This window comes from Alligator mississippiensis, chromosome 4 (assembly GCF_030867095.1).
Source record: "Alligator mississippiensis isolate rAllMis1 chromosome 4, rAllMis1, whole genome shotgun sequence".
NCBI lineage: Eukaryota > Metazoa > Chordata > Crocodylia > Alligatoridae > Alligator > Alligator mississippiensis.
In genome coordinates, this window is record NC_081827.1 from 222903954 (window position 1) to 223048132 (window position 144179).

General features: G+C 43.4%; 3 protein-coding genes and 1 non-coding gene across 4 annotated transcripts in view; 3 read left to right on the forward strand and 1 right to left on the reverse strand.

Moving 5' to 3' along the window:
• CYTIP (cytohesin 1 interacting protein) overlaps positions 1-5207 on the forward strand; it is a 24528-nt gene extending 19321 nt beyond the window's left edge. The window contains exons 7-8 of the mRNA XM_006262795.4: positions 462-528; positions 1286-5207. Of these exons, the coding sequence (XP_006262857.1) occupies positions 462-528; positions 1286-1758 (540 nt within the window). The 3' untranslated portion in view covers positions 1759-5207. The remainder of the gene's footprint in view (positions 1-461; positions 529-1285) is intronic.
• An 18764-nt stretch (positions 5208-23971) lies between these two features.
• Positions 23972-36010, forward strand: LOC102570312 (uncharacterized). The gene is made up of 3 exons (XR_009461379.1): positions 23972-24027; positions 35628-35722; positions 35861-36010. It is a non-coding gene; the product is annotated as an uncharacterized LOC102570312 (transcript).
• Positions 36011-50566: 14556 nt separating this feature from the next.
• On the forward strand, positions 50567-71022 carry ERMN (ermin). The gene is made up of 3 exons (XM_006262803.3): positions 50567-50999; positions 51364-51456; positions 68676-71022. The coding sequence occupies exons 1-3, from the start codon at positions 50753-50755 to the stop codon at positions 69185-69187; spliced, it is 852 nt and encodes a 283-aa protein (XP_006262865.1). The 5' UTR covers positions 50567-50752; the 3' UTR covers positions 69188-71022.
• Positions 71023-74058: 3036 nt separating this feature from the next.
• Positions 74059-116798, reverse strand: GALNT5 (polypeptide N-acetylgalactosaminyltransferase 5). The gene is made up of 11 exons (XM_006262802.3): positions 114771-116798; positions 106259-106425; positions 103253-103372; positions 101640-101775; positions 100201-100320; positions 98672-98789; positions 97023-97346; positions 91518-91598; positions 90269-90430; positions 81646-82711; positions 74059-77054 (listed from the first exon to the last, which is right to left on the reverse strand). The coding sequence occupies exons 1-10, from the start codon at positions 116270-116272 to the stop codon at positions 82571-82573; spliced, it is 2871 nt and encodes a 956-aa protein (XP_006262864.1). The 5' UTR covers positions 116273-116798; the 3' UTR covers positions 74059-77054; positions 81646-82570.
• Positions 116799-144179: the final 27381 nt, after the last annotated feature.

The following is a 144179-nucleotide window of genomic DNA, read 5'->3' on the forward strand; positions in this document are numbered from 1 at the left end:
CCAGAAAAATTATAGCTTTTGGTTCTGATGCTTTTATTATGTAATATTCAAATACTGATGATGCTCATTAGTAATTATGGTACTGTGGTATGGTACAATATGGTATCATGCCTTTAAAATTTAGAATTCTCTTTTTGTTAGAAGTGAGTCTGGCTTCCTGTCATCATATCAGTGGATACTGGAGCCCCCCCTCATACTCATATTAACATATGTTAGGTGCACAAGCAAAATTCATACAGAAACACTGATGGAAATTAACAGAATAATGTATTTCTGGGATAAATTTGCTGACTTCTTTGAAGGTTCTGTTAATACTATCAGCAAAAAGGGCATAGATATCATTGACAGTACCTGCTTTCCAGAGTTAAGTACAAATTTTTTTGAGTACACCATTTTCTCTGAAAAACTTTACATTCAAAGAAAGTTTGTGAATGATAAAAAGCCCTATTTACCCTCCACAGCAAACCTTGCGGGAAAAACTGGTGGAGTTCCGGTCTCTGCAGTTACAGGAACAACGCCTACTGCATGGTAAGTCTTAACTTCCTGTTAGGAAACCACACTATGTTTTATGACTGTCACAGCTTCTGAAGAAATTTGAAATGCTCAGTCAAAAGTAAGACTTTATTTGACTGTCGGTCTCATTTGCTGCTTTTTATCCTGTTAGTGAGTGTGGTGGCCAAGCATCTGGGAACCCTGTATCAGGGAATAAAAATGTGAATGCCTGACTTATTGATTGGCACAGGAAGAAGGGTGATTTGTATATATTCTACTAAACAGAAGTTGGTGTTGATTACATAATTTTCTCAGACCCTCCTACTTTGCAGTGTTACCTCCCCATGAACTTAGAGAACAATCTGCATTCTGTATCTAGGAGGAAACTAGAGTTCTACAACCTTTCATAATTGGTAAATACATCTTCCACTAAAACATTTGTTATTAGTCACTGCCTGAGACAGGACACTGGATTAGATAGACCAATATTCTAATCTGACATAATAAATGCTTATAGCACTCTTCCTCATTTCCTGGTTGGAATAAAGACCATGCCATGACATCAAGGGAGAAAAGAGGAAGGCTGAGAAAGTCTAGAGAAGATTAAATGAAATTGATGAGATGTCCATCAAACATGCAGGTGTGAATTACCAGGTTTATATCTCTCCAATGACAGTTCAGGAAGATCAGACTGCTGGGTTGTAGATTGTCTTTGATTACACACGATTTCCATTCTCTAGCTTTTTTGAAATTCTCCTTGTATAATGTTTCTTCTTTAATACCTATTTTCTAGGAGAGGTGAATGACAACACTTTGTTTGATCCCATGGAAACAGAAGAATTTAATTTATTTGGGAGCTGCACTGCACCCAGACCTACGTTCCCAATGAAGCCCCGCTTCTCCAGTGAAAGCAGCTCGAAAAGCAGATTGAGTTCAATGACAGTGGACAGTGAGGATGGCTTCTACCAGACCTGTATTTCTGAGGATTCTGCTAATGAGACTCTGAGCCGACAGTCAAGCATAGATGATGATTGCTTCTTCCAAAGGGACAATGACACTGTTGTGGGGAGATCTTCGCTGAGAAGGAACAGAAGCATCAGTGTTGCCAGCAATGGTTCAATGTCACCTCAGTGGGAGGGAGGGAGCTTCCCAAATATTTTTGGCACACTCCCACGGAAAAGCAGGAAAGGAAGTATCCGAAAGCATATTTTAAAATTTATTCCTGGCCTTCACCGAGCAGTGGAGGAGGAAGAAAATCGTGTCTGACATTTTATGTAACTTCGTCTGTGTACAGGACTGTGCTAGTATGTATAGACAGGAAATGCAGCAGTAAAGCAATATGGTATCTAGGACACGGACTGTAGAGTCTCATATGAAAGATGGAAAGGAACATTTCTAACAAAGATACTGCATTGTTTTCCCAAATAGGATTTCAGGACAGGACTGACATTATTTAAAATTCTAGAGTACTTTTCATTATTCCAGAACACAGCACAACGTGGGGCCTAGTTTAGTTATAATGGAACAGGTTTCCAGTGACTAACTTTGATATATGAAAACATTTGTAGAGCTTTCTCAGCAAACTTTGTGATACCCACCTTTTCTATTGTATGCAAACTATTTATTTCCTGTTATCAAATCAAGAGTTATTCTTCATGTGTCTTTATTATAGGGCCCAACCCTCATAAAATTTTTGACAAAATCCTCATTGTGAGCAGGATGAGACCAGAATATATAAACGAGTACAAGAACAAAGCTGTGAAGTACAGTACTTGTAAAACTGAAGGATATACTTGTAAGTTGCTCAGTAAATTGCACAGTACCTGCCCTACTACATCCAGTTTTGGGCCACACACTTCAAGAACCATGTGCACCAGTTTGAAAAGAATCCAATGGAGAGCAAAAGAAATGATTAGGGGGTTGGTAAGCAAGACTCATAAGGAAAGGTTGAAAGAACCAGGGTTGTTATCCTGGAGAAGAGAAGACTGAGGGGGGTTTGGTTCAAAGACTCAAGGAGTGATTATAGAGAGGATGGAGATGGGCTTTTTTTCTGTGGCAGGAGTGGACAGGATGAAGAGCAGCAGCCTCAAACTACATGAGGGGAAACTTAGATTGAAAATTAGGCAGACTTTTCTAACTATGAAGATGGTCAAGCACTGGAACAGGCTAACTAGAAAAATCATGAAATGTCTATCCTTGGAAGTTTTCAGGAGCAGGTTAAACAAACACTTGGCTCGGATGGTTTAGTTAAGGATGATTCTGCCTGTAGTGTGAGGCTGTAGATGTGAGGTTCCTTCTAGCCCTAATTTCCTATGATACTAAATTAGTTAACTTTCTATTTTGCCCATGCCATGGTTCAAACTAACATACACTTGGATTTTTATTTTAATGCAACTGCCTTTCCAGTCACTAAATTAGAGATCAGGATTCTCTGATCAAACTTTCACCTAAAGGACAGTAGTTTCATTCTGCTGTGAGTACTACACCCCGCCCCCACCTTGATCTTTTCATGCAATAGGTATAATGACCCATAGTATAACCTGTGCCACACATTTCTCAGATCTGATCCTACTAGTTAAAATCACTGCAGATAGCTAACACGATATGTCATGGTAAGACTTTACTATCTCAGGGAATTTGAAATATAAAGGTCACTTATATAATATAGACATCACCTATATAATCTCTCTCATAACAGCCCCAAAGCCTTTTCACTGTACCAGTTCATTAAGTCCATCGTTTGCTTTTATACAAGCCTGGTTACAATGGCCAGGATTGATGTATTGAAATATTACATATTTTATGCCTCTGCATAACAGGGATAAACAGGGCTATTAAATATAAAGGAACTTAAGCCAAAATATTGATTTTATTTTTTTAAAGTGTCTGCTGGTAGAGAAAAACATAAAGCATTGTTGGGTAAAATAAATAACAAGAAGGAACTTGGACATACAAACGAACTAGAGTCTTTGGACTTAAAACAAGTACTTCTCATAAGGATGTGAAAATCTTGGGTGTTTCTGATGATGAAAAGTATGCTGAAGTATGTTGTTTAAACTGCTATAAAGCTGCAGGTGTAGTATAGAAATAGAGAGGAAGTGGCTTTCTTTTGTAGCCAGCATCGGCCTGATGATAACCTTGTTGTTAATATTGGCCTTGCATTAGCAGCAGCAATGAAAGGAACACAGTTGAAATGGAGAACACGAAAACATGCTAGATGGATGTGTACAAAGAATTAATTTGACAACAGAGGGTTGGGAATAGATTTAAGTAGTTTGGAATGAAAAGACAATGAAGACATCTTCTAGGGATAAATACTTGAAAATAGAGGGGAAAAGGAAAAATAAAAGGGCAGTACAGGGACTTTGAAAATTAATGGTATAGTCTTTTGGCTGTTGTACATTCTTTGCTTCAAGGCCTGCTATGACAGCTCAGGCTAGGCCCCTTATCCCTGCTCTACAGTGACATGTCTCTAAGTCCCATCACTTGTTTCTGCAATTCTAATCAGGTTTATTGAAAACATATTTTCCTGTGCATATATCAAGCTCACTACCAGGTAATTTAAAGGTTATGCATCTCTACTGTCTCCTGTTGAGATTATTGCAGTCAAAGAAGCTTATCAGAATTTCAGCAGACTTGAAAAAATATCGATCCGGCAACGTTGACTTAAATGCGTACTTCAATAAATTCTGCCTCTTCAAGGTCACAGAAATAACAAACTCCCTCCTACACCATTCTCAGAGGATGTTTTGCACTTTCTAACAGGATCTATTTTGTTTCTGAATGAAATGCAAGTTCCAGTCCCATCTTAGAAAACTCCTAAAAAAAATGTCACTGAAGCACACCTGCTTGGGTTACAAAACTCATAAACAAGCCTGCAGTAACAAAGATTTTATGGACCTCCTTTTAGAGTATTTAGTAGACCATTATTGAAACAAAAGTTCAATTATTGCCTTGGTTCCTTTCAGATGAAAGATTTCTATAGTACAGATTGTGAAGCTAGAAAGGAGAGTTTACCAAAGACTATCTGAAATTATTTAATAAGTGAAGCTCTAAGTGAGAAGGAAAGATACAATTTTATATTGCCTGATAAGTGCACAAATAAGTCATGGTTTATAGCAAGCACAAGTCAAGTCATAGAAACTGTGGCAAACCTTTTCAAAACAGAGCATAGACAGACAAAGTTCTAATTAGCTGCAAGAATTGTCTCTATGTGAGGCACTTGCTTTTAATTGACAAGAAAGAATTCTAAGAGGTGATATATACTTAAGACAGTCTTATTTAAAATTAACATCTTTAAAAACCTCAAAGTCAAACAAATAACTTCTTCAACAACAGACATATAAACAAGTAAAAAAATACAGACTATTTTTGCCTAATATTCTTCCAGCTGATACAATTTCAAATGCAAAACTTCCAAGGAGATTTAATCATATATTTTTGGTAGGTAACAGGAGCTACAAACCAACATTTCAAATGACTTTTATGCTAAGTACAGACAGTCAAAAAGCCTGAGGCTGAATCAATTCAGCTTTTGCAGGTTAGTCTAAACTGCGTAGATTGAATCGAAAAGCAAGTTAACAGACATTCTGGAAATGCAGCCACATGCCTGCAGTGGCTCAGGCTAGAAGCTGGGGGGCACTCGAGCAAACCTTCCCTTCCCTTTGGCAATGACTGGATGGCTGGAGGGAAGCTGGGAGAAGCTCTCTAGGCTTTTCCCGTTCCCTGCATGAGCAGAGGGTGGGGAGGGGGGGGAATGGCCAGGTCTTGGTAGGTCTGCTTAATATGCCTCAGGATGTCCCTGGAGGAGAAGGGAAGAAGCAGCCCCTGCCAGGTTTTTCCCTTGCTCCCCGATGAAGCCAGGGGGGAGAGGGAAGGGATATGTCTAGACCCCAGCCCAAGCCAGCTGCCCCTGCCAGCTGGCACAGCCTGGCAGGGGCACAGTTGCCCCTGCCAGGCTTTTTCCTGCTCTCCACTGAAGTGGAGGAGGCAGGGGCATGGCCAGACACTGGCCCCGGGCTGGCACCTTGGTGAGGGGTGTTGGTTTAAAGCCATCTCTCCCCCTCGGCTTCATCCTGCCTGCCTGGCCCCCTAGTCTGGCCACCCCCATTCCTCTGTTCCAGTGGTGAGTTGGGGAAAAAGTCTGGTGGAAGCTTCTTCATCCCTGGCAGGTAGGACCTAGCTGTGGTCTGGACTTGGGTTTCCCACCCCCAACCCCTTCTCAGCCAGCTGGAGCAGTGATAGTGCCCTGGCTAGGGAGCAGAGGGGCAGGGCCAGCCCTGCTCTCTGGAGCAGACAGCACAACCCAACCAAGGGCTGCAAAGCATCCTGGGATACTAAGGGACTAGGACAGAAATTCCATAAACCGGTTTGACCTAAATCAATTAAGTCTTATACTACATTCAACCAGGTTTATCTTAAATCAGTTTCAGCCATTTTGAAAGTGGCTTATGTGTATTGAACTTCTGTTCCGTTACAGGTTTAAACCAGTTTTTGACCACTTAAACCAGTTTATGTTTAACTTCTGACCCTAGCCTTATAGTCCCCTCCCCAAAAAGATTAAAAGGATTTGGTTGGCAATTCTCCATAGCAACTTGGTGGGGGTGGGGAGGGAAAATGCCACTTAAATACAAGAGAAGTTTTATTGTTCTGGGTTTTTAAATGTACTTTTGCTTGTTGGTTTAATGGTAGCATATATATGTTAAATGCTAAGATACATCTAAAGCAAAGTCATTGCTTCAAATGCCCTAAATTCAACTCTCAGATTGTTCAGAATCCAGACTTGGATCCAGATCTTACTTTTTTTGGCAGGCTAAATTAAACCCCTGGATCCAAATAACTCCTCACTTCTGGGGAAGTTTGAAATTTTGATCTAGACACAACCTAATTTTTTCATGCTGGAGTCTTTTTTTTTTTTTTTTTATGAGTCAACTGTTTGCTTATGATTTAGTGTGTTAAGATACAGAGTATAGTTTTAAAAAATGTTCCTTTCTACTTTTTGTGCGCAGTTATTGTCACTGGTAGGCTTTTGGGAATAATCAGGTATGTAAGTGTCCGAGGGGAAGTAACTCCAGACTCGCTGATCAGTTTGCTTGGTGGAGGCTGGTTTAAAAGGCAACCTCAGAATGCTATGCAGAGAACATATGGAGCCTTATGTTTCAACCTAATCGGCAAATTCGGAGGTTCAATATGGCAAAATGCAAATAATTATGTCCACACATATGCAGCAATGTGCACAACGTAGGATCTACCAACCTATAAACCCAAATTAACAGTAAAATACGCAGGCAATGTAACTTTTGTATTAAAATTGCACCTACAGAGTTAGAGAACACCTCTGATAAACAAGCTTTTTAAGTATAGGATGTTCCCCTAAGAAGTGAATGTGCTGCGTGGAATTCCATAATTTTTTAAATTTTGTTTTTATTATGATTCCCATCCATATGAGGTGAAATCTCAGCCCTGTTGAAGTGCATTGATTTCAACTTGAGCTGGTTTTCACCAATAACATTTCGAGCAACTTAGCAAAATGTGATAGGTATTCCATAGATGTGTAAAATGTTGCTTGCGATGGAATATATGATTTTATAATATGGGATTAGGGAAAAAATACAATAGTGGTGCAAAAATTGAGCCCCCAGTTTGTGATGTTGGCCAACATATGACTGGCACAAGTAAAATATGCATATTTACAACTTGGGCATTTTTATACATGCTCTGGCGGTGGGGGGCACTTTAATTAGAGTGGATCCAAGAGCTACTCTAATTAAAGTGCCCAGAGCATCTTGTGTAGTGCCCAGAGCATCCCTGCACTTCAAAAAGGCAGCAGGGGCACTTTATCTAAAGCCTGTTGAACGAGCTTTAGCTAAAGCACCCACACCACCATTTTGAAGCACAGGTACGCTGATACACAAGACACAGAACCTGGCTGGAGCACAGTAATTACCACACACCAGCAGACACAATTACTCCAGTCTGCTCTGATGCATTTCAATTACCACACATCGGAACAGCCTCTGGGCTCACGTATAGGCACCCCAGGAGTGTAGTAACCTGATGTGGCTAAATTAGTGCTTCCCAGAGCATAAATTATTATTTTTTGGGCTTGGCAAGCTTCTGTGGTCATTATTTGTATATCAGTCTAATGACTAGATCAATGAAAATGACTGGAGTGTTTTAAGTATGGGGATGTTAATTTAATTGAGCAAAGGGATCCAAATGTTCCTGACCTATGCCTTCTTCATTTTAGCAGTTGTGAGGGATTAGAGATGGGTCAGAACCACAGATTCCTAAACTGATTATGAATTTCAAATCATTTAGCTTCTGAGGGCTTTGCTCTGCATGGGTTTTGGACTCAGCTCACTGTTAAAAAGGGACTACTTACAAACTTTGGTTCTGTACTAATGTGTGGACTGAATTTTTTTTTTAATCCAAGTTTTGAAAGTGTTTCAATCTCGCATTTTGGTTTGAGTCTGTCTCCAGATGGAAGTGGCATTCTTTGGCTTTCTTGCTTGACCTGAGGGTAAATATTTGTACTCTTGTACTGTAAACGGTTATCTTTACTTGTGTTAAGTACCTCAGATGCAAAAAGAATGCAGCCTCAGAGTGGTAAGCTATAGCTCCTGTACTGAAAAAAACAGACCCTATAGCAAAGCTGTGGAAATAGATTAAAATAAATAAGTGTTTTACAACTCTCTTATAAAGGCTCATTTTACCTTTGTTACATTTTATTTATAAAGAGTACAATCACTTGGAGGTGAGAGTTGGGCTTAGTGTTTTCATCAAGTTCTACATTGTCATCATTATGTTGCTAAAAAGTCTGTTTAATATTTTACAAACAAACATTTAAAGGAAGAAGTTTATCTGGTATAAACTGAAAGATCTCCATGGTCCAAAGTAATTATGTGTGTTTGAATGTGAAGTAAAAAATGTTAATATTACACATCTTTTACATGCAAACTGAGTAGATTTTGTTATACAAGGCAAACTATTATTACCTTTTATGTAGCCAAACTGAGACTTGTGTTGGAAATCTTCAGTATGAAAAAAAAAGGCTAATTCTATAGCAAAATACTCCAGAGCATGTAAAAAAGTGATCAAGCTTTGGTTGCTACTCATACCACAATATGACATTTACATCAAGAAATTCAGAGCCACAATCTTGCAGCAGATCAAAAACAGGATGTGGGTACTGGAGATATATGGGATGCTGTTAAAACACACTCACTCAAGATCAAAGGTGGCTAGAACATTATAGGAAAAGAGTAACCTAAATATCTTATAAAGAAAGAAGCTTTTCTAAACTGCATTTCTCTATGCAGAATGCATTTTAGACATTTATAATGCATTCTCCCACATTTGCACAAAAAGCAGATATGGGGCAAGGTGGCATAGTGAAGACTAGCTATGGAAATGGCTAACAGGTCTTCCAACTGGTTCATCCTTTCAAGGAAAGAAGCACCCCATGGGCACCACTCCCTGTATATGCAGTGCTAGTCACATGAGTCACAAGCAATGCATCCTGGCAATTGCATCATTGCTTGGATTTCTGTATGATAGGATATGTCTACAATATGTCCTTGGCCTGCCTGGAAAAGGACAGTTTCACATGCCAGATCTGGAACTACAGAGGTGAAGCTACTCCAGATCCCTTGCAGCTGCTCTTGAGCACATCAGAGACAGAAATCTTCAGAGTGGCAGAAGAGGAGAGAGATGTCTCAGAGCAGTTTCATAACTATGTTTCTGGATTTGTCATGTGGGAGTGGCACTGCATGGGTAGGGCATGTTTGGGAGCATCCCTCCCAGGATACACTAGAGACTGGGCCTGTGCAAAGCGGCTAGTATTCCCTTTGGATTTGGATTTGGCTGATTCAGGGGACAGTGATTTGATTCAGTGATTCAAATCACTGTCCCGAATCAATTAAGCTGAATCTGATTCAGAGATTTGGCCACTGCCAAATTGACTGAATCTCTGAATCAAACAGGCCACATCCCCTGCCCATTCTCCCAGCCCTGTCAATGGTTGCTCTGCCCAGCCCCAGTGTCCTGGCACTTAAAAAAAGCCCTGACTCACTGGATCCTGCCAGGTGAGGGGAAGATCCCCATTGCCCCCCACTTCCCCATGCTGCATGGGGGGAGCTCTGCCACAAACCCCTAGATGCTCAGCCACCCACTGCAGCAGCTGATGAGTGTGGGGCTTTTTTTTTTTTTTAAGTGCTGGGATGCTGGGGCCAGGTGGGGCAGCCATTGATAGGGCTGGGAGAGTGGGTGGGGGTTGGGGGGTGCTCAGGTGGGCTGGGGGAGCTAGTAGGGGCTGGGGCTGGGTGGGGGGGTCCCTCCATGGTCCCCTTTCCCCTCCCCCAGCCACCCCCTGACTCCTACTTAGTGGCACAGAGCCCAGGTCCATCTCCCTGTGGCGGTGAGCAGGGACTGCCCAAATCTCCTCTATCTCTTTTCTGAATCAATTTAGAGGCTTTGAATTGATTTGGACCTTTTATTGGTCTCTTGATTTGATTTGGATTTGGAGATATGGCTGTCGACTTGGGACAAATCTCCTCTGAATCAAATCAGCAACTGAAGTTTCGCACAGCCCTACTAGAGATGTGGTACAGGCCTGTCCATGGACACCAAAGTGGAAAATTCCCTTGTCATGTGCTTGTGTTTTGAGTGGTATGCCCACCCACTCCATGGCATCTTAATCTTAAATGAAGTATTGCTGTTAATTCTTGCTTTAAAATGGGGTTAGTATAAATCATAACAGAATAAATAAATGCAACATTAGCATCTTTCAAAATAGAGCACTAGGTAATAGAAGAACAGTATGAAAACTTAGAATATAAATTATGAAAAATTAGCAGAAAGAGTGACTGGTAGTAGTAGTTTGCCAGTTCAGAAACATAAAGTAGATTAACCAGAAGCATAGCTTCCCACTGTTTTCTCCCAATGCTACCCTATGGATTCTCCACTCTGTTCCAGATAACACAAACATTTTTTTCCCCAATGCTTCAAGGGCACCAATACTCAACTGCAGGGAACAGCATATGCAAAAAAGGGAATATTCATTTAACAAATGAACCTCCCACTGGGGTTCAGTAGCAGAGCAGTTAAGGTGTCCTGCTATGAAACACTTGTTTTCAACCACAGCGATACAGCACCCTGTAGTGCCTTGAGGTCCTTTCAAGGGTGCTACAGGTTGTCATGTAACTGTTAGGTATGCAAACATGATTTACAAGATAAACCCAGAGCTTTCCAATAGGAATCAAGAGTATTAAGAACATTCTGCCCTGTGGTGGGCTTCCTGAGTTGTTTGAAACAGAAGAATTGCTCTAGCATTTTTTTGTAGTAAAAAACTGAGTGAAAACTAAGAACTGGCATTTTCCAAGGGGTGCCTTGATTCTAAAGAGGGATGATGCCTTGAGTATAAAATATATAAAAATATTGAGAATCACTGATTTAGAGGCATGAGTTTGAAGCCATACTCTAGACTTGTGCTGAAGGCTGGCCCCAGAGATACAATTCTAAATGGATATTTGGGGAATCAGAGTTGGCTGGACATAAAGCTAGCCACCTGTTTCCTTTCTGTGTCATTGACAAGAGTGTTGTGTCTTAGCCACATTACCCCAATGTGCCATTAAGCTTCCATACTGAAAACTTCCTTTATATTGGGCACATCTACATGAGACGCTTACTGTGCATTAGCCTAATAACACTGTGCAGTAGCATGCTACAGCAAAAAACACCCTGGTGGTGGGTGCAGGGTGGATGGGCCAGGGTGCCCGGGCAGTGGTATTGGGTCTGACAGTGGCAGTGGAAACACTGGCAGTAGCAACCAGAAGTGTGACGGCAAGATGAGCCACTGCTGTGGGAGCTGCCGGGAAGCTGAGTCCAGCTGCAGCGCTGCCCCTGTTCTGCCACCATGCGGCTTGGCCTACAGTTCCCAGTGTGCCTGAGGCACGCATAGGGATAGGGTAGGCTGATCAGGCAGATGCTGTCCTCTGAATGAATACACACTACCTAGTGTTAGCAGGTGGGATGATTTAATTGGTTACAATATTTGGTTTACCATTATTGGAAGGGAACTATCAACTATTATCTTCCAGCCTTTGGATTAAAGATTTCTAATTACAGGTTTTAATGACTTGCTTTGTTGTCTCTGTGTTAGAGGGTTATATGTTTCTCTGTTTATCATCTGTAAATGAAGAGGGCAAATCAAGTTTGTTAAAAAAGGAAATAAAAGATCCTGCTCTGAAAGAATAAATTTCCTATGAACCTTTAAAATTTCATTTTATTAATGTGCTCATTGTGGCTGTGCTTAAGAATTCTCAGCAACTCAAATGGCTCTCTCCCAGTAATGCTCATCTAAACCATTTCCTCCTTTGCTTTGTAACCTTTTGTAAAACTGAGATGAAGACAGAATCAGAATATGCCTTCTGCTTTCAATGATTTGGTGGTAAACAGGTGGGCAGAACATTTCCCTGTCTGACTTATTGGAGGTGTGGGAAAGTCCTAATTGCCTATTATGCAGAATAGAGTGAGTACCTTGTAGGAGGCAACATTTATTTCTTTGGAGCATCACCTCACAATAGTTTATTGTTCATAGATTTCATAGACATTAGGGCTGGAAGGAACCTTGGAAGATCATTGAGTCCAGCCCCCCGCCCGAAGGGCAGGAAGTCAGCTGGGGTCATAGGAACCCAGCAAGATAAGCATCCAATTTTTTCTTGAAGGTGTTCAATGTAGGTGCTTGAACCACCTCTGGTGGCAGGCTATTCCAGACCTTGGGGCCTGGACAGTAAAGAAATTCTTCCTTATGTCCAGCCTGAAACAGTCTTGCAGTAGTTTATAACTGTTCTACCTCGTCATCCCTTGGGGCGCTCTGGAGAACAAATGTTCCTCCAGATACTGATGGTCACCCCTGTTAAACTTATAGGTGGCCATCAGATCGCCCTTGAGCCTGCGCTTTTCCAGCTAAAGAGTCCCATAGCTCTCAGTCTGTCATCGTAAGGTCTGTTTTCCTGATCTCTGATCATGCGCGTGGCTCTTCTCTGGACTCTCTCAAGCTTCTCCACAACCTTTTTGAATTGTGGGGCCCAAAACTGGATGCAGTACTCCAGCTGTGGCCTCACCAAGGCCGAGTACAAGGGGAGAATGACGTCCTGGGATTTGCTTGAGAAGCATGTATGGATGCAAGCCAGCATTTCGGTCGCTTTACTAGCTGCAGCATTGTATTGAAGGCTCATGTTCATTTTGTGGTCAATGTTGGTGGTTTTATATATAAATAAAGCATTTGTAATTGTCGCAGGGAGAGACAAACGGGAGGACCCAAAAGACTAGGGGGGGAACCCCGGGAGCAAAGGTCAGGGGAAGAACAGAGAAAAAAAAAGCAAAATTAAGGAGTACTCGCCTGCAGTGAGACCCGCAGCGAAGCAGGAGCACCGGGAGGAACCCACATGAGCCATCAGCTGTGCTTTCATACAGCTGCGGCCGGCCAGTGACATCAACAGCAATTACCGGTCGGCAGGGATAAAGAGGACAGCCCACAAAGAGGCGGGGGAATGGAAGCCGGGAGAAACCCCAGCTGGAGGGGTGTACAGGAGGCTTAGAGCGGAGCGAGCGGGAGAGTAAACGGCGGTTCCCAACAGAGGAGGATTCGACGCCTCACGCAGCGAGGGCAGAGCCGCTGACAGCAGCGAAGGTAAACCTGCATGTGGGGCAGGAGCTCCAGTGTGGAAAAAGGAGGGTCAGGAAGACAAAGGCTGGAGAGACCCAAAGCCCAGCAGCCACCACGGAGAAGGGGGAGGCACTGATCATCCTTCCAGCCTCCAACCAAGTGGAACGGTGGAGGGATTTGGGGGACCTGAAGGTACGCCCCAAGGAGAGCGGCGTTACCGAGAAGACCCAGAGAGAGGGCAACACCATTGAGAAGGCCCAGACAGAGGGCAATGTTACTGAGAAGACCCAGAGAGAAGGCAACATTATTGAGAAGGCCCAGAGAGAGGACAACATTACTAGGAGCCAAAAGGGCAAAGGTGAGAGAGACCAGGGATAACCCTGAGGTCTCACAGGCACGGGAGGAACCTTAGATAGCCCCTAAATGGGAAAGGGGTTCTGGGAGGATAGGAGTGGGCCCTAGGGGTCAGATGTGAGTACTGAGGGATACCTCGGGGGAGGTAGGAACACGTGGTTCTGGTGGAGGTTTTTTTTTTGTAAAGTATTTTGTGTTTCCCCCCCCACATCTGGAAGGGTTGAGTATAGAGTGATGAGAGGAGAACTGGGGGAGAGGTGAGCCTCAGGATTAGGAGACATCAGCAAAGGACACCAGGGGCCTGAAAGCCAAAAACATTAGCCAAAAACTCTCCCATTGTGCGGAAGAGTGGCCGCAGGATCAACAGTGGCCTGCCAGGCTGGCTATAGGGTGAGGTAGAGGGGAGGTGGAGCCTCACAGAAGACCGCCGGAGAAGCAAGTGGCACATGAGGGAGTCGCAGCAGTACCGAGCTCCCCCCACTGTAGTAAGATTCAAAGTCATGGCAGGCGAGATAGGGGAGGACTGCATCATGGGTAAACACCTCCTTGAAGGACCATCTGTGACTCTGAGGCAGGTACCTGTGTACTCCCAGATCAAAGCCGCTTGGGACAAGATGTTTGAGGCCAGGCAGGCACAGTAATGTATTTCAGCAGATATAGCAATGATAAAAGAAGAATCTTTCTTGTTGTGTGCTCAGAGCCTCATTTAAGGTCAACTGGATTCTTTGCTTTGACTTTAATGGGTCTTGGAACAGGCATTAATATGGGGAGCTGTTGGAATCCCTTTCCAAGGGATGGAAATAACTCCCTTTGATGTACCCCAAGACTGTAGTCTTTTTCACTCTCTGCAATGAATTCTTGCTCTTTAGCCACTCTTGCTGTTCCCTTACATTTTCCTCCAGTAGTATAAGGATGGGAAGGCACCCAGAGCACAAACTCTTTCCTCTGTCCCACCTTCACCCTGCCCGTTGCAGTGCTTCTTGTTTGCCACTGAAAACTGGTCTTTTTGGTTGTTTGACATGTGTGGTGCTGCTTCATATTGAGGTGACATCTCCCACAGGAACAGAAACCTGCAATCGCAGCACCAGCACTGCATGTTGCAGCTGCAGCCACTGCTCTGCCCTCCATGCTGCTGGAGCTGGAGCTGTAATTGGAGCTACCCCAAGGAAGGTGCAAGGTGTGAGTGCCCATGGCACAATACTGGTAAATTATGCCCATGGCCCCCTTAGATCCTATTGTTGGGATCTTTTGGTCTATAGTCTCCATTGCTGAAGTTTGTCCACGGTCCTCTAAACATATTCCTTTTTCTGATGTGAGCATTTTAGAATGTAGCACAAAATGATTCAGGCGTTGTGTACTTTTTTTCCCCTTAAAAATTGTTTCTCCTTCCAAATTCAAGGTACTACAAGGTACTGAACTGTTCAGTACTTCACTAGATTGGATATGTATTTCCCTCTGGGTCTCTTTTTGTTACTCTGTTTCATTTTTCACTGAGTATGCTGCTATCTTTTCAGAGTCCATGAATACATATTTGCATGCTTCTCACAGATTGCTTTGTCTTCTCTATCATTTCTGTTTTTATTCATTTTTGGTTTCATGTGAGATGCTTCCTTTCTCATACTGATGTTTTACATGCGTCTCACATAATTACTTACCATTTGGCAGTTGGCTACATGCAGCCTAAGATAGTGAAAAAAGTCACAATCTTTAGGTATAGTTATGCTCACAGGTTGTATTGGAAGTTACAATAATTACCTCTGACAAATCGGTGGATTACTGTACTGCATCTCTCATCAATACAAACTACATCATCACTGGACCAAATAACATGTATTATAACATCCAAAGTTCATTTACCTGCACATCTACTAATGTCATATATGCCATCACTTGCTTACAATGCCCCTCTGCTGTCTACATTGGACATATGGGGTGATCACTATATATAAGAATAAATGAACACTGACCTGATATCCATTCCAGAAAGACAAATAAGCCTGTGGCAGTACACTTCAACCTCCCTGGACATACCATCACTGGCTGCAGAGTATTTGTTTTTAGACATCAAAACTCTAAAAATAAAGTTAAATAAGAAATTGAGACGAACAATCATCCATAGAATACACTGGGGTGGGCAAAATACGGCCTATGGGCTGGATCCAGCCCACCAAGCACTTTCATCTGGCCTGCAAATTGTGCCCCACCCAGCCCTTCTTTCCCATGAGGGTAGGAACAAGGTGCCCATGTGTATATGCAGCCCCAAAAATGTACCCTATTGCTTGGCTCCCACCATTGTGGGTGGAAGGGCCCAGCTGGCATGCAGCTTCCATGTGAGGCTGTTGCTGCCACAGCCCCTAGGACTTGCTCACTTCCCTGCTCTCCTGCTGGCTCCAGGCAGCAGGTAGGGAAGCAGCAGGAGTAGGGCTGCTGCTGGGAGGGAGCCCAGACTGTGGGGCTGGGGCTGGTGGCAGCATGGAGCCTGCACCCAGGGGCACAGGGGGCAGCGGCAGTGTGGAGCTGGGGTGGGCAGCGTGTGGGTGTGGGGGAGTGTGGTGGGTGTAGGAACTCCCCACATGCCTCCCATGGTGCTCAGCCCTGGCAGGTGTTGGCAGCAGCAGTAGGTGGAGTTCTCAGGGTGCCGGCGCCCAGTAGGGCATGGCTCCAGTCAGTGCTGCACATCACAGTGAGGGGCACAGCCTCCATGCAGCTGTCTGTATTGCCAGTGCTCCCTGCCACTCATGTGCAGCCCCTGCATTCACACAGCAGGGCAGGAAGCCCCATGTGCTGGAGTCAGGTGTCTTCCCTGCTGGGGCTGCACAGCACCAGAGGCAAACTCCAGGCTCTGGAGCTACCTGCCTTCCTTGCCTGGGGCTTCTCTCCCCTGCAGCAAAGCCCCTGCAGGGAAGGCAGCTAGCTCCAGCATTGGGGGCTTCCCTCCCTGCTGTGCTAATGCAGGGGCTGCACGTGAGTGGCAGGGAGCGCCGGTGATACAGGGAGCCGTGCAGAGGCTGCACCCCTCACTGCCATGTGCAGTGCTGGCCAGATCTGTGCCTTGCTGGGTATCTGCACCCTGAGCACCCCATCTGCTGCTGCACCATGAGAGAGTGTGGGGGTGTCCCCACACCCCCAGCATTCATCACATCCACACCCTGTTCCCACAACCCCTCACATATGCCCAACCCCCAACATACCGCATGCCCCCCCCACAGCCACACCCCCTCAAAAGCCCCCACCCACATCCTACCACACCCCACACCCCACCATACACACCCACCAGACACACACAAACACATCACATATACCACACACACTCATACCACACACAGCACACAAACGCACCACATACCCCTCCACACACCACAACACTCCACATACCCCCGACACCACACATAATGTGCACACATGCCACACACAGCACACATACCTCATATACCATGCACATATGCCACACACACACACCGCACACCCCCCACACCATGCGCACATCACACCTGCCCCATATACAAAACTAAGAATTTATTTTTGAGTTATTATGCAATCCCCTCTAAATACAGTAAGCAAACACAAATCATGACAAAAATGTTCTTTATAATAAAATTAAAATATGTTATAGTAGGTATTTCACTTTTAGTGTATGATCTGGGTTTTTTTTCTGGTTCCAAGATGGCAACCCCCATTCCCAAAAGGAGTATTTCCAGGGGGCAAGGGGAAGGACTTCCAGTGGCAAAGGTTAGGGGTTAGGAGGTGGGACTGCCAGTGCCAAGATGGCAACAAGGGGACAGGGCAAATGTCAAGGGGCGGGACTACGCATGCAGGCCTTGACAGCTCACCAAAACTTGTTAAGTGGCCCTCCACTCAAAATAATTGCTTACCACTGGAATAGATTGTGTTAAATGTGGTCTAAACAGGGACTACAGGTTCTTATCCCATTACCTGGATTAACCTTTGTCCCTATGGCTTTATTGCTTGTTTGCCTCTCCCAGCACTGCTCCTCCACTCTCTTCCTTCCCTCCCTTTTGTGTCTTTTATATTCAGATCTCTCTTTCCATTTGATACACAGCTCTGTGCATGTCCTTTCACAGCATCTGATAAAGCACATTCAGGCTCATGAAATCTCATGCTATACAGCTCTGATATAGGTAGCCCTCAAGGTGCATATCGACCCTGCTTTTTTATGGTACTTAAACATCTCATAACATTTGCTCTACTTCTCCAGTTTCTAGGAATACAACCAAATACATTATTGCAACATAAAGTGCTCTGGCAACCACATTGGCCAACATCCTGCTTGAATTATATTTCAAAGTGATGCCAAGGGAAGAGCAAGAAACTCTCCGATAAAACCAAACAAAGAGTCAGAAGATCAGTTGTTTCCAATGCAGCTGTGCAATAAATCATTTATATAAAATTGCCATCCACCATCAAAAAGGAAGCAGAGAAAGTTCTGATGGGTGTTTTGGAAAGAATAAGATGTAACTCTAGTTTGCAAAGGTCCAAGAATGCCTTTGCAAATGACATAGTAATAGGCATAGGTGCCAAGTACATGGGGGCCTGGGAGCCCTGAGGGCAGAGTGACAACCTGTCCCTAAGTGGATGGGACAGTCACAAATGGGAACATGAAGTCCCAGTCCTGGGCTGCCTAGCTGCAGGACAGCATTTGTTCTGATTTCCAGTATTGTGCAGGGGTCCAGGCTTTCCATTCCCTGTGGGAAAACACAGGATATTGCAGTTTTCCCTTTGCAGGCTTGCAGAATTACAGCCTGCAAGAGGATGCAGGGAAGGGCACCACATGGGGCACCACATGCATGTGTGTGCCAGTGCTTCTGGTTCACTTCTGGGTCAGCTGCTGAGTGCACTGGGGAGTTCCCTGTGCTTCTGTGGGATGCTCCTTGCACCCCAGCATCACAGCGATCTAAGCCCCTGCTACCTAGAGGTATGTAGAAAAAACATTTAAAGCTGTCTCAATGTCCGAAGCGCTGAATCTGTCCAAATCTCTCCAAATTGATTCAGAGGGTTCTGAATTAATTCGTAGTGATTAAAGGGTCTTCTGATTCAATGCAGATTCAGAGATTCGGCCACTGAATCAGGCCAAATCTCTGCCAAATCAAATCAGGGAATGACGCTTCGCACACCCCTACAAACCAGTTCTTGTCAGAAGACAAGTGCCTATCTTGTGTTATTTTTCACAGAACATTTTTCACAAAATGACAGCTCCTTCTTAGAACTCACCATCTTTATACTCAAAGGGAATTTACAAACAAGTCCAGAAGATGGGCCTAAGGACAGAAATTCATAACTCTACTGAACTGTAAAAAATCTAGACTTAATACAGACAATGGTTTTATGGCTCATTACAACCTAAAAAATACTGCTGAGTCTCATTGCATTTCACAGGGAATAACCACCCGCTTCTTGAATGGTTTTGATTTGCCCCCAACCGGATTGCCTATTCTACTGTACTTCTTTTGTCTTATAAGAACTACTGGGAACACCTCTTCACTCCTAATTCACAGCCCTCTCCCATCCCTCCAAGTGCACTGTTTACATTATTTGTCTGCACCATTTCCCCAGATATTTAGCTCAACCTACTTCTATTTCTCTCTCAGATCTAAGGGACAGCACTTGACACCTGAAAGCTTGCTGAACAACTCTCTCTACTATACAGTTGGTCCAGTAAGAGATATCACAAAAAATCCTTGGTTTCTCCTTCTTATAGTGAACCCAAATCAGCTGATCATGTGTTAAACACAACACTACCAGTTTTAAAAGTAAATCTTTGTCTAACTAACCCTGCTTAAAAGATGTATCAGACATGACTTTCAATGGGAGTTAAATGGGAATGTCTAATCTGTTTAGGAACTTTTCTAAATCCCATCTTTAGATACTGGCACTAATTGTGTCTCTTTGCTTATTAATAGGTCTGACACACAGGCCAGGTACTAACATACTTGTACCAGTAAAAGTGACCAGAAACTGTTCTATACCCAGAACAGAACAGAGGCTGGTTTAAAAATAGTGGAACCCTCCCCCACCAACCAAAGGTGCAGACAGAAGTGCAACTTTTGTTGAAAGTGCCAGGAGTTAGACTGACCCTCCTGATCCAAAAGACATACGCTGTTGGATTGGGAGGGTGGGTGCTTGAGCTGTGTTTTCAACTTTTGTCCCCTAGTCCCACCACCCTTTCCAAGCTCCTGTCTCCTCTCAGGTTAGGAGGGGGGAAGGCAAAGGAGGGAGGTCCATTCTGGGGTTTCTCCAGCTGTGTTAGAGTGATGGGGATGGGTGGGTTGGAGCTCCAATCCACCTGTCCCACCCTCCAGCACTGGCTGGGCAACCCCCAGAATGAGCTCCCTCCATTCTGCTCTCGTTCTGAAAAAAGTGTCGGGAGCAGTGCTGGGCTGTGTCAGCTAAGGCCTGCTCCCAGCAAGCACAGGCAGAAGTTACTGGCTCTGTAGTAGGTTTACTATCTTTACCTCACTATCCTCATATTCAAAAGGAATTTACAAATGGCTCCGGAGGTTGTTTGTAACAGATTTAATGAGGGTTCAGATTTTTGTGGGATCAGGCCCTTTTAGAGAACTCTGCAACCATGCACTTGTGTTTGGTCACAGCTGTAGAGCACTTTCAGGGGCCAGATTGGGTGAAAATTGTCATTTCTGTCTGCACCTCAAAGGTCGAGTGTGCGTTCTGTTGGCTACTGATCTAAACTACGCCGCTTACAGAAAGCCACATAACTTAGATCAATTCCACCTCAGGATTTTTGAATGTCTGTACCTAGCCATAGAGTAAAAGATTATAGAGCTGATCAGGAAGTTTTCACTGATACTGTTTCTTAGTGAAAAAATACCCACTTAGTTGAAATCAAAATGTTTAAAAATCTTGGCAGTTTTGACAAAATATTGTCTTTTAAAGCAAAAATGTTTTTGATAGTGCTGTGAAGCTTTATTTCAGAAAGTGATTTCAAAATGAAATTCATCATTTTCAAAAAAGAGTTTAAATAGATCAAAATCAGACTGAAATAGTTCATTTTTATATAAATGAAATTGATAATTACCCTAAAACAATTTTATTTACCTAGTTTGAAATATAAACAAATATCTTTGATAGGAGGACCCTAAATGTACATTCATGTGAGCTTAATAATTAACTTCAGTCTGGTTAAGAAAGAATGCTATAAATATTGCTATAAATTTCCCTATTGCTAGTCACCATAACAACCGAGACCCAGTTGACGGACTGTTAATCAGCTCTTATGCAAAGTTACTCCCAAGGGCTAAAGACTATAAGCTACACCCACAAGTGCCTCCAAACAAACAGCTACAGTACTTTTTTTTACATTAGCAACCAGCGACCACGTGGAAGCAGACAATGATTTCCAGGAAAGCTGTTGTTTTCTGTTTTTACTGCTGTCAGAGCTTCATGCGTCTTGCTTAGTTATGTAATTATTAACAAATATGCCCCTGATTTGATCACCCTAAACTCTTTTTAGTTTACAGAGAAAAAGATTACTGCTTCCTCCCACAGTTGCTTCTTTGAAGCTACCTGGCAGTAAGTATTAACCTTTTGTGGGTTTACAGGAAGTTCTTCTTTACCAGATGCGACTGAACTAACAATGGATGGATGGATAGCAAAAACACTGATTGTGATTATTTCGACTCTTTAACTACCTATGGTAGACCTTTAACAGTGACTGTGATCAGATTTCTGCTCTTTTATGATTTTCCTTCTGGTATTAATTTGAATATCGTTAGGAGGCCTGCCCAGCCTGGGCAGAAGCTGCTAGCTCTGTGGCATAGCTATGCACTCCAGCTGCTGCTGCTGACATGAATTTCCAGTTTCTACCATGAGAAAATGCAAAGCATATTTACAGTATGATGTGGAACACAAGCAGAAATCACACCCAGAGTTGGTAACAGCATAGGTGATTATACAAACTAAATGTCTTGACTTTTTAAAGTCCACTCATTATTACTGTTCCACCTGCTTGCTTTTCCAGTCTTGGACCCTCTCTTTGCTTCCAGATTTCTACTCTTCTCTCTACTTGAGGAGTATATTTCCCCAGAAAAAGAAGGTGGAGGCAACTGTCCTGCAAGGCTTGGGTTTGGTTTCTCCCTGTGGCAAGCTTAAACAAACACAAATCTTCTCCAAGTGTTCAGCTGGAGTGCCACTAATATCCCTAGAGTTCCTGAGACTAATTACCATCCATATTGCTTCCCTCCCTTAAATGGTGCTAATAAGCCCCAGAAGGCTTTACTCTTGTCAATCACAGTATTCAAACAATAGTCACTCTTTAGAAGTGTCTTGTATTCATTGCAGGCAGAGAAGTAATAGAAAATAAACATGTCCAAAGCTCAGGGGACACAAGGCTATGCTATTTGCACAGATGGAATGAGAGCTAGGAAAAGGTTCTATCTGGAGGGAGGGGAAGTGTTTTGGGTGGGAGGGGAAAAGCAAGAAATAGCATTATGAGAGACTTGGGATATTTACTTCAAGGGTGACTTCATTCTGATAAGACAAGTTTGCTTTATTCTTATACTATATAGACAGAAATAGAGCAGAGTAAAATTCTGAAATTACACCCCATGGGAAATTCTGATATTTCAATATTTGTTTTCAACCTAAAATGGAAAAAAAGTTAATTTTGAAAAATCTCCATAAAATAGAAATTCCAAAATATTTCTGATATTTCTGAAATAGAAATGACTTTCAATGCTTCTTTCAATGGATGACTTAGCAGCCTGGATGTATGACTTCAAACTCAGGTGGCTACATAGTAGGGGCATGTGAAGTGGGCCCTATTCAGTTCAGATTTAGATTCAGATTAGACCTGAATCAGAGACAATCATTCAATTAGTTGATTCAGATTACTGTCCCTGATTCGATTCAGCCGAATCCAGATCTGTAGATTTGATGCTGATTCAGAGAATCAGCGATTCGGACATAGACACAGCTTTAAAAGTTTTTTCTACATACCTTGAGGTAGCAGATGTGGTTTGTGATCACTGTGATACTAGGGCACATGGAGCATCCCACAGGAGTGCAAGGGATCCCTCCACATGCTCAGCGGGAAGCCAGGAAGTACTTCTAGTCCACTTCTGGCTCTGCTGGGGAGCATGCTGGAGGCCCCCCCCCCCATGCCTCCCTGGCTTGGCGATTGGCCACAGGGTGCCCGCCCCCAGACCCAGGAGGCACCAATCACCAAGGTGGAGGGGTGCAGGGGAGTGGGGGGGGGGGCCCAGCATGCTCCCTGGTGGACCTGGAAGTGGACCAGAAGTGATTCTGGTCCACTTTCGGGTCTGCTGCTAAGCGCGCTGGGGAGCCCCCCATGCTTCTGTGGGACACTCCATGTGCCCCAGTATCACAGCACTCATGAGCTGCCTGCTACCTAGAGGTATGTGGAAAAAACATTTAAAGCTCCGTCCATATCCAAATCTCTGAATTTTTCTGAATCTCTCCAAATCAATTCAGAGGGTTCTGATTCAATTCGGAGAGATTAAAGGGTTGTTTGATTCAATTTGGATTTGGAAATTAGGTCACTGAATTGGGCCGAATCTCCACTGAATTGAATCAGGGACTGAAGCTTTGCACAACCCTACTACATAGTGGGACCGGAGTACTGCTGCAGTGGCACTGGTTCATATCCTACAGGGAAAGGGTACTGCCAAGGGTACTTCTTTCATGCTTTTGGCAGCTCTAACAGCCCTGTCCACTTGTGAACTGAAAGTGACTGCCATAGAAGTTCAGAAGGGAACAGGAGAAGTTATGAATCACTGACACGTCCTATTGCCCTCACAGTTATCCAACTGACCAGGCCAGTGTTGGGCTAGTAGTCAGCTTGTTAACTAACAGACAAATAAGGGCAGCTTCAAAACCAGCATGAAGCCAATGTGAACATACTCCAACAGGCCACAGCCTGATGCAACTCATATAATGGGACACTGCATGAACCCACCTGTTACAAAAAGAGAGAGAATGGTAGTGATGGGGTTTGTGCCTCTATGGTGAGGGCAAGACATTTTGCAATTCTATGCTCTGCTAAGCAAAAGATCTCTGAGAAGTGCAGGGAATTCCAAGACTTAGCCAAAATAAACAGGCCAAACTTGGGGCCCTCCTAAGGTTCCAAGTTCAAGCAATATCTTCCCTGTTGCCTTCCAACATTCCTCCCTGCTTCAGAAACTGGTCCTTTTCTTCCATACTGCTATGGGCAAATTGGTTCAACGTGCATACTTGTCGCAAAGCACCGAGGTGCCCTGCTCTTACAGGGGCAGAAACTGCCAGAGGAAAAGCTCTTGCAGTGCATAGGGAGTCCTAGCAGGGAATAGGAGCCCACCTGCGGGTTGCCAGGGCAACTGGAGGGAGCAAATGACCCACACCTGCCAGCGGTCAGCTGCCTGTAGGAGGCAGAGCCTGGCCCTTATAAAGCCCAGGGCTGAGGCCAGGCTGGCAGTTTCCTGCCAGCAGCTAGAGAGGCAGGTACTCTGCGAGCAATGGTGGGAGGAGAAGCCTAACTGCAGGTACTGCTTGAGCAGAGTTACAGAAGGCAGCTCGGGAGGCTTGAGTCGTGGTGTTAAGTTATAGCCAGGTGGCTTCAATTTGTGTTACAGCCTAGGGGCTTGTGGTTTTGCTTTGGCGTTGTTATTTATTAGACTGGTGGTTTGGGTGATGCTATAGGGGTTGAAGGAGGCCTCATTGGGGACTCACAACAGAGGGTGAGGACCCCAGCACCTGAGTGGGTGCAGCATACTCATAGGGACCCACAGTGGTGTGGGGGCCCTAGCGCCAGTGAAGGCGCAGCATACTCAAGGGGACCCCAGAGTGACATGTGGACCCTGGCACCAGTGAGGGTGCAGCTTACGGGGTGCTTAGACCCCAGCCCCAGAAAGGGGGTGTTTGAGACGCCCCAGTGCGGGCGTAGCGAGCCCTAGAGAGGGGCAACTTTGGAGACGCCCCAATGCAGGTGTGACGGCCCCAGGAAGGGGGCAATATTTTAGAAGCCCAAGTGGGTACGACAAGCCCCAAGGATGGGGCACTATTGAGAAGGCCCCGAGAGAGGGCGACAGCATTGAGAAGCCCAGTGCGGGCGTGACGAGCCCCAGGAAGGGAGCAATACTTTAGAAGCCCAGGTGTGGGTGTGGAAAGCCCCAAGGAAGGGGGCGGCATTTTAGAAGCCCGAGTGTGGGTACAGAGAGCCCCAGAAAGGGGGGGCATTATCGAGAAGCCCCAGTAAGGGCATAGCAGGCCCCAGGAGGGGGCAATATTGAAAAGGCCCAGACAGGGGGCAACAGCGCAAAGAAGGCCCCGAGAGAGAGCGACGGCGCAGCGAAGGCCTGGAGTGGGCAAGGAGAGCCCCAGGAGGGGGCGTCAGTGTACGTAGAGAGACAAACCAACATCTAACCCATCTGTGAGGCTTGGGGCGTGGCATCAGGGGTGGTTGGAGCCACGCATAGCCCATAAGGCTAGGGTGTCCCAAAACACCCATTTGTGCTGGACAAGACCCACAAGGGGTCCAGGAGTCTACGTGTCCAAGAGGACATAAGGCAGCTTCCCAACTTAACTTAAGATCAAAGACATGGCGGGAGAGAATAGAGGGTGCCCTTGGGCCGACTTGACACGGAGAGGGGGCCTTAAGGAGATCATGGCTCTCCTATAGGACCCTGCCGTGACAATCCTGAATTTGGGGCCTCAAAAATGTCATGGATCTGTATTTCATCAAGGCCTACCAGGTGTTCATAAAGCTCAAAGAATCAATTAATTGAACAGAGAAATGGTGGATCCCTGTTCTCACTTAAACCTGCCTTATAAAACACTATCCTGCTGGAAGCAACTACATAGGTCACAAATGAAGCACTACATTGGGGAATAAATAACTACCCACTTTCCAATCATCTTGGGCATTCCATGGATCATTCTACATGACCCAGATGAACAGTGGTATGTGGGGAAGGTTCATATTATTGAAAGATTTTCACCTTTCCCTATCTCCCTTCAGCTTCATCCAATTCTTCTGCCAGTATGTGAACCTATAGAATACCCTAAATCCCTGATGTGTTCAGCACAATTTCTTCCAGCAAAGGAACCTGTATGTGCCCCAAACCTGGTTGCCTTACCTACTAAATACTGGGATTTTTCTGATGCTCTTCATAAAAAGGCAGATATTCTTGTCCCTTACAGGCTTTAAATTGTAAGCAGGGATCTAGGTTTTCCATTTCCCACAAGAAAACAGAGAAAACCATTGATTTCCCTTTTTTTATCAGAGAAAACCATTGATTTCCCTTTTTTTATCAGAGAAAACATGGATTTCTCCTTTTAGCATGGAAACCCACAGGTTCCCTGCTTTTGCAAACAGCTCTGCAGGCTGGTTGAGCTCCAGCCTGCAAGGGCTGTTTGCAAACAGGGCAGGAAACCCCAGCCCTGCCCAGTGGGGGAGGGAGAAGGTGGGGCCTGAGGCTTTCACTCAGCCACAGCTCTGCTCGGCTCAGTCTTACTCTTCTCCTGGAGCTAGAGGTAAGTGGGGCTTGCAGGGGGCTCCTATGGCAGGGCTGGGGGGGCAGTTGTGGGTCAATCCTGGGGGTGCCAGCAGGTCTGGTGGGGAGCCAGGAGCCAGCCCTGGTCCCACCCAAGTAGGTGGCAGAAGTGGGGGAGCTGGCTCCATGCTGCTTCTGTTGCAGCTGCTTGCTGTTGGGGAGGGGAGTTGCAGACTTGGGTCCCTGGCACCATAGCTCTGGCAGCTGGGGGCCCCCTACAGCAGGGCTGGGGGGCAAGGGCTGTGGGTGGGGGGGCAAGAGGCATGAGTAGGGCAGGGGGGCTATTGTAGGGTCAGTGCAGTTAACCAGCAGTATTGGGAGGGGTTAGGGGCAGTGAGAGGCACCAGCAGGGCTGGGGGAGGAATTGGGGGGGGGGAGGGACACCATCAGGGTTGGGGGGTGCTGCAGGGGGCTTTTAAGTTTAATAACAGATTTTGGGGTTTTTGTCAGAGAATTTGTGCTTTTTTTTATCAGAGAAAACCAGGATCCCTGGTCACAAAACTGCCCACCATTAACCTCCAGCTTAGTTTGAGATCCCTGTTTAGGCACTCTTTGAGCCTCAGAGAATACAATACATCCATAAGAACCTGAAAAGAAGTTTATTTGCTTGTCTAATTCCCTGCCAGAGGCCAGAGTCATTTTATCTATAAGAAGGATGGTTCCAAATGTCTTTCTGAACCTATTAATTTCATGTAACTGATGCCCCGACACTGATAAATAAGCTTTTGAACACTGCTTTCTAATCTCACTTTATTTCTTTTTGTCTGTAGCAGTGGTTGCTCAACACAAACTCTTTTTGAGAGTTTGCTGCCTCATGTTTGTGGGGGCTGAAGTAATTTTTGGTTCTGATCTCAGCATCTGACTCCTGGTTCCTGACTTTGGTTTCTATCTTTTAGATCTTGAAGTCTAGATTCTGACTCCTGGTTCCAACTTGACTTCTTGCTCATTTATGATTTAGCACCTTGTTACACATTGCACGTTGAGCTGCTCAAAGCAGTGTTAGTGCTAGTTTGAGTTTGGAGCACTCAAACGGTAAAGCTAAAAACTGTCTCTGACTGTTCCCCATCTGCACAACTGTGACTTGCCCCTAGAAGGCTGGTGAGCAGGGGATGACCAGGAACTACGACTTTGACTTGCCCCACTACAGGGCTGGTGAGCCAGGGCAGACTTCTATCCTTGCTTTAGGTAGAGATGTGTGAGAGACTGGGGGAGGGGGGAATAGGAACATGAAGCTGGGAAGCAGAAAATTAATGGGATGGGGTAGGTAATGAAATGGGAGCTGGAAAGGAAATGGGGGTGGGAGAAGGGTGGTGAAATGAAGTCAGCCAGTCACTGAGGGATAAAATAAAAAGAAGTAAAAGAATAATTTAAAAAGAAATGAAGAAGTAAATTAAAGAAGGTCTCCAATTTTAATAAATTGGGATTTTGGATTGGGTGTGGAGGGTGCTGGTTTTATTTCTCGGGGTGGATAGGAGGTGGGAGTGAATGAGGAAAGGCACTTTTGGAATCTACTGCTCTTGCACCAAGAAGGAAGTCTCAGTTCATGGGTACCCAATCCAGCCCCCTACTTTGTTCCACCCCCACCCCTCCTAGACACTATGCCTGGATCCATCTGTGCCCTGCAACCTGGATAAATGGCATGTGCTTTTCAGGCTCTTTGCATGGGCTTGCACCCCTAAGGACAGGAAGGTCACACCCCTGGGGACAGGCAGGGTAGTTGGCTTGGTGCCTGAACTGTCCCCTGTTGGAAAGTTTGTCCACAAAGAATGGGGGGGGGGAGAGGGGGGGGAAGATGCTGCATTCTGGGATGCTGGAGCATTGCAACTTGTGCAGTTCATCTGTTGAGTGTAGCTACACATTAATGGACATGAGCTGGGTATCATAGATCAGAGATAAACCTGCACTGGAGAATATTTTCAGCCACCTAAAGTGGCTTAAAGCTAGTTTCAGGTATTAATGTTTGGGAAATCTAGGGGTTAAGAGCTTCAAGAACTGTCCAAAATGAATGCGTAATGAAGGTCTTAATCGTGAATCTACATGTTCATTAATGTGCATTAAATCTAGTGCCTCTGAGCACTTTTACACATGCTCTGGGGGTAGGGGGGATGGTGCTTTAATTAGAGTGGTTTTGAAAGCCTCTTTAATTAAAGAGCCACAGCATCTCATATATCAGTGTCCTTGCACTTCAAAATGGTGCTTTTCAATGAGTTTTAGTTCAGGCACCCTGTCAACATTTTGAAGCATGGGGATGCTGATACACAAGAAGCGGGAGGCTGCTGCAGTGTAATAATTACCATGCTCCAAGAGACTTGATTAATCAAGTCTGCTTTGACGTGCTGTAATTATAGCACATCAGAGCTGCCTGTGCACTCATGTAAAGGTGCTCTCCATTGTGAGATACTAGAAAAAGGCATATTAGCTTATTTTAATGTGCATTAGCTAAAGATCATGGGTTTTTTGTGGTGCTTTAATGTGCATTAAAATAGGCTAATGGGCACTAAAGCATATGTGTTGACAAGCCCCTGATCCTTAATTTTTCCACAAATTTCTGGGTCTGACTTGCCTTGGGCCTGACTATGCTTCAGTCACAGAAGCCACATACCCTTAGAGGGGATTCAACTTAAAGGGCTTTCTTAGAAAAACATACACACACTTGGAAAACCAACGAATCTGCAGGAAAATAACATCTGAAAATATGCAGTTTTATGAATTTTTGGCCTGATCTTGCCCACTGCAATTAACAGGAATCTGTCATTGACATTTATGAATTTTGTCATTTGAAGAGAAATCTCCATAAATCACTAGTCCCAATACTGAGTTAGAAGTGTGATTACTTTCAGCAGCTGAGGTTGGTGAGGATTCCTGGAAACTTCCACTACCAGATTACAACCAAAACCAATACGTGAACAAATGTTTACATTTCAGTTTCACAGTGGGACATTGGAGAAGAAATGCAAAACATGGATGAGGTGTAGCTATAGGTTTGGCAGCTATCATGGGATATTGTCTGGTGGAAACATATATCTATAGCAGCGAAGAAAATATCAGGGGTTTGGTGGTAGCACAGCCTGGGGAGTTGAAAAAGAATAGAATTAAAGAAGGCTGACAGTTCCCTTGCTGATAAAGGTTTAAGAGTCTATATCTAATTTAATAGGTCTAATACTATATCTAATGTACATAGTAGATATGATCAGTACATGTGATTAGATATATACTGGTATTTAACCTGTGTGGAGCCAAGACTAGGGATAACTGTCCACACATGCTGATTTAATGTGCATTAAGGGCATTCATCTTAAAAATGGTGATTTTAGGCATGAATAGCTAAAGTACATTAATGCACATGTAGATGCGTTAAGGCACATTAACACTGTGTATTGATTGACTTGGGGCTAACTTTGATCCCATGTCAGTCCGTGCACATGGTGTTAATTCACTTTAACATGTGCATATGTAGATGTAAGCCTAAATTGCCTTTATATGCATTAAGCTAATGCGCATTAAATTAGGCACCTCTAAATGCATGTAGACGCACCCACGTGGGAAATAGCTAGAAGTTTCTGTCAAAACCCACAGTGAACCTGAGGTCATGCTTGTAGTGACAGTATATGTCCTTAAGATACACTTTTTAAAAATCTGTTTTTTTTCCCCCTTGTCTTGTTCATTTCTTACAGAACAGTCAGTGACCAGGAATAATATGTGTGTGCTGTACATGTATAAATGTACATGTATAAATGTACATGTATGTGTAGAGACAGGATCCTTAAAATTTAGATATAGAAAATAAGTTTATAAGACTATCATTTAAACAAAAGCCATGGCATGGAGATTTAATGATATGCATTTATAAAGTATAATCCAAAATATGATCCTGATAATCTCATACCAGGAATATTAATTCAAACTAATGCTGCTACATGGGTCACTTTCTACTAGTATATGTAAGTTCATTTCTCACTTTCAAATTCCCAGAGTGTTCTAATAACTGATATATTATGAGGACTGTTTTAGAACTTAACAAAAGGATTCAAAGCTCAACCAGAGTAAAAACTCCCAATTTTAAATTCATACAGTGTTTTTGTTCACAATACTCTAATTTGGGATAGTGTGAATTAGTGAGAATTAAATTTGCCACCAACAGATGGCACCAGTAAATATCTATTCCTTAAAGTATCTTTTTGCAAGAAGCACGAAGGGATAACGGAATGTTTGTTGCTTGGGATAGCTGGTTTTGGTTCAAGCAAGGTTGAACTAAATACCAGTAAATGTATTGTAGAGAATAATCCTTCTCAGGCAAGTAGCTACACAGGTGTTTTCTGTTTCAAATTTCAATGACTAGAAAAGCAGTATTTATGAGACTGTCTTAAAGGAGGGGAATGGACTCCCCAGAAAGTCAAATTTCCAGTTTAGGTACTGGATCTGAGGTAAAATTAACAGGCCCTTACTGACTTCATCAGATGCAACTTGATAGATACCTACCTATGAATCACAGGGAAATTGCACAGCGCATAGCCCACCTTGAAATTACTTTTTACATTGTTTTTGCACCATTATAACTATGTTGGTTAGGAAAATAGTCATATGGATACAACCCAGTATGGACAAAGCATAAAGGTGTCTTATGCCAGTGGGGTTTATTCCACTTCCTAAAGAGCAATACATCACAATGAAATAAAACATCATTATATGGTAAACTGCAATCACCCTAGGACAGAAGGCAAGGTAGAGAAAGGTACAACTGATGAAGTGAGCTCTGGCTCTTGATTCATAGTGTCAAAAACGTTCTGAACAGTTGTGGCCTTTCTGAGTGCTTTGCAATGGAAGAATTGCTCAATTACTGTATTTTTCTCTAGTTATAAAGCGAGTAAAAGCTAAGAGCTAGCATATTCAAAAGGGTGCCTTGAGTCTAAAAAGGTTGATATCCACTGCCCTAGGATTTGCCACTGTCAAATCCTGGCAACTTCCTGAGTAGTGAGGCACTCTGCAGTTTCCAATATGGTCCATAGCCTAATTCCATCTGGTACCTAAGAGTGGAAATAGACAATGAATTTTGTCACTTTTGTGCTGCCATAAACATTTTTAAGGCAGTACAAAGGCCAAGCAAACAGATGTCCATACCTCTTGCTGCACCACAAATCATGCCCATTATGAATGTGGTTTCAATTTGTGCCTCTTTTAGTGTCAGATGCCTATTTATTTTATGGCGCAAAAGCACAGGCAGCCTAGAGATGTTCACACTCTTCAACTACCATGGACAGGTGCTCTGGGGGCTTGAGGGGCCCAATCCTGCATGGGAATTCCTGGGGTACACAGAACCATACCCCTCAATCCCTGGGAGAACATGTCACCTGTTGTCCAAGATCATCAGTGAGCAATATGTATTTCACCCAGTTAAGCAGATCAGCTGTGTTGGGACACATCCTGGCATAGCTGATCCACTTCATTTGGGAATCGCTTATTTCTAGCATGAGTTTATCTTTTTAATGGTTCACTAGGAACAAAAATTCAACCTTAAAAATATTTGCTAGCTGAAAAGTAGTGCTAGCTGGGAAGATAAGGTGTAATTCAATAAGGGACCCACACTTTCCCTGATCCTCTTCTTGCTACTGACTTACTTGCAGAAACCCTTCTTGTTACCCTTCACATCCCTTGCTAGCTACAAATCTAATTCATCTTTGACCTTCCTGACTTCATGCCTGCAGGTCCGAGCAATGTTGTTTATCCCTAGTTGTTTATCCAATTTTCCACTTCTTATAACCTTCCTTTTTGTGATTTAGTTTACTGAAGAATTCCCTGCTAAGCTAAGTTGGTCTTCTGCCACACTTGCTAGTCTTCCTGCACATTGGGATGGTTTGTTCCTGCAGTCTCGGTAAGGCTTCTTTAAAGTACTGCCAGCAATACTGGACTCTTCTCTCCCTCAGACTGGCTTCCCAGGGGATCCTTCCCAGGGGTCAGTCAAGATACTTGGCTGACCAATATTTGTTTGTTTTAAATGCTTCAAACCAACATCTGTGTGGCAGGGATGCTGCCATGACCTGAAACTCACCTCCGGTGCTGGAGCAGAGGGAAAAGCAGTGGCTGCAGAATGCCGCTGAAGATCAAAGGCACTGCAGTGGAGATGCTGCCACTAGAAGACAAGCAGTGCCAGCATAGGCACAGCAGGAAAGCAGCAGCAGCAGAAAGCCACTGAAGACCAAACGTGCTCCCCTGCACCAGTGTGGGCAAATCTGTGGGCATGCTTTGTGGACATGTGCCAACATCGATTTGCCAGCTGCACCTTGGAGAGAGGGATAAAATCCCCACTGGCCAACATCCAAGGAGGACTGGAAGTGATGCCTCCTAAGAGTCCAGAGCAGCTGGAAGTGAACAGGTGCCCCAGCAGGGGTGAGTGGTGGCAACCCTGGGAGATGGGATGCCCAACAAAGGCTGGCTTAGAGGAGCCAGGATACATACCTGTCACAAAGCCATGGATCCCAGACAAAGCTGATAGAGACTGGATTAGTGGTGAGCCTAAGGAGAGAGGAAAAGAGAAAGGCTATTGAAAGCCATGAGTAACCCCTGGGGAGGGAGCAAGTCCTGAAGAAAGGTGCCCTGGGGTACACGCAACAACAAGTCAGGCCGACGTGAAGCCAGAACAAGGATGGTACACCATTCAAACTGGGACTGAGATTAAATAGGGGCTAAGGCCCAGCTGTGGCTGACTGTCTTTGGGTTAGCCTTGGCCAAAACCTAACATCATCTCTGATTGGCATAAGGTGGGGTGTAGGGGAGGCGGAGCCCTGAAACAAAGACCTAAGCAAGAGATTGAAGAGGGAACCAGGAGAGGCAGGACTTGAGAACTTCCTCCCAGCAATAAGTCTTAACATCAAGTTGTGGCAGACAAGAACCCCTGGGGACCTTAGAGACTCCCATTGGAGGGCAAGGTGCCGACTCACAAGGAGACAGCTGCGCCCAATTGGCCCGAAAAGGCAAAATGCTCAAGCAAACACTACTGGAAACTACACTTTGAATATGACACTGGTGGTCAACATGGGTCAGTAATTCCCAAACTGCATTTCCTATCTAACTGGGTGCATCTACACAAGACACTAAATGTTCAGTAGATTAATTCTACTGAACATTAGCATGGCAGGAAAAAATGGTTCTAATGCACTAATGCACAGTAGAATTAATCTACTGCTCATTAGTGCCCCAAAAAAGCATGTGCCAGCACTACTGATTATGCACATTAATGCACATGTAGATGTGACCACTAAGTGTGTAGAAGCTTTGGGGACAGAGATATCCCACATTTAGAAAAGGTTATGAAGCACTGATATAACTTAGCTATTCTTAGAAATCCATTCACTTGAAATTATCATCATTCTGATTGACAAAAGTACAGCGGAATCTAGAATGAATTAAATTGGTTGGGGAGACCACAGTTTTGTGTATTATATTAAAGATTGTTAAACCAGTTTCATTAGTTTGCTGTGTTTTCATTTACAGTGGCAGGCTTCATATACAGAAGTTACTCCCATGTTTGTTTTAACAAAAAAGACCCAAATGTTTGTTCACGTTTTGAACAAAGGACAAACTCTCTTTCTAGATTCCTAAAAGTTCTGAAATCATCTTTATCCTTTCCCAAACCTCCAGGATGTCATATTGAATGAAATAGTTTGAATGTTTGTAATGGTTGCCCATTAGCCAGTTTCAGGAAGAAGATAAGATTTATCTCCTTATCTAGGTCATTGTTTTGGACTACGTGTGGAAGATCCAGACTTTGCTTAAAGTTTTAACTCTTGAATTTTATCTTTAGAAGTCTTTTACAAAGAGAACCTAACAATGATTCTTAAAGCAAATATCCTGAATTCTGAGAGATCAAACCCTAGAGCCTTTTGACCAGATTGGTAAGAAAAGGTCACTTGCAGTGGTATGGAAGTTCCTCAAAGTAATTAAAATGATCAACAAAAGAAACTAATTACTAAGCAAAAGAATATGTTGAGTAAGATCCGAGCCCAAATTTGGAGGTAATGACAGGTTTGAGTAGGAGGAGCCCAAGACAGTAACTCACTCAATAAAAACTGTAACTTACTCTCCCAAATTGGAGGTGACTATACTTGCAGAACAATGAAGGAAGAATCGCAAGTGTAGGCCGGATCAGAATGATCACCTGAACCACCCTCTCCGTGAACATGAATCTCTTAGTTCACGCTGAAGCCGCGGAGCACCTGAAAGGGACTGAAGGAAGGGGACTTAGTCCTATCACTGCTGAGACCAGCCCATTGAATCGTATTGCTGAAGCGAGCCCATTGAACCGTACTACTGAGGCCAACCCATTAAATTGTACTACTGAGGAATGAAACCATATTTAGGTGTTTGGCTTCTCGGAATTGTAGGATTGTAAGTATAATATGAAAATAATAGTATTGATTCAAATTTAACTTTTAGTTGTAATTGTAGTTGTTTTTGTAATACTAATTCTTATAGCATTGTTTGGGAAGGAAGTGCATTCGGAGCATTGTTTCTGATATATGTAATTATTGTGTTCTTAATGTTTGTGGTGTTTTTTAAAGCTAAGCAGCGTTATATACGTAGCAAAGAATTTTAAAATAAAATTGTGTTGTATGAATTAAGTGTGTAATCACTGTGAAATCGTGCAATCAACTAACTACTCCCCCAGCCAGTGCATCAAAACGCATCAGTAAATTGTGTGGGATTTTCTCTATTCCATAACCCACTAGAGACACAGGAAAACTAAATCCTTATTAAAATCCATTGTCTTGTATACTACCATTACTATTAATTATTATACTATTAGTATACTATTACTTTTGGCTGGGCTGGCATTGTTTGCCTAATAATTTCCTTTACAAGATCCTGTTTTCAATTACTGATGCCAAACTTTAAGCATTTCTGTTGAAATTTTCCATGCCAGGTTTCTGCTTCAGATAGATAGATATACTTCAAGTGTCAGTAAAAAAGTTCACCCTTTTCCAAGAGGTTAAGGAAAAATGTGAAGGTTCTTTTAAGTTAAAAAAAAAAAAATCTTACACAGGTTTTATTGAGAAACTGTAGTGCCTTCTTGATTGATTTGAAATTTTGTGTCATGAATGTGCATTATTGTCTCAGTGAAAGGAATTTGAAACAATCAAAATTTAACCAGGACCTCTGAAAATGCAATGTGATCATTCTCAGATGTTTCCAGCTAAATTCTCTGAACACTCTATCTGCATGGAGTATGCTCCATGTGCACACACCTCCTACTTGCTAACCATATTGTACCCGCAGTGTTTAAATGCTGTCTCAAGAGTCAGATTCTGTCACCAGCTCTTCTACAAAGTTTCTATTTATGACTAAAAAAAAATTCTTGAAACCAAACTTTTTAAAGGTAGCCACCAGTTGTGTTCCTCATTCCCAAGTGATCAGTTTATGTAGGAAGCGGGTAGTATCCCATTAAAGGAGCCTTCCTGTCTTTTAGTTAAGAGGCCACCAGATATTGTTAGAGCAGGAGTTTCTATACTAGCTTTGCCTTATCTTTGTTCACAGTTAGTAAACATGGTTAATGTGCACCTAAGTCTAATTCCTCTTATTCTTAATGTTGTATACAGAACAAAGATGTCACCATGGATGATGCTTCACATCTGGGTTCTGATTTGGAGAAGTGCAGATAATCACAGCTGCAAATAACATCAAGAGAAACTGTGTGTGTATATATATATATATAAAAGTGATAGAAAAATGTTAAGAACTTTGAAATATTGGGCCCTGGGTGTCTCAAATGAGACACCAAAGATTTAGGAAAAATGCTTGACAATTTCAACCTTAATCTTTCTGGCCTCAGGTTCTTCTCTGAAATTACCTCATGAAGAGACTCCAAGGATAAGTTCATGAGTGTCTATGGGCACTATGGTGATGGGTGTCACAGAAAACCCAGGAAGAATGAATAAATCCATACAAGGCCATAGCTATTGTACAGAAGGCAATACAGTACTATAGTAGAATCACTTTGTAAGTATTTTATTGAAGAAATGAGTACATGAGAACTCCCTATTGGCCATGTATGTGATACAGAAAAACAGGGAAAATAGTGGCATGATTCTATTTCAGGGCCTGCAGGCATGAAGTCAGGAAGGTCAAAACTTAATTAGACTTGTAGCTAGCAAGGGATGTGAAGGGTAACAAGAAGGGTTTCTGCAAGTAAGTCAGCAGCAAGAGGAGGATCAGAGAAAGTGTGGGTCCCTTATTGAATGGGGGAGCCAACCTTGGGATGCAGAAAAGGCTGAAGTGCTCAATGCCTTTGCCTCAGTCTTCACGGGCAAGGTCAGTTCCCAGACTACTGCACCTGGCAGCACAGTTTGGGAGGAGGTGAGCAGCCAACAATGGTGAAAGAAGAGGCTAGGAACTATTTAGAAAAGCTGGACATATACAAATCTTTGGGGCCAGACGGGATGCACCTAAGCGTGCTAAGGGAGATGGCTGATTTGATTGTAGAGCTGCTGGCCATCATCTTTGAAAACTCATGGCAATTAGGAGAGGTCCCGGATGTTTGGAAAAGGGCAAACATAGTACCCATATTTAAGAAAGGGAAGAAGGAGGATCCAGGGAACTATAGACCAATCAGCTTCACCTCAGTCTTTGGAAAAATCATGGAATAGATTCTCGAGGAATCCTTCTCTAAGCACTTGGAGGACAAGAAGCTGATTAGGAACACTCAACATGGATTCACTAGGGACAAGTCATGCCTGACCAACCTGGTTGCCTTCTATGATGAGATGACTGCCTCTGTGGGTTCAGGGAGAACAGTGGATGTGGTATACCTTGATTTTAGCAAAGCTTTTGATATGGTGTCCCACAACATTCTCTCAGGCAAGCTAAGGAAGTATGGGCTGGATGAATGGACTGTAAGGTGGATAGAAAACTGGCTGCAGCATCAGGCTCAGAGGGTTGTAACCAATGGCTTGATGTCTAGTTGACAGCTGGTATCAAGTGGAGCACCCCAGGGATCAGTCCTGGGGCTGGTTTTGTTCAGTGTCTTCATCAGCACCCTGGCAGATAGTGTAGAGTGCACCCTCATCAAGTTTAGAGAAGACACAAAGCTCAGGGGAATAGTACATATGCTGGAGGGGCTGGGGTAGGATTCAGAGTGACCTAGACAAATTGGAGGATTGGCCCAAAAGAAATCTCATGAGGTTCATCAAGGACAAGTGCAAAGTCCTGCACTTAGGATGGAGCAATCTCATGCACCAATACAGGCTGGAGGCTGACTGGCTGGGCAGCAGCTCTGCAGAAAAGGACCTGGGGATTACAGTGGGCAAAAAGCTGAATATGAGCCAACACTGTGCCCTTATTGCCAAGAAGGCGAATGGCATACTGGTCTGCATTGGTAGGAGTGTTGCCAGCAGGTCAAGAGAAGTGATTATTCCTCTCTACTCAACACTGGTGAGGTCATGTCCAGAGTACTGTGTTCAGTTTTGGGCCCTGCACTACAGAAAGGATGTGAACAAGTTGGAGGGAGCCCAGCGGAGGGCAACAACAATGGTTTGGGGGCTGGGGCACATGACTTCTGAGAAAAGGCTGAGGGAACTGGGCTTGTAGTCCAGAGAAGAGAGACTGAGAGGGGATTTAATAGCAACCTTCAACTACCTGAAGGGTGGTTCCAAAGTGGATGGAATTAGACTGTTCTCAGTGGTGGCAGATGACAGAACAAGGGGTAACGGTCTTAAGTTGCAGCAAGGGAAGTTTAGGGTAGATATTAGGGAGAATTTTCTCACTAGAAGGGTAGTGAAACATTGGAACAGGTTTGGAGGTTTTTAAGTTCTGGCTCGATAAAGCTTTGGCTGGGATGATCTAGTTGAGGCTGGTCCTGCTTTGAGCAGGGGATTGGACTAGACGACCTGCTGAGGTCCCTTCTGTAGCAGGGCACTGGGTATGCTTGCTCCTTTAAGGGAGCTAGCAACCTGTGAGGCTGCTTGCTGGTGGGGAAGGAAGCTAATGAGACACATGACTCAAAAAGAGCTTCGGCTGGAGCTATATAAGCCCAGAGCCTTAGCTGGTCAGGGGCTTCTCTTCCTGGCAGCTGCAGGGGAAGAAGCTCCTGCTCAGGAGAGCCACCCAGGGATGCTTGACTACCTGCTTTGCTGCCTACAGGAGTAGTGAGGCTCAGGGAGCTCACAAGGTACCCGGGCTAGGAAGCATGCTATACTAGGGAGTAAAGCTTGCCCTCTTAAAGAGGCATAGGGCTGTTTTCATTGCTATTATTAAGTTATAGTCCAGGGGCTTATGCTTTTGTTGCTGTCTAGCCCGGCAGTTTGGGATGGGACTATAAGGGGTAAGTAAGGGTGTCCCATTAGTGCCCATGAGGCATGCAATAGCTTTGAGTCCTGCCAGGGGTAGGCTCAAGGCCTGAGCAGCTGTCAAGCCCAGAGTGGGCAGAGTGTAAGGCCACAGGGGCCCGGCAGACAGAGGGGACCAGGAGCCCACTGCTTAAAGGGGCCAGATATCAGATGGTAACACAGGTGAGGCATGGGGTATGGTGTAGTGGAGGTTAAGGAGCCATGCAAAGAACCCCTAGGGGAGCAGTGCCCAGCAGGGGCGTAGGCAGGCTGAGAGAGCCTGCTGGTCTGAGGTGCAGGACTATTACTAAGGAGACTGCCGGAAAGCCCAGTGAGCATCAAGACAGTCTTGGGCTCATGCAGAGCCTACAGGCAGCTTCCCTTTTCATAGATTCACACAGATTCACAGAAGTTTAGGGCTGGAAGGGGCCTCTATTAAGATCAAGGTATGACAGGTGAGATCCAGGGGAACAGCTGCAGGTGAGTCTAAGACAGGCAGGGGTCACACAGTCACGAGGGGGTGTCATAGCCAACCTGTGGCCCCAGACCTTTTGTTACACCTTCTGACCCTAATTTTCTATAATTCTACAATTTTGCAAGGGCAGAGCCACATTCAGCCAAAGGAATCTCTAGGTAATCTTCAAGCCCTGTAAAGCTTTTGCTTTGCAGCCTGTGTAACTAGGTTAGCCATACTCAGTACACTAGGCAGGGCCAGCTGCCCTCCAGCCTCTTCCCACTGATTGGTTCTGGGGCTGCTTTTAAGGAACTCCTGTAGCACCTAGACCAGGGGCAGGCAATTATTTTGGCTGGAGGGTCGCTTAACAAGTTTTGGTGAGTTGTTGAGGGCGGCATGGGTAGCCTCAGCCCTTGACTGATGCCCTGCCCCCTGGTCGCCATCTTGGGACCAGAAGTCCTGCCCCCTAACTCCTGACCTTTGCCACCAGAAGTCCCACCCCTTGCCCCCAGAAGTACATCTTTCAGCAAGGGGTTTGCCATCTTAGATCCAGAAAAAACTAAATTATATTCTAAAAATCAAACATCTACTACAACATACATTAATTTGATTTCAAAAAATATTTTTGTCCTGATTTACATGTGTAGCAGAAAGCCCCCGTTTCCTCTAACGTAGCAGAAAGCCCCCTTTTCCTCTTGCCTGCATTTGCTCTCCCCTCTTTGGATATGTTTCTCTTTTTCTACCTTTTCTTCCTTCCTTTCTCTTTCACTTTAAGATAAGGAATTGTATTTTAAAATTTGTATGTGTGCATTTTGTATCTCCCCTTGTAGTTTGGTATTTTTATCTATTTGTGTGCCATGGCATTTGTAGCTTATATTTTATACTCTTCACCTTTCAACTTTCAACTAAATGTGTTTTAGTAAGTTATACATTGTAACATTGTTAACAAAGGCAGGAATCAAACTGCTCTTCCCTGTATCAGGCTGGCCTCTGAAAGAATGAGTGAATCAGTGATTGAATGTGTAACATGGAAGCAGGCAGCAATTATCACCTGGAAGCTGAACTCAATAGAAGACAGTGTAACAACCGGGAAATCTCTATACCTCACTGATCAAGGGCTAGAAGCCCTGGCCTGACTTAATCAACACCAGAGACCAACTTTTGGGCTGAATATCTCCAGATCGACCACTCCCAGAGCCCTATTCTAAATTCATCAACGGACTCCCAAACCTGCACGTACATGCGGACGACCCCTGGGGCTGACAGATGCTGTCCAGTAGCCACCGAGGGGGGGGAAGTCCCACGAGGGTCAATGACCCCTGGATTGGGCAAACCAGAAAACTGGGGAGTCACCAAAGTCGGACAGGGACGGATAAAAGGCAGTGAAAAGTGACCCTCAGTGGCGCCCTCTTGATCTCCAACTCAACCAGACCTGTCCAGCCAGAAGGACCAGCTGGCGACCCCCTTCTGGAAGATAACACCACACTGAAAGAAGCCTCAACGACAGACTCCAGCGCTTGTAGGATAGGTATACCTGACTCTGTAGCCTGCTACTGTGTGTGTGTGTATGTGTGTGCATGTGTGTGTGTGGACCAGCCCCAAGGTTTATGATTACAGTGTTTCAATCCTCCTAATAAACTAGAATTTTAAGGATCCCGGGTTGGACATTTGTAGCCAACACATGTTCATAGATTCATAGATGTAGGGTCAGAAGGGACCTAAGTAGATCATCAAGTCCAACCTCCTGCCCTGGGCAGGAGAGAATACTGGGATCATATGACCTCAGATAGGTTATCGTCAAGCCTCCTCTTAAAGATTCCCCTCCTTGGCCCTGCTTGTGATGCATCTGTGGATGCATGACAAGGTACGGTTGGCCTTACTGACCACGTCCTCACATTGGTGGCCCATGTTCATTTTGGAATCGATAATGATTCTAAAATCTCTTTCTGCCACTGCTTTCGAGAAGGGAGTTCCCCAGCCTATAGGTATGTTGCTGGGTTTTACTGCCCAAGAGCAGTACCCTGCACTTGTCAGTATTGAATTCCATCCTATTCTCATTTGCCCACCCCTGTAACCTGTCCAGGTCCAGCTGTATCCTGTCCCTGCCTTCTAGCATGCCCACCTTGCCCCAGATCTTGGTATTATCAGCGAATTTGAACAGGGTGCTTTTCACCCCCTCGTCCAAGTTGCTAATAAAGAGATTAAACAGTGCAGGCCCAAGGACCGAGCTCTGGGGGACCCCACTGCCCACGTTCCTCCAGGTTGAATATGACCCATCCGCCACCACTTTCTGGGTGTGGCCCCTCAGCCAATTTGTGACCCATCTAACTGTGTAGGCATTAATGCCATAGTCACCTAGTTTTTTAATGAGAATGGGGTAGGAGACAGAGTCAAAGGCCTTCCTAAAGTCCTGAAAGACTACATCCACCGCGACACCTGAGTCCAGTGATTTTGTGACCTGATCGTAGAAAGCAATCAGGTTGGTCTGACAGGACCTGCTCCTAATGAACCCATGCTGGTTGCCCCTGAGCATCATCCCCCCTGCTGGTCCTTCCCAGATGTGCTCCTGGATAATCTTCTCAAAGAGCTTCCCCAGGATCAAAGTAAGACTATAGTTGCCTGGGTCCTCCCTTTTTTTGAAAAAGGGAACCACATTAGCCTTCCTCTAGTTGTCTGGCACCTGGCCAGAGCACCATGAGTGCTCATAAAGCTGTGCCAGGGGCCCCTGATAACCCCTGCCAATTCCCTCAGCACCCTGGGGTGGAGAGCATCTGGACCTGCTGATTTGAACACGTCCAGCCTCTCCAGAAGTTCCCTAACTCGGTCCTCCCCCACCCTAGGCCTGGCAGAGTCACTCCTGAGTCCATCCTGAATCTCAGTTGGGGAGTCCTGGTCCCTGTGCAAAAAAATGGAGGCAAAGAAATTGTTAAAAAGGTCTGCCTTTTCCTCTGGTGCAACCACCAGATTGTCAAGCATATCCCACAGGAGCCCCATGTTATCCAGTGCTTTCTTCATACTCCCTATGTATTTAAAAAAAATGACTTTTTGTTGTTCTTGATCCTTGATGCTAGCACTTGTTCCTTATCTGCCTTAGCCATCCTAACAGCTCCACTACAAGCCCGAGCAATGGAGGTATACTCCTCTTTGGTGATAGCTTCTCCCTTCCACTGGGTGTTTGCCTCTTTTTTGGCTTTCAGGCATTCCTGAATGCCTTTGGTAAGCCACGGGGGCTTTTGAGTACTCTTGCTCCCTTTGATTCTCATTGGGACTGTCACCCCTTGGGCTTGGAGGATCGTCTCCTTAAGGAATGACCACTCATCTTGGACACCCAGTTCCCCAACCCTCCAGGACCCCAGTGCCTCTCCTACCAATCTCAACTCATTGAAGTTGGCCCTCTTGAAGTCAAGGTCTACTGCCTTGCTGCAGGCCCTTGACACCCTGTGTTGTATGGTGAATTCCAGTAGGCGATGGTCACTGTCACCCAGGTGGTCAAGAACCTGGAGTCCCCTCACCAGGTCATCACCTGTGGCCAGAACCAGGTCCAGGAGGGCATTCCCCATGGTGGGACTGTGCACATCCTGGGTTAAGTGGAGGTCCTGTATCTCAGCAAGGAACTTTCATGAGTGGTCGACCTGGCTGACTGCTCCTCCAAGCAGATGTCCGGGTAATTTAGATCACCCATGACAACTACATCCCTTGCCTTAAGTGCCTCCACAAGCTGGCCTGAGAATTTATGGTCCAGTTCTTCCCCTTGGTTGGGTGGTCTGTAGTAGACCCCCACCATCAAGTCCCTTTCCCCATGACCCCCCTGTATTCTGACCCAGAGCACTTCAGCCTACCCCTCCTCTGACCCCACCCTGTTAGTTGAGGATGTGTATTGCTCTTTGATGTAGAGCACCACTCCCCTGCATTTCCTCCCCATTCTATCCTGCCTATATCGTCTGTAGCCCCTAATGTTTACCACCCAATCATGGGATGAATCCCACCAGATTTACATGAGCTCTACTATGTCTGGGTTTGTACTAGCTAGCTGGAGGGTGAGTTCCTCCTACATATTTCCCATGCTATGAGTATTAGTGTAGAGACATTTAAGATCTTGTATTGGTGCATGCACCCCCCCCCCCCGATTCTTAGGACTATCCGGACCCCCATCACTTACCTGGGTACTCCTTGTGCTTGTCACCCATCTTGGTTGGGAGGTGTCCTCATGTCCTCCTGTGGCCCCATCCCCTGGCGAAGCTAGTTTAAATTTTGATGTATGAAATCAGCCAACCTGGAAGAAAAGACACGCTTGCCTTTAGGGGAGAGATGTAGCCCATCCCTCCCAAGCATGTCCCCTGCGTGAAAGTGTGGGTCGTTATCCAGGAACCCAAGGCCTGCCAGCTCCATAGCCAATGGTTATGTGTTTGCATAGTGTACATAAAGATGATTGCATAAAGCTATAATGAAGTCTTACTTTTGTATATTGTGGGGGAGGGGTGTGTAGAGAAGTGTGGGGGGTATGGGTGGGTGGGTACAGAATTTGTGGGGGTCTGTGGATGTGTGTGTGGGTATGTTGGGTGTGGGAGAGGGAGTGTGTGTGGGGTTTGTAGGGATGGATGGATGTGGGGGGTGAGGGTGTGGGTGGGTATGGGGTTTGGGGGTGGATAGATGTGGGGTGTTGGTGTGTGTGTATGTGGGGTGGGAGAGCATGTGGGTATGTGTGTTCTTACTCTTGAGTCATTCACTAGCATGTACAGGCATCAGCCCTCTTGGCCTTAGCCCACTTACTGTAGCCCAGTTTCTCAGTCTCAGCCTCTCTACTCTGGCCATGTCTGGTTCAACCTGCTCTGCCCTCTCATCTCGGCCCACCCCTGTGTCCTTCATAAGGTATGAGGGCTTGCTGGCCTTCTAAGCTTTAATGCTGGCCCTGTTCCCACCGCTGCTTCTCCCCTGCCTGCCTTCTACTGATTTCCCCCACCCCCACTCACCTGCTGCTGCTTTCTTCACTCCCTGCCTGCCCACTGCTCCAGTGAGTGGTTCCTGGCTGGCTCCTGCTGCGCTGTGCAGTCCCAGCCATGCAGCCAGGAACCATGTGATGCTGGAGACAGCCTGGCCTGGCTGACACTGCACAAAGCCAGCTGGGAATCACATGGGCTGGGTCAGCTCCTGCTATGCTGGCAGGAAAAGGGGGAACTGGCCCAGCTCTGTAGGGCCCCTGCCAGCCTGGGCTGCATGCTCCTACCACCTCACCCTGGTCCCCCACCAGCACAGGCTCTGTGCTCCCACCTCACACTCCAGCCCAGCTGTTCCTGTGCTCCTGCCTACCTGCTTGCTGTTACTCCCCACCCGTGGCTGCTGCCGCTGCCGCTGCCGCCGCTGCCACCACCATCATTTCCGCACCTTCCCACCGCTTCTCCCCCCACCCCCACTGTGCTTCAGCTTGCCGCACCGTGGCACTCTGACTTTGCATTCTCAGATTGAGGGAGCTGGGGAACAGCCCCAGGCATCACCAAGCCTGAAGCCTTTGCTAGGCAGAGGCTTCCAGGTGGGGGGCGTGGATCTATCAGGCCTTACTGCTGCTGTCCCTGGGTCCTGCCGCTGGCTTCTCCTAGGTCCTACCACTGCTGGCACCTCATCAGCTTAGACAGGCAGCTAGGAACACATAATAATTAATTTTATAATCTTTTAGGGGCTCTGCAGGCTGGATAGAATGGCCTGGTGGGCTGGATCCAGCCTGCAGGCCGTATTTTTCCCACCCCTGACCTAGATCCAGTTGTTCAACATACTGGCTTCAGTCCTTGAGTAGCTTCTGCCTCTGACTTCTTTGGTTCCTACCAAGGTACCCCTGCCTACATACTCAGCCCTTTGGGCTCTGTTTTGACCTTGATTTGCTTCCCAACTTCTGATTTATAGTAAACCCTTTGGCTTGGTGTTTGAACTCTGGTTTGACCTCAGTTTGCTTCCTGAAACCTGATCCTGGTTAGTCTCCTGGCTTGGCATTTAGCTTCTGACTCCTGGCTTGTCACTCAGATCTGCCCTTTGCTTCTCCATGCTGCAGCTTACCTCGGGAATCCCTGGTCTGCCTAGGCCTGATGCCTCTGTGGACCATTACAAGCTCAAGCACAACATTCAAAATTTGACCATGTAAAAGGCAATGATCTTCAGTGCAATAGAAGAGTTGCTGATTTTCTCTCTTTCTCCTTGTAAAAATAGCAAACACCCATTAAGTGACCTTATTTTTAATAAAATTCATAACTTTCACAGCCACATCAAGTACCCTCCTTGGTTCTGCCAACATCCTCTGTGAGGCCAGATCTTCCCAACAAGTAGATCCATGTGTGCAATTGCAACAGTTTAGTGCCATGTTTACTGTGTTTTCCTATCAAAGCTCAGGTAGCATCAGCAGAAGTACAAGATGCCAGTTTAACTTAGCTACAAGGAAAAACTTCAAACACATTTTCCACTGTCCCACATCCTATATCTGAATAGAGAAGGCAGTTCTCATCTGGATCCTTCTCAACCAGAGTGAACAGTGTTAAAAGTTTGGTAGAAGACAACATATGTGTAGTTTCACCCAGCACTACTGAAAAATACTGGGTCTCCTGAACATCAGCAGGCAGGATGAATATTTATTTCTCAGAAAGCTCAGTTTCCTTTCCTTCCCCTGGTTTAATGCCTCAAAGTCCTTTGCCAGCTTGCTCTGGGAGTAGTATTTTGGTACTCACTTTGGGGTAAGGCCATGAGACAAGGAAGTGAAGCTGTTAGCAGTAGAATCACTGAAGGGGAAAGGAAGGTATCTTGCAGCCTGATTGTGTGATCAATACAAACAATTTATGTCATAATCAAATTAACTTTCTTGTGAGGGGAACCCTAAGGAACAAGAAGCAGTTTATCACACAGTAAATCTTCCCCAGCTGGATACTCACCAGCTTGCTGTGTTTGGATCCATTCACTCTGGGATTATGTGCTCTTAAACTTCCCTTTCCTTGAGAAGGCCGCATCCCTGTCCCTTTCCTTGTCCTCTCTGGAATCCTTCCTGGACACAGGCTCTTTCTGTTGCCCTCTTTCCAGCTCCCCGGGACAAATGCAGATTCTGCAGATTCCTCAGTAGCTTAACTACACCTTTTCCTGGTTCTCCAACCATGTAGCCACCAGGTGGGTTTACAAATTTCTTCTTTTCTTCAGAAATGTTGCTATTTAAAGCAGAAGCACAGATTTCACAAGGAATCCAAACCCCCTTCATATTTTACTTTTGTTGCAACAAGAAACACATAGACCTAGGGAAAATAATAACCATCTATCTGTGTTTCCCTATATTCCCTGCATGTCATCTTCTCTGAATCATGAAGTCTGTCACTCTTGAGTACAGCAGTAAAGCTGGACCTCTCTGCTATGAATCCCTTCTGTTTTTCTTCCTAGACCCAATAGTGGGCTTCCCCTTTCATCACTCTCTTTCTCTCCCCTCTTTGCCTCATGTTTCCTAGGCTCTGGTTTCTGAGACCAAGTGTTACTACCACATTTCTTTGTTCTGCATTTAGGGAAATTCTCTTGCTTCCAGATGAAAAACTTGGCGGGATTAGTTTCCATAGGCTTTAGCCCTCCCACTGTCCTAAAATACTTCTACTGACAGGCCTGACTGATTCTATATACACTGTTACTCTATAAGGAAGCAATTCTGTAGTCCAAACAACATTCATGACTTCTACCAACTTCTCAAATTATCACACACACCAACTAACATAGCTCAGGAGGGCAAGGAGACAGGAAAAAAAATTGTGCTGGGTGCCTGGCTGTAGAATGACAACATTTCCCAGGAAAAATGCTTCGTTTTGTGACTTCAGGAAAAAATGACAAATGTTATAGCCATAGAATGGCAGACTCTATGGTCCTCAAACTGAGATAACCTGCAGCATTTACACCTCTCAGAGCTACTGGGTCCAACCATTTGCAATTTAAGATGTCACTGAGATTGCAGATGTACATTCAGTTCATGGTCTTGAATTTGTCACTTCAATTATAACAGCTAAAATTTCACTTTTTAAAGGAAAGTTTAAAAAAGTTAAGCACTGGATTGCTGGTTGTGATCTTGAAACTTGAATTAATCTTTTTAGGCCTGGGGAGCTCCTGGAATAGACAAAATGATCCTGTACAAATTCCAAATGAGGTATTCACAGCCTGTCTTTATAAAGATTTCTAATTTCAGTTAGATCACTTAGTCTTTACTTCCTTCAGAGAAATATTGTAACATGTTGTTATGTGTTGATGTTTCCTTAAAATTTGTCTATGTAAAAATAGCATGGCGGGCTTCTACTTCTGTCATGTCTTACTGACTTTTTGATCACATCAGCTTAGTCTCCAATAAAGACAGGTTTTTTTCCTCTGCCCTTTAGTTCTGTAAATTCACCCCTCACTCTGGCCTTGGGCCAGGTTCTTTCCAATTTATCCAGCATCACCAGTGACCAAAGTCCTGCAGGTCCAATTATGAATCAGCTCCTCCGGTCTTCAGATTGTCCCTTCACTGACAGCTGCATGACCCCTACAAGTGCTGGCTTTTGTATTACGTGAAAGGCTTGGGCCTGAGTTTAGCCCTAAATCCACTGAATACAGGTGAGGAAGAGAATCTTAAAAGGCTTGTTTGTGGCTACTTGGTCCTCCTGTCAGGGCAAACCAGGGTTAATTTGACTCCTAGCATAGCTTATAATTGCTCCAACCAAGATGCTCTAAGGTATGTGTGCGGGCCGGGCCCCGAGCCTGCCCTCATCACCATGCGCGGTGGTGATTCCAATCCCATTCTGGCCGCCATGGGCAAGCCAGGGGTGAACCGGGGTCGTACCGGACCCGTCTCCGATGCACGCGGGCTGTGGCCGTCAGCCCGGACACGCGGGGTGGGAGAAACCGCTGGATGGTTTTGTGCACATGAGTTAGAATTAGTCACAGAGGTGTAACGGTTGATTGAAAAGATTGTTTACTTACACCCAAAGATGGTATCGGTGTAGGCTGGATAAGTTTCCAGGCACAGCTCCCGCTTGAACCCTCGTTGGAGGACTCTGACAAAACGATTGCTCCCATGGAGTTTGCTAGGCTCCGCGGGTCTGGTTAAGTTGGGTTCGAAAAGTTTCCCCGGAGCTATTCAGGCTCCGCGGGTCCGATACGTTTTCCCTAGAGTTTGCTAGGCTCTGCGGGGTCCGAAATTATAGGAAAGGGATACGTCTAGGATTGCGCTTGGCGACGGGGAGAGGCGAGAAGCGAAAGCTCTGTAGGCTCGGCTCTATTGCCTCTCTCTGCCCGCTTAGGGGAGGCGCGCCGGGTCCGCGAGGGTCCACAGCGCTTGGAGATCTTCACACAGAATCTCTTTCTCTCCTCCCTCCTCCAGCTTGGGCAGAAACTACCCAAGCCTTATGTACGGCTAGCAAGCCAATCGCTAGCCGCCACGTGTGCCTAAATTAGGAATCAGCCAATAACATGGCGTGGACTCTAATACAAATGGCGGGAACTTCTTTGTGGCGAGCATCACTACGATGCAAAAGGAATGCACACTGCAAAGAAGCTGCAATTTTGGCGGGAAATCCCCTGTTGCACCAGAGCTCTCTCTAGCAGCAGAGAGCTCTACTGTGCAAAGAAAGCGACAAAAATGGCGGGAAATAATTTAGCGGTGCCGAAGCGCGCACACAAACAAAAAATCACAACTTTGGGTTGTGACAGTATGGCCATAAGGAGATGATTCATAAGCGGGGGCTTGCAATGCTTTAGAAATAGCATATTTTCCTGGACTGCTGCTGGCATGCCCCTACTGTGGAGATCTGCAGCTTGGGAGGACTATTTATGCCCTCAAGTGATCCTCTTGGGAAATCTTGCACCTTTGTAGTCTTTTTATGCCATGAGAATGGAGCATAGTGAGGATCAGCATGTGTTGAGGGTTTTTTTACAAATTAGATATTTGGTCCTTAGAGATATACCAGTAGGGAACATATTTCTACTTTTCAATCATTCAGAATTGATGAACATATGCAATAAATATGACAGGAAAAAAATGCTTTGCCCAAGCTACTTCTAGACAAATCTATCAACAGCTAAATCTGGATTTCACAGGCATCATTAATGTCATAATCTGAAGACAAAGACAACAAAGATGCTTGGGCAAGTCCCTTTTTGACTCCATTTCAGTGGCATATCCCAACTGACAAAAATACTAAAAACAAAACCTACCAAGTAAGAAAATGTTGCACTCCATGGCCTTTCCCTGAAACACTTGAAAAGGTGCAATTGAACAAACACTTTGAATCCAAGGGACAGCAGCAGCAAAATGTGGGTTGAAAATGACCTCTTCCACACCTGGTAACAATCCTTCCATTTCCAAAGTATCTGGTTCCTTTCCTCTTGGCTGTCTAGGCACATACATGTCCAGTCCACTTTTAAAATGGTATCCATCTGGTAAGAAGAGTTAAAACAATTACAAATCACTTACACTAAACTTATTTTTATGACAATTATGAAAAAAATATTGATTTTAAAGTGCATACTTACTGATCATTGAAATATGTCAGGGCTTTTGGTCCATTTCCAGTCACCATGTAGGATCCCAACAGAATGATTCTGAAATGTGTAAGCCAAAAAAATCTATGTTTTGCACTGTACAAATATGAAAAGTAATTTGGAGATTTACATTCTTATATAAACTTGGTTTAATGTGGTAGGCTTGTAAAGGGGAGGGATAAGTTCAGTTATGGGCAGAAAATGCCTCCAGTGCTTAGTCCAGGCCAGCTGTTACCCAGTGAGTCATGGCAGTGACTTCTTTCATTCTTTGTGAGTATTCTTATAAAAAGTTTCATTCTCCTCAGCCAGCTTGTTGGATCAGGGTTATAAGTAATTATATTAGTATTAATCTTCTGCCACTGCTTCTTTTATCATACAGATTATTATGCTATTATTAGATATTATTAGGTTTAAATTTGGAATCTGTCTACATGCTATATGATAACCATGCTTGTTTGTGAAGACTTTATCATCACTCTATTGAAAATGTTTGCACCAGGTTCTCTAGCATGTAGAAATGTCCTGTCATTGGGATTTCTCTGCCTTATCAACTTGCCATCTCATTTTAGAAAGTGTCTTTCCCTCCTTCCAGTTTTACTACTATTATTTTTTATTTTAATTCTCCAGTCTTATTTCTGAGGGCCAGATCCTAAGCAGGGAAGAATGTTTGCAACTTCCATTGAAATAAATGACTCCCAGGATTTGGTCCTATTTCTGTAAAGTATTATTGGATGGATATAGGTGGCATGAACTATGCTGTATGGAAGAAAGTGGCATTGTGCTGTTTTGTATGCAAAGTATGTATGCTTCTCAAATAAACTAGCTTGCTCCTTAACCAATGTAAAATGAACCTATTGTCTGACCAACAGTATTTCAAGATTTAACAGAATATAAACCTTTTGGGGAATGTTAAGCTGGTTACACTTAACTAATATGACTAAAGGTCGTCATCCTGCCTGGATTAAAGATTTAGAACAATTGTTTTTCCTGTTATGAGGAGAACACACAAAGAACCATTATGACAAGAGTACAAAATCTCTGTTTATTACCACCAGGCTGACATGCTGAAAGACCTGCTCTACATGCCAGCACAAAAGCTTTGTTGCTTCAGATTGTTTGTGTATGTAAATTAAAATGGTGCATTTAATTATGCAACTGGAAGACTCTAAGCAACAAGAAAGGTGCTGATTGGATTATTTTGTGTAAAGGGACTGCTGACAAATCCTAGACAAAACCTGATATTGTTACTCTGTCCCCTGTTTTGCTACAGTGCTGTCAGACGAGAAGCTTAATAACTCTTTAAGCGGGGTTGGGGAACCCAGTGAGAAAGGTAATAAGGCAAATAGCTTATTTATTTTTTTTTGGTTGCAGGATACTGTGACTTCAGTGGAAGTGTACAGCTTAAAGGAATAAGTAGGACACTACCATAATCATGACAGAAGATGCACCAATTGCATCCAGCATACCTGAGTACAATGGGAATGTACCTCCTGAAAAAACTCGGTTCCAGGTCATTGATATTATTGATGAAATAGCAAAATCTGTTGGCTCAGTTCCACATGAAAATGCAGAAACCAGTGCTGAAGCTCCATTTATAAAAGAAAATCCAGAGGAAATTAAAAATTCTTTAGAGGACAGCACAATGTGTGAAGCTCCTGAAGGGAAGCAGCAATGTGAAGGTAAAGTAAATTGTTACATTTTTAAAATTTGCTTGGAAAGAAAATCCTTCATTTTCAACATAGCATCATGAATAGTAGAATGTATCTTAAACTTCACCCTTTTGGGTAGATATAACATTGATAATTGAGTAATTCAGAATTGGATTCAAATTTGAACTAGCAAGGAAAGATACATGCAGGGAAAGAAATTAAGTTGCCTGCAGCATTGCTTCAGGTATAGATAAATGATGTTAAAAATATGTGGCTGAAGAGCTAAGCGGTTTGTAACTCCTACTTAGCAAAGGCAATGGGCTATTAAAACCTAGTCTTTATCATTCTGAGCTGCATCATTAGTTGCTTTCTTACTTTCTTGTATCTTCTAAAGAAAAGCAAGATGAAAACAATAAAACTCTAAAGAAGAGATCAGCTGACATCCCTTCCCAGGACGCACGAGCTGAGCAAAAGAAATCAGAGGAAGGTAATAAGAAATGCTGTGTTATATGACTTTTAAAGAAAACGGTTTTACAAAAGTTTATTTTTTCCAAGTAACAAACAAGAAAACAAATCAAATTCCTACTTCTGCACTGAGCCATAAATCACTCAAAATTTATAGACCTTCTGAACCTTAGAAAACATCACTGGTGCTCAGGGATGTATCTTAGGAATGTACATAGGTTCATAGCATCATAAAAAGGAGAACTGGAAGGGACCTTATAAGGTTGTTTAATTCAGCCCCCTTCTCAAGGCAGGATCATCCCTGACTAAGATATCTCAGCCAAGTGTCTGCCTAACCTGCTTTTGAACATTTCCAGGTTAGGCAGGCACAGTCCCCATTACTTTAGTTTTGGAACCTTAAAAAATTCCTTGGAAAAATAGGGGAGTGCTATAATCCCTGTTTCACAGAGATGAGCAAAGGTGCTGAGAGGTTAATGGCTACATCCACAAAAGGGTTTAGATGCCTAACTGCTACCTATCTGACACTATAAGTGGTTAAGTCCAAAAATTACATTCTCAACATCCCCACTCAGGCACTGCCATGGGCAGATCTAGGATTTTGAAAAGTGGGGTATAGTTGGTGTCGCACATCATCACATGTTACAACACGTTTTTCTCCAGTTAAACAGAAACAAGCTTTACTAATATACTAGGGGTCTAGCACTGTATCATTCAGTTTGAGATCAAACCAAAAACAAATGTAAATTTATTGGAATATTCACTCATTTGCTAGAATATATTAAGTTAAAATAAAAAACAAAGTAGGCAAAATAGCAAAAGATAGTGTCCCATTAGTCCTGTAGTCATTATACTTAAATGTATTCAGATCTGTAAAACAAAATCTAGTTTTATTGAGTGTCTTGACAGTGCCTCCACTATTTCACTGTCAGTCATTTCTACACCTGAATTAACACATCAGTTAAGGTTTTTAGCCAAAGCTAAAACATGCTGCAGGGCTGTGAAATAGAAGAGAGACATTACCAGAAATGACTAATAAAGAGTAAAATTGCAGAAGAAAGGATAGTTTAAATAGTGGACCATCATGACCATTAAAAAGGATAAAGGGTTGTTAATACCTCTGGAGTGAAGAAAGATTTGCAGGAAGTAGGTTGATTAAGTGAGTCATGAAGTCAGTTGACTCCCTCACTGCTGCCTGAATAGAAATGCCACTGCCAGGCAGTTGGTTTTAAAGTTTGGGTGGAGCAAGTAACAAAGAAAGGGAGAGGGTTCAACTACACCACTCCCCTCCTCCCCCTCTTTTGATCTCCCCACCTTTTTGGTGCTGCATAAGACTAAAATGTCTAACTTGCCTGAGCACCTGGCTCGGCTAGTAAAATTTCCTAGAGCACGTTTACACGTGCACTTTAATGCACAGTAGCCTATTTTACTGCACATTTTAAAATGTCATGTAAAAAATCATGTAATTACACTAATGCACAGTAAAATTTGACTACTGCACATTAAGTGTCACTTAAAAAATGTGCACATTCATTATTGCACAGTAAGGCAGCCTAATGTGCATTTCTTTAGTACCTCATATTGGAGGTACTAAATTTAATGCGCATAAAAAAGCACCTTAATGCACATGTAGACATGCCTCCAGGCATCCAAATGACTACTTATACTTTGTATAAAACACTTAAATATATGTTGGAATAGGTACCAGAACCCAGGTCTCCATCAAGGTGAGCATCTTTGCTATACAGTTATAAAGTTACATATACTCTCTCTGACCCAATAAATATATTATTATTTTATGCAAAATAAAACCTTAAGGATGAAGGATTCAAAATTCTCACTCCAGACTATATGATAGTCATCTAGTTATAGCATTCACCTGGGAAGTGGGTTCTCAGACAGAGAAGGAAATTTAATTCAGATCTCCCACATCTTGGGTGAGTGCTCTAATCATTGGGCTATTGGCTAAAAGGGAGCTGCTGCTTCCTTTTCCTTAAGAGAGGCTTCTAACTCCCTGGCCACATCCTCATATGTAGGCATGTGTGGTTTGTGATGCCATAAACCACATGCATGGAACATTAAAATGTGCCCTCCACTGCAAATTTACAGTGCAGGGGCAAAGTTTGATACTGGGATTTCCCAGTAGAAAAAAAAAAAACCCAGGAAAAGAAACTGGCATGGTGCACGCTACAATAGTGTATGCCAGAACAAGCAGAGGCTTGGTCCTCCAGAGAGATGCTCTCTCTATTTGTGTCCTGATTGCTCCAGTATGCCGGGAGCTGGGAGGAGCTGGGTAAGGGCAGTTTGCCCAAAGTGGGACACAGTGTCCTGCAACAAAGTGCACATGCTGGAGTACGCACTGTGGCACAAAGTAGTGACACAAATTTGTGCCACTGCAGGTACACAACCCTGCACATCTGGGGCTTTAGCCACACTCCTCATCTCATCATTTCCTATTTCCAGGTAGCAGTACCTTCAAACCTACCAAATATTGTGGGTTGGCTGCAGCTGAAACCAGAAACAGTGTAGCTGCATCTGCAAGTTGGTTAGAGCAGGCTAGTCAGAACTTCTGAGTGCAAATTAGCTTGTCTCTATGCTTGTTAACCTTCTTCTGTGCCAAGTTCACTCACCACGTAGACAGGGCTTTAACTCCCCTCAGACACTGTTTAAGAAAGCTCAGTACAAAATTTAAGGCTGTTAAGTCCACAATGTGGCAAAGCAATGTGTGCACTATATTATGCTCAGTATTGCTTAGTATTGCCACACTTAAGTCATTTTGGGGATTCCTTATGAGTTGCTCAAACTCATAGCGGAAATTTGGGACATAGCAGCAGCTGGACACAGGTTTCACAAGGCCTATGATGGTGTCCTCACTGCTACAGGATCCTTCCTCTATTACAGATACAGTAGTTAGTTTAAATGATTAGAGCTAGACTTGCTATAATTACTTTTATTTCCATTTATAAATCCATCTAACTATAGAACTATTTATTTGACTTACTGTAGCCACCTGCACATATGAGAATACTAACCACCCTCTCAAACACAGTATAGAAAGAGATATTTAAATAAAATGCAGAGTAAGAACTCTGAAATGCTTTTCATGGTTAAAGCAAGGTTAAAGTAATTTGAACATAGTAAATTACCACATGGATCCTTGACTGATAGGTACAAAAGAGCTATATAAATGTTGCCAGTTACAGTAGGCAGAATCTGAAGTTAATTACACTTGTTTTGATTAATACATTAGTACAAATAAACATTTATCAGTGGCTAAATAATGTGTCATGGAGGCTACATAGAGTTTTAGAAGGTGAATCATGGTGGAGGCTTTTCCTGTTTAAGGGGACATCTATATTAAAACTGTTGCCTTTTAAGTGCACAGTATAACCTATTAAGTAATCTTTCACAGCTCCCCACCCAACTGTCAGCCACAAGCACTCTACCTCTAAATTGCAGACAGCATTTTAGTACCTAACCAATTCAGTCTAATTAATACTTAGGACCCCCACAGGCAAAATGTTGAATTATACCATTTGTTGCAACAGTCCAGCATCATTTAAAGTAGGAGAGTGCCAAATAGGACACATACAAGATACCCAGGTAAGTGCAGTCTACCACCTTTGAACAAGAGAAGCCAGTGTACCGTAAATCCCCTGGGAAATTTATAATGAACAAATATGCTCCCGGTGATTAATCTAACTGGTGAGTGGATAACACTGTTGTACTATAAAAATTTTGGGAGAGAGGGGTGAGATATTGGGAAATTAGTGCAATTCTCCCTCCTCCTTTCTTTGTGTACTTTATTCCCATGGTCTCCTCCAAATCCTGGTTCCTGAAGAGGGCTCAGAGAAGTCAATGGCAAATTCATTTCAGTAACAACAGGTTTGCACCCTAAATGTGCTACTTTCACCTACTCTTACTGAATTAGATATTTTCACAGCTCACTTCAAAGGAAAGAATGCTTTAATCAGGCTGTTGAATTTCTCCTTTTCCCAATTCATTCATAACACTCCTTTAGTCTGTGTTTAGTTTGAACTCTCTTAGTCATTCACTGAGAACCCCAGGCTACGTTCCTGGCAGTTATGGAAGTCTCCTGAAGAAGTTTGTTTTGCATGTATGTCAGCATTTCTTACTGTCATATTTATCCATGGTAAGAATTTCAGCTCAGGTTTTGTTTTGCATAGCTTTTAATGGAAAAATACTTTCCTGCTTGTTTTGTTGTGCTAGAAATAGCAAATCCTGACTTCCTTTTTTTTGTTGTTGAGGAACCAATCTTTTTGAAGGATCATGATGATCATATATGTTATTTATCCGTGTTCTTTAGTACCAGTACATTTCTACTGTGGTAGGGCTAGATCCAAAACAAACAAACAAAAAGATTAATGCAACTGTCATGGGACTTGGATAGACTTCAGGTGCCCAAGCCCAAAATTGCCATTCAAAACACCTTTATCCAGGGGCTGTCTAACCCTAGGAGCACCTAAAACTCATTAGATGCCTTCCTAATTAGTTGGGCAGTTCTCTGGCACTTACAGTTCTGGCTCTTCATATAAATAGATTTGCCCTACCCCAACTGGCTAGGCATCTAGCTCCTACCTAAATCCAATCAGGACACAGAAACTGGGTGGAACAGTGCCAAAGTCCTCACAGGTGTCTGGTTTAGTAGGTGTGCATGGAACACGCTGAGCACACACTGACAGGACAGAAGGTCCTCACGACATGCATAACTCCTAAAATACAGTAGGGGTGGTGCTGCCTACCATATGATAGACTTATGGTTAGAGCATTCACTGAAGAAATGGAGGACCTCCTCAGCTCGAAGGGATTTAAGCTCATATGTTCCACGTCCCAAGAAAGTACCTTAACCAGAAAGCTATAAGCCAGGTGCGGTACTGGTGGCTTCCCCAATTTCCATTATTATTTATGCATTTTCCTTAAATATTCATTGGAAAAAAGCTGGAAATAATCACAGGAGCTGGGACTGAAACCAAGGTCTCTCTCAATTCTAACTGCTAGGTTACAAAGTCATGATTTTAGGCTCTCTCATATTGCCTCCATTGATATTTTATTCGTTCCTGCACAGACATCCAGCTTCAAAAGAAAGCATAGAGCATGTCTATTCCCTCAGCCAAGCTGGGATTCTGGCTGTTAGGACACTTTCCTGACAGGTGGGAGAAAAGGGCTTAAACCCTCTGACTATGGACAGAAGTTGGACACAAACCAGTTTAAGTGATCATAAACTGGTTAAAACCTGTAACAGAACAAAAATACAGTGCACATAAACCAGTTTCAAAATGGCTGAAACTGATTTAAGATAAACCTGGTTGAATATAGTATCAGACTTAACTGATTTGGATCAAACCAGTTTAAGGAGCTTTTCATAGATAGATTCATAGATGCTAGGGTCAGAAGGGACCTCAACAGATCATAGAGTCTGACCCCCTGCCTAGGCAGGAAAGAGAGCTGGAGTCAGATGACCCCAGCCAGATGCCTATCCATCCTTCTCTTAAAGACCCCCAAGGTAGGGGTGAGCACCACCTCCTTTGGAAGCCCATTCCAAATTTTGGCCACCCTTACCATGAAGAAGTTTTTCCTGATATCTAGCCTAAATCTGCTCTCTGTCAGCCAAACCAGTTGCTTCAGTCCCAGACCCCTTCCTGGTTCAAGTTAAATCACAGTTCCCCAGCATCCCAGGTTGCTTTGCATCCCTGGGCTGGGCTGTGCTATCTGCTCCAGAGAGCAGTGTTGGCCCTGCCCCTCTGTTCCCTAGCCAGAGCAGTGAGGGCTGGCTGACAAGGGCGTTGGGGTGGAAAACCCAGTTGGGGACCACAGCTGGGTTTGCCTGTGCGGCAAGGGGGTTTGAGTGGGAGGGAGAGGAGCCCCTGCTAAATTTTTCTCCACTGGAGTGGGAGTGGGGGTGGGGCTGTGGGCAGGCAGGTCAGGCATAGGGGAGGGAGGGAGGTTTAAACCCTCTGTCCCACTGCCATGGGAATCTAGCCTGGATCTGCTTGGTAGGAGGCTGGTAGGAGACCAGCAGACTCCACCACCTCCCACCTCTGGCAGAGTGAGGCAAGCAGTTGTTAAGGGGTAATTTTCCCTCAGCTCCTCCAGGCCATAGGGGAGGGGAAAGAAGCTGGGAAACCAGGGCTGGAGGGACTGGTCCCCTACCATCTGAAAGCACAGGGCCAAGCCCTCCAGGACCAGATTGAGAGGTGGGAGGTGGGGTTAAAGACCTGGCACAATCATCACATGTATGTGCTGGAGACAGAGCTAAGGGAACAGGAGAGGGTCCCAGACTGCTTGGGCTGGTGACACCAAAGAAATCAGAGAACTACATTTACATTATAAAGCAGAACCTGTAAAAGGTGGGAGACTGGAATACATAAGAAGAGGTAAAAGACCTGCCTGCCATCTGATAACCCCAGGTAAATTGTCTGCATTTTACTAGCTACATTCTATCACCAGTTCAATATTCCCCTTTTCCAACCCCCCACCCCCACCTGCCTGTCTCACACCTATTCTCTCCCATTGCCTCTGATCCTCACTGCCATGCATTTTGCATTTTCATAGGTCTGCATTTTGCATATTGGCTTCCATTCCAGCCAGGAGAGCACATAAACACCAGCAGACTCTCCCTATGCCTGAAGAAGGGTATTTGTGACCGAAAGCTTGCAAACAACAATTTTCCCAACTATTTAGTTGCTCTAATAAAAGATATCACATCTACCCAAAGACCATTGTCTGCAAAAGACTCTGAATGCATAAGAGTACTGCCAAAGCTGCTATAGGTGACAAGCATACTAATGTCAAGGCAACCAAGGGGGAGAAGGGGTGCACCTGTAAAAACCCAAGTAAAGATGGGGCCTGTGGCTCTACTTCAACATCTAAAACCACCTGCTGATTCCCCAAGAAAGACTTTCTGAATACCTGACTGTAAGGAGATACTGTGCCCTCAGGATTCTGTAAGACTTATGCAAGGCTTTCTCTTGTCATTTTGGTTCTTACATTCCATTTTAAGTTAGACTAAGCTCTGTGCACTCTCACTGTGTTTTACTGTGATGTATCTTAGCTTAGGCAAAGATTTTTGGTTATTGTTTGTTGTGTGCTTGAGGTTGCAAATTGCTGTGTTCAATATGTGCTGGCTTCAGAGAAAGGACTATTCTTGTTCAAGCTTTTATGAATTCAATGCCACTACTTTTTCCCTCTACCTACCCCCTTGCAGAGATTAAAGTGAGAGGTAAGTGAACAGACATTCACTTTTGATTCAGGGAATGCAGCCACATGCCAGCAGTGGCTCAGGCCATAAGCCAGGGGGTACTAGAGCATGCCTCCCAGCCTGACATCCATTACCAAAGGGAAGGAACTGAAGCTATAAGAATTTTCCCCCCTCTCTGCTCAAGTGGAGGGGGCATGGCCAGGTCCCAGGAGGGTGGAGGTTTAAATCCTTTCCCTGACCCATACAGGACCCCAGCCCAGGTCTGGCTGGGAGGGGCAGCAGGGCCTTCCAGGCTTCTGCCCCCCCCAACCCCCCACCCCTTGCTGGAAGGGGGAGGCGGGCAGCCCCTGCCAGCCTGAGGAGGGGCTGGGAGACATGCTCTAGTACCCCCTGGCTTATGGCCTGAGCCACTGCTGACATGTGGCTGCATTTCCTGAATCAAAAGTGAATGTCTGTTCACTTACCTCTCACTTTAATCTCTGCATCTTAGAGTAACCTGCAAAGACAGAATCGATTCAGCCTCGGGCTTTATGATTGTGTATACTTAGTCTCTAAGGTAGAAGAAGACCATAAAACCCAAGATTCCTGCTTCCCTGGCTGGAGGTGGTAGTAGATTGTAGCACCACCTTGCTCTCCACTAGTGGTCATGTCTTAAAAGTTAGCTGTAAACTTTGCTTGTTTTTCACTGATTCCAAGTCTCCCCACTCCCAGGAGAGAGCCCTAATTTCCAGGCTATGAAGACCTATGTAGACAGGAATAGCTTCAACAGGAGGCTCTGTTCAGAAGAAGTCCTACCCCAGAATCATCTAGAACTGAGTGGCTGGAGCACTCACCTCAGAAGTGGGAGTTGCAGATGCAAGAAGAGACAAACCTGTGTGTTACCTCCTGAGCGAATGCCCTAACTGGTGGGCTATTGAGTAGAAAGCACAACAGGGCTTTGTGAAAAAAGATTAGCACTGAGGCCTAATGACAGATTAGGATTCGTTATTATGTCCCTGAAAGGAGTGAAGTTCAAGCCATCTCTCTCTCCTTGGCATTCTTTACTGTTTAGCTTAGGCAACTGCCCACTCAGCAGTCTGGCTTTTCTCAGGTTTCTAATTTTACCCACATGTGCATGGGGTGTGTCTATAGCACACACTTATTGTGCCATGGAAAAACCACTGCTAACCAGCTGCATTGTTCAGCACATGTGACTGGCTGGACTGGAAACAGTGCTGCCAGCATGCTCTTTAGCTGGCCTGCTGCAAGGGTGCATGAATTTAACTATTCTTTCCAACTCAGTAAGTGACATGAACAAAACAGCACTGCATGTTAGAGGGTTGCCTGGCATGCTATAGCTTGTGGTATAGATACGCCTATGGAGAGCATAGGCACCTCATGCAGGAATGCTGATTTCAGCAGATGACAAATTATCTACAAGTTTAGCACTGTAACATGCACAATCTTTAATGGATCTAGCCTGAAGTGACTTGGACAAGTTCACACATTTAGTTGAAATGCTGGGAGTAGAATCATCAATCTCTTAGTTCCTTACTCCAGGCTAGCATATTACCAATGCTACTACCTTGTAATGGTTGAAACTTGGGCTGCAGCTCTTCAACTCATCGACAGAGGGATGAGGACATTGACTTCCTTCCCTAACTTGGAAAGAAATGTGTGAAGTTCAGTATTCTACTCCTGATTATCTGTGAAACCAACAGCTGAGGTTTCAGTTTCATGTCACCAATCTAGGTCCTTTAACAATCTTGCTAACATTTAAAAAATACTGGTGTCAGGGAAAGATGGAAGAAATTAATACTATGAGCTCATAGGGTGGGGTGATCTTTTACAGTCTTCTGCAAGTACAATGATGATATTTGCTGTGCAATTCCACTTTGTTTTAAATTCTCACTATCTATTGCCATCTGATTCAAACATAGTGCATGAATTATGCTTTCCAGGAGCTGTCAATGATAGAGTTCAACTTTAACTATGAACTATAATGCATAGGTGAATTCAGTCTGGGCTTCTGTTCTGAATACTCATCTAGCTAGGTTGTGGGGGTATTCTGCTCATAAGTAACTTGTAAACTGACTTTTTCTTTATTTGGTTTCTGTAAACCTGTATTCTGCTCCTCCCCCACCCCCAGTAACCCTTTAGCTACTCACTGAAGATATCCCAGAAAGCATCATTATGCAGCATTAAAACACCAACATTTGCTAGCAGCTAACACACATTCACCACATAGCTTAATAATCTAATTTTAGAGGAAAAGTGGGATAACTTCACCTCAGAAACCACTGTGTGGTAATTGCTAGCAAATGCTGACTTTTTAATTGTGGCCATTGGAGCAAGAAGATTTCAGAGGAAAAAAAAAATGAACGTTAATTAAAACTTTGCTGAATGCCCCTCAAAGCCAGGTTATTGGGGACATTTCAGCAGACAGTGCTTAATTCATTTTTAATTTTAGCTTGAGGCTCAGGTTGAATGAATGAAGGGTAAGCTGAATTACTGAACAGCTCATGACAACTTGAGACTCATTTGCCCTTCTTTTTTAAATCAATTTTCCCCCCTTGTAGGTATAAGAATCACAGACTTTGGCAATAATCATATTTCAGAGGAAAAATTAATGAGCATATTATAATGTTCTGTATCTCAAATATCAGCAAAATGTCCCAAAGGTGATAGTCATTTGACTTCTTCCACAGAAAGTCCCATTGCAGTAGGTCTAGGAATCAGCTAGGTGGCAGAACTGGATGGTCTAAATGACCTAATAGGGCTTCATTATTGCTTTTTGCTAGTTCTTTTAGATGAAATGTCTCTTTTCTGGGCACATATTGATTAAGACAAGGGATTATGAAGAGGTGCTTTTCCAAGATGGCAAAGTATGAAAATAATTTATTTTGCTGTTTTTTTAATATCTTACATTGAAATATTACATGTTGGTTTTGATATAGATATTGTTAGATACCAGGTGTAGCAGCTGCTAGATACCAGAGTAGGTGGACCAGTTGTCTGCACAAACATGTGAAAATGTGGCATTCCACCAGGTCCTATAGAGAAAAGAGCCAGTTCTGTAAGTATAATATATCACTTTTTATTAAAAAATCTTAAACCAGCAGGTACTCCAAGAACTCCCTGCTCTTCCCACCTTCTTCCTTTCATTTTATTTTTTTTTTTAAACAAAAATTGCACCAGGAAAATCTCCTGTTTGCCCGTATTGAGACCATGTTGAAAAACACTCTTTAAGTGACACATGGTTTAGAAGGGAGTGTCAAAGCAAAAATACAGACACCCTGAAAAATCCTTTTGTTTCACTTCTGTTTTAAAGAGAGCTCTTATCCTCTGAGGGTCTTGTTTTTATCAATGGATGAAGACTAAAGTACTGATAACAAGTGATAGATTATGATTCAGTGGGGCCCAGTGCTACCCAAAATTTCAACCACCTTACAAAAGGCCTAGGTTAGCCTCCTCTACTAGAATCTAAGGCAAGGTATGGACATTAAAAAAGCCCAAGGCAGAATCAGTCGAATTTACATGGTTTTATGTAAGCTGCATAGTTTAGGTCAGTAGCAAACAAACATTTGCCCTTTGGTGGTGGGAGCAAATCTTTGATCAGTTTCTGCCATTTTTAAACTGGTCTATGGGTGCCAAACTTCTGTTCTTTTTTGGGCATAGACCAGTGTTGTGTATCAAACTTCTTTTTGTTACAGGTATAGAATGGCTCCGATCACTTATGCTGGTAAAAGTGTATTGTCTGTACTTGGCCTAAGTATAGGAGGGTCTCACTGTGATTTCTTACAGATTCTAATCTGGGTCAGAGAAAGCTGAAAGTCTGTGTTTTGCTCGCTGAGTGATGAATAGCTTCTTCTGCTTGCTCTTTAATTAAAAAAAGGAAATGGAAACCTATATGCAAAATATCCCCAGTGCTGCACTGTGGACCTGTGGAATTTTATTTAGGGACTCCCCTATCTGTAGAATTATATCCAGCTGCTTCAAAGATCCTGCCTCAAGTCTGGATCTTAAGGCACTTTAAGGCTGATGACCAGAAATGTAATGGTGGTCAATCTTTTTATGAACCTGAATCGAGGATAATAATAGCAAGATGTCCAACCTGTCATTATCCTACATTCTCTGGAGAATGGCTTGTGGTAACTCAAGGACTGCATCCAGACAAGCAAGCGTGTGTGTGTTACGGCATTTCAAAGTAGTTTGGGACACTGCAGGAGGCACACTAGGAATGACAAAATGTTCCCCGTGCTGCAAATTTGCAGCACAGACTCTAAGTTTGGTGCCAGGACATTCTGGTATTAAAAAAAACATGGCAGAAAAAAAGCAGCACAGGGTATGCTCCAGGAGTGTGCCCTGAAGCAAACAGAGGCTGGGTCCTCGAAAGAGACACTCTAGTACCTGGCCACACTGCCTCAGTGTGCTGGAGCAAATAGAAGCAGGGTATAGCTGGCAACAGTGGCTCTGTCCCTGGTAAAGCAGGGGTGTGGGGGTGAGGGGAGCGGTGTGGATGAAGGAGGCTGTGTGGGTCTGGGGGACTGAGAGTGGGGGGATGTGGGGGTGGGAGGACAGTGGGGGAGGTGGATGTCCCCCGCCCACACCCCGGCATGGTGCACAGCCCCTGCTTTCCCACAGCAGCAGCAGCAGCAGCAGCAGCAGCAGGCCATGGGGGTGCTTGTGACCTGCTGCTGGTAGAGGCCCCTGGTGATATGTGGAATTGCCTGAGACCCGGGGGCTTCATGTGCCACATGGTGCTGGCCCGGCCCACTGGTGTACAACTTCGGGAATGACCGAGCCGGCTCCGGCTGTCACCCAGGACTCCTGGCTCTGCATGCAGAAGCTATGCACCATTGGGCCAGGCTGGCTTCACGGAGGCAGGAGCTGGCCCCTGAGTCTCAGATGGCACCGTGCACTGCTGGGGGACTCTGCTAGCAGTAAGCCACAAGTGTCCCAATGGCCTGCTGCTGGCTGCTGCTGCTGCTGCTGCTGAGGGGTGGGGGTTGTGTATTGTGCATTAGAACAGCCTGTGCAGGGGGAAGCCAGCCTGGAAGGGAAGGGCCTTGCCCAGCCCATTCCCTGAGACCCAGTTGAAAGCTTCCCAGGAATGGAGTGGGGATCACTGGGGCCTGGGCACAGGGAGCAGAACAATAAGGGTTGGCGCTGCTTAGAGCCACAAAGCAGCAGGTGGTACAGCTGCAGCTGGATCCATGTCCTGGTGCTGGGACAGAGCTGCTGCTGGGAGGGAGCTAGTGGCGGGCAGGCAGGGGCATTAGCAGGGCTGTGGGTTGGCAGTAAGGGGAAAGGGCATGGGCAGAGGCAGGACACTAGCATCCCAGTACTGCTCAGCACCCCACATCCTGATGAGCGAAGGAGGCTGGTGAAGTTCTGATTCTTCTATGATAAAAAATAAAGCAAACGCCAAAGTGTATAGATATTTAGAATTAATTTTATTATGATGATAGAGGCACTGGCAGGCTTCCAAATTGCTTTAAAATTGTAAAAATATCACTAAAACATTGCCCAACTGATCTTTCTATATATAGCGGTGTTTCATTTTAATCATGGAAGAACACAGATTTTGGGTTTTTTAAAGAGAGAATTTTCAAAGATCCCTGATGGTGGGGCAAGTGGTGAGACCCAGGCAGAGGGACCTGCCTAGGGCCAGCACTGGGGACCCAGCTGGAGGGCAGATGATGTGGCTTACCTCCTGGCCATTTGGGTCTAGGAGGACATCCCTCGACAGTTCAAAATGGGCCACTGCAATGAGCAAATCTTTTAGGCGATAGCTGCTGAGATGGCAGGGGGGGACACTAGAGGATGTGACAGCAGTGCCACCTGAAGGCCAACTGTGCAGCCACAGTCTATTGGCAGCTGATCCAGAGGTACAGGAGGCTCAGGTGCAGTGCCTGTACCGCAGCCCAAGTGGTTGTGTGATCCCCATCTGGGTCTGGCAGGCACGCAGCCATGGGGCTGCGGGTCCAAGGGGGTGGGTGCTGTCACAGGTGGCAGCAGGTTACAGCCAGACAGCAACCCCCACTGCTAGACTGCTGCAGCAGGTAGAAGGTGCATGGGCCACTCTAGGTCAGGGCTGCTGCAATAGTCCAGCTGGCACAAGGGGCTAGTGTCTGCAGATACCAACTGGCTGGGCCTCAGAGGCTCCTGGGGGCAAGTAACCCTGAGTTGCTCACCAGGGCAGCTTTCTTATACTGCTGGGGCCAGCACAGGGACTGGCCCCAGCCTGTAGCTCCCCCTAGCTTAAGATCTGGGAGGAGCTGGACAGGGTCAGTTTGCCCCACACCAAAATGCATGTTCAGGCACACGTGCTGAGGCACAAATCTTAGGCACTAATTTGTACTGCTGGATGCTCACATGCCTGCATGTGTGGACATGCCCAGAGGCCATGTCCACATGTTGTGGGGATGTTTGTTTCCCCAGGGACAACTAGCAGCAGTGCACCTTGTGCTGCTGCTAGCTGACACCGGGGCGTGCCCATGCCATGCATGCTCTGGAATGTGGCAAGTTATCCTGGGGTCAGTAGGGGAGGCTGGGGCCAGCTCTGGGCTGGCCCCAGCAGCCGTATCTGAGGTCCTGGGGGCCTCCTAGGGCTGCAGAAGTGGTGATCCTGCCACACAGAGCTTGGCTGGCAGCCACAGCACAACTCCGGGCTCCGCTTTTGAGCAGTGCACGGTGCTCTCATGTGTGCTGTTCCATTTTTTTTCTCTGTGGGTTTTTGCTCTTTCCTCTGTGCTGCTTCACTGCAGTATGGAGAACAACTGAACATGAGAAATGTGGCGTTACATACCACATGGCTGTGCTCGTCTGGCCATAGCCAAGAAGGGTAAAATCTCTGCTGTGCCCTGATGTGAAATACGTTGATATATGGAAAGAATTATCTAGAATGTGTTACTCTTTGTGGATCCATTATTGACCTGAAGTCTCATGGAAACTATTTCCCAGGGACACAAGCTGGAGTACCTAAGGATGGTACTGTCTCATCGAACGTGCTCTTGAAAACCTGACCTAGAGAATTAGGGGGTTGTTAACTGTCTCCTTAATCTTCTTGAACAGAAGCGTGGGTGCAGAGGAAAATGTTTCTCTTATTTTGAAAATAGACTGTGGGGTCCAAAAAACGTTGTTCTCTCTTATACTTACATTGATTAGTATCTTATGCCAAGTATCTTAGCAGAGATACTTGCCAAGTAACATACTCATTCCAAAGAAAGATTTCACAAACTAGCTTTTAATGAATATATTCTTTCTTTTCTTGGGAGAAAGAAATGGCTTTGAAATAAAATTGTAAATGTTTGACAATACAGGATAGACCATATGCAACAGAAAATTCTGGAAGCTGTGAATCGTGCATTTACAATATCTACTGTGGTTCAAAACAGAGCTAGCACCATTGTCTGATTAAAGGAATTTAAGAATCATTTGCTGAAGCAGCAGAGAACATAAAATCAAATTAGTAGTTTTGAGCACAATGCAGTGGAGCTTGTAAGTATCGCCTTATGTTCCTGCCTGTTGGAGGAACGTATACCATGTCTGTAGCCGTGGGTTAAAGAACTGGCAAGTGTCCCAGATGGAGCTGATAGAACTTTCTGGCTCCAGGGGCAGACACAGTGCTGATGCATCCTGGAAACTATCCAATTTTCCTCATAAAATGTCTGCTAGAAAAGCTGCCAGTGGTTGTTACCTGAACAATGAAAGTATACCAAGAAAGTTTACACTGTGCATTAGGTTTGTGTACTTTAAGAACTATTTTAGGTAACTCATCCCTGACTATAGTCTTTAGTACTGTTGTTCTTGAAGAGCTTAAACACCCGAGCTTCAATAACATGCTGAGTATTTAGGTAACACCCAAGCATTCTGGTTAACTGTGCCTCAGAAAATTCCTGGCTAACTTTGGGGAAGTTCCAGAAATGCAAATTCAGGTAAGGGGGCTGTTAGAGCGTTAGAACTTTAGAGTTTTGCAGGTACACAAGCATGGGCCACAGGGCTTTAGAATTGTCCTTTCTTTAAAAAAAACCCACAAAAAAATCAGCAAAACTCTTTCAATGCAAAAATAATGGCACAATAATGCTCTATAGAAGCATGCATTACATTAGGGGAAAGGGTATTTCATAGTAGTGGTCTTAGGAAACAGAGGCGGATCCAGAAGGGGTACAATGAAATGGTAGCACTCCCTTTTGGACCATGCTGCATGAACAGCAGCCAGGGACTGCTTAAGTCCCAAAAGTATGTAAGAATTCACCTTCTTCCTTTTCTCTCCCTGCTCAGCAGCACGTCCTTCCCCCTCCCATTTCCTTCCTTCCCCACCCACTGCTGACCCAGGGGGTAGGAGGAGCCCCACAGCAGGTCCTGCCCCACTCTGGCTGGGCTGTGTGGGGCGTTGGGCTGAGCCAGGGACAGCAGCGGTGGTGGAAATGGGTGGGTTCCCCCTCCTTGCCTGGTCTTCCCAACTGTTCCCTTCCAGCCTGGGAGCAGGTTCAGTGTTGGGGGAACCTGCCTGCTGCTGCCAGGGCTGCCAGTGTCTCCTACTGGGACTGGCTCCATGTGCAGCCTGGCTGGAGTAGGTCAGGAAGGGGGTGCTGGAGCTCCCCCTTCCCACAGGTCAGCTGAGGACAGTGGCAGGTATGGGAACATAGGAGCGGACTTTTATTTTTGCTGGGGGTGGTGGGGTGGGGGGAGGGGAGAGCTAAGATGATGGATATGGGGAAAGTTTTACACATTTTAGGTGACAGCACTCTTCCTCCGGGGGGGAGGGGGAGGGGGAGCAGGGCCCTTAGGCCCCCAAGTACTTGGCACCTTTGGGTGGGAGAAGGGGGAATAATAGGGAATGGGTTGTTGCTGAGCATGGAGGGGGTGCCAAGGGCAAAGGGGGAAGATTCTTATCTGATTCTGGGATTTGAGAAAAGTCCTCAGCTGCTGCTGCCACAGTGAGATCTGCCTAATGGTGAAGCAGGGGGTGGAGAAGGGGCAGAGGGGTGCAGCCAGACCTGCAGTGCCAGTTACTGTTTGCACACCTCCCTTTACAAAATGCTGTGTCCTCCTGTGCCAGGGAACATAAGGTTTTCAAGGGCGTAACACAGTCTGGGAACCAGGGAAAGAGTGAAAGTTGCACGTTTGTTCGTTTCTTCATTTTGTGAACTCCATTCAAAGAGGTTTGCCGGAAGTGAAGTTATGTTGCCCTGTCAATAATATGCTTAACCATCTCTCTGGAAATCTCAGTACTGCTTGCACCATGAATGACCCACCATGCCTACCATTTTTGGAAGATATAGCAGCTCCTGTATGCATGTCTTAAAGATAGGGTGCCCCTTTCTTCCCTACTGTCTGTGCGTAGGAACTGAGCTGTCACTTGGTCCTAAGGTGTGGCTGAGTTAACATTGTATGAGAAATCTTGGCACATTAAACAGTTTGTGGTTTCCTGAAACTTTGGAATTTACTGACCTCAGAATATTGATTTCAGAACCGTGAGCACCATTAGCTATTTACATTTTCCATAATAAATGCTTGTGATAGAATTCCTCCCCAAGGAACTTATAGTGTAATATGGGCAAGACAGACAAAAGGAAAGAAAACAGAGGCAAAGCAATTCATGTAGTGTTATATAGCGGATCCAAAAGCAGAGCCCAGAGTGGCATGAATCCTACCTAGTCCTGGATCCTCATCACTGCATCATATCACCCTTCCACTTAAAGGGCAGATGTGTAATCAACATGAAGGAAGGCATGAGGGAGATCATCAATAAAATACATAAGGGTGCACAAAGAGGGTGTGAGAATCTGAAACCCTTTGTAAAATATATGGGTATTTGTGGTGATATAATATCCAGGCTGCATCTGTATTTAACCACTGACTTGCGGATCTGTTTTAGAAAATGGTTACAGGGGTTATCTTATCCTTTTGATAGGGGCTGGTATATTTGTAAGCTATAGAAATCCAGGCTAAAATTCAGCTTTTGTTTTAGCATATTGCAGCATAAAATATTCTGACTGTGTCATACTTTATCCAGTACTTATTGGTTTTTGTTGCAGGGCAATATGAGGAGATAATTCCTGTAAGCACCAAAGAATGTGAAGTAAATAGGCAGGAAGAAAGGAATGCAAAGCAACCTCAAGGAAGAAAGTTTGATCATGCTAACAAGGCTGAGAAGTTTCTACCCGCAGGAGCACAAGAAATGGTGCAGATCCTTGAACGCAAAGTACAAATTAAAGACGAGATGCAATTAAAAGCAAGAGAGAATGCAGCAGAGGAAGAGGATGAGGATGCTGAAGAGGAAGAACAAGTCCAGTTGACAGAAAATAAGAAAGTAAACAGTGAGGAGTCTTATTTAAAGAAACAAGAAAATGGCAGGGAGGAATCCCCTCCTAACAGTCCCAGTTTTAACTCCCAGCCTGAGAAACCAGGGGAGCAGCTAGAAATTGGGGGAAAAAATGATGTCTCCAAACATAGTTATTCTAAATACAATACAATCTCCTATCGGAAGATCAGAAAAGGAAACACAAAACAAAGAATTGATGAATTTGAATCCATGATGCATTTATAAACTGAAGGGGGAGAATTTGCCTCATAAGCTGAGAGTTCATTTTGTTTTTCCAAGATGCATCTCTTCATGCAATATCAGGCCATTATTATATCCTTTTTGTGTGTAATTTCATAATATACTGTGAAGATTTAACTTCTGTATTTCATTTTGAAATCATATGGAAAAATTGGAAAAAGGATGAAAAAAATCATCAGTTTGTTAAACTTAGTACAACTTATTTCAAAGCTTATTCTTTTTCTTTTCTATACCAATTTTGTAACAGGTTATAAGCAGTAAAATATTTTAGATTAATTGGTAATGCTATAGGCTCATGCACAAATGTTTCAGTGCTATTGGTCTTGCTAGCAATTAGTAGGCAGCATAATAGATGCAGTAAAACCAGACTGCAGTAACAATAGAGACAACTGTTTACAATTGCAATGCTCTCTATTTTGAATTCTGCCTATTTTGGTGGCTTACAAAACACAAAACGGCTTTTAGTGTGTATAAACAAGTCATTCCATTTTGTACGGGTGGGATGGACTAATTGAATAAACTTATAAATGTAGAATTGTAGAAATTAAGTACGTAATTTTCATATGACGAGGTAATAAACCCATTAATGTCCCTGTCCTTTTTAACTCTCTGTACCACTCATAAATATATTTTCATCTGATATGGACTGCTTTCCTTTCAAACCATTATAGTCAGCATTTGCAACCATTAGTATCATCCAATGGTTACATATTAATTTAGGGTATGAGCAGTTGAGACTATTATATTACTAAAATGGTTTTAAATTCTCAAATAGATATTTTTCCTTCAGTTCAAATATTTTATGTAACAACATTAAGTTGTATGTAAAATTAATGAAAAAGAGGTTATAATTTTAAAGCTAAGCAGTGATTAAGAAACAGCCTCTTTTTGGTATGTATTCCTTCCCTACTTTCCTAAGCATCACTTTGTATCAAAGTCACTACATACTTCTTTCCTTAGTAATGTGAGGCAGCTCTGGTCAAAGTGTCACCAGTTATTTAGGAGTAGATGTATCATTTTAAATTCAGAACTTACTGGTATATTATCCTTTTATAAAAAGAAAGCATGATAGATGATTATGGTATAAGTAGTTAATGTATTATCCTTTAGTAATTGGGGTAATTAATGTTAATGTGGGATATGTATAATCTTTTGTGAATCTTCTAGCAGGAACTCATAATTTAGATAAATGCACATAGGAAGCCAGCATTTTATAAACATTTATATATATGGTACATAGCACATATATGGGTGTGTCTATGCTTGTCAACCAATGAAAAAAAGATGACAGAGAAAATTAGTATTCTCCAAATTTTTCCATTTGGGGCTCCAAGATTTTTCTCACACATTTTCATACTTTTAAATATACTCAACATTCAAGTTTAGCTTCAATTCAAATCTTAACGATACTTCCAAGACATGGTAAATTTGAAATATCACCTATTTCTAAGTTATCTCTACATTTTTCTATTTTAAACCCTTGAATGACTATGGTATAACCAAGCTGATTTTGTTTAAATATTTTGAAAAGAATATTCATCTTGGGTTGAAGCCAAGCTTGACAAATCCCAACACAGAAGGAATTTGTTTGGGAAAGTTTGAGCATCTACAAAGAATGAGAGCAGAGATTGGAAAGGAACTCAGTAGCTTCTACTGTGTCTGCTATAATGCTTCTTTAATAATTACGTTTACATTTCCAGCAGCATCAATTACTGTTTCAAATTTTCTGTTCTACATAAAAGGCAATTATTTATTGGCTATGTGGAAAAAAAATAAAAGACAATTCTTTATTGTACAAACAAAACACAGTCTTCATTGTACTATTCAGACTTGTTTATCTGCTCTTTGGTTTGTGAAAACCCAAGCAGTTAGCTCTTATGAAGGTACATTGCTGTTTTTGTTGTTTGGGTTTTTGTTTAGTTTAGTTTAGTTTTTTATTTTAAAGTACCTCAATCCTGGCTATTGAGTGAGAATTCTATATAAAATAATAATAATGGGGATTAACTTTCAATAGTGTTGAGAACCCATATTTTTCTTTAGCTTAGGTTGTGGTTGGAAAACATTTCTAAACACTCCATCACATTTAAATATTTGAGAGTTAATTAGCTGGCTCAGGAAAGCTGACAAGTAACACCCCTAGAGAATAAATCCATTTAAGTACCAAACAGGTATGGTATGGGCAGCTGGAGTACAAATTTCTCTACATTACACCATCCAAATCCATCACCTGGGACCTGAAGGGGACCATCTTTTGGGCTGGCAAGGAAATTCCATCTTCAGGATCATTTAAGCTTGACCTTTATGTATTTATCATCTATCCAAGTCTAATATAGTAAAAATAATTTCTGTAATAAAAGCTGTAGAAAACTACAAAAGACACATAGAAAAATAATGTACTTTTTCATTTGAGAGAATCACACAATTTATGTGTGTGTGTGTGTGTGTGTGTATGGCTGTGTCCACATGTGCATTTAAGCACAACTAAATTTAATGCACATGTGCATTAAATTAATGTGCATTAAGCAATTTTTGGTAGGTGTCTATACATGCAGGGAACTGGAACTAAAGTTAGTGCACTTTGCACTAAAGTCAATGCCAAGTCCCTGAAGCCCTGCCATGTGCCCCTAGTGGCTGGGCAGACCCAGTGCTAAAGTTAGTGCCAGGTTGTGTCTACATGTGTTAATGCACTTTAATGAATCACAACTACATTTGATACCTTTATTTGCAGGTATCAAATTTAGGCATGATTAGCCTAATTTTGCCATTTTTAATGTCCATTAAGGGCACACACATGTAGACTCATGCCCATAATGTGCATTAAATTAGCCTAATGTGCATTAACACAGCTTGTGTAGACATGCTCTGTGTGTGTGTGTGTGTGTGTATGATGCTTACAGGTAGAGTAAGATGTGATTGTTACTTCAAACTAGTTTCTCCTGAGAAGAGGAAGCCAAACTAGGGCTGGATTGTGTCTTTAGGCCCATCCCTCAGCAAGGGATGGTATGTAAACTTCACTACCGCAGGAGTGGCCCAGGAACCATTTTGACTCACGGACACATAAATGTCGGTTCCCATCCACTCTCTGGTCTCCACTGACCACTCTGACAACAAGCAGAAATCAACTTTTAGTCATTCGGTACCTACTCCAAAGAGTAGCCTTGCTGCCTCCTAAATGCCAGGACCTAAGAATCAGGTTACCTTTTGTGAAGATACATTCTTCTTTTGCACAGTCTGACATGGACCTTAACCCTCTGTTAGTGAAAGACATTGTTTTTTCCTGTTCTATTGTGGCCCTGCATGTTTTGTTTGTTAATACCAGCTCTCACATTTGCTTTGTGTTGTTCCAGGTTTCTACACTAATATTAAAACTATAATAAAATACAGTTTTTGATAGATTTAGGAATGTGCATACCTGGGGTGGTCGAGAAAGATTCCAGTAGAATTTGGAATTTTACATGGGTCTAGCCCCTAGTTTGGCTTCTTCCTCAGGACAAAACTAGTTTGAAATACTAATTTCAGAAAACTTAGCCTCTCTTGTGCCTTACTTGGAAAGCAAACTTATTCTTTATGGTCATGAAAAGCTTGAGATTGATGACTGACCTTTGAACAATTTATTCCTCCCCCACGTCTACTTGGGCTTCTTTCTTACACTGTAAGAAAATAAATTAAATTAAGAAGCAAACATGCCCCCTATTACAGTGAATACCAATGTGAGGGGCTTAGAATTGTGGCTTACCTCGAGGGATATCCTCTTCTCTTTTATGGGAATTTCAATTACAACACATTCCAAACATGGTGCATCCAGCAACATTGGGAGTGCTGAGATCTTGGAGATAGTCCTCAAAAGCTGAGGGACCTTCCAGAAACTACTGTCTGTTCAGCTACCCAAGGTTTGGTAGAGATGATGTGTAAATGAGTGTAGAGACATGAATAGTTATGACACCTAATTCTTCTGCAGCATCTTTATTTCTAGTACTCCAGGAAGGATTAAGTAGCATTATTTCCATTTTCCAGATGAAGAAACTGAGGGATGGATGTAAAGTGACTTGCCTTAAGGTACCCAGCAGACTTGTGACATAACTCTCAATAGAATAGATTGGGGGTCGGACTCGATGATCTATTGAGGTCCTTTCCGACCCTAACATCTATGAATCCCTAACAACATCTATGAACCTAGATCCTTAGATCTAGCCCCTTTATTGTACCTTTCTAACAAAGCTGCCTTGCCTTTCATGAAGCTCCACATAAATTACCCTAAATTTTGGAAATAAAGCTCATCCATTGAACTACATAATTCCTCTATCCACATATCATGAGTTTTGAGGCAGAACTAAGGCACAGAAAGACCATTTAAGACAGAAGGATCTATGTACACAGCAAGGGACCAAATCTTTTCACTGAAGGCTGCAGTAACATTTTCATTCAAAAATATGGTGCAGGATCAGGCCCTGTGAGCAGCTCAGACATACTTGAAAGGCTTGACTACTGTCTCCACTGAAAGCTAATATCATGTTGTTAGTTTATATTTGTAAAAGAAAGGTGTGTGGGGAGGAGCTGGAGTTGTTCATTAAGCTTTGTGAATTTATGTTGAACTACTGCAATGAAAGCATATTTTTGATTTCCCACTTCTACTCCCACCCCACAAACACAGTGTCAGCAAAAACTATATGTGTAACACCCAACAGTACAGAAAGATCTGTTTTCATTGTCTAAGCTGAATGAAAGGCATAATGCACATAAACAGTATAAATAGGAGAAATCGAAGTGTTACCACTTTACCCAACAGTAATGCAGTAAGGAAACATAGAAAGGAATTCAAAGCAGTAAGAACTCTGTTATCACAGTACCACTCCACATGAGAATCTTCATTTCCATTTATTTACGTTTGCTAAGAATTCCTTCTGTCGCCATCACCTCCCTCCCCTTTTTTATTTTTTTTTTAGTAGAAAATAAACCAAGTTTTCAGATTCAGCCTTCAAATTCCGTTTTCAAATTCAAAAAACTTACAGGTAAAAGTACAGTGTGAAGGCCTGTTATGTTTCCGCATATAAGAACTGAGCTGAAATACCCATAAATCATATTTTATAAAGTACATTTGGTCATATTTAAAAAATATGTACATCTTTCTCTTTAACAAAATAATGAATGAAACTAGCTGTCTTCTGGTTCTTATACATATTTCATTTGATATATTTACATTGCATAGTGTCTTGATGAACACATTGAAATTTACAAAGTATATGCCAGAAACGCTTACGTTTGAAAAGGCTTAAACTAGAGCTAAAGTAACAGGATAAAATTCACATATAAATGTTACAGGAAAATTCAACAAATAAAAATAAAACTACTTATTGCCATATAAATATATACATGTGAGTATACATCCATGTGCATAAAATAGAGGATTATCCCCCACTGCAATGAAATGGAGTATGTGATTTAAGAAAAATTGACCGTCTCTAACAACTATGATTCAAAGGTACAAAATGTATCAGAAGGTAGAGTTTGCCACAAGGTGTGAAATGATGTCACTGAAATCTGTTTAACTGTTAAAACTGTTTGTTTTATTTTTGCAAAAAATAAAACATGATCATTATCTGTCTGTATCCCAGCCAAGCAAGTCAAAGCCACTCAGAGCTGCAGAAGAGCTAGTAACATATGCATGCCTACAGAAGAGCTGCCAAAAGGAGTGAGGCTCATTGAAGCCTAGTAAACAGTCTCACACTTCTTTGAACTGAAACACTTTTTATTTGCATTTGTGAATTGAGGAAGCTGGAAGTAGTACTTGAAATCTGATCTGTGGCCTGGGAATATGAATTAGAGCAGGGGTATAGGTGCTCTTCACAATCTCATCAGTTCTATGATGACCTGTGGAAAAAATTGTCAGTGTTTCTAAGGAAAATTATACACCTGTTTCTTCTTGGGTGTTTCTACACAAGATGCTTTACTCAAGATTAGAGCAAATTACTGCACAGTAGGTGTCACTGTCTACATGTGCGGATGCTTACTGCGCAGTAATTTGCTCTAACCACAAGTAAATTTGCTACCTGTAAATACAAATAGCAAATGTACTTGGGAGTAATACTGTGCAGTATGGCATGTGTAGCTGCCCAAAGGAGCAAATGTGCTCCCCGTCAGCTGGGCAACAGGAGATTGCTCCCTGCCCTTAGGAGTTGCCTGCTGGTGCAGAGGGCTCTGCCACCGGAGCCTGGGTGGGGACAATGCCCACCGGGCCCAGCAGCAGGGAGTTCTCAGTCCCCACTCCACAACCATGGAGCAAGGTCTGGGAGCTCCCTGTTGTGGGGGTAGAGGGACATTGTCCCTGCCCTGGCAGCAGGTAGCTCTCATGGGCAAGAAGCAATCTTTCAGCTCCTGCCATGAGAAAGTTGTCTCCTGGACTTGTGATCCTTGCCAGCCCCTGGACTAGCACCTAGGGGGAGCCTAGAGTCCCCCCTGGCTGCTGCAGGGGGCCAGTGCAGGGCCAGCAGGGGTGGGAGCAGACTGCTGCCATGAGCAGCAAATTTCCTCCTGCTTGCCTACACATGTAGATGCCTGCCCAGGGTGGGTCAACTCTAGAGTAAATTACTCTAGAGTACACCCAGCCCAGAGCATTTGCACATGTAGATGTGCCCCTTGAATAGTTTTCTGTGTGTGCTAGGAAAATGCTAGTGTTTTGGAAGTCTAGATGACTGATATAATCTGAGTGTTCTTAATACTGTGTAGCAGAACAGCCCAGTTTATTTTCAGTAGTCCCTAGGGACGTACTAGCAAATTTAGGGAAAAGATACAAATGTTGAAGTGAACATTTCCACAAATCAGGAAGAAGAGTGCAAGTGACAGGACTGCAAATGTGATGTGACCATGACAGATAACCATTTGGTGCCTGTTCAGTGACAAATGATTGAATGTCAGCAAACAGAATTTAATGAAATTCATGCTCCTGATAAAACATGACTGCACAAACAACATGTGTCATTTTTCTGATAGTGACTTCAGGCTAGCTGTATTATGGAAAGGAGAAAAAAATCAGGAAGACAGTTGGAATAGAAGCCAATTGTGAAAATCTGTTAGGCAAATCAATATTTCTGGCGGACTCAGCCTGTCAAATGCTGTCAGAGATGATCCTTGATGTGAAAGATAATGTTAAACAGAAGCCTTTTGAAAAAGCAAAGAGATGAAACAAATTGTTTTGTAACCCTCTGTGAGCACTAAGGTGATGGCTTGGCTGTCAGAACAACAATGTATGAACCGAGTGCAAAGCTCAGTCTTATGTATCTTGAAAAATAAGGCATAATGCTTATATTCACAGAAGCTTATTTTCTAACTTGCAAAGCAATGGCCAAGGAGTGAGAGAACTACATGGCTATTACTGACAACTCAGATTTGCATGGATCTTCAGTTTGTCACAACAAAAACATGAAAAAAACTTAATAAACAGTTCAAACAGTCCTTTGTGCAAAATATTGAAATATAAATATTCTGTCAGAATTGAATTAATTTCCCTAGCAAAAGTGTAACTTAGAATTCTTTAACAAACTGATTACTGTCAGTAGACAGAAAACAATGTTAAAAAAGAAAAGATTCACAGTAAACAAAATCAACACGAATATGCATTCACAGGGATATTCAGTACATTGAGCTTGGTCAACGGAGTTCTGTTCAGAAGGTATTTTATTCCACATAAGTGTTAAGTTCTACTTGTCCTGCACCCCATTGAAACCAACCTCCCATGTGAAGTATACATGACTAAGCCTTCTATCAAGAACAGGAAATGTCAGATTCCACAGTCCTTTTCTATGACAACTTCTAGTTGACTTTAGTGCGGTTCTCAACATTATGAGCTGGACTCTGGCTGCAAATGAACAGAAGAGCACTTTCAGATGCTATCACATAGAATCCTAGGATTTCATCTAGTGCAAACCTCTATACAAAAGCAGGATGTGTTGTTCCAAAACTTTGAAAACTCCCAATGAAGGAGATGTAACTATCTCTTCAGGCATCTTGTTCTATTGTCCTGCTGTGAAATGAAGCTGGCAGTCCTAGCTCCTGTGCCAGTTTTCTACCTGTGGCATAGGGGGAATGCTGGTGTGGGAAGAGGGTGTGGTGCAGAGCTCCATTACTCATAGCACAACTATAGGGCATGAGTAGGGATCAGCCCCAGGTGCTGAATGTGGGGAAGTGCCACAATCCCCCATAGAGTCTTTGCTACAGCAGAGGCAGCCCTGCATGGCCTGGCCATATGAGCTGAAAAGTGCAGCTCTGCACCTAGCAGTATATCTAGTAGGACAGAGGCATGTGGGGCAAGCAGAACACTGCTCCCCATACCATGGGGAGACTCTGCCTACACCCAATAGCATATCTGGGGAGACAGGAGTGAACAGAGCACCAGGTGTGGCTCTCAGGGATCTCACCCCACAGGGCTGCTGCTGTTGCTGGATCCAAAACAACTACAGCAAAAGTAGTGGCAGCAGCAATGGCAGCAACAGCAGTAGCAGCTGCTTTCAGTGTGAAGAAAACCCAGGCAGGTAAGAGCCTCAATTTTCTTCTGAGGGGTTAAAATTAAGTTTTATGGGTTGAAATTGGAAATGGAAATATGGGACATAAGGTCTGAAAGCAGAGTCTGCTTTCAGCTTAACAGGGTAAATATAAGGCAGGGGCAGGGGCAGGGAAAGGCTGGCCAGTGCGTTGGATCAGGCTAATGGCAGACTCCTTTTCCCAGCAGCCTATTCCTGCATTGCTATGGCTGGTTTCCATGGAGACCCCCAGCAGTGGCAGTGCTGTGCCAGCCAGGGTTTCCCAGCTGGAGGCCAGGGTTTTCATGGAGACTGGCCGCAGCAGGGCTGGCAAGGCACACAGCTGGGTGGAGAGCTGCTCCAGGGTTGGGGTCTTGCAGCGGTGACAGTATGGTCTGGATCTGGGGCACACCTGCAGTCTGCTGACGGCATGCCCTGTGCAGGGGTGTGTGGGCAGCAGATCACAGCTCTGCCCCAGCTCTGGACCATGCTATCACCACTGCAAGATCCCAGCCCAGGCTGTGGAGCAGCTCCCCGCCCTGCTGTGTACCCTGCATGTATTGCTGGGGCTGGTCTCCATGGACACCCAGGCCTTGCACTGTCATGCTGCTTGGGTCTCCATGGAAATGATGCTGGGTTCTCCATGGAAACCCACTGCAGCGATGCAGTTATGGGCTGCTGGGAAATGGAGTCCAGCCACTGGCCAGACCCACCATTTTGCCCACCCCTGGTATAAGGTATCCTACCATTTCTGTGTATGTGGAACACCTGTTTCTGTACATGCGAAGCTCCTACTCCATCTCTCCTCCTCCTGCTAATAAAGGCTAGACTGAGCCAAGGCTTGGTGCATGCAAATTTGGGTTGCTTCTGTACTAGGCCAATCCCAAACTTTTTAACAATTCATGTTTGGTTTGTAGATAGCCTTGACATTTCAGCCACTTTTTACAACTAGTTTGATTGCCTTCTGTGTAGGAGTTACATCAAATCACTCTATATCATTAACCAATATAACATTAAGGGGTAGATCTTGGTCTTTGTCAATATGGCTACCCTAGAAAATAAGTAAAAAGGAGGAGTGTTTTTCACTCTCAGTAGCAGTGCAGGATCTCGAATTATTTTGGGAACAGAAGAAAATGGCTTAGGCTACTGTGTCAGCTACAGCACTGGGACCCCATATGTAAATGCTAACTAGCACATATGTTGTATTCTGCCCACCCAAAGACTTTTTGTCTTGTACTTGTGTCACACACAGCCACTAGGTTTAAGGACATGCAAAAAGCCCAAGCCTGAATTGATTCAATCTTTGCACGTTAGTCTAACCTGCAGAGACTGAACTGGTTTGCAATTGGATAGACATTCCCTTTTCATTCTAGAAATGCAGGCACATGCCTACAGTGGCTCAGGCCAGAAGCCCAGGGGTGCTAGATCAGTCCTTCCCTTCCAAAGGGAAGCTGAACTGAGGAGGGGGACCATGGCCAGGCCCTGGCAGGCCTGAGTAAGACTGAGGAGGGTTTTAAACCCCAACCTTAGCCCACAGGGTTCAGAGGAAGCACGGCCAGACCACTGTGGTAGGCCAAGGAGGAGGAGGGGAGAGCTCTGCCTGCCCCAGTGGCTGCTTGACAGCCAGGAATATTCCCAGCACACAGCACTGCCTGGCCCAAAAGGGTAAATTTTCCCCCTCCTCCCTTTCCCCCACTGCCACAAGGCAGGGAGGAGGTCTCTGTGTGGCGCTGCCTGGCCTGACCTGGCCCAGCCAAGCCATGGGGGCAGGGCCAGCTCAGCTGATGCAGCTCGGTGACAGGGAGGCTGAGCCCTGTCAGCAAGCACAGCCCAGCCCAGCATGCACAGCTGGTAGCTGGCAGGGCAGCAGGCTACCCGGACTGGCCCAGAAGTGCCAGCGAAGTGCCAGCAGGCCCAGAGCCTAGCAGCTGCCCACCACAGGGGCTCACTGCAGACCCACAAGCCCCTACAGTGCCTCCAAACTGGCCCTGGTAGCCTGCTGCCTGGCTAGATGCCTGGCTAGCTGTCACTAAGCTACAGTGCCTGGGGGTGGCCCTGGTGTGGCTGGGCCAGGCCAGGCCAGACAGCACCTCACAGAGCCCCTCTCTGGGGCAGAGAAGCAGGCTGGGGCTATCTTGAGGGGTCCCGGCAGGTACGCGGGGCCCCGGGGTCGGCACCCAGCAACCCCTCCAATCAGTGGCTGACCCAGGCTGGGTCGGCATGGGCCTGGGCAGCCCTCCATGAGGCCATGTCAACCCAGAGGTCTGGAAGGGGACTGATCTGACGGGCCAGGCCGGGCAGCAGTTCCAGGAGCCCAGGCACAATTCCAGATGGGGAAAGGTGAAGGGGGAAGAGTCCCCCTCTGGAGCCGGGCAGCCTTACAGAGCCCCCCTCCCTGCCTCACAGTGGTGGGGGCAGGAAGGAGAGGAAGGAGGAGGAGTCCCCCTCCAGCACTACAGAGTGCACCCCCCCACTCTGGGGGGGAGGAGGAACAGGGGGAAGAGTCCGCCTTTGGGGGTGGGCAGCCCCCTACAGAGCTGCTCTCCCCACCCCACGGTGGGGAGGGCAGGGAGGAAGGGGGCTTCTCTACCCCAGCTCCAGTCTCCCGGCGGAGGGTAGGGACTGAATCCCCTCCTTGCCCCCTTAGCCATAATGTGGCCATGCCTGAAGGGCTGCAGTCCCTGCCGGTGGAATAGAGAAGGGAGGATGGGGGGGATAAAACCCCTCCTAGGCACTTTGATATTTGGAGGGTATTCATGTCCCTCCTCATCCCCTCACTGCTCCATGAGCAGGGATGTGGCCAGATGCCATCCCAGCCTGGCCCCATTAAGGTGAAGGGGGCAGGGAGAAGGGTTAATTCCTCCCTCCATCCCTTCTGCCCTGCAGCCGGGGTCTGCCAGCCCCAGAGACCACCGCTGCAGCCCCCTCCCCTCTGCTCCCCAGTCGACATACAGACCCTGGCTGCAGTGGGGGAAGGAGGGAAAAATTAACCCCCTCCCTGCCCACTTTGCTTTAATGGGGCCATGCTGACTGGTATCTTGCCATGTCCAGTCCCTGCTCAGGCTAGAGAGCAGAGAGGCAGGGCCAGCCCTGCTTTCTGGAACAGAGAGCCCAGCCCAGCCCAGAGAGCATGCTGGGATTCTGGAGGAGTCTGGTTTAACTTAAACCAGGAAGGGGTCTGGGACAGATGTTGCACAAATCATTTTGAGCTCAATCAGTTAAGTCTGATGGTGCATTCAACCAGGTTTATCTCAAACCAGTTCTGGCGATTTTGAAACTGGTTTATGTGCACTAGATGCCTGTTCTGTTATAGGTTTAAACCAGTTTCTGATCACTTAAACCAGTGTAATATCTGTCCCTAGCCTATCACACTACTCTCAGTAATGCACAACTCCTTGAAGGAAGGGTAGGATTCACCCTAACATAATTATACCTGGTGTGCATCACAGACCAGGTATAATTCAGTCAATAAAATTACCTCAAAAATGTAATACAACTGTTTCCAATAGACAATAGATTCATCAATAGATTCATCAGAATCCTGCACTTTTGTTACCTTTTTAACAAGTGACCACATTCATGAAAAACTAAAATGAAATATCTTAGATGCACGGGCATATTCAGATTGCCCATGAAAACATCTTTTGTTCTACTAAGCAAAACAAAGACTCCATTTTTTTCAGAGTAGTGTGAAAATAGAACAGGCTATTAAAATAGTTTCCAAGTTTCTCGGCTGTTGCCAGCTTGTTTCACTGTTGCTTCAAACATATCCAATCTAGGAGGCAAAGAAATCATGCCCAGCAGTGTGTTGTTGCTAGATTGGATTCACTGTTAGTGAAGAGACAGTCACTGCAGGTCTGATAATTGTTTTCCTGGTGTAGGGGCGCTTAGATTCACCACCCCAATGACCAGCACCTTCTTACCACTCACCATTTTCATGCTTTATTACTGTGGCAAACTTCCTTTTCTGTGAGGAGGGTTGGAAGGAGAGTTTCTTTAAACATTACTGTATTGATGCTGCTCCAGTACTGACCAGAAAGTTAGCTGTAGAGGTATATATGAGGCAACTCCCACCTACAGGTTAAATAGGCTGGCTTTTTCAAACAGACTTTTTCTTCCTCATCTGGGAAGCAGAAGAAAAAAATCAAGGTAGCAAATTCAAGTTCCTTCTATGTATAAGTACAGTCCATACATGATCTAGCTTGCTGTAACTTTTAAGGCATTTAAGGATTTTGCTTCCTGTGGTTAGAAAAAAGGTGTTTGTCAAAGGAAACCAATTTTAAAAAATGGGTCCAGCCATATACCTTTCATAAGCAATGAATCTACTTGGTTGGGAACAAGCTGCTGTTATTAGGCTGAACACAGGCATTTAGGATACATTTTAGGCTTATGATGCTCCCATTTTATTGGCTTGTAGAAAAATTGACCCTAATAAAAGTGGGTCTCCCAAACAACAGGTCACGTGGTACTTACAGTTAGAAGGCTCAAGCTCTGCAACTCTTTCAGATAGGTTGCATTTCTTCCTGAAGTAAGTTGTTTTAGGCCTACTTATGATAAGATGAAGAATTTAAAAAAGTATTTCTATTTATAGAAAAAAAGACATCCCCTTTAATTCTGCCTGCCCCAAAATGCCCACCAGTGAGTGAAAAACATGCCTGCGTGTCTTAAACATCATTAAACCAGATGTACTGCTGCCTGATATGTTCATCTTTCAATATGCCGGTTTAAATTATGGATTTCAATTACCATGGGGAAATGAACCTCCAACTTTGTAATTGCTGTTTCAAGTCTTACAGATGACATTCTTGAATTTACAAGATTAGAACGCTCTGTTTCTTGTTTGATCATGTTCTCTTCAGTTAGCATAATAATTTCCAAACTGCCACTTTTGATAAGGATTTGAGGAGTCACAAGCATTTACCCTCAGGGCTTTGTGAGACTGATCCACTTCCAAACATGTTGGCTGCTGAAGGTGTTCTAAAACAATGTGATCCATCTGAAGAGAAAATGGAGAAGACAGTAGATAACAGGACTCATGCTGTATTTGTTATTAGTTGAAACTGGAAAAACGATGGAAGTGGAAATGATATTTATGTTTTGCATAGTGCAGATTTTGATTCCCCACATTGCATTCAGTTTTGTATATGTACAATTCTTTCAGAGGTTTAAAGAGAATTTTGGGTGGGCTCCAAAATTTGCACCTGTTGCTGAACTAGGATTATATGATACCTTCTGTGCTGCATGGCTTCTTAATTCTTTAGAAATTAAAAGATTAGTTCTCTTGCTGTCCAAATGATAATTATCATTCAAAGGAAATAACTCCAGATGGCATTTGCAATGTAGGATAACGTATGGCAGGAGACTTGGTTTTCATATGTGGTATTTCTTACTGATGAAGTAAAAGCACACTCACTATGATGAAAAATGTGTTAGGTAATTTGATAATTAAGTCCAAGTGTTGGGATGCTAAATTGGATTATGAAATTGTGAAGGGTTTGAATAATTAGGGGCCATATTCTGATTCTTTTGTGCTTATGTGCATTTACCTTTGCCTACATATTGCTGGTATGACAATGCTACAAGTATGTTGAATGCTAGGAACATTTTAATTTTATTGCTTTACACTCTAACAACTGAGAGCATAATCTGATTAATACATAGGTGAAATAATACTGACATACAGATAGATTTTATGTGAACAGGTAATGGGACTTTGTGTGTGGTAAATGTACTGAACATTGTAGAAGTGGCATGATCATTATGACAATGGATGAAAGTAAAGGACACTACTGTTCCAGTGGTTATCATTAATCATGAGTTGACTATCTCTTCACTTTTCTTGTTGCATGAAACAATAAATACTAGTCTGAATGGTTTTTAACCCTTGGTTTACAGAAACTCACACTGATCTTTTTTGTAATCAACTGCCACTTGACCATTCAGAATGTCCTCGGCTATTACCATGCAGAGGTGAATACAAGCCTTGCTGGACCACAGCAGTGCTCCTTTTTTCTTAATGCAGTGATAAACGCATCAGAAAGGCATAATCAGGATTAGGTGCCTTTACCAACTGGTGTCCTTTTCAGGAACAGTTTTACATATATGTATATATACTTGTGGAACTTGCATTTATCATAACTTTCCAAATTATTTAGTAATGTTGGGCTGCAAATTTATTCTCCTCCTAGGTTGCCCCACACTCCTGAAGACTTATCTTTTGGATTCTTAGTACAAATTCAATGGGCATCTACTAGTTGCATTCTTGTTTTTTATTTCTGCTACAAATAATGGGTATAATGATCCTTAATATTATATAAATCACTTAATCTCATTGTGCCTTGGTGATGGCCTGTAAAACAAAAATAACCAGGATGATGATACGCATCTCTTTTGCTGCTCTGATTAGTTACAACCACAGTACCCTGGACCTAAGTTTTTACAGTACCACTGTAAAAATACATGATATTTAGTTACTAAATAACTAAAGGGGAGCACATAAAAAGTGGAAACAGGGCGAGATCACTAAAGATGAATATACCTCCTCTGCTCGTGCTTGTAGGGAGGCAGTTAGGCGGGCCAAAGCTACCATGGAGCTGAGGATGGCAACCCAAGTAAAAGACAACAAGAAATTGTTTTTTAGATATATTGGGAGTAAAAGGAAGGCCCAGGGAGGAATAGGACCACTGCTAAATGGGCAGAAACAATTGGTGACAGATAGGGGGGACAAGGCTGAACTCCTCAACGAGTTCTTTGTCTCAGTGTTCCTAAGTGAGGGGCACGACAAGTCTCTCACTGGGGTTGTAGAGAGGCAGCAGCAAGGCGCCAGACTTCCAAACGTAGATCCTGAGGTGGTGCAGAATCATTTGGAAGAACTGGATGCCTTTAAATCGGCAGGCCCGGATGGGCTCCATCCAAGGGTGCTGAAGGCACTGCCCGACATCATTGCAGAGCCACTGGCAGGAATATTTGAATGCTCGTGGCGCATGGGCCAAGTCCCAGAGGACTGGAAAAGGGCTAACGTGGTCCCCATTTTCAAAAAGGGGAGGAAGGAGGACCCGGGCAACTATAGGCCAGTCAGTCTCACCTCCATCCTTGGTAAAGTCTTTGAAAAAATTATCAAGGCTCACATTTGTGAGAGCCTGGCAGGGAAAATTATGCTGAGGGGAAACCAGCACGGTTTTGTGGCGGGCAGATCGTGCCTGACCAACCTAGTCTATTTCTATGACCAGGTTACGAAACGCCTGGACACAGGAGGAGGGGTGGATGTCGTATACTTAGACTTCAGGAAGGCCTTCGATACGGTATGCCACCCCATACTGGTGAACAAGTTAAGAGGCTGTGGCGTGGATGACTACACAGTCCGGTGGGTGGCGAATTGGCTAGAGGGTCGCACCCAAAGAGTCGTGGTGGATGGGTCGGTCTCGACCTGGAAGGGTGTGGGCAGTGGGGTCCCACAGGGCTCGGTCCTTGGACCGATACTCTTTAATGTCTTCATCAGCGACTTGGACGAGGGAGTCAAATGTACTCTGTCCAAGTTTGCAGATGACACAAAGCTATGGGGAGAAGTGGACACGCCGGAGGGCAGGGAACAGCTGCAGGCAGACCTGGATAGGTTGGACAAGTGGGCAGAAAACAACAGGATGCAGTTCAACAAGGAGAAATGCAAAGTGCTGCACCTAGGGAGGAAAAATGTCCAGCATACCTACTGCCTAGGAAATTACCTGCTTAGTGGAACGGAAGCGGAAAGGGATCTTGGAGTCCTAGTGGACTCCAAGATGAACATGAGCCGGCAGTGTGACGAAGCCATCAAAAAAGCCAATGGCACTTTATCGTGCATCAGCAGATGCATGATGAATAGGTCCAAGGAGGTGATACTTCCCCTCTATCGGGCGCTGGTCAGATCGCAGTTGGAGTACTGCGTGCAATTCTGGGCGCCACACTTCAAAAAGGATGCGGATAACCTGGAGAGGGTCCAGAGAAGGGCAACTCGTATGGTCAAGGTCCTGCAGACCAAGCCCTACGAGGAGAGACTAGAGAAACTGGACCTTTTCAGTCTCCGCAAGAGAAGGTTGAGAGGCAACCTTGTGGCTGCCTATAAGTTCATCACGGGGGCACAGAAGGGAATTGGTGAGTATTTATTCACCAAGGCGCCCCCGGGGGTTACAAGAAACAATGGCCACAAGCTAGCAGAGAGCAGATTTAGACTAGACATTAGGAAGAACTTCTTCACAGTTCGAGTGGCCAAGGTCTGGAACGGGCTCCCAAGGGAGGTGGTGCTCTCCCCTACCCTGGGGGTCTTCAAGAGGTTAGATAGACATCTAGCTGGGGTCATCTAGACCCAGCACTCTTTCCTGCTTATGCAGGGGGTCGGACTCGATGATCTATTGAGGTCCCTTCCGACCCTAACATCTATGAATCTATGAATTATTCAGCAGTCAAACCAAAGAAATACTACTTAACTTCCAACTTCAGTAGGGGAATGGTTAACACTACTCCATGTAAGGAAGTTGGGATAAACTTTCTTTTTTCTTCATTCAAAATAATGAAGTTACAACTGGGCTTAGAGAGGAAGATATTTCATTAGAGAAAAAGGAAGTGTTTTTGGTTTACAAATGTTTATGGATGTAATTGAAAAGCAGGGACTGCCAGTGACAGCCTGAGGCTGTCTTTCTTTCATAGGCTGTGTACAGTATGTTTTTAAAATCCAGTGCTTTCATAAAAACTAATCTGATCTCTTACTTCACAGAAAAGAATATTGTACAACCCAGGCCTGTCACTAGCTCAGTCATGAGCAGGTACAATCGTCTGTGTCAAATTGTGTTGGATTGGGTATTGTGGCTTTTTAAAATGAAACACAACTTTCTTTATTCTATCAGAAACCATCAAATGTATCTAGCTTAGGGCTTAAGGTCTGGCCTGGAACAGTTCCAAACATCCAAAACTGTCAATTTACCTATTGAGCTCTCTGTGTTCATAAATGGATGATTGTGTTCCTATATGTTCACAAAGATTTGGGGGAAGTGATTTTTTAATGCTATGTTTGGCTAAAAGTAAAGAATGGAAGGCTGTCAATATCAGAATGTCTTATGAGGATCGATCAAATGACATAATAGCTCCTCTTTTCCCTCAGAATTGAAGAGTCTTCTAAAAGATGCCATTTCAAATGGAGTAAATCATTTCAAACTTTTCATGGCACTCTTAAATTGTTAGAGTTATCTAAACCATGGCAGGCAGGGATCAGAGGCCCTGTGAGATAATAGATGAGAGAAGGGTGGCAGGGGCAGGCGGGGATGGGGAAGAGGAAAGAATGTAGCTGGGAGAATGCAGACAGGTTACCTGGGGATATCAGATGGCAGGCAGGTTATAATGTGCCATAAAGCCAATGTCTATATTTAGTCCATGATTTTTTGTATCCAGTGGATTTATGAAATGAAGTTCATGGAATTGTCTACAAAAGGTGTTTTGTAAATTCTCTTTGACGATTAGAACTGAGAAATTGGTGAGAGAGTAGTTATCTTGTGAGAAGTGTGCTCCCACAGGTAGCTGTGTATTTTTGTCTTTGATGGATTCATTCTGGTATGTAGTTGTTTGGTTTCTCCTACATATTTTTCCGTCTGGGCCTTTAGTGCACTGGATGAGATATAGTACATTTCTGGGGGTGCAGGTATAAGATCTAGGAATAGTGATAGTTCTGTTGGGTGTAGTTATTGTGGTGGTGGTGGTGATGTTCTACATTTTACACACTCCCTAAAATCCACAAACAAGGGAACCCAGGAAGACCTATAGTATCCAACCATGGAACCCTCACTGAGGAAATACCAGGTTTCATTGAATCCATTAAAAAATCTCTTGTCATGCAAAGACCAAGTTTTGTCCAAGACACAACAGACTTTCTCCTGAAACTTAAAAACATAGACCACCTTCCCAGCAATACTCTCCTAGCCCCTGTGGATGGTTACCAGCTTATATATCAACATCCCACACCAGAATGGCATGTAAGCCTGCCTTTCATATTTAAAAGAGCAAGATTACAATTCAGACCTAAAGATATTACTGAATTTATACACTTCATCCTCACACATAACAACTTCTGTTTTAACAACCAATACTTCCTCCAGACCATAAGCACAACTAGGGACACCAAAATGGCCCCACAATATGCCAACCTTTTCATGGCCCACCTGGAACAAGAATTCCTCAAGAACTGCACCATCAAACCCATGCTGTATCTAAGATGTATAGATGACATCTTCATCATTTGGACAGAAAACCTGCAGTCTCTAATTTCCATCACAAGTTCAATAACCATCACCTCTCCATCAGACTCTCTCTTAAATACTCCAGCACCAACATTTCTTTTTCAGACACTATGTTTAATGTCCAGAATCATAAAATACAAACCACCATATACAAGAAACCCATGGACCAACATACATATCAACACAGAACCAGCAATCACCCTAAACATACCAAGAAAGCCATAATATATAGCCAAGGCCTCTAATGCCACCAAATTTGCACTGAGGAGAATACTGATGATCAACACCTTGCAAATCTCAAAAAGGTTTTCGCCCAACAAGTACACTCCTCCAGAGAGAGAGATCATACTTTTGAAAGAGTCATCTGGATACCAGGTAAAGAATTGCTGCGGTACAAAAAAATAAAAATAAAAAAATCAGCGTGGATTACATAGCTTTACACGGCACCAGAGTCTTGCTGCTGCTGCTGCCACTGCCAATGCAGCTAGTGCTGCCACTGATGTAGCTGCTGCTGCAGCTGCCGCCAACATCACCACTGCTGCTGCCAATGCAAACACCACCACCATTGCTGCCAATGCCATGATCATCCCATAAGTTGGGGAAGCCAGCCTTGGCCTGCAGGGCCAGGGACAAGCCAGGGTGAGTGGCTGGCTGGGATCTGGCCCCAGGGCAGCATGGAGTCCCTGGGTATATCACAGACCCCCAGCAGCCCCATAGTCAGGACCCGTGCACAAAGTGTGTCAGCGGAGAGCCCCTTTCAATGATGGATGCCAGAGGAAGGAAGAAAAAGGGGGGTGAAGTCAGAACCCACCAAAACTCCAGCACTCAGGAGTGAGCAGCTCAGTGCAGGGCACCAGAACCCTGCCTCAACCATGCTGACAGATGTTTAGTTAGCCATTTTGAATTTGTGTTAGCCTTTTCACCCTGACTACAGCACTGCATGGCCAGTGGCTGCAGATGGGACACCATGTAGCTGCATGCCAATTGATCACATCAAACCCTCAAATGCAGCTTGAGATCCATCTTAACACCTGAGTGGAAAGGGATGGGGTTTAGGGGAGGAGGATCCCCACAGAAGATGCCAGAAGGGAGCCCAAGCCAGCAGGAAGATCTTCAAGCGAACCAAGTACATCTTCCATAAGTCTGGGCAGGAAAGTCAGCTCAGGGCCATCCAACCCCCAAATGGCAGCATGGAGGCCTGCCACAAGGAGAAACCAAATAACAACTGCGTACCAGAATAAATCTCTCAGTTCTAACCCTCAGAGGGTATCTACAAAACACCTTTAAATCTACTGGATACAAAAAATCATGGACTAAATATAGTCATTGGCTTTATGGCATATTATAACGTGCCTGCCATCTGATAACCCCAGGTAACCCATCTGCATTTTACTAGCTACATTCTTCCCTCTATCCCTGCCTCCCCCTGCCACCACCCCTGCTTTTCTTTCAGCTGTTGTCTCACAGAGCCTCTGATTCCCCCCTGCCATGCATATACATTTTCACAGAACAGCATTTTGCTGCTGGCTTCCATCTATCCAGGAGAGAACACAACGACACAACAAACTCCCCCTCTGCCTGAAGAAGGGTTTTTATACCCAAAAGCTTGCAAAGATTTTTTTTCCAACTATTTAATTGGTCTAGTAAAAGATATCACATTTACCTAAAGAACTTTGTCTGCCTGTCTTTAGACCAGCACAGCTACAACCAGGAACCCTATAGTTATCTAACAAATTCAAAGCTTTCACTTTCCGGAACACAGGGTTTGGGCCAAAAGAATAGAAAATAATATTTGATTGATGTACTTATATATTTTTGTCCTAGGTTGGTTTAATTGTATATCATTTTGATTGATACAATGCAGAAGCAAGCAGAATGTAGATATACACCACTTTGAGAGGTAATGTGGCCACAGGAATAGAATCACAATGCTGTCCAATAGCATTGAATGTGCACTGCAAAAAAAAAAAATTACTGGGGCCAATAATTGTTTTAGCAAAAGTGAATAAAATGTCTGAAATATTCTGCTGTAATATTTGTCTTATGGAAAAGAGATTTGGAACCACTTCTTTCCTTCACATTTTTAGAAACCCACGAAGAGAGAGAAACACTATGCAAATGTATGTATCTAGACATAATCTCTATGAATTTGCTATAGTTTCTAACTGACAAAACATTTAAATTATATATTTAAATTATATATTTTCGGCACATACAGTTGTTTTTCCTTCACTTTAGTTTTAGTTCATGTTTAACTACAGTGAGGGAAATTTTTTACAAAATGTTCTACTTACGAGCTTTACTTGAAAGGAGACCAGTGATTTATGTAACCATTTCAAGCTATTGTTTCTGTTATCGCAAGGGTACAGGCCCAATGTTCCTTTTGCATCTACAGATGCTATGCAGAAATCTCCATGTTTAATCAGTCTCAGCCAAGTATAATTGAACTTCTGGTTCTGTGGAGAAAAGTCAGTTGAAGACTGATTTCATTTTGGATGTGTGGGATTTTTTCCCCCCTGTATTTCTGTCTTGCACTTCTTAAATCCAACAGCATTCATCAATACTTCCTGTAATTGTTTCATATTGGTCTGAGTGAATCTAGAGCTAAGAGTCAGGATTTAGGATCTGATCATTCTTCAGATAACTTCAGTGATTATGCTCCTTCTGCCTCTGATGGTAAGAGGCTATGCCTGTCAAACTGCTGTAGCTGAGATCAGGATACAACTCAATAGCTTTCTTAATGATTGTGTTTACAATATATTAGGACAGTGGCAAAATGATCAAAGAAACTTTTTGTGGCCCATATAACTGAATACTGGGATAAAAGGAAAATGATAAGTGAGTTGATCCCTCTTTGCAGAATTCAGAAGCTGGAGACAGCTCTAGAACAAATGCAAAAACAGGAGACTTAGCTACTACAGCTGGTATAAAATAGCTGATGCTGGAATTTCAAGATTGGCCTTCAACTGGAAAATGGCTATTGCCCTGCCATAGTAAGCTTATTCCTCATCAATCCTAGCAGGTGACCTGTGTCTATATTGATCAGTAATTATTAGGGTGTTGCTTATCAAAAAACACTGCCCATAAAAGACAGTACTAGTTGCTTAGAGCAGTTCCCACTTTTCCTCTCACTCCTGCCCCATTTTGACTTTGCTGTTTTCATGTAGAATACAGTTTTGGTCCAAAGCCATTTTGGCTTTGTTAGTGTTATACAGAGTTGTAATTCTTTTCTACTAAAGCTTTTTGTCCCATGGGGTGCATATCCCTTAGGCTGCATGAAAACTAACTGCAAGTTTCCATTTAGTTTTGAAGGATCTCAGAGTTTTCATGCATGTTCCATTGCTTAATGAACTCTACAGATACAGTACAGTTCTCACTTTTTGATGGAATCTTTTAGCAATATGTTTTACAAGGATTACATTAACCTCAAAGTTGGAATTCAAGTCAGTAGAGTAGAACTCATGGGGATTCATCAGAATTATCAATACAACTGACAACATTTGCTGTCTAGTTTCCAAAATAACAACCTCAAATATTTCTTACCTTGTTATTAATATCACAAGTCTCAAAAGCTAGAGTGGAATTTTCCACTGTAATACATCCAGCCATTGCTATATTAACAATCTGGAAAACAGAATTAAAAATAGAAATTTAGAAAAGGGAATAAGTCTAAAGTTATGCATGTAATCGCAGGAAACCGAAAATAGCAAAGAGAATATTACTTTGCAATTGCCCTAAAGGATCCTTGAGATAATTGGTTAGAACAGTGATACTCAGCCTTTTTAGAGTCAGGGCACCCTTCATTAGACTCAAAGGATCCCTCAGAAAATACCAGCTCTTAGTTATCGCTCAGTTTTTGACTACACATCAGAAAGTTTTTCACACTATGGATTTCTATTTGAAATCTCCGGGTTTATCTTGTAAATCATGTTTGCAGACCTAAAAATACTAATCAAGGTTGACAGCTATAAGTACATTTACTGACTGTCAATAAAAAATCAGGCCAAAAATGGCTGTCAGTAAAGTCCATAAAAAAAGTTAGCTGTCAGTAAAAACACTAAGTAGCCACAGCTTGATTTAAGTTCTGACCAAGCACAGCAGTGCCACCTGGGGCCTAACAGGAGCACAGCACTTAGCAGGGAGCATTCTGCTGCTGCTGCATCCCAGGCTGCCTATAGAATTGCTGGGTCACTGGTATGCTTCTTTGGGGTTCCTTGCTGGAATGGGAGGAGTGAGGCTAGCAGGGGTAAAGCTGAGGAATTGACTTGTGGGGAGACAGGGATGATGGGGAGGGACAGAATCATGCAGTGAGGATCACCAGAGTATGGGGGTGAATATGGGGCTACTGGCATCATTGGGGGGTGGGGGGCAGAGTCAGGCAGCATAGTGTAAAGCTATGGTTTTAGTCAAGCAGGGTTGCCAACCCAAGATTTGTTTTACTGCAAACTTTTTACTGACAACCAAACATTTTTACTTTTTTTTTATTACTATAGTTGATGTTAAACTCCTAAATTTAAACCCAGCTTTTTAACTGAGACCTAGGAGCAGGGCAGGACCTGGTAGAAGAGTTATATTTACATTATATAAAACATGTATATATATGTAAACATGTGTATATATATATATATAAACTATGTTTATATATCAATAAAAACATGTGCCAGTAAAAATGCTTAGTTGTCAGAAGCTTGCAGATTGTCAGCAAAACAAAAAAATATTGAGTTGGCGATGCTACTGCTAACATTATCCAGGGCATGTCTATACATGCTTTTATGTGCACATAAACTTCATGCAGATTTGCCTAATGCATGTTAAGGTACATGTGCATGCACTAAGGTGCATTAATGTGGTGTGTGGACTGACTTGGGACTAAAGTTAGTCCCAAGTCAGTTGACACACACAGTGTTGATGTGCCTTAGTGCATGTACATGTGCGTTAAGGCGCGTTAGCTATTCGTGCCTAAATTTGCCATTTTAAGGCACATTAACAGCGCTCATGTGTAGATGCACTCCTTTAATGAGCTTTAAATTGGGCTAAAGTACCTTCAATTGGCATGTGTAGATGAGCCTCCGGAGGGCCACAGTTCCTTGGTTGTGAATCACTGGGTTAGTTATACGTTTTACTGAATGATATATGTAATAGAGACATAACATAATTTTACCCAGAAGTTCCCAAACTTGAGGCCAGGGGTCACACTTGGGTCCACACACTTTTATAGTTTTTCACTGAAAAGTTGATGATAAGGACTTGTAGTAGTCCACATGAAATTCTGAGGACTAACCATATGCTATTCTTCTAAAAAATATTGAAGCTCCTGGTTTAGCCAAACTAAAGCTACTGGTCCACAGTTCTCTGCTGTTGCTTACGAGTGCTCCTACTTAAGTCTATATTTTTAATCAACAAAGGGAAATTGACCCTTCTCAAAACACTAGAGGCATCACATATCTAATTTCTTCTGTTAGACATAGCTACTGTTCCTGTTTCTACTTTATATTCTGTAAATTGCTGAAAAATCAATTATAAAATCCATTCACATTCCTACCTCAAGTCAAGCAAGCGACAGAGTAGGAGAACAACCACTTTGGTAGACCATATGCAGACAATTTGAATACCTGGCCAATCAAATCTGAGATCAAATATCTCCAATTATCTTGGCCAGCAAAGGCCAATACACATATCAAAACTGTTCTAAGCTAATCATGAATGCTACAGTTGGCTAACCAGAAAGTAAAAAACAAACAAACACATGCAGCTGGCAGAATGTATCTGCTCTAAGACCTCAGTTTGCTAATAGATTTAGGAGACAAGTGGTGAGGCACAATTCTATTCTATTCAACTGGCTACTTTACTGTCATCGCCTGTTGTAACATCTCCTTGAAGAGCATTAAATGATATAACAAGTATGTATTGCATACTTGTTTTTTTTTTTCTTTCTGGCTCTGTTTCTTTTTCCACAAGAGGAAACAATTTGTAAATTTTTAGATATAACATATTTAATTCTATTATGTATGATGTGCTCTGTATTAGGTCCCTGAGCTGACTCTTTCTCCCTTTCAGATGGGGTTGACTGCTCTTGACCAGTCCGCAAAATGAAAGCATTAGTACTTATGTTAAGACAGAAATAGCTATGTATGGGTTGATGCCTCAGAAAGAAGCACCTTCAGTTGCAATGTAAGCATGAATATTTTAGCTATTTTTAAGCTAGGTCACAATTTTGTAGCATGTTGGTGGAGACACAGAATGCATGTCACAGATTGGAGCTGAACATGCAATAGTCAGTTGAAAGTACAGATATCTGTGATGTTTTTAAAAGGATATCTATTTTCTTTATCTATTTGCACATTCCCATATTCTTGTTATAATGCAGACACAATGTCTTGTGTAGATGCGTCCACTTACGAGTACTGAAGATTATATCAAAACACTGCTACTGCTGAGCTGAATTCTGCAAGATACCAATTGTCTTCACATCTTACAGACTAAAATTAATGGAGCTATGTTTATTTATAGCACATGAGGATCTGGGCTTCTATTAAACATGTGGAGGTACATTCATTGTGTTTTAAAATAATCAAAACGATCTCGGCAAACTAGAGCCGAACTATTTTAAACTGTTTTTTTAAAAATGTAGTCCCTTCCCCTCCTTTTTCAATTACTGAACATTTTATGAAACAAACCAGATTTCTGAGAGTAAATTTCATATTCATAAAATATTCCTCAAGCAGCTTGAGTAGTTAGCCAAATAGTACTTTGGAGAACTTGTTGCAAAATGTATTTTCCATCCCGCATAATTTCAAGATATTGAATTTGTTTCTGTCCCAAATTAGAGCAAAACTGCCAAAAAACTGAAATTTTTCAGAAACCTATGGTCTGAAAAAATCATTTTTGATCAGATTCATATTTTGAAAAAATCCAAACATTGCATTTGTTTTCAACTTTGGATAACATAAATTTTGAAACAGAAATCTGTTTGACGTGAGCATTCTAAACATAACTCTAAAATGGAATTTTGCTATCCTCAGCGTATCTTTTTTCCATTAAAAAAAATGAAAGTTCACCTACATTAAGATTTATTTTAAAAAACAGTCTCATCAGAATGGCATTTTTTGACAAGTTAAAAATTCTCCTACAAACTCTAATTGTTGGTGAATTGACTAATTCAGTAATTATCACTTGTACAAGAAAAATAATAAGCTGTTGATTTATCCAGCGATTGGAAGGTGTTAAACAGCTGAATAGTAAATAACCCACTTTAATCATTTTCAGGTGAATGATTCCATCTTAAAATATGTGAAACTTTTGAGGCATGTTCATGCAGGCCCAGTGGCCAGTTCCAGATCACAAAGCGCACAAATTATGCCAATGCATCCTCAGAATTTATATTCACAAATATATTCTTCAACACTACACTATTTGTTTAGGTCTACTGAAAATATTAGGCCAGATCCCAGCTGGCACAACTCACTGGATTGCTGGAGATTCCTGTGCAAGACAGGGATGTCTGAGAGGTTACAAGGAGCATTGTCTTCCTATACCTCCACTTATACTGGCTCATCCTAGGAGGCATATCTGAATGTGTCCAGTGTTGCCATGCTCTGTCTCTGGCTGCCAGAACGGGCTATGAGGTGGATTTCAGTTGCACTGGGGAGGATGAATAGAACTACTGCCCGGCTCAGCATTAGGAGACAAAAAGCTATTTATGTTTGGCCCTTAGAAAGCATAGCACTGGCAGAACTGAACACCTGGCACAGTCCTACTTCTATTGTTTATCTAAAAGACCTTTTAGCAGTATATGGATTCACTAATAATTTTTTCTAGAAGTCAGAAGTTGAATTTAAATGTAGTCTAAAATTCTAAGTGAAATATCATTTTTATGATGCCTCAGCAAGAATATTTTATGCTCTGAATTTTTAGAAATGTTTCCAGTAGCCCTAAGCTGTGTTAAAGTCTGGATGTGGGCCAAGATGAGAATCTAAATTTTGTTTGGGAAAAAATAATTTATAAAGAGATGCTGAATATCTGAACAATGAGCACATCTGTGCAAATGTGATTCACTTGATGTTCAGGTTTAAAGAATAGCACGAATATAATACCAGGATATTTAAAGGCACTGGGAAGAAGATTCAGATCATACAGAGGATGATACTTGTTCTGTTACATTCTCCTCAAAACTATAACTTTAAAGTCAATGGGATTTCTAGCAGGCAAGTACAACTGAGCCTAAAATATCTTTGAAAAAGGTTTCTGCCCAGTTCATTGCACTTGCGTCGAAACTGGCATTTGGGCTGTAGCTGCACTTTAATATATAGCATGACTTTGCTAGGCTGGCTACCTCCATCTGTAGTTTGGAAATAGCTAGAAATGAATCTATATTTATTCTAGAAAGTGAAAAAATACAGTTTTCTAGTGCACTCTAGTGGTGACAGGCTATTAGTACAAAGCCCTGCAACAAATTTTCTCCAGATACTTTTTCTTCCCTACAGAACCTATGAAAGCTCTAGAAATCTTGTACAACCCCCCCCCGAAAAAAAAAAAACAACCAAAATTTCTCTCTGTTCATACACTTATCTGCAGAGACAACATTTTTAAAGCTTAATCTGTCTCTTGATTACAAACAGGGCTGTTACTATAAAATCATATCCTTAGGTTTCTATTACTTTCTTTGTAAAAATACAGGGAAGTGAGAGTCGTGAAATGTAAAATATTAAGAAATTTCAATGAATAGGAAGTGTAAATGGAAAGACAGGAATCCCAACTAAGGAGCGACATGCCCTGATCTGCTGCCTATTGCTGGGACCACAGACAATCCCTCAAGATACTAAAGCTGTTTCCTTGTATACCATTATATGCAGCAAAATGAAGTGCATGATGCAAAGGGGCTAATCTGTAGTATTCTGCACCTCTGGGAGATGTTGAGTGAGCAAGTGCCCTGGACTGCCTAGATGTCAGTGACAAATCACTGAAAGCAAGTATAAATGAGGAGTGGCAGGAAAACCAGCAATGTCAACATACAATTGTAATATATTTGCACTTGTAAAGTTCACGTACCAGCCCACTTGCTCTGACAAGGGGAGCTTCCAGGTCTGGGTAGACATTCTCCAGATACCACTTGAAGCTTTTGCACTGAAGTTTCTTTCGCAGTTGTATTTGTTGAGTCAAGTTTCCGACATCCAGATTTTTCAGGATTAAGTGGTAGGCATGTCCATAGAATAGTTCTTTGTACTCATCTAGCCAGACCTCTGCAACACGAGCCAAATTCCGCTCCACTGTCTTTATCCTATCTTTAGGGAAGGAGTAGGGATTGTCATTCCTGAAAATATGTCCAACTCTGGAGCATGGGATGATCTCAATTTCTCCTCCACACATCCAGATCTGGTAAATAGAGTTTGATTTGTTAAATATGATACACAGTCATATTCTGGGAGGTTTTCAAGGCCCACCTAGACAAACTTTGGCTGGGATGATCTAGTTGGGAATGGCCCTGCTTTGAGCAGGGGGTTAGACTAGATGACCTCTAGAGGTCCCTTCCAGCCCTAATTTTTCAATACTTTCTATGAAAGCAGCAGACCTGATTTTGAGAAGAGGCCTTGATTTTGCAGACACAGTTCTGTGTGTATAATTTTCCACTTGCAGTTATGTGTGGCTACAAATGAAACATGCAGAACAGGAACTGGATTGTGTTAAGATACTGAGGAGATATTTTACACTCAGAGGAACCTTTTTCAATCAGCTTTCCCTCCAGAGCTCTTCAAAACACAGAGAAGTCACAACTTCTATCCTACCCAGTAGGGAGCAGCAGTATATGTTGCCTTGCCTATCTTGCCTGCTTATTTGGCTCATGTAGTAGAGGCATGTAGTCAAGGCTCTGCCTCCTTCAGTTTCTCTGGAAAGTCTGCTGACTCTGGGGCACTAGTAGAGACTGTAGTTATTGTATCTTGTCCCCTGAGAGGGAGAAAAAGGAAGGTTTCTAACTCACCGCTCCATGCACCCATACAAATGCTCTAGCCCAGGATGCCTTTAGTTAGCTAAGCCTTAATGGCAGCATTTGCAACTGCAATGAATTGCAGGTCTACGGTGATTGCTTCTTGCTGACAATGGGGCCTCCAGAGCTAAATGTATGAGAGCCACGACTCTGCTGTTGAAAGATGTAATAACTTCTCTGCTGGCAGCACACATTCACCAATAGCTTACATATGAGTGTCAGGAGCTCAGGGTGAGGCCTTTCTAAAAGTCAGATATAATATAGTATTCAGACAGACTAACTTGCAAACAGCAATAAAAAGTTCTCTGCTTTGTTCTCTGAGCATTGCTGAATTGAGCAATAACTCAACACCTGGTCTTGTATCACCAGAAAAAAGATCATAGGTAAATATACAGAGTGACTTGTAGTTCCTTGTCCATGCCAAAAAGGAAATAATTACTACAATACCTGGTGTAGGAGTATGAACACAGCACATTTTAGAGCCACTCCTTTTTGTAACCTGACCAGCTAATTGCCACATCTTCAAATGCAAGGGTGACCGTTTAAATCATACTGGTTCAAAGTCTATCTTTAGTGTCAAGGCTTTGATTCAACAAAGTCGTGTAGAACATGAATTGGAGCCTAAATAAGATTCAGGGACAACAACATTTGAAGACTAAATGAATTCAAACTTAGAGAAGGAAACATTCATGAGTTCATTAGGGATGTAGCATACCTTGAATGAAATCTCCATATTTTCACCTCCCCAAACATCCAGTCCAGGATCATATGTTCCAAGTTCAAAAAAATACTTCTTATCAATGGAAAACAATCCACCTGCCATTACAGGGCACCTGGGAATGAACCACAGATGTTATATCTGTATTCTAGAGGAAAAGAAAAATTAATCTTCACAGCTCTTCAATAAAGGAATTGTCAGGAAATCATGGGCTACCAGCTGCCCCATGACAGGTACTAAGTGTAAGAATATCCTATATTAATTTTCATTCATAGACTAAACAGCCACCTGTTAGTTTTTATAAAGAGATAGCAAACATTATGTAGGAAAAACCAGGAGGAATCAGAGAACAGAACAGGCAAAGCCAGACATTGCTTAAACTGTGATGGCAGTCAAGTGGCAATGAGTGGATATAAATGATCTTTCTAGAGGTAGGCAAAGATGACTGACAGAGATGATAGTGTTTAAAAGCATGGATGGTGGTAAAAAGAAGAGGCACATTCTTGGTAGAAGAAAGTAGAATAAGCCTTGGCAAAGTATGTAAACAGAAGCTTAAAGTTTTAATGAAACTATGCAATCTTTTTTTTTCTGATGTCCATAAAGGTTGGTCTGTTTCTCTATCCAGATTCTTCAATAGTTGCCCAGTACTGTATAATTTGAGTGCCAGAACTGCAGGAAAAAATATCTTATGGGTTTTAGTTTTTATTTTAGGGTTTTTTTCTGGTTAAAGATGCATGTTTGTGCAGTTTTGGTAATGGTGCAAAGTGGAGTAATGATGGAGGTAGTATGAGAAGCCAAAAAAGGACAGATACACTGGAAAGGCTACTGCACAGAAAATCCATTCATGCAAATGACACGGAAGACACAATCACTCAAAAGGTGGCAAGAATAAGAGACCAGACTGTTCAGTCATGGTGGTAAATTTTACAGCTGCTTGGGTGAGACTCCCTGTCTCACCCAGGCTCAGCTTAGACACAGTTAAGGGGGCAGAGATGCAGGGAATCAGTTATGTATCCCTGATTCAGCATTGTCCAGCTGTGGCCTAGGAAGTTGTACCAAGTGCACTTTGCTGAGTGAAGAATCCATTCACTTAACTTCAAGTGCTGACAGCAAACACAGCACAATTTAGGGCTGATAAGGCCAAAAATAAGCAGAAGACTTTGCACCTTACTATCTTGAAATACCAAAGCTACAGTGGCTCCTGACATAAAAGGCCCTTCTACTAATGTACCTAAGTATACAGAGTGACAGTTCACAGTCTTCATCTGTGGCCACGCTACTGATGGAATCCCTTGTTTTGTCCATAATGCAGCATTTGACAGATTATCTATAGCATCGTGTGTGAGAGTTTTGCTCACATCAGGTGGTACAGCTTAATACAGAATTCAGTTAGCCATAATTTTTCTGGGCCTTCTGTGCTCAGTTACACAAGAATGATGTTTGGCTCAGAAAGATTAGGTTCCCTGTTATGAAAATGCCAAAGAAAGGGAAGCTTTGCTCACAAAAAAATAATGTTGTACTCTCACCTTATTATATCTGTTTCCTTGATTTTATTCTTTTCAATAACCTCCTGAGGAATCTGCCTCCACCCAAAATTCATTGGCCAAGTAAAAATCCCACGTTGGAAGTTGTCCACTGTCATATAACTAAAACCAGAAAAAGAAAGCTATGACATCAGCTTCTGAAGCAGGATCTTCATCAGAAGAAATTAGTGAAACTGGATTTGTTTATGTAAGTAAACAAAATTCTAACAAATTTAATTCTTGACCTCCTTGGAACACTAAAAATTCATGAAATGTCAGACAAAATGCAGTTTAGTGTATTTGGGCAATTGGTAGTCGTTCTAATTTCTACTCATGTATTTATTTTCTCATATTCCTTGTGAAGTAATTTTGTGAAAGGTAATTAAGTAATTATAGTTCCTGGAGTGCCATTCTAATTAAAATGCCTCAGTGTCATGTGTATTAAACCCCTGCATATTTAAAAATGGCTGCAGGACGCTGTAACTAAAGTTCATTCGATAAGCTTTAGTTAAAGTACCCCTGTGGCCATTTTTAAACCCACAGGGGTTTATACACATGATGCTGTGGTGATGCTAGAGTGTTTTAATTAAAATGCAGAGCAGACTTGATTAATCAGAGCATGTGTATAGGCATACTAAGTTAACCCTTCATGGATGAGATATTAGATTAAAGCACTTTCTGTTAGAGCATGTGATCGAATGTCTGTGCCAGATCCCATCAGGGGTTAACTTACAGCGTGATTGATGCCATACCATGTGGCATTTCACAGGGCTGTGCTCTAGCCCTGGGCAGAGCTCCTGTGCTCTGTCTGAGTGCAAGGCTGGCCCTGCCCCCTTGGCTCTCATTGACCCAGTCAGTGAGCCTCTGATCCCAGCCTGGTGTCAAGCCTGGCTGGGGGAATTGGGGGTAGAGGAAGAAGGGTTTCTGTCCTCACAGCCACCTTGGCACCATCCTGTGCCACAGCCCACCCAGGGGGGCTGTGGGGGAAGGAGTATGGGGTCTCTCTCCCCGCAGCTGCCCTAGCCAGGCAGCAATACACCTATGCATGGCCTGGGGGGCTGCGGGCGAAGGGCTCCAGGGTGTCTCTTTGTCTGCCTCCCCTCCCCCCAGCCACTTCTCACAGGTGCCAGCTGATGGGGGTGCGGAGGGCAGGTTATGGAGCGGGGCCGCTCCAGCAGCTTCCTAGGAGGTGTGCAGAAGTGCCCCCAGTAGTCAGTGCTGGCAGGCTGCAAGCTCCCTCCCCACTGAACAGTGAACATCTATTCAGTTAGCTCATGGTTAGCTCAGTTTTATAGTGCTTTAAGTAAAGTGTGATAGAGTGCTTCTGCCAGGGGATTTCTGAATGTCTATACTTAGCCTTTGTTATAATTAGTATTTCATGAAAATTGCTTGCATTATATCTTATATTTCATAAATGTACACCAGAGCAAGAAATGAAGTACCTCATGTCCTTGTCACTGACTACTTCAATAACTGGGCATGCCACTTTCGTCCTGTTTAAACGGACTCTTTCTAGAAGTGGTTCCAACCATCCTACATTACATTCCACATGAGAATCTAGGAATGTCAGTACATCACCTAGAGGAGAAATGCAGAGATTGGATTACTAATTTATGAGAATTAAAATGGACTTTAATAAACTTTTTCCAGAAAATACTGAACCTGATTTTTGTAAAGAACTTATTTTGTAAAGAACATTTGACTACTTGCAAAGTACCACATTCTGGCCAGAACTGGCACAAGGTGCAAAGACAGAAAGGTATGAATGGTGTTCTTCTCTCATCACCCACCCTGCCCAAGTCCCTACTTCGTTGTAACATTTTTGTAGCTGCTAATGACCTAAGTGTGGCTGGAGTCATGACCCTCTTGCAACTGGTCTGCAGAATGTGCACAGAGCATGAAGTATACTGCACCTGCTGCTCTAGGATTTGCTTCCCAGATGCCAGGCAACATTTCCCCTTTGCTCCCTCCTATTTAAGATCACTGGGGGCAGAATCTTGGACTCAAAAGTTAGTCTTCTCATGGAGAATGCAAAATTGGTAAAGGGTGGCCCTGCATAAAGCAATACAAAAATAAGGGGGAAATGCTTCCTGAAACATTCCTGATGAACAGGTCTGAGCTGTAAATCAACACTTAATATGGCCTCAGACAAACTTCCAAACCTTCTCTGTTTACCATCCAAGAAAATTTCCAGCCAACAAAAATTCAAAGTAAGCTCAAAAAATACCAGGCAAAACTGACTGTGCTAGTAGAAAGCCCAACTTCAGTACAATTAGTCTATAGTGATATTTTAATAACTAAATTATATGGGTTTTTAGCACCAAAAATGAGTTCAGAAAAAGGCAAAACCAGAAATGTTAACATTGTTTTCATCCTGCTGGAAAATACAAGCCCTTCCATAGCTCAAAATAATCAGCCTTTCAGCTGACAACTATTGTGTTTCATAACCATATTATTTACTTTCTGTAGATCAGCATTATAAACCTGTCAGTTAGAATTGAATTAGCAGAAAAAGGGCAAAGTGTCAAATAATAGTATCTGAAAAAGTTGCCATTTTTTTCAAAATATGTTGTTGGCTGAATCGCCTTCCACAATTTGTCGGCCTGGTCAGCTGAAAAATGACAAAAATATGTTAAATATGTTAAATAATATTAATCTCTAATATTACGTCAGTGGCCAAGATACATAGCATAGTAACGAGAGGGCATGCCTATATGTGGACATACGACACCGTTGTTACTGCCAAAAGGAAGTACTAAATGATGGTGCAGTAACAGCCTGTACTGCGCTGTACCGACCACGCATGGTTATTTTTAGTAGCTATGTTGCCGTAGTAGCACATTATAATGAGGGAGGAAGCTATAATGAGGAAGTGCATTGCTGCAGTGATGCAGTTGCAACATCACGGTTTTTGCCCATTGATGCTATATTGCCGTAGCACATTGCTACAGTGACACAGCATCACATGTAGATATGCCCAGGGAGAAGGTTTTTAAGTATAAGTGTCATATTCAAATAAATCCGAACTGAGAAGTAGGAGTATCTTTCCTCTTACCTTTAGCAATCTTTGCCCCTGCCAGTCTGGCTCTGATTAAGCCATGTCTTTCTTTCAGGTGAAGGATCTTCACTTTTGGGAACTTTGACATATATTTGTCTAAATTGTCCTTGAGATATTCTAAACAAGAGAAGAATTTAGTGAATTCCTTCAAAAGCTTAACTTTTTTGTTTTGAAGCCAGTGACAAATCAGTGGGAAACTTTTCCTGAATTTTAAACCATTTCCAAAATACACTATTTTTTTTCCTTTGGAGATAGTGCTGCTAGAGCACGTATAAGTTTACTGATATTCAAGAGAACTATCTGCTCCTCCCTTCAAACCACATGGAGGAAGCCCTTTATATAGCTCTCATATGTTTGAGCAGTGTAGAGGATTGTAGTATAGCCAGCTGGAAGGAAGAAGACAAAATCATATATACTCTAGGTGGAATCTTCAGCTATACTAAGCATTAATTGGCCTCTACTCCTCTGCAGGCTGAGGATAATAGATTCCATTTGTATTTTTGACAGAAGACCAGTTTTAAATCCCACCCTGTATGATATAAGGCTTCTGCTAACTTTTCATTTCTCCCATGGAAGCTAGTACCTAACAGTTGATTTTAAAACTTTTAAAATCAGAATTATAGTCCTTAAGCCACTAGAACATTAAAACCTACACCTCAAATTGCTTTTGTGGGTCTTTTCTTTGTTCTGCAAATGCTGCATTGAATTGCAAGAGCTAATGTGAAGTGCTACATTTAAATAATCCATCTGGTCTCAAACTGCGTGAGGATGCATCACTGCGCATCACTGGTTTGCATATGGCATTTTATAGTTTGTTTTCATTTGTTGCTGAAGTGGTTTTATTGTAGAAAATCTTCAGACAGAATAAAACGTAAGACAGCTGTATGAGTGAGAGGCAGTCCCAAGCATGTTTGGGTTGAGTATATTGAGAGAACGCCTTGACTGAGTAACATAAGAGTGAGATCTGAAAGGGGATTTCAATTAGAGTTTTCATTCTGGTATTTTGGCACCTTCCTTTGAAGCATCTGGTACTGGGCCCTCTTGGAGATGAGATATTGAAATAGATGCATTGCTGACCTGATTCAATGTAGAAATTCCTTGTTATAACAGTTTGTCTTAAGGGAAAAAAATCCCTCAGGGTTTTAGCCCCTAAATTTGACATGTCTTTTTAGTCTATCAAGGGGAAATAATATTTTATATTCCAAGATCTTGGCCCTGATTGCAAGAAACCTAATATTTTCATTAAGCCACTGAGGTTAACACACACAAAGGGAAGTGATGTGAGAAAATATTGAAGAGCAAAATTGAAAGTAAATGTTGGTGGGAAATTTGTTCAAAAATCTATTTATTATCATAAAAATGAATATATATATATATATATATATATATATAAAACAACTATTTGTACTAAGTTGAGCTTGTTTCCCCTCACCGTTTTCATGTCATCTCTCTTCTTAATTTGTAAACTATTCTGGGACAAAGACCCTGCCTTGGTATATCATTTAAAAATCCATAGTGTACGTGGCACTGATGTTGATTTGACACAGTACTCCCTGTGACAAGTCAGCAATTTAAGAATTATAACATCCTTAAAAAATTCAGGACTGAACTCTGGTGAAAGCCAAAGTACTAAGTAGGTTCTTTGCATTATCTATAGTTGGGACAACTGTGCCCATAAACTGGTTACTCCTGCAAATGGACATTTAAGGCATGTCCAGACATGCACTGATGTTTGGTTCCCTGGGGACAAGGTGTGGCAGTGCACCTTGCACTGCTGCTTCTTGTCCCTGGGGAATGCCCATGCCATTCGTGCTTTGGCACACAGCAAGGTGCCTTGGGTGGTGTAGGGGAGGCTTGGCCAGCACTGTGCTGGCCCCAGCAGCCTTACCCGGGGTCCTAGGGGCCTCCTGGATTGCTGCAGACCTGGGAATCCTGCTGGGTGGAGCCTGGCCAGCAGCTACAGCACGGCTCCGAGTGGCCCAGCTCCGCTTTTTAGTACTGCATACTGCCCAAGCATGTGCTGCTTCAGGTTTTTTTTCCTGTATGTTTTTTTGACCCCTAGACATCCAAGGGTCAAAAAAAACTGTGGAAAAGCAAAACAGAGCATTGCATGCTCGGGCAGCATGCCCGTACAGCACAAAGAACTTTAGACTGTGCGGTATGTGGCGCTGCAAACATATTTGCAGTGCTACATACTACACGACTGTGCTTATCTGGACGCACCTTTAGCACACAACCAGAGCAGCACACAAGTGTGGCTTGCGTTGCCTTAAGCCTGTTTGAGGTGCTGCAAACTGGGAGTGGTGAACCTGCAACTGTGTTGCCGGAAATAAAGCCTGGCCATCCAAAGCCATGCTCTGGCTGCCAGTCAGGGTCCGTGCAGCCAGATCAGTGCTGCTGCTGCCCAAGGAGACCCACAGCACCCCAGGTGCTGGCCCCAGTCTCCCCTATCTCACCAGGGGCAATTTGATACGTGCCAGAGAGCACATTCAGGGGCATGCCCTGGGGGACAAAGCAGTGGCACAAATGCATGCTGTTGCTTTTTGTGCCCCTAGAAAATTACACCTCTGCACATGGGGACACATCCTTAGATGCCTAAATTTATTTCTGCCTATATTTGTTGCCAGTATTTGACTGTATGTCTGAACATGATAATTGCACCCCCCCCCCCCCACACACACTTCATATGAAAACTACACATGAAAGGATAAAGATGTCTTTTAGACCTATCCCCAAGCTAGGACTTTAGACTCCCTGAAGATGTGGACATTTTCTATCTTTGGATTACTTTGGCCTCATTCTGGTGGCTTTGTCCTCCCTCAGCAAATCTCACACTCTGAAGATATAATAGCACTGACTGGAATGGTTTTGTGTTTAACACATACTAACAAGATGAAATTAAAGAAGGAAATTATTTGCATTTCTAATTGAAGCATCAAGGAGTAAACTGCATTTTAGCCCTGGGCCATATTAATTTCCTAAAGATAAAGGAATTTTGCTTACCTTTAGTGCTGAAGTCATCCACCAGAATAATCTCTTTAATTAGGTGTAGAGGAGATCGATTGAGGACACTATGAACTGAGCGTAGAAGAGTGGACCACACTTCATCCACAAAGCACATGATAACTGTGGTGGTTGGGAGGTCATCATGGACCAGTTGTCTTGAACATCTGCAATGTCAACAACACAAATGCATAACACACAACACATGTTCTTAAATGTATAGGAGGCCAGAAAATATGTATTTCTATAACTCAGTAAAACTTGGAAAGGCTCCTGGTTTAGTGGTTAGCTTGGGAATTTATAAAGAGGGGGGAAAAAAGTATTCTGAATCATAAAGCTGTAATTCCAATAATGAAATATCAGCGATAAATGGAAAAGAGTTCAGGTAGACAAAATGATGATTTTTTTATAATACACAATTGATGCTTGTTGTGGGCAGCTTCATCAGAGAGGTCTAGGGTATTCTCTCGATTTCTCTTTTCCTTACCCTCAAGTAGGCTCCTACTTTTTACCTTTCCACCCTGCTAGCACACCTCAGAGAGGCTAGATTTGCTGTTTAGTAGGTCCAGTAGAATACTTCTTGATCCTGATCCTGTAAAACAATCAGAGCACCCTGCGGTTCTGTTCATAGGAGCAGTCTTGCTAAGTTGTGTTAAGTTTTTCATGTGAACAAAGTTTCACATGTGGGGATCTCAGGGTATTCAGTGCTCATCATGTCAGGTTACTTACTACTCACTGCTTTTATAGCTTTTATAGCCCACGCTCCCATGTTTCTGGCATGCCTGTATCTTATAGCTGAAACAACATTCTGGCTGGCATGTCTCCATCTCTTTCTTGGTGTCCCTTCCTCAGAGCACAGTCCTTAGTTACTCATAAAAAATCCAGTCTGCCACCTACACTGCTACCATGACATAGGTTTAAGAAAGTGCTGCTTTGTCAGAATAATCAGGGTGGCTAGGGTAGCCTTGCAAAGTCCAGGCGCACAAGCTTCTTCTCCAGATAACCAACTTCTTAAAGGGCTCTAATATTTGCAGTATGCTCTAGTGAATTGGAAGGAATGAAAAACCATAAGAAATGCTGAGCATTCACAGAGCAGAACTCCTTGAGAACCCACACTGCATGAAAATCAGGTGTATAGGAGGGAAAAGAAATCTAATCATACCTTTTAAAATACAGGGAAATAATTCTGAAAGGGACTAAACATTGAACATGCACATACAGAAGAAAGTGTGCCCCATCTAACTTTTGTGCCTCAAATGGGCAGAAGTGGATTCATTTTGGGAAGGGGGGAAGAAATCCAACATACCTAATTTCAATGCTATAACCGTACTCTTTATACAAAAAGTACAAAAGTACAAAAGTTGTCTTTGAGGTCTCATTTCCCAAACAACCCCAAAAGAAAAACCCTAAAACATTGTTATCCTTTGTCAGGAGACCTAGGCCTCTGCACTTGAACTTTCCCCCTTTCCATGCTGTGAATTGTGAATGTTCATCAAGAGTCTGCCATCAAGGCAGTTTGAAGGTAGCTTACTCGCCTAACAAACAGGGAAAGATGAAAATCAGTAGATTTGAAGGAACGATAAAATTTCTCCCATTTCTATGAAATTGTCATTATATTCCATGACAGTCAAGATGTGATGGCAAGGTCAGGTCTGTGTCTTCAGTGTTTGAACAAAAGGTCGATGAGCAGCTTTTCTCATATTCTATTTGCAATTCAACAACTGCTTTGATGTGCGCCTTAAGGGGGCCTTCACTCCCCAAGCCCTAGTATCTTCAAGTGGATCTCAAGGAGTATAGAACATCTTACTGAAGAACTCGTCTTCCCAGAATTACATTATTTTATCCTAGAAAACCTAGGAGTTAATGGGACTTGCTTTCTCTCTCTGCTGTTTGTAAGAAATAACTTGATACAGTTTTACTTTCTTTGTACTTTCAGGGTAGACCTCTTACAAGCATAACCCTCTTACCTGCAAATTCTGAAAACTATAAGAATACAGCTTTACATGGTGAATAGAAAATAGAAAGTCTCAATTACTTTTTGTTAATATACTTTACCTTAAAAAACAAGCAAGAAATAGGGAAATATGTGCAGGAGACGCAGGTAAAATTCTATATTTGTCTTATGTTTGGAAATATGAACTATCAAGTTCAGTATGCACTGGATCTGATATGCTCTGTATGGAACTACTGCACATCTAACGAAGTAGAGTATGGATCCCAAAATGCTGATCAGAATCTCATAGCCAACTGTTAAGTGCAAAGTGTTGACTTCTTTTCTAGCACCTAGCATCAAAAAGTAACTGCAGAATGGGCTTCTGTAAGCATTCCTCTAAGTGTGTCTTTTAAGTATACCTTTTATAGCATGCAAATGACTTCATAATTGACTCACAATGAGTTCAGCTCAAAACATCAATCATCACTGGATCAGCCAGAAAGAAATGTCGATATTTGATATGATTTAGTTGTAAACCATAAATGTATTAGCCCCTGGCAATGGCATGATAGCTACATGCCGTTGACTTTGCCCTTGACTTTGCCCTTACATGCCCTTGACTTTGATAGCTACAATTACATTCAGCTAATTTAATAGATTTCATAGACATTAGGGCTGGAAGGGACCTTGGAAGATCATCGAGTCCAGCCCCCTGGCCCAGGGGCAGGAAGTCAGCTGGGGTCATAGGATCCCAGCAAGATAAATGTCCAATTGACTCTTAAAGGAATCCAGAGTAGGTGCTTGCACCACCTCTGGCAGCAGTCTGTTCCAGGCCTTGGAGGCTCGGACTGTAAAGAAGTTTTATGTCCAGCCTGAAACGGTTTTGGAGAAGTTTGTGACGGTTTGACCTTGTCATCCCATGGGGTGCTCTGGTGAACAGGCATTCCCCCAGATCCTGATGCACACCCCTTATATACTTATAGGCAGCCACCAGGTCTCCCCTGAGCCTGCGCTTTTCCAGGCTGAAAAGTCTCGTAGCTCTCAACCTCTCATCATAAGGCCTGTTTTCCTACCCTCTGATCAAATATGGGTAGGAAATGTTGAATGCTTCTGAAAATGCCACCTTTAAATTCCATCTTTAATAAAATTAGTCCCATAGCTTCATACTCTGCATTCCAATGGAGTTAACTTAGACTACTTCCAATTCCTAGATCAGAGGAAAATTTTCTGAAGTGTCTGAGCGAGTTTGAGATTAAGCCACAATACCAGTCAATAGGGCTTAAGCTCTTAACTCCCTTTAAATGCCTTTGAAAATGTTTCCTTGGATCTCCTGATTTATGAGTTTGGGAGTAGCGTAGAGATCTGACTCACTAGTGAGGCAGTGAAGTACAGCTGGTGGCCTAACACGTTTCCTCTGATGTTAGGAAGATGGTGTCCAAGACCCATGAGTTTGCTGCCATGTATCCCTAGTCACCAAGTTAGCGTGGTACATATAACAAGTACTGCCCTTCTGCTAAGAGATGTTGCTTTAGATTGTACATTACCAGGATTAACCTAAATTATTCCAAATAAACACATGTGCTCAGTGGAGCAACAATGGTAATTGGGAGGGACTATTGGATCATAAATTCAGAGAAAATGGACACCAATCATACATTGCCAGTGTTGTAGTAACATCTCAGAGCAGCAGTAGTATCAATGGTTCATTATTTGACTCTTTGCAAAAGGACTTTATCCCATATCATACTTGCAAACCGACTGGTTAGTCCACTGCAAGCAATCTAGATTTCCCCTAACTTGCTTTTTTGGCATTCTTCCCATCACTGCACTGGTTCCACAGTGTTTATGGACTATTAATTAAACATTTCTGTACTCGCCTAGTGGGATTTTGTCCCAGTTTTTGTTTTTATTGTATAAAGAGAAAGACAAATGTGAAACTGATACAAACAGTTTGCCTGATTTGGGGTTCAGTGTCCTAGCTCAGTATTGCAGCACAGAGCAAAACAGGATCTGGGTTGTAAACTAGGAGAGACTGGGAGACTGCAGAAGAGAAAAAAATGGAAATTTTATCATATAGATTTTCCAAGAGATGCAGTGAAATACAAACAGTTTGCCAAGGGACACTGTACAAAACATATGGATTGCCCTTTGCTGATGTGGATTGAAATAAAACTTCCAAGACATGATGATATATTTTGGAGTCAGCAATTGGCCTATCCCAGTTGCTATGCACTACTGTGATTGGCTACATCTTTTTTCACCTGCCTTGCTATCGTATGTCAGACAGCACTGCCTAGACAGCCTGGCTGAGCCCCAAGATCTGCTGATAGGGAATTGTAACTTGGAGCTGCATACTCTGTGAATTAAACAAAGGAAATCTTTGCCCTTTAGAAATGGAAAGGCTGCCAGCATAGGGAAAGTATCCCAGGCAGTTCTGCATGTAGCCAAGTGTGCTTCCTGTCCTGTTATCTTTGCAGGGTGTGCTCTAAACTGCAACATCATGTGGGCAGTTTGCCTAGATGCCATGTCACTTGCAACACTTCCATATTGGGATAGGGTGTCTCCTTGGTAACAGGGCATATGCCCACTTTCTGATCTTAGCAAGATCTGTGATTCATCATGTTGCATGTCTGTATAACACTGGTTACATTCACTGATGAGACTGGAAGGTGGACATCCTGATTTTTTTGATCCCTGGATCTTTTATTTCCTTCCTTCACATAATGGTTTTATAAATACAGCTTTGTTCCCTGAATGAAGCACTACCAACAGCATTTTTGTCTACATACTAGCCTCGTATCACCTCTAATTTCCCTAGGTTTCTGTGCTACCCTCCACAGTGAAAAACAGTGCCAATTTTGCTGTCTCCTGGTCTCACTCCTCCTGCAGTGTGGTAAGGGCTTGGGGAATTTCTCTTGCACCATGCAGCCAATTTCAGGATAAAATGTTGCAGCCAATTCCTGCATAAAATATTGTAGATTACACAGAGAGAGGCAGATAATGATGCAAATGCATGCAAATGACAGGAAAGTTAGTGACCACATGAAATGACAACATGTTAAAAGTCCAGGGAGTGTATGTGTAATGAAATACAGCTTACATTCCAGGAAGCTGGAAGAGAAAGCTGTAGTAGGAAAAGTAAATGTTAGGAATGGGGTAAAAAGTGTGCAGTAGGATTCATACTTGAGTTGCCACCTTTGAGTCAGACCAGATATCTATCTAGCCAAAAGTCCCGTCTCTGGCAGCTACCTCTCTGGCAGCTAGCTGATTCTCTGCTTGGTGCCCCTCTTTGGAACCCTAGTTATTAAACTTTCACCTTCACTCCCATCCCTGGTTTTTTCATTTGCTGTCCCAAGCATTTTAGGTGTAGACAGAAATTACATTTGTCACACGATCAGTCCCTTAAAAATGTTCTATGGCAATATCTAAACAGAAGCACACAGCTGTAGAGTGCTCCAGTTTCCCAACAAATTAAACCTCATTATCTGTGGGTTCAAATGAAGGTGTTCCAAGGTGGTCCCTCCCTGGTGCTGTCTGAGGATGGGAAGGGGAGAAGGCAGGGAAGGCAGTCTGTTCTAGGGTTGGCCAGCCATGCTGGAGTGAGGAGCAGGTGGATTGGAGCTCTCCTGTGGTGAGAGGCTCCAATCTTCCCATCTCGTACTTCACTGTAGCTGGACATTCTTTCCCTGATTTCTTCCCTTCCCATCCTGAGACAGCACTAGGGATGGGGGGGTGGGGAGGGAAGGGAGGCAGGGCTAGGGGAAGAGGCTGCAGCCAGGCAGCCTCTCTCACTGGTTCAGCTCCAAATTTAAGCTTAAACCCCCACCCTCCCAACCCAACAGCTAACATCTGTTGGACTGGGAGGGTCAGTCTAACTTATGGCGCTTTCTATGAAGCACCATGAGTTAGATCAGGGAGCTGCACTTCTGTCTGTGCTTTTGTGGTTATGCATTTAGTGGTCTCTCTCTCTAACTGAGGGAGGCTTGTAGTTTCCAGGTCAGCCTAGGTCTACCTTCTCTGTATAGCAAATAGACTTTTCTGTGATGGTGGCAAGCAGCAAATGCTTTAGAAGGTAAGATACAGGCTATGTTTAGAATGATCCCAGTCAAAGGTTTAGTGATGGTGAACCTGAGGTTACATCCAAAGGAGAGGAAGGAGGACCCGGGCAACTATAGACCTGTCAGTCTCACCTCTATCCTTGGCAAAGTCTTTGAAAAAATTATCAAGGCTCACATTTGTGAGAGCTCGGCAGGACATATTATGCTGAGGGGAAATCAGCACGGGTTCATGGCAGGCAGATCGTGCCTGACCAATCTAGTTTCTTTTTATGACCAGGTTACGAAATGCCTGGACATAGGAGGAGGGGTGGATGTCGTATACTTAGACTTCAGGAAGGCCTTCGATACGGTATCCCACCCCAAACTGGTGAGCAAGTTAAGAGGCTGTGACTTGGATGACTACAGTCCGGTGGGTGGCAAATTGGCTGGAGGGTCGCACCCAGAGAGTCGTGGTGGATGGGTCAGTTTTGACCTGGAAGGGTGTGGGCAATGGGGTCCCGCAGGGCTCGGTCCTTGGACCGATACTCTTTAATGTCTTCATCAGTGACTTGAACGAGGGATTGAAATGTACTCTGTCCAAGTTTGCAGATGACACAAAGCTATGGGGAGATGTGGACACGCCAGAGGGCAGGGAACAGCTGCAAGCAGATCTGGACAGGTTGGACAAGTGGGCAGAAAACAACAGAATGCAGTTCAACAAGGAGAAATGCAAAGTGCTGCACCTAGGGAGGAAGAATGTCCAGCACACCTACAGCCTAGGGAATGACCTGCTGGGTGGCACGGAAGTGGAAAGGGATCTTGGAGTCCTAGTGGACTCCAAGATGAACATGAGTCAGCAGTGTGACGAAGCCATCAAAAAAGCCAATAGCACTTTATCGTGCATCAGCAGATGCATGATGAATAGGTCCAAGGAGGTGATACTTCCCCTCTATCGGGCGCTGGTCAGACCGCAGTTGGAGTACTGCGTGCAATTCTGGGCGCCTCAATTCAAGAGGGTTGCGGATAACCTGGAGAGGGTCCAGAGAAGGGCCACTCGTATGGTTAAGGGCCTGCAGACCAAGCCCTACGAGGAGAGACTAGAGAAACTGGATCTTTTCAGCCTCCGCAAGAGAAGGTTGAGAGGTGACCTTGTGGCTGCCTATAAATTCATCACGGGGGCACAGAAGGGAATTGGTGAGTATTTATTCACCAAGGCGCCCCCGGGGGTTACAAGAAACAATGGCCACAAGCTAGCAGAGAGCAGATTTAGATTGGACATTAGGAGGAACTTCTTTACAGTTCGAGTGGCCAAGGTCTGGAACGGGCTCCCAAGGGAGGTGGTGCTCTCCCCTTCCCTGGCGGTCTTCAAGAGGAGGTTAGATAAGCATCTAGCTGGGGTCATCTAGACCCAGCACTCTTTCCTGCTTATGCAGGGGGTCAGACTCGATGATGTATTGAGGTCCCTTCCAACCCTAACATCTATGAATCTATGAATCTATGAATCCTTTACTGCTATGTATAAAAGCCTAGATGGAGGTGGGATCAGGGCACCTTTCCTTTTGAGCCATCAATTTTTTTTTTCAGCTAGAGCACAAACATGCTGTTTTCAGGGGCATCTAAGATTTCAAGGAGATATTTGGTTTCATGGCCAACTTTTTTTTTAAATAACAAAATTCTGGCATTTTTGTACTGTGCATTTTCATGCATTTGAGATTCCCAAATATCTCCTTCTCAGAGTCATCCTGGAGTATAACTTTGAAATTGAGCTCTTTGCTGTATAGCAACAGAGCAACAGTGCTATGAGGGGACAGATAGGTTCATGAGGTTGCCTTTACTTAGCAGGTATCTCAGTTGGTGTATCACATTTAGTACACACAATGCTATTTAATAATCTAATGCTATACACAAATTCTTTTTCAACCTCAAAGCACGCAGTAGAATAGCACTGAATAGAACCTCAGTTAAGTGACCCACCCAAGCTATATGTGGCAGGAAAATTAATACTATTGCTTCCATAAGTGAGGAAACTATGAAAGAGATGGAAGAACCCGAGCAAGGATGAGAACAGAAGAACATCTAGCAGTCAGTCCTGTACTTAAGCCATTTATGTGACAGCATTCATGTGTAAACCAAACATCTAAAGTCAAAAGACCTGATATTGTAAAGATTAACTTTTAAATGTGGGTATGCCAGATAAACTGGGTCACAATTTCCGAAGTGCCCAAGCAAGTTAGGATCCTAAATTCCATTTTCAAAAGTAATGCTAAATCCCACTGGCTTCCCCAGGCACTCAAGCCTCTATTGTAAATAATACTGAGGTTTCTAAGTTTCAGGTGCTTCTGAAAAATTGATTCAATGGTATAATAATAAACTCTCAGTAGCTGCAGCTAGTACAACATGCTGGTAGTCTGGGGAAACACTTGATAACCTGAAGTTATTGGACCCTAGACATGTAGGTTAAAAGCATTCCAGAAAGCAGGCAGGGATCAGATACAATTTGCATTTGCTTGGGATCATTTATGTAGTGGGAAATGGATCTTACCCAGCAGGCCTTGTGTCATCAATGGCTCGGTCTATTGGGATTAAATCACTGAGGTAGACATTGAAGTTTCCTTCTTTCCATCTGCTTTTTGCTTCTTCTTGCTTATCATCAGGGACTACAGCAGGATGGCCAAACTGACCAGGAGCTTTGGGATCTCTTGGAGAAAATGTCACATCAACGGTTAAAACTTTGTGCATCCCAGGATTTCTTCTCAACTGAGCTGTACTGTTTCTTCCATCTGTTTTCTTTATTGGGTCTTTATCAGTTAAATTGACCTTGTGGACTTTTGCTAGCTGTAGATCTTCAGTCAAAATTGCTTTCTTAGTTAGATGCTTAAGATCTGATGTTTTGTTTACAATATTCAACTTCAGGTTGTCCTCACTTTTGTCACTAACAAGTCGCCATTTTATACTCTTTTCTGGTCTCTTTGGCAAGTATTCTTTTGAGTCGGGTATGAGATCCTGGGACACTGGGCTGCTCATTTTGATACCATCTTTATTAATAATGACAAACTGATGTTCAGAGGAAGTTGGTTTCTTTTCATGAGCAATTTTTGATTCATCTTCTTTTGGCAGGTTTCCCAGTTCTGTTGCATTTAAAGACAATCCCTTTTTCTCTGCTCTGTTAGCAGCAGCCAGTTTGCTGACAGGTAGGTATGAAGTATCTAATGCTTTCATCTCTGTCCTGTTTGGGTTTGCAGGGATGTTTTGCCCAGGAGCTGGCAAGTCTGGTAGTGGGAGTTTGTTTTGGGGTTCCTTCAGGTTTCTCCCAGCAGGCAATTCCTTTTCTAATCCAGCCAAAGAGGCTTTATCTGTAAGCTGAATTTTTAATTTGCCTTCCATTCTCTTTGATGCCTTTGTTACAGGATCATACACTTTTTGTGCAACTTTGTTGTTTACAGAAACTGCTCTGTGTGTTAATTTGACAACTGATTTCCTTGTTGCTGTTGCTAATGGGATCTGTTGAATCCCTTTGGGAAACGATTGCTTTGTTTTCAGCAGATCTGTGGAGTTTGCAGCCTTTTCATGCTTTTCTCTGCCTGCCTTTTCCATGGGAACAGGGGGATAGGGGCTCAGCAATTTTACTGGGATGATCCCAAGTGCAGTCATTTTCTCATAGGCTGCTTTAGAAGCTGCATTTATCTTTTCTGTTGCTTTTGGTGTTTTCTTTTCATTCATGTGTTTGTCTATTTTGTTTACAGCCTTCACCGTTTTCTCTTCTATATTTCTAAATTCCTCATTGCTGAGCCTCCCCCTTTCCCAGTCCTTTGGGGGCAGTTTTGGTTCCTTTCTGGTGTTCTCAGGGATCTTCTCTGGGCTGCGCCAAACTCTGAACTTTTCCCGTTCTCTCCTGATCATCTCCTCTTTGAGAACCTTGGTGTTAATCTCACTGAATGAAAGCCTGAGAGCTGCCATGTCAAAGATCAGCCAGATGACAGAGGCAGCAAATATAAATGCAAGAGCTCTCCCACTCCCTCGGAAAAGCTTCCGGATTTTATTCATCTTTAAGTTTATCTGTCTTCTCTCTGGCACTTGCCCCCTGAGCCTCTTACCTTAAGGAGTCAAGGAGTTATACAGCCTCCTCTCCCTGGAACACGTCTGAATAGTGATCCAGGGAAAACTTCAGATCCTGCTGCCTGTCAGTCTTTGCCTGCGTGGCATTTTACAACAGGGCATGTGCGTCTCCTCGGCTTTTCATGATTAATCCAGCAGCATTTCATTTTCATATCCTCAGTAAACACAGGCATTAAGTCACTGAAGAAGCAACAAATATAAGCTCCCCATTATACTTCCTTGGTCTGTCTCATTTAACTATTGTACACTTTACCCTAAGATGAGGAAAAGGTTGCAGATCAGATGTTTTTCTTCTCTCCACACAGCTCTCAGTCCTCGGGCTGTAACTCAACACCTCCTCACATAAGGAAACTATTTCAATCCACTACCCAGTAAACTTTCTGTGTAGCTCTTACCTTCTCAGTCCTCCTGTCTGTTAACCATTTATACAAAATCCTGTCCAGAGTCAATGCCTTAGTTTCCATTTTGGGACCAAACTTACTTAGTGTTGAAAGTTAACCCTTCATTTACTATACAGTGATTTAACTAAGTATCAACATGTGTTCCATACAAATGCATAAAAAGAAATGACCAAATTCATCTCCAGTGCAATTGCGTTTATATCAAAGGATGAATATGACCCAAATTAGATAAAGTAGAAACAGTTCATTGTGGGTCTATAGTGTGTCTCAATTAGAAATGGATAAGTAGAAGTGTAACTGCCCAAGAGTTTAACAGGTATTCTTATTCTTATTATTTTTTGTATGTTTTACATGGGAGATGCATTTGAGGTTTACAGATAATATTACCTAAAATGTGGATGCTACCTATTTGAACCGGGGCAGAGCTAGCTGCCAGGTAAACAGAGCTGCTCAAGGAAGTCAAGGGCAAACAATAAACCTGCACGTCAAACACAATGAACCAAACTTTCTTTTCAAAAAGGTGTATCCAAGGGAAACAAAGACAATTTTCACGCATGTCATGACACTGAAAAACCAGAGCTGTCTTCTCTTAGCTTTTTCTTCATGGACCTTCGCACAGTCACAGAGGATGAGTCATGCTCCCCATTAACTTTAGCCTTGCTTAGGATCCTTGGGTCTCAGAACTTGGTGATAAGGTTACGGGTTTTGTGTCTGAGGAGAGAGCAGACACTTTAAAGGACAGGACTAGGATTCAAAACAACCTTGACAAACTGGGAAAATTATCTGAAATGAGATGAATGAGAACAAGTGCAACATACAACACTTAAGATGGAACAACCAAACATAAATACAAAATGCGGGAGGCCTGGCTAGGATGTAGTACTGCATCTGCTAGGATGCATAAAAGATCCTGGAAGTTTTAATGGATCACAAACTTGAATATAAATCAACAACAAAATATAACAGCAAAATATGCTAATTGTATACTGTATTAATGGAGCTGGTATGTAAGCCACAGGAACTGATTCCTCCACCTGTTTTGACCTTGGTAAGGTGTTATCGAAGAGTAGTGTGTCCAGTTCTCGGCACTGCGTCTCACTTCAAGGAAGACATGGAAAAATTGGAAGAGTCCAGAGGAGGGCAACATAAATGATTTAAAATCCTAAAAAGCACGACATACTGAAAGTCTAAAATACCTGTGGTTATTTCATCTTAGTGATAACAGTTTGATAACAGTCTTTATAACAATAATGGCAGTTGTAAAGTGGGTAACAATCAGTTGGTCTTTGTGTCTACAGGAATGGGACAAAAAGGACAAGTAATAGGTTTAAAAGTTAACATAGAATATTTGTGATATCTATTAAGAAGAATTTATCATCTCTGGGGTTGGGGTGAATCACTGGACTAGAGAACCTAGAGAGACTAGAATCACTATTACTGGAAGTTATTAAGAGCATGTTAGACAAATATTTGCTATAGATTAGACAGGGAGGATCCTGTATTGAGGAAGGTGGTAGCCTCAATAACTTCCTGTAATCCCTTTCAGCTCTTTTTTTCCTTTGGTTCTATGTCATTTTCTCCGTGTTGCTTCTAACGGTGGCATTATTTAGCATTGCCATGCTAGGATTGCAGTATTCCTTCTGTCCAGACATATGTGGAGAAAGAAGAAGAATCAGTGCTGTACTTAAAGTCAGCAGTTCTGAACCATTTAAAAGATTGGTAAATTTCTTGCCAGTTTCCCAGGGAAATGTGATGTGTATAGACACCACTTTGTATGTCTACCTTGCAGTAAATCCCATCATACCCCATGAAACACCTGCCCTATTGGCTCAGTACAGACAGTCAAAAAGCCCGAGGCTGAATCAATTCAATCTTCACAGGTTAGTCGAAGCTGCATAAACTGAACTGGTAAGCAGGTTAACAGACATTCACTTTTGATTCCAGAAATGCAGTCACATGCCTGCAGTGGCCCAGGTCAGAAGCTGGTGGATGTAGAGCATACTCCCCTGCTCGGCTCTAGCAGACCACTTGGGCCAAGGCTAGCCTGTCTACCCTGTGGGGGGTGTGGTTTGCTGGGGGGGTGCAAAGCATCCTGGGATGCTGGGGGACTGTGGGTTATCCTGAATCTGGAGGGGATCTGGGATAGAATTTTAATTAATTGATTTAACATAAATCAGTTAAGTCTGATACTACATCCATCCAGGTTTATCTTTAAACTGGTCTTGGCCATTTTAAAAGCAGTTTATGTGCACTGAACTTCTGCCTCTGATCTGCTGCACTGCAATTACTGTACTTCAATTGCATTTAAATCAGATGCACTGAAGATGTACGAGATGTGTGTTGACTAACCAAAACTTGCTTACTCAGACTTTTGGTGATTGGGTAGACGATTGACCTTGAGCTGTGGAACAATGCAACTACTTTCTATTCCCTCCTATAGTTTCTATATAGCTTTGCAGAGTCCATATGATAATATGTCAGCCAAAGAATAAAAACTATAAATTGCCCTTCAATACAATACTGCAAGTTGAAAGAGGACTAAGATATTACACTGCCTGTCAACCCTTCCCCCCTCCCCCCCTCAAAAACTCAACCTGAATTCTCTTTACTCTGTAAGTAAAGAGAACTTGGACAGTCTGCAATAATATCAGCTGTGTGCCATAGACATCATCTCTTCTATGAAATGAGTTTATATGATTCATGTGGACATCAGTTGTGAAAGTGTTTTACAACTCACGATATAACTATTAAAGTGAAAAGGTAAAAACTTTTAATTGGCCAGTATTTTGTAGATTATTCAAATACTGGTATTAATAAATAATATATAGGCAATACATTTTTGGAAATCCAGATGAATAGTAATAATAAATAAGGAAATGAAAAAGAAAGACACTGGCCAAAACAAAAAACAAAACAAAACAAAACAAAGGTCAAGCAAAATAAAAATGCATGCGGGAAGGAACAGAAACCAATAAAATAAAGACGGGCTGAAATGAATCCCTCTTTGGTTAGTAATTCCAAGGTCTGCAGTGTGTTTATATTTTTCAAAATATGATATATGGTTTTTTTAAGCTTCCATAGTTTTGATACTCTTCCAAATTTCTGTTTTTAAAGGAAAACTTTTTTATCAGTCATGCATGGCACGTCTGGATTTCAGTGGGACAAACGCATGTGAATACAAAATGCACAGTCTTAAACACGCTTCTAAGGATTTTCAGGGTCGTAATTTTAGTTGAGATGGAGTGAAGTCTAAGAATCCGTACCAGCAACGAAAGGCAAAAATTCATATAAGATCATTACAAAAAACATATTTTGAAACATCAGAATCTCAGAGTTAGGGTTAAATTTGAAAAATGCACAAGCATTTTCAATACAGAAATTCACAGATAAAACTAAACCAAAGGTACAGAAATTACACTTTTTCGGTATACATGGTCAGAAACTGGTCTATACCCATAACAGAACAAGTTCAGCACACACAGACTGGTTTAAAAATGGTGGAACTCAGTTTAAGATTTGCCCCAGTCCCCCTCCCCGCCCTGCCAAAGAGTGAACGTGTGCTCTGCTCACTACTGATCTAAACTACGCTGCTTACAGAAAACCACGGAACTCAGATAGATTCTGCCTCAGGCTTTCTGAGTGCTTGTACCTAGCCTCCATTATCATTGCGACACTATTCATTCATCAGTTCTTTCACACTTGCTTTGTATTTGAAATAATACTTCTAAAAGCTTTCAGAAGACAGTGGCTATACACATTAGTCATGTGGAAAATCCTCTCTACTAGTGGAGTGGCCATATCACCACTGTTGTTCTAGTTTCCTTAAGTCCTCTTGTTTTCCTAAGCATTTTTTAATGTTAACTCAATTTGGAGAAGACAGTGTGCTTTCATACTGTGGTATCAAAAATCCAAAAGGTGTATCATGGAACACCAGTCAAGAAAGGGATAAACTTCTGTTTCTCTGTACACACAAAAATTGCTCTCAGTTCAAAACTATTGGGGTGGTGTTTTTATTTTTGTTTTGTTCTGTTTTTTTGTTTGTTTGGTTTGTTTTGGAAGCTTCTTCCCTGGGTGCACTCTGTAGAAAGTCATGATTTGCCTCAGAAGGCTAACATATTTGCAATTCCTGTTGTGGAAAATGCTGTGTTCCTAACTACAGAAGTTGGGTATCACTGTGCGATGCAGATCTTGCAAAGGTCAGGAGGTGAATTCTATTTACAAGGTCACATTTTTGTGGGGTGAGTCATAGCCACGTGATCAGCAGTATTCAAACTGACAAAGGGTGAAACTGGGAGAGGGAGATTGCTCACATGGGCATGTTGTTACTTGGAAGAAAAGCAGAGAGGGAAAACACTGGCAAGAAAAATCACTTTTAAGCAGTGGAATTGGCATCAACAGCTGTAGTGCTGTACAATCCTGTTTATTTGCCTTTCATACAAACTTGGAAATAAAAACAAAAAGGGTATTTTCTCCGCTGGTGACACTATACATGGAAAATCTAACTAGAAGCAGGGAGGGATCTTGGGCACCAGGAGAAAGAAGAAAATTGATGAAACAATGTAGGGAAGCTTCAGGGTAATATTGTTCTCTTCATATTTTCTTCTGTGCATCAATTATGAAGGATTTTATTTTCCCAAGAATGTCAGTTCAGCTTCATTATAGATTTTATTCTGAGAATTGTTAAATGATCCCACTTAGGGTTACCATATTTTCAGTTCCAAAAAAGAGTGTGTGTGGGGGAGACTATGACTGTGCGGGGGCAGTGATATGACAGTGCCCTATCCCAGCCCATTCTGTTGCCCCTTGCTCCCGAGCCACCCCCCCCCCCCCGCTCTACTGCTGCCCCTCACTCCCAAACCACAGTACCCTGCCCCACTGGGCCATGCTGGTTCCTCTTACCCCTGACCAGCAGCCCTCTGCTCCCCACAGCCCTACCAGTGCTCCTCCCTCCTGACCAGCAGCCCCCTGCCCTCCCAGCCCTGCCAGTGCCCCTCACTCCTAACCCACAGCTCCCTGCTCCCCCCAGCCCTGTTGGAGGGGCCCCAGCTGCCCCCATCCTGACCAGGCCAGAGCGCTGTGTCTCAGAGTGAGTTCAACCCCAGTGCAGGCTGGAGGAAACAGGAGGGGATGCTTGTGACACCCTCTGCCCTGGGCTGGGGCTACCGTGCCGCACCGTGCCAGGAGGCCTGGCCACATCCCACCTCTCCCCCCCTGCCCTTCCGCAGCATTTCCTGGCCAATTCACCCCTGAAAGCATGGGCACCAGGCACTGGCCCCTTTGCTGCTGGCCTGGCCATGGCCCTTAAAAGCCCCTGCTGGAGGGGGCAGGCAAGCCCTCTTGACCCCCTCCCTGCTGCAACCCCAGCCCCCCAACCCAGACTTACCTGCCTGCAGCTCCCTGCCTACAATTGCTCTTCCTTCTGCTTCCACCAGCAGAGCAAAGCAAAAACCCAGACATTTGTTCAGATTTGCAAAACCTTCCCAGACAGAGATAGGATGACTCAAAAAGAGGACATGTCTGGGAAAACTTGGATGTATGGTAACCCTATCCCACTAAAATGAATGAGCTATGAGTAGGGTTACCACCCATCCCTAATTGGGTGGGACAGTTCCAAAATGTGAACATCAAATCCTGGTACCAGGCTGAATGACTCCGGGAAACCATTTGTCTCATATTCCCAGTATCATGTGTAAGGATCTGGGTTTTCTGTTCACCACAGAAAAATGTGGGAAATAGTAGGTTTCCCCTTGCAGGCTGGCAGAGTTCCAGCCTGCAAGGGGCTGCTTGGGGCTGGGCAGAGTCAGATGCAGAGGTCACCATGCGCACACATGCATGTGGCCAGGAATACAGCCCCGGGCAGCAGCAAAAAGCAGCTCCCCCAGCTGCATGCAGGTAAATCTTGCAGATTCAGGCCCCTACTGTGAGGGATGGGTTGGGGTTGGGGTTGGGGTTGAGGCAGGGGCTGAGGGTACTGCCCAGCTGGGGTGGTGCACAGTTTCTGGGGTGGGAATGAAAGGCCATGGGGGAATATAAGAGCTAGGGATGGCTCATCCAGGGAGCAGCAGAAGAGAGGGAGAGGGGACTCCCTGCTGCTGTGAACACACCTGGGGAAGGGGGGCATGAGCACATCATGCCTTTCTCCCCCCCACCCAGATTTGTGCACAGGGCAGGGGTGGATGAGGGTTGCCCACTGTGGGGCTCAGGGTTCCCCACCCTGCTGCCTTCCCTCCAGGAGCCCTGTGCCAGCCACACCACCATGGCAAGGCACCCTCTGCCCTCCCAGCAGGAGTAGCAGTGGTAGCAACATGGAGTTGTGCCCCCTGCTGCCCCTACCCCAGGTGGGTAGGGAGTGCCTCACCATAGTAGCGTGGATGGCATGGGGCTTATAACTGTGCAAAATTTTGCCGGCTGTTTCATTTTGACACTGTTTTGACTCATGTTGAGTTCAAAACAGTGAAACTGAAATGAGATGAAGGGCTTCAAAACATCCTTGAGATGACACCTATGACTTAGTGGGGCTAACAGAGACCTGGTGGGATTCATCCCATGACTGGGCAGTACATATTGAGGGCTATAGTTTGTATAGAAAGGACAGGTCGGGGAAGAAAGGGGGGGGGTTGCACTTTATGTCAGTGAGCAATATACATCAACCCTCATCAAGACAGAATCCGAGGTTGAGGAAGTAGAAGGATTGTGGGTTAGGCTACATGGGGGGCAAGGAGAAAGGGATTTGGTGGTAGGGGTCTGCTACAGACCCCCACACCAAGGGGAAGAAATAGATGCGCGGCTCCTGAGGCAACTCTCAGAGACCATAAAAGCTAAAGAAGCGGTAGTCATGGGGGACCTAAACTACCCGGACATCTGCTGGGAGACGCAGACAGCAAGGTCCCATCGCTCACGCAGGTTTTCATAGATTTCATAGATTTCATAGACATTAGGGCTGGAAGGGACCTCGGAAGATCATCGAGTCCAGCCCCCCGCCCAAAGGGCAGGACGTCAGCTGGGGTCATAGGATCCCAGCAAGATAAGCATCCAGTTTCATCTTGAAGGTGTTCAATGAAGGCGCTTGAACAACCTCCGGCGGCAGGCTGTTCCAGACCTTGGGGGCTCGGACAGTAAAGAAATTCTTCCTTATGTCCAGCCTGAAACGATCTTGTAGTAGTTTGTGACCATTCGTCCTCGTCATCCCTTGGGGCGCTCTGGTGAACAAACGTTCCCCCAGATACTGGTGATCACCCCTGATAAACTTGTAGGTGGCCATCAGATCACCCCTGAGCCTGCGCCTTTCCAGGCTAAAGAGCCCCAGGGCTCTCAGCCTGTCATCGTAGGGTCTGCTTCCCTGACCCCTGATCATGCGCGTGGCTCTTCTCTGGACTCTCTCAAGCTTCTCCACATCCTTTTTGAATTGTGGAGCCCAAAACTGGACGCAGTACTCCAGCTGCGGCCTCACTAAGGCCGAGTACAGGGGGAGAATGACGTCCCGGGATTTGCTTGAGAAGCATCTATGGATGCAAGCCAGCGTTTTGGTCGCTTTACTAGCCGCAGCATCGCATTGCAGGCTCATGTTCATCTTGTGGTCAATGATGACCCCCAAGTCTCTTTCTTCCATAGTGCTAACCAACATAGCACTGCCGAGCCTATAAGGATGCTGCGGGTTTTTCTTCCCAAGGTGGAGAACCTTGCATTTATCGGCATTGAACACCATCAGATTTTCATCCGCCCACTTGCTGAGCCTGTCCAGGTCAGCCTGGATCACCCGCCTGTCTTCTGGCGTGGATGCTTTGCCCCAAAGTTTGGTGTCATCGGCGAACTTGGCCAGTCCGCTTCTGACTCCAGTGTCCACATCATTAATGAAGATGTTGAACAGTATGGGTCCAAGGACAGAGCCCTGGGGGACCCCACTGGTCACAGGACACCACGATGAGTGACTTCCATCAATTACTACCCTCTGGGTCCGACCCCGGAGCCAATTTTCCAGCCAGTGGATCGTGGGGGACCCAAGGCGACAATTGGCCAGTTTCTCCAAGAGACGATCATGGGACACCAGATCGAAGGCTTTTTTGAAGTCAAGATATATGACATCAATCTCATCTCCCTTGTCCAGGTGATAGGTCACCTGGTCGTAGAAGGAAATGAGATTGGTCAAGCAAGACCTACCCGCAACAAACCCGTGCTGGCTATCCCTTAAGATGTTGGCGTCGGCCAGTCCATTAAGGATGGCCTCCTTAATAAACTTTTCTAAGATCTTCCCCGGGATAGAAGTCAGGCTGATGGGCCTATAGTTAGCCGGATCCACTTTCCTCCCTTTCTTGAAGATAGGCACCACGTTGGCCTTCTTCCAGTCTTCGGGCACTACACCAGAGCGCCAAGAGTTTTCAAAGATCCGCGCTAGAGGCTGGGCTATGATGCTCGCCAGCTCCTTGAGTACCCTGGGGTGAAGATTGTCAGGGCCGGCTGACTTGAAGGTATCCAGCTTCTCAAGATGTTCCTTCACAAAGTCAGCATTAATGGAGGGCAGGGGATCACCCTCACCCGGACTTCCCGGCCCTGTAGCAGGCACGGGCGTCCCATGGGGCTGATGAAAGACCGACGCAAAGTACCTATTTAATAGGTTGGCTTTTTCCTGGGCGTCAGTTGTCAGTTGCCCCATCTGGTTCAGCAGGGGTCCAACGTTGCCCCTGCTTTTCCTCCGGCTCCCCACATATCTGAAAAAGGACTTTTTATTGTCCTTGATGCTCAAAGCTAGCTGGAGTTCAGTTGCAGCCTTGGCTTTCCTGGTCTGCTCCCTACAGGACCGGACCAGTGCAGAATAATCCTCCTTGGAGGTGACTCCCATCCTCCATCCTTTGTAGGCCTTTCTTTTTAGCCTCAGGAGGTCTGCTAGGTCCCTGGAGAGCCAGGGGGGCTGCTGTGCCCTCTTGCTGCCTTTCCTCCGAGATGGAATAGACTTAGTTTGTGCATTGAGGATCGCTCCCTTGAGGAGCAACCACTCTTCTTGAACTCCCCTCTCCCTGTGGTCACAGTCCCTTAGGGCCTCACTGACAAGCCTCCTGAGCTTGTCAAAGTCGGCTTTCCTGAAGTCAAGGACTTGCGTGTTGCTGACCGACTTGCCAGCTTTTCGGCAGATGGTGAAGGTGATCAGCTCGTGGTCGCTGTCACCCAGCTTCCCATCGATCACTAGGTCGCCGACTAGGTCCTCCCCAGTAGCCAGCACCAGGTCGAGCAGCGCTTTGCCTCTCGTTGGCCCATAGACTTCTTGAGTCAGGTAGAGGTCATCCACGCACGAGAGGAAGCTCTGTGACCGCTCAGATTTTGCTGAGCAATCCTCCCACGAGATGTCTGGGTAATTGAAGTCACCCATGACAACCATGGTCCTGGAGCAAGCTGCCTCAGCCAGTTCCTGGGCAAACTCCTGGTCTAGCTCAGGACTTTGGGTGGGAGGTCTGTAATAGACTCCCACCATTGTGTCCCCTGTGCCGTGTTCCCCACAGATTTTAACCCAGAGGGTCTCCAGCCATCCACCCTGGTCGCCAATATTGGGTTCCTAACCTGTAGACAGGACCTCCACCTGACACAGGAGGTGCATGGTCCCACTAAGGGGAATGCCATACTGGATCTGGTATTGGCAACAGGAGATGACATGATAGGGGACCTCCAGATCGGTAGCCATTTGGGAGACAGAGATCACCTTATAATAGAATTCAACATAAGACGGCGAGTGGGTAAGGTAACTAGTAGGGTGAAAGTGCTAGACTTTAGGAAAGCTGATCTCAATGCACTCAGGCGATTAGTCAAAGAAGCACTGCAGAGTAGGAGTTTTGAAGGGATGGGAGCCCAAGAAGGGTGGCTGTGCCTAAAGGAAACGATCCTTCGGGCACAAAGCAAGATGATCCCCGAGCGAGGCAAAAAAGGGAAAGGGGCCAGGAGGCTTCCTTGGCTGACCAGAGAAATCCAGGGCAGCCTAAGGGCCAAAAGGGGAGCACATAAAAAGTGGAAACAAGGTGAGATCACTAAAGATGAATATACCTCCTCTGCTCGTGCTTGTAGGGAGGCAGTTAGGCGGGCCAAAGCTACCATGGAGCTGAGGATGGCAACCCAAGTAAAAGACAACAAGAAATTGTTTTTTAGATATATTGGGAGTAAAAGGAAGGCCCAGGGAGGAATAGGACCACTGCTAAATGGGCAGAAACAATTGGTGACAGATAGGGGGGACAAGGCTGAACTCCTCAATGAGTTCTTTGCCTCAGTGTTCCTAAGTGAGGGGCACAACAAGTCTATCACTGGGGTTGTAGAGAGGCAGCAGCAAGGTGCCAGACTTCCATACGTAGATCCTGAGGTGGTGCAGAGTCATTTGGAAGAACTGGATGCCTTTAAATCGGCAGGCCCGGATGGGCTCCATCCGAGGGTGCTGAAGGCACTGGCCGACATCATTGCAGAGCCACTGGCAGGAATATTCGAACGCTCGTGGCGCACGGGCCAAGTCCCGAAGGACTGGAAAAGTGCTAACGTGGTCCCCATTTTCAAAAAGGGGAGGAAGGAGGACCCGGGCAACTATAGGCCAGTCAGTCTCACCTCAATCCTTGGTAAAGTCTTTGAAAAAATTATCAAGGTTCACATTTGTGAGAGCCCGGCAGGGCAAATTATGCTGAGGGGAAACCAGCACGGGTTTGTGGTGGGCAGATCATGCCTGACCAACCTAGTCTCTTTCTATGACCAGGTTACGAAACGCCTGGACACAGGAGGAGGGGTGGATGTCGTATACTTAGACTTCAGGAAGGCCTTCGATACGGTATCCCACCCCATACTGGTGAACAAGTTAAGAGGCTGTGATGTGGATGACTGCACAGTCCGGTGGGTGGCGAATTGGCTAGATGGTCGCACCCAAAGAGTCGTGGTGGATGGGTCGGTCTCGACCTGGAAGGGTGTGGGCAGTGGGGTCCCGCAGGGCTCGGTCCTTGGACCGATACTCTTTAATGTCTTCATCAGTGACTTGGACGAGGGAGTCAAATGTACTCTGTCCAAGTTTGCAGATGACACAAAGCTTTGGGGAGAAGTGGACACGCCGGAGGGCAGGGAACAGCTGCAGGCAGACCTGGATAGGTTGGACAAGTGGGCAGAAAACAACAGGATGCAGTTCAACAAGGAGAAATGCAAAGTGCTGCACCTAGGGAGGAAAAATGTCCAGCACACCTACAGCCTAGGGAATGACCTGCTGGGTGGCACAGAGGTGGAAAGGGATCTTGGAGTCCTAGTGGGCTCCAAGATGAACATGAGCCGGCAGTGTGACGAAGCCATTAGAAAAGCCAATGGCACTTTATCGTGCATCAGCAGATGCATGACGAATAGATCCAAGGAGGTGATACTTCCCCTCTATCGGGCGCTGGTCAGACCGCAGTTGGAGTACTGCGTGCAATTCTGGGCGCCACACTTCAAGAAGGATGCGGATAACCTGGAGAGGGTCCAGAGAAGGGCAACTCGTATGGTCAAGGGCCTGCAGACCAAGCCCTACAAGGAGAGACTAGAGAAACTGGACCTTTTCAGCCTCCGCAAGAGAAGGTTGAGAGGCGACCTTGTGGCTGCCTATAAGTTCATCACGGGGGCACAGAAGGGAATTGGTGAAGTTTTATTCACCAAGGCGCCCCCAGGGGTTACAAGAAACAATGGCCACAAGCTAGCAGAGAGCAGATTTAGACTGGACATTAGGAGGAACTTCTTCACAGTTCGAGTGGCCAAGGTCTGGAATGGGCTCCCAAGGGAGGTGGTGCTCTCCCCTACCCTGGGGGTCTTCAAGAGGAGGTTAGATGAGTATCTAGCTGGGGTCATCTAGACCCAGCACTCTTTCCTGCTTATGCAGGGGGTCGGACTCGATGATCTATTGAGGTCCCTTCTGACCCTAACATCTATGAATCTATGAATCTATGAAATGAGGGCAGTTGAAATGTTTTGAGTTTTGAAGCAGCCAGCCAAGTGGTGGGAGACAGGGGAGAACCAGGACTGTTATCGGGATGGGGAAGGAAACTTAGCCCAGCTGAGGAGTGCCAGTTCCCTTCCCCAACCCAATGGTAGCACTGGGAAAGGGAACTCAGCTGGGCTGAGTTCTCTTCCCCAGCCCAACTGAAAAGTCGGAACAGCGAAACCATTTCGATGGAACAGAACAGAACAATGTTTTTTAAATGAAACAAACTTGAAATGAAACACTGTTTCATTGAAATATTGAAACAGATGTCAAAGTGGAATGCTGCTGTTTTGCACAGCCCTAATGGGGCTCCCAGTGGGGAGGACAGCAGGACAGGGAGCTGTAAGCCCATCCCTCATGGGCTCTGCTTTGCTCTTCTCCAGCCATGCTGCCAGAGGGGGCCAGGAGGGAGGTGGGCATGTGTCCAGACTTTCCATTTTGAAAAGGTCACCCTAGTTATGAATTGTGAGACCTCAGCACCTCCCTGAATTAAACTCTACAGTCACAGGTAGGATGTCTCTGCAACAGCTAAAACAACTGATGGTGACCTGGAAGTTTCAAGAGAAATGCACGCTACTAAAACATCAAAAACAAGCAGCCTTTGCATATTTCTATGCAAAATAGGTCTTGTTCCTTTAAAACAGATCTGCAGGAGTAAATCCCTAAACTTCTGCCCAGTCCTGGCCACAAGGGTGCGTGCTTATGAACCTTACTGCAGAATCAGTGCCACAAAGAATAGCTATGTTTTAATTACTATCTCTATACTGGAGTATTTCTAGTGCTGGTTATCCTCTAATCCTAACACCTTGCCGAAGGTGCTAAGCCTCTCAGAACTCTCAGCACTTAATTACTAGTAACTAAGGAGGAAATGCTTACCATTGTAAAATAGAAAGGTCAGTTTGTTTTCTAATAATAAGGCACTTCACCTGCACAATCCAGTCTGCCAGGGAATGAATCATGCACTGTGAATGGTGGGAAAACCTTCTATGTTCTTTTAAAGTTTGCCTTCACATTATGACTTATGACAAAGTCACTACTAGTGTTGGCACCATGGTCAACTGGTCTTTCCCACTGTAAACTCTACATTCTGCTTGGCAAATATAAATGCTACAGGTACTGGAACAGCATGCCTTAATATGACATAGTTGCCTTTGTGGGAACAAATTGATTGATTTAGTGCAGAAGACTATGTCATTATGATAATCTTAAGGGCCAGATACACACCCAAATATTGGAGTTGAGAAATCTGTGATTTTTCTATCACTGGGGTTTCAGAAGAGGAGGTGACCTTAGAGCAAGCCCCAGAGGGCACGTCAAGATGAATAGGAACATGTGCTTTCCAGTGGCTCAAAGCCTTTTGAGGTGCCACAAAATGCATATGGCTCATGTTGAAAAGGCTCTCCGCGCTGTATATTTGAGGCACAGAGCCAAAATTAGATACTGGGGAAATCCCAGTATCTAAAAAAAAAAAAAAAGGAAAAAAGGTGGGGCAGTGCATATGGCTGTAGCGTGCTCTACCCAAAACTGGAGCCTGGCTGGCCAGAGCCACACTCTGGCTGCTGGCTAGCCTCCATGCACCCAGATTGCTGCTTCTGCAGCTCTAGGAGGTCCCTAGAACACTAGGTGAGGCTGCTGGGGCCAGCCCAGATGCTGGCCTCAGCCTCCCCTACCTTGCCAGAGCACGTGTGCAATGACACAACTATGTGCCGCTATTTGTCCCCCAGGAAACACACATTCCCAATTGTCTGGATGCACCCAGAGTATCTAGATTTGGCATTTTAGTAATACAAGAAAAAACTCAAGTCCTGTGATTCAGTGGTAAAATGCCTGTGAAGGTGAGGGAGGAATGACCTGAACTATAATGTAACCGGTGAAGAGGATTATGTTTTTCAACTGCTGTTGGAGACAGCATATCAGCCTACAGGGATAAAGCTCTGACAAGACATGTCCATGGTTCTACAGATTAAGCAAGATCACCTATTGGCAAAGTTACTGCGCAGTACAGGCATGTGTCTACATGTGTACACCTGTACTGTGCAGTAACTATGGTGACTAATACTGAGTTGGGTCCACTTAGTTATTGTGCAGTATGGCACGAGTAGATGCCTTACTGTGCAGTAACACTGTGTGTGTGTTCCAGTATGGGAGTAACTTTACACCCAAGTCAGAACACACACAGTGTACATGTGTAGTAGTGCCTACATGTGTAGACACCAGTCTAAAAGCTGCTTACTGCCCATGCTGCCTCCACTCCAGGGGTTCCTTGCTCATCCCATACCCTGATGCTCCTGACTGTACCCAGTACTACCTCCCAGACCTGTCCCCACCATCTCCATGCTCCCATCCCAGTAAGGACCCCAAAAGAAACACTACTATCTACCTACCTGCAACCTGGCAGTGTTATAAGCAGGCAATGAGATATAACAGCAGCAGCAGCACATGGCTGGGAGAGAAGGGGGCTACCAAGCCCTGAGAGAATGCTCCCTGAAGGATGCTGTGCTCCTGCTCAGTTTTCTTTTACAGATTTTATGGACAGACAGTTTTAGGTTTGTTTTCTATGAACAGCTGGCAACCTGGTGTGTCCACTCCCTGAATTACACCTTTAATTCATACCAGGTAGTTTCAGTGCTTGGCCATTAGTACTTGTTACTAATTTAAGGTGTAGAAGACCAACTGGAATATACACAGTGCTAGTGAAAAGATATCTACTGGGCACAGCTACACAAGACGTTTACTATGCAGTTAACTAATTAACTGTGCAGTGTTGACTAATTAACTGTGCAGTAAACATCTCAGCATCTACACATGAGCCCCTATTACAAAAGTAATAAACTGTGACAGAGTTTTTTTGTGTACAGTAGTGCACATGTAGACACTGAACCAGCTGGCTGAGGAATGAGGGTGGTTCAGTGCAGGGGCTGCCTGAAAGCTCGTCCACACTGAAGTGCCCCTGTGCCCCAGCCAGCCCCTCTGCAGCAAACTGAGTCCGATTGGAGCAGTTCTGGGCTGGCAGGCTAGCCCTCCAGGCCCTCTGCCAGCCAGGGTTGCTGTGACCTGGCTCAAGGTGCTGCAGTCTGGGCATGTGTGTAAACTGCATGCCTGGGAGCTTTTCAGGAGTAATAAACCATGGAGAAATAAGCTCCGCGGTTTATTGCTGCATGTTAATGGTGCATGTAGACACACCCACTGAAAACTAGAATAGGAACAGGGGGGCAAAAGCTTATTATTTGTTGTCTTTATCCAAGGTAAACAAGACTCTTGTGCAGGGGCTCAACCTATTTCAGGGATTCCAACATTTATGAATTGCCTTAGATTTGGCATATTCTTGTTTGAGAACTGCTTGTAATCCTAGAAAATATTTTAAAGAAATAGATGTCAGGAACTTAGTTTTCCATTTTAATTTTCACAAACTTTATTATGTTTTCTGTTTTAAGTACAGAAGACAAGCTTTCTGCAACCTGTCATGCTAATCATCTGAAATCTGGCAAATGATCCTTGATGAGCTTCTGAAGACGACAGATTTTAAAACTGGGAAATCTTGCAGGAAAGGCAAATGAGAAGAAACGACAGGGCATGAAGGGAGGGTTTTGGAACAGCGTGTTTAAAAAAAAGGCAAAAAAAGCCAAACGTGGCGTAAAGAATAATTTGGGATACATCAAACATTCCAGTTTTTCTGCAGGTACACTTTCATAACTAAACAGATAAATTATTTTCTGTAAGATTACTGCCTTCATGCTAGTTTATGGGATAGCACTAGCAAGAGTCATTTTGGAAGGTCTGAGTCTGTAAGGTGCAGAGTTTAACTCAGACCTTGGTGGGTATCATAGAAAATTAGGGCCGGAAGGGACCTGAGGAAGTCATTTAGTCTAACCCCTTGCTTAAAGGAAAACCATTCCCAACTATAGCATCTCAAAAACTCTTGACTTTGGTAGTACTCAAACCTACAACCTTTGAATGACTACTTAATTGTGGAAGTCCAATGTGTTGTGCAGAGCCACCCCAAAACTCAGAATTCTGCAAGAGCTGCTTTTTCAGGCTGAATTTCAGGTGCCCACATTCAGCATTGAACTGGCAACCTTTCAGCCAGAAGCTCTGCGCCATAGAATAAGACTAAAGTACAAAACAATTTTGAGTTGTCTTGAGATGTCCTGCTTATTTCTATCTTGTTCCAATCATATATAGCTTTATAGAATTCTGCATACAGAATTATCAGTTTCATATCTTAAACATGACCATATCTTTCATATTGCCTTGATTAATTTTTTGGAGCAGTAAATTGCCAGAGGCAATTTATTTGTGAAATATTTGTTCATTTAAATACTGTATTCAATCAGCTTGAATATTTTTTTTTGCCAGATGCTGCACTGATTTTGGCAAAAGAAGTGCACATTATTCCAAAGAGTGACTAATAGAATGAAAATTCATTGGTTTTACATATCTGTATAATGAGGCGTGTTAAGTAGAATGATTAAAGTACTGGCATATTTTACTCTTCATTAAAAATTATCTGTATACTCTAAATAGGAAACAATGGCTAAGAAGTATGGAAAGCACCTCAGTTTTTCTTATTCTCCAACCTGAATATCCCTTGTTGTAATTTGAGACCATTTCTTCTAGTCTTACTTCTAATCACCTTTCAGGGACTTGAAGACTGTTACCAAATCCCCCTTCACTCATTTTTTTCTCCAGACTTAGTTATTTCAGCCTTTCCTTATAAGCCAGGCATCTAATAATTTTTGCCACTCTCCACTAGACTCTTTCCAAACTGTCCACATGTTTCTTAAAGTGTGGGACTCATAACTGGACATGATACTCCAGCTGAGGCTTTATCAGTGCCAGATAGAAAAGAAGGATCATTTCTTTTAATTTGCAAGCAACATTCTTGTTAAAACAACCCGGTATACTATTAATTTTTTTAGCAACAGGAGCATACTGTTGGTTCATATTCAGCTTATGGTCTATTGTAATAGTAAGGTATTTTTCTTCAGTACTGCAGCCTAACCAGTAGGGCTGTGTGAAACAGTACCGTTTCATTTCAACTTCCATTTTGCCAGGGCAGTGTTTTGTTTTGAGTTTCATTTAGTTTCGAGGCACTGCTTCATTTCATTTCATCAAAACTGTTTTGGTGTTTCAACGTTTCACCCATAGGTTATAATGGGGAATCATAAAACTGCCTATAACTTTGTCATTTCTTGCCTGATTCAACTGAAAACTGCCAGGATGGTAAACTCTTCTGAGACCACGAAGCCTGCCATGGTCAAGTTGTCGGCAAGTTTTCAAGGAGATAGGTGCAGGGGTTTCTGGGAAACTGCACTTCAGGCTGCTGACAAGTAAAACTTGTGACATGTGTGACTGTGAGTGGAGTTAAGGCACAGCGGGGTGAAAACAAGAGGCATGGTCGCCCATTATGAGGCCATGAAGCCTGCCAAGTTTCAAGGAGATAGGTATAGGGGTTTCTGGGAAACTGCACCTCAAACTTTTCAGAGCAAAACTTGTGTCATGTGTGACTGGGTGTGTTAAGGCACAGTGGGGTGAAAACAGCAGGCATGGTAGCCCTGCTGAGATTTCAAGGAGATAGGTGCAGGGGTTTCTGGGAAACTGTACCTCAAGCTGCTGACAAGCAAAACTCGTGACGTGTAACTGTGTGTGTGTGTTAAGGCACAGCTGTTTTTTCGTCCCTCCCCCAGAGCACTGGGATTGGAAGGAAGTTCGGGGAAGGATCACAGTCATGGGCCAGCTACACAGTCAATATCAGAGCAGTTCTTCCCCACTCTTCTCCCTCCCCCTCCTTAGTTTCTATTTCCCTGCAAGCAAGCCCAGCTTCAAAACTCAAAACATTTAGAAACTTTAGAAACATTTTGAGTGCCCTTGTTTCATTTCGAGGCTGTTTTAAAGCCTTTCATTTCATTTCGATTATACTGTTTTGAGCTCAAAACAAGTTGAAACAGCGTTGAAACAAAACAACCAGAGAAATTTTGCACAGCCCTACTAACCAGTCCTTCCCCAGTCTGTATTTGTGCATGTGATTGTTCTATCCCAAGTACAGGAGCTTCTCCTTCTTAAATTTCATCTGATTCATTTTGGGCCCATTTCTCCAGTTTATCCATGTCATTCTGAATTCTAGCCATATCCTCCAGTGTGTCTGCAACTCCACTCAAAGTGGTGTCATCTGCAAATTTAGAGTCATAGAATCATAGAACTGGAAGAGACCTGTACGATCATCAAGTCCGGTCCCCTGCCTTGGGCAAGAAGTATTGGGGTCAGATGAGGTCAGCAAGGTGCCTGTCCAGCCTTGTCTTGAACACCTCCAAGGAGGGCGACTGCACCACCTCTGCTGGAAGCGTGTTCCAGATTCTGGTAACCCTTACAGAGAAGAAATTTTTCCTTATATCCAACCTGAATTTACCCTCTATTTGTTTATGCCCATTGGTCCTTGTCCTCCCTTGAAGTGCCCTCCTGAATAGTTGCTCTCCTAGTTCTTGATGCTCCCCCTTCAGATACTTGTAGGCAGCTATCAAGTCACCTCTCAGCCTTCTCTTCCTCAGGCTGAACAGGCCCAGTTCCCAGAGTTTCTCCTCATGGGGCCTATCCTCCATGTTCTTAATCAAATGGGTGGCCCTTTGTACCCTCTTGAGCTTATCCGTGTCCTTATCCAAGGGCCAGAGTTTTATTGGCCCTTTTGGAAGCCTCGCCACACTGTTGGGTCATATTTGTCTTCTACTTGATCGTGACCCCAAGGTCTCATTCAGATGTTGTATCAGCCAGTAGGCCACCACCCACTGTATAATTTTTGCTAAGTATGCATTCAGTACCATCTTCTATCCTCTTGGAGCTGCTCTAATTAAAGTGCTCCATTTCCCCCCACTCTTAGCATATGTGTATAAATTCCCTTATAGAACAACTTGCTCAGGGAAACATGAGGTTTCATGGACTATAGCCCACTTTGTCAGATGCTTTGTCATACCATCCGATGAGGATGGAGATAGCCTATTCTCTGAGGATGTAGGGAACAGGACTTAGAACAGTGGTCTCAAATTACAGCAAGGAAATTTTACTTTGGAGAGTAGAAAAAACTTTCTCACTATGAGGGTGGTTAAGCATTGGAGCAGGCTAGTTAGTGAGGTTGTGGTACCAATGTGCCCTGCCTTCCTAATTAGCTTATTAGTGAGACTGTAGTGGGAGATAGTGTCAAAAGCCTTGCTAAAATCAAAGTGCATCTCATTCACTGCTTTTCCCTCACCCAGAGAGCCTGTTGCCTTGTCATAGAAGACTATCATGTTAGTCAGGCATGATTTGCTTTTGGTGAATCCGTGCTGGCTGTTCCTGATCACCTTGTTTTCTTCCAGCTGCTTAGGAATAGATTCCTTGATGACTTGTAATGGCCTGTAATTCCCTGGATCCTACTTATCAAAGGTGGGTACTATATTTGACTTTTTCCAGTCATCTAGGACCTCACAAGACCTCCATGAGTTCTCAAAGGTTGGGAATGGGACACTAACTTAGATGCTGGAATTCCAGAATAGGCCCTGTTATTCAAATTTGGGATCAACACTGGAAGAAAGAAGAGAATATATATAGTCACAATGTTCAACAGATTTTTATACACAACTCCAGGAACACTGTCATTGAGCAAATGAGGACAGAATCTTAAAGAATTTCTATACAATTTCTCTCTCCAGTTTTTGGCTTCTAGATGCAATATGTCAGCATGACAACTCTAAAGTCCAAACTATTTCTTCCAAGTAAAACCTTATGTCAACACATACAAATATTTATTGTTACTGGAAAGAAATAGGTTTATTCTTGTGTTACTATGCAAAGGTTCTGTTTAAGTACAGAATTATGTAATTGCTTTCTTCAGTAGCTCAGCTTTCACAGTTTTTATCTGAAAATAAGTAATGCAGGATGTGGATGGAAACTATAATGTGCCTTTTCAATACTAAACGGCATTCATATATGGTTCTAAAAACTTGAACCTCTTCACTTTTCAGTAGCAAAGATTGCTCAGTGTTAGGACTGAAGTCAGGAACAAAGCAAATAATTTAGTGTTTTGGCAAATGTTTTGGAATCTGAGACGTTTATTACAGGGACAAAAACTGACTACTATTCAGCTGTGAGAATGGGGCAGATTTTTTCCCCCCAATATCAAAATTCACAGATTATTATTAAATAACTGTTGTGAGATACATTGTTTACAAATTAAAGAACAGACTCAGTGCAACATACAAGCACAGGTGAAACTGTTAGTATGTCTACACATGATGTTACAGAAAATTCAAGATTTGCCTTAAGTATATGCCTATTAGAAAGGAGAGCTTTATTTTTAGTTATGGATCTAGCCAATATTAGTGTCCAAATGAGAAATTGCTATACTATTTACACATTGATGTCATTCTGTTAATGCTAAATCTGCAAAGTCACACACCTCAAAACCTAAGACATTCTGGAAATAAGATGTTGTGATATTATATCTTAAGTCTCAAAATATTTGGTCAATTCCTTGAAGTCCCAGCTCTTGAAGGCAGGGAATTAGATGAGAATATCAGGGTTTTTTTAAATGCATAGTTTTCATGATGTGACTCAAGTGTACTCTCAAGGCTCAAAAAAGCCTATAAAGCAAAGAAATAGAACTCTAGATGATTGTTTTTTAAAAGACCTGATGATTTTCAAGCTGATCTCATGATTCCTGAACTGTTGGTATGGGCAATGGTGCATTCCTAGGGAACAGACAGTATAAAATAAGGCTCAAAATGCCTTTTCCCAAAATGTAACTGATTATATAACAGAGTATTAAAATACCCATCTTTTTTTGGAAATAAATAATGACCTAATTTTAAAGTGGTGTTTGTAAAATGGGCCAATGTTATGTAATTCTGGTTTCTTCCTGTCAGCTGCAGAAACAATTTAGGAATACCAAAGAGCATCATCTAAGTAACTGTGTATGTGTGAGAGAAAGAGAGATGGAGAGAGAGAGAGAACACTTTGGAACGTGTTATGAAGATTCAGAATGAAAATAACAGCAGGTCTCTGCAATTTGCATGGAGGTCATGTTTTGCTAATATGTGTCTTGTAGAAGCAGACAGCATGTAAAAGAGGATGGTAAAACCTGACCCAGCAATGTTTTTAAATTTCAAATTATGCATAAAGTGTGCATTAAATTAATTAGGGAATTCATTAAGGAGAGAAGAGTAAAGAAAGTAGTTAGCAGTGTGCAACATTTAGTAATGTAAGCCATTTTCTATAATTGTTAAATATGATTTGTCTCATAGCATTATCCTTTGATAAATTATTGCAGCATAATATGATATATGTAGCTTATTAACAGTTTCATTAATTACTATTAGAGCAAAGACATTCTGAAATCTGGTGCACATAGGAACAAATGTTGAAGCAGATGGTTGAAATTAGCTAAACGCAATCGGTTGCTGAACCCGTTTACCTAATTAGATTATTACATCAAAATAGTTAAACTAAATTTGTCAAGTTGTCGGCAAGGAGATGGAGATTTTTGGAATCAGCGTCATCGTGTGACAACTCAAAAGAGTGGGCAAGCAGCAAACTGTTATGGGCTCAAATCCACAAATTACTTGTTTGTTCTTGTTCTATGTCTTTAGTACATTTATTACAAGTTGAAAAACTGTAAAAGGGATTGAATTATTTCCTACTTCCACCCCGAGTTCAATTTAAAACTAGATGAGAGATGAGTTAACATGGAAAATGCAATTTAAAACATTTTAAATTCGTAGGATAGCTTATAATTTAGAAGTACTGTGTACCATTAGAACTGGGTTTTTTCTTTGCTTGCGGTCTGCTTTCTCATTTGTTGTGCTGAAGAGGAGGAAGGATTTATGAACCAACTGGAGAGTCCAGGTCAGGACCACTAAGAAAAAAGTGCTGCTGTACCCTAATGGGACCTTCTCTTCTTACTTGGCTTATTCTTGCTCTCTGGCTGCCTTTCTCTTGTTCAAACCAGCCCCATGTTAGGAAATAAAAGCCGGTGGGATATGGGGACTTCCTGGTATGAAGGCCAGAGTTGGAGGTTATACAAGGGGATAATGCAGACTTTCTACTGTCTTAGAAAGAGGTGGCCTTCAAATCTAGGGAGAGGGTATGTTGGAGAGATGGGGGAGGTTGCATTCTGAAAAGGGAAAGCAAGGGGCAGTGCAGAAATGGGTTTGGAAATGGTGCTACACCAAGGAATACAGGAAGAAAGAGGCACAAAGTTAACTTATTCTACTATTAGTGTCTCTTACCATAGAGTCCCAAAGATGACTAAGTTGGTCCATCTACCTCTGTCTGTCTCTGGGCTCGTCCCCACAAGTGCCCACATAAACTTCACAGCACCACGAATTGCGTGCATCATATGTGCACGCATTTACTATGCTGCTAATTTGCTGGGAGAGCCTAGTGTCAAAGGAAAAAAAAAGAGCCAAAAAAAGCATGGTGCAGTACATGTGGCTGCAGCATGCACTGCCCAAAACTGGAGCCTGGCTGGCCAGAGCCACGGTTCAGATGTTGGCCAGGTCTGCACACCTGGATCGCCACTGCTGCAGCCCTGGGAGGTCCCCAGGACACCAGGTAAGGTTGCTGGGGCTAGCAGAGGTGCTGGCCCCAGCCTCCCCTACCCCATGTGGGGCAATCTGCTGTGCACCAGAGAACGCCTGCAGGGACATGCCCAGGGACAAGTACCAGTGGCACAAGTATATGTCACTGCTATTTGTTCCTGGGGGAAAACATGTTCCCACTCATGGGGACACACCCTCTTTGTCCACATTTCTTGTGTTCCATAGCAGTAGGTAAAATTTTCAGGGTGCTGAGAAATAAATGCAAATCATGGAAATATTTTTGTGAACTGAGCCTTGCCGAGGAATGAGTAAGCATTTGGCTAATGCTTTAGATAAAATATCAGCAAACAGGAAGACAAAACTTTGGTTTGACTTTTTTGTTCTGCCTCTCATAGGCTTTGATAGCCAGATACGTAGACTATACAGGACAAAGGCACTTTTTTCAAAAAGAGATTCTATTGTGATTGGAGAAACTTTAGCAGACCTACTGGTTAACAACTCAGAACCCCCATCATTATACAGACAATATCCTAAAAGGATTTCCATACAAGCAAATATCCCACTACAAATGCCCTATTTATATTATGGATACAAACGCTCAGTATGAATTGTGATTTGTTAGTCCCCAGAGCCATCCCTCTTTACTTCTTGCTTACATGGAGAAGGTCAGTCCCTCTTAAACATTCCAAACTTCCTCCTATGCCTCGCACCTTGCATTTTTCCATATGTTATGTCTTGTATAGTTCAGTTGTTCTTGAAATCATACCTTCTTCCATTCTTCTTCAACTCCCTGAACTGGCTCATCCTTTACACTGCCAAAAAGATTTTCTCTTCCACTTCAAAAATGATATTTAAAACAGTTTATTCAGACTGCCTCTCAACTGCTCACTTTGTACTGAAGTGTATTGTAGTATATGTGGCTGAACTAGACGATAAGCCCTTTGGGGAACTGTTCGTGCCTCCTACGTACATTTCTGAATAGCAGTGAATGGCAATATAGACAGTGATTTTGCTTCATAAATTTGTTAAGTTCAATAGTGAGAAATTTGCTGCTAAACAGTATATAAACCATTCCAAAGAATCTGACTGAATCAGTCTGAGCCTTTCTACTTATCTTGATTTTTTTTAATTTGTGTATTTTTAAAACATTTTAACAATTCTGAAATTATTACAAAGTTGGCAGAGTTGCACCTGCTTTTGTAGAAGTATTGCTCTGCAGAAAGATTTTCTTATTGGTATCTACCCTGATCTAATTCTGTTTAGTGCTTGAAAAGCTACTCTTTTCCCTAACATTATTACTGTATTACCTGCCACCAAGTTTCTGGTATCTCTGGAGCAGATTGCTAGGCAATGAGATAATACAAGATCTCTCTGGAATGTGCTATAGGTTTGATTGATTTTAGTTCTTGTATTAATAAAATATGGTTTCTGGAAGTATGATGCTTCTGTGGGGTATAATTTGCATAAGACTTTAAAGCCAAAAAATGTGGGTAGCAGAAAACTAGGTGTGGCTAATAAAGAGATTGGCCATATTATTTGACACCGTTGGAAAAATGCAGATCAGAGAGATATAGTATCCAAACAAAGGATGCTGACTGTAGCAATGATTTGCAATGTATTTTCTTTGCATCAGTGTAAAATACCAATATTCACGTGTCACTGCTTAGATAACTCAATTTTTTCACTGAAAAATCAAAACAATACAGAGCACTCTAGGAGTAAAAGTTACTTTGATAGTAGAAGTATGTTGACCTGGTGTCTTATCTATTTTGATTTGGAGAATGAAAGGATTCTATTTCTTACGTTGCCCTTGTGCAGAAAAAAATGGAGTAAATTAGAAAGCTAAGCAAAATATTGTTCCCAAATAACACAGTGTAACTTTCCTCACTGCCTTTGCAAATATATGAAAGTGCATATGTTGATTTCCATGTGGATTTGGCTTGTTCTTTTGATGTTATGGTATAATTGCTCTGTCATCAAAAACGCTCCATGATAAATTTTAATACAAGAATCAACATAACAGAATCAACAATATCTTGCCACTCTTAACAAAGTTTAGTTCAATGCTTCAGAGCATGCAGAGCTTTGAGGAGTAAAACTCATAGTGAAGTCTGTGGCTATTACTTCTAATATTTAGTAATCTGCCAAAACTTTGCTCCTAAGTCTGTTGGTTCTGATGAAAAGGAACCTGGCTGTTATCACTTCTTTTAAATTTGAATAAACAACATGGAAACATGGTATCTTTGGCCAGTCTCAAGTGATGTAACAATCTTCTGAGACTAAACTAAGATTATTTGCAGACTAGGAGTCTTTGAAAAAGGGCTGGGGAGATAAGAGAAAGATCAACTGATAGACATGTTTCAATAACAGTGCACTGGTTGCTTGTGACACAGTAGAATTCATTGCTTGACCAGTGACCCTAAACAATACCGATGCTTGTACTTGACATGGACTTGTACTATTTCTAAACAGAGGGACAATGAATGTTACCAACCCTAACCCCAACCCTAACAGAACCAGGTATCAGACATACTAATATATATGTTTCATTTGTAAGTTTGTGCTTTGGAAGTTAGCGTAAGGTTAGATGATTACTGGATGTTGCAGGATATCTGATGTAGTATATTATGAATATATTGCACTCTAATAGGTGGCAGACACTGATTAATGTTATAAAATGCATTCCCAAATTGAACAAAAGTAAAAAAAAGGAACATATTTTGCGCTATTTTGCAGTTTTTCTCTTGTGCCTGAGAAATACTTAGTAGCAGACATCTCCAGGTGTTCACATCCAAGCTGTGTCTGAATTGTTCTGTATTTTTTCTGCATTACATATTTAAAACAAAGCCTTTCCTATCTATATAAACAACTAAAACTTTCACTCAGGCTCTCATCATGTTGAATCTTGATTTCTACAACATTTTTTTCCTCTGCAGACCCATGTGGACAAAGGAAACTCTTTTGGACAGAAAATTTGGGGACTGTGAAATTTATTTTCATTCTGATTAGTAACAGAACTCCAATATTTTAAAGTTCTCTGAAAGAATGTAGACAAAATTATTTTGACTTGATAAAAGCATTTTTGCTTTGATGTTTGATTTTTTTTAAATTGTTTGAAAAGAAAATGCGCAGCATTTAGCTCTAAAAGTGTCATGGTGGTAGAGCAATGTATTGTATCAACTTCTTCCTTTTTCCTCTAAACAAAATGTTGGCAAAGTCAACACAATTTTGCTTTTGATGGTATCATTCTTTTATGAAAATAGGTTCATCATTTTTATGTTGATCTGCATGGACAATGCAAGCGTACTTCACTTGTATCAATTCACAATACAAATGCAAAGAACAATATCCTAAACCAGGGGTTTTCAACCTTTTTTAAGGAGTGTAACCCTTCTGAGTATACTTCTGTTGGAGCAGGGGGAGGCAGGAGTGGTAGCAGCTGGATGCGGGGGCGGTGCTTGCACGTGGCGGTGCGGGGTGGTGAATGGTAGCCACATATGAACTCTCCCCCCGACTCCATGCCTGGCTGGCACCTGTGTGGCCCACGGAGGGGGTGCCACTGCCCTTGTCCTGCTGGCCCTGCTCCTGGGTGGTGGCAGTGTGGGGTGGTAGGTCCCCACCTGCCTGCATGTACCCCTTGGCCCCTTTCCAAGTACCCCCAGGGGTACATGTATCCCCGGTGGACAACCCCTGTCCTAAAGCATTGCTCTGATCACATCTTTTTCTCCTTGCACACATCTACCAGCTCCCCAGTTCCTGTTGCATCAAATAGGCTCCTCGTCTTTATTTTCAAGGTCCTTCACAACCTATATCCCTGGTGCCTATAATCTCTCACTCACTACTGAGATGTTGGTTCCTGCTTCTAATCAGACGCTTATGCCAGCCTCCATTGCTCATGTTTGGAAGAAGCTCTCTGTAAAGACACTTTGTTCTATTCCTTCCATTTCCACCTCTGAAATTCCCCTTTGTAGGACAAAAGGTGTGACAACACTTTAAGGTTTTTTGTGTGCTGAGATCAGTGCTTGGGAGATTGACAAATGTTGCCTCATTGACTCCCTGTGTAATCCCATCTCTCTGTTTCTATCTATCATCTACTGTCAGAGACTGTTTGGTGGGGCCACCATTTTATCTTTGCTTATAGAATGACTAGCAGATTGGAGTCACTAGGGCTTCTGCAGACTGTAGTAGTTCCCTAGAATTTATTGTATTTTTTATACATTATTAGACAACTTCAACCTTATATAATAGTTTGGATTTATATACAAATTGATCTAGATTACTATGGAAGTATTTCTTATTCATGAGAATTTAGCTAAAAATTTGAAGTATTCAGAAACTATTCAGCTTGCTTATTTTCTGTTTGAAGTGTTTGACTGATCACCTGAGTTGCACAGTATTTTTTTATGTCTCCTGTTTGGTTGAAAAAAACAGTTAAAAAAAACCCAACATGCTGATTTATTGAGTAATAGGCATTGTATCAACTACTCTTCTTTGTGAGTAAATGCCTTTGTTTGCATGTAAATGTACATATGAGCACAAAAGACAACCATTCTAATATTTGTGTGAGCAAAAACCAATTCAAGTCCATGTTTGTGAATAGCAAGTAAAAAAAAATCAAATTATGGGTGAGTGAAATGTTTGCGAACACTATTTTACAGTATTTGACCAACTCTGTTCATGTTTCTTTCCTATTTCAGCTACTCTATTAGCTCTTTGCTATTTAATTTCTTGTCAGGTTAGTGACTTGGTGGTTACTTCCTGTCTTGCAGGCTTAGTGGGCTAGCTGCTTCAGGGTGGGCACTTTTTTCTTTTCTTTATCATGGAAAAAAATCAGAAGCAGGTAAGTAACTTATGAGCTGGAGTCTGTCCCTTGGGATCTCAACTCCAAAGTCACTTTGGTGTTTTTATAAGTG

What these genes read in the sequence shown, in the direction of transcription:
- ERMN (XM_006262803.3), top strand. Translation starts at nt 50,753, where the DNA reads ATGACAGAAGATGCACCAATTGCATCCAGCATACCTGAGTACAATGGG. An exon ending in AGGGAAGCAGCAATGTGAAG is followed by an intron (nt 51,000 to 51,363) that starts GTAAAGTAAATT and finishes TATCTTCTAAAG; the next exon opens with AAAAGCAAGATGAAAACAAT. An exon ending in GCAAAAGAAATCAGAGGAAG is followed by an intron (nt 51,457 to 68,675) that starts GTAATAAGAAAT and finishes TTTTTGTTGCAG; the next exon opens with GGCAATATGAGGAGATAATT.
- GALNT5 (XM_006262802.3), bottom strand. Translation starts at nt 116,272, where the DNA reads ATGAATAAAATCCGGAAGCTTTTCCGAGGGAGTGGGAGAGCTCTTGCA. An exon ending in GATGACACAAGGCCTGCTGG is followed by an intron (nt 106,426 to 114,770) that starts GTAAGATCCATT and finishes TTGACATTGCAG; the next exon opens with ATGTTCAAGACAACTGGTCC. An exon ending in AAGGAAACAGATATAATAAG is followed by an intron (nt 98,790 to 100,200) that starts GTGAGAGTACAA and finishes GTTCATTCCCAG; the next exon opens with GTGCCCTGTAATGGCAGGTG.